Source organism: Rhinichthys klamathensis, unplaced genomic scaffold (genome assembly GCF_029890125.1).
Source record: "Rhinichthys klamathensis goyatoka isolate OS25496 unplaced genomic scaffold, OSU_Roscu_1.1 h1tg000636l_1, whole genome shotgun sequence".
Taxonomy (NCBI): Eukaryota; Metazoa; Chordata; class Actinopteri; order Cypriniformes; family Leuciscidae; genus Rhinichthys; species Rhinichthys klamathensis.
In genome coordinates, this window is record NW_026607082.1 from 380636 (window position 1) to 505649 (window position 125014).

A 125014-nucleotide genomic window follows, 5' to 3' on the forward strand; every position below is an offset into this window, starting at 1 on the left:
TAGAAGTTATCAACATAGATTATGGACAGGGATAAAGCATGGAGCGAAGGCAATAACATGTAGCCTATTTTTTTGCAGAAAAAGAGATCACAGTCACAAGTTAAAATAGCTACTTTAATAATTGATCTGCTTAAGTCAAAATGCATGTCACCCAGACTTCTTATAGATACATCTTCACAGATTTTATTATGAAATAGAGGACTTTCATTTTGACAGGAGTTTTATTACCCGGAAATACAGCAGAACCGTTGCTCCCCGAACCCTGCATTAAGATGGCTTTCAGAACTGGACATGTTATCAACTACCCTCTGAACATTTTGTTTGAATACTGGTCATAATCGTATGGTGTGTGGAAATTAAATCGAATTTAAGGGGGGTTTGGACCCTGGAAGCGGTGTCCAATCTCGACGACACCTTCAGTTTCCCTTCGGCATTCTGCACAGCAGCGCTCGCTATCAGCGCTGCTACACTGGCTGAAGTGTTGAGTTTGTAAATATTATCAGCTCTCCAATCAGACTCCATCTAGACCAGTGCTTCTGTTAAAATGGCCACCATGGAGAAACTGATGAAAGCGTTTGAGTCTCTTAAATCATTCCAGCAGCAGCAAGGCCCGCTGTCGGCCGAGGAGCTCGTCCAGAAACAGTGAGTGCTGAACTGATTGTTTTTAATGCAGTTTAACGCTTCGATGATTCATCATCATTATTATCATCATCATCATCATCATCATCATCAGGGTGCTGACATCACCTGACACAGTCGCCATACTATTGTTATTATCACATGCATGAGGGCTGAGTGTTTTCTCGTATAAGGATGATTGTAGTTGTTGTCTTGGGTTTAAAAATCACATGGTGCTCAACTCGTTAGAAGTGTCATACAGCCTGTCATAGATTCTGCGCCAATTTCGAGATAAACAGTACGCACTCCTTTAGAAAACGTAGGAAGCATGTTATTGTATATAAATGAACCAAGAAATAACTCCTTATTTCTTGAGTACTGTTACAAAACCAGATACTGGAAAGTGTTTATATAATATTTATTTTGTATGAAGCTGAAAATCTGTGTTTGAATGCAGCCTCTTGGTTTTTCCATCTTCTTGTCTTGTCAGCTCCCCAAAATATGCCAGATATTTATTATACACTTTGACTAATCTGTATCAGAGAATGAATGGATGGCTCAAGCCAAGTTTTAGCTACAACTATTTAATTGTCACCCCAGTCACACTGAATATCTTGCAAATTCACAATATTTTGTGCCTCACACATGTATTAGATGCAAGAGCCATTATTTTTCTGGTGTTGCTAGCTCTTAAGTTGAATATATATTAAACATTTTGTGAAGTGTTGAATTATATGGTCTCAGCATAGTTGGTTTTGAAGTATTGAGGATTAATATGATGTCGTAATTCTGATAAAATCAGATGAAGAACATTCTATTGATTATCACTGGTTCATTTCAAAGTGGAAATGCTATTTTAATTAGAAAAGCTTTTTAAAATCATATTTCGAAGTATATTAAATGCTTTAAACAACAAACTCTAAATAAATACGTTTGAAAAGTCGTTGGATGGGAATTATTTGAAAATTGAGTGATTTCTTCATTTAGGACACACGGAGCATTGGGATGGTTCACTTTGCATTTTATCAGCACTGAGCATTTGTTAATTAATGAGAATTAATAAATGATTGTTCTGTTAATGAGACAGATTTACATTATTGTGGATAAAACCTCACAAGATAAACTGTTTGGTTTAGTACTATTTTGGATGTTAAAGGGTTAGTTTAAAAATGAGTGATCCCATAATTTATTCACCCTCAAGCTATCCTAGGCGTCTAAACAGTTATTAAAAAATATCCTGGATCTTCCAAGCTTTATAATGGGAGTGAATGGTACCTTGTTTTTGGAAGCCCAAAAAAGCACATCCATCCATCATAAAAGTAATCCATACGGCTCCAGGGGGTTAAAAATGGCCTTCTGAAGTGAAGCAATGTGTTTTTGTGAGAAAAATATCCATATAACTTTAGAAACTGGCTTCCAGTAACATCCGTCCGCACATTAACCTAGAGTCTAGTTCCGGCGGAAGACTGACCTCTGACCCGACGAAGGCGTAGCGTAAGCTAGGAGAGAATAGACGCCTCTCACGGTTAAAACAAATAGGGCTGTGCAACAAACTCAAGCTCCTCCGACATTTCTAGTAGTCTTCTAATTCTAATTCTAAAACTCTTCTAGTGTTTTTTGCTCTATCCCCTGCACTTCCGTGTTCAATATGTCATGCGTTGGGTCAGAGCTCACTCTTCCACCGGAACTTGACTTGTATACGGCCTTTACCGGAAGCCAGTAATTTGTTTATAAAGTTATATATATGGATTTTTTTCTGACAAAAACGCATCGCTTCACTTCAGAAGGCCATTATTAAAGGGATAGTTCACTTTGAAATTCATTTTTGGTATGTTTTAGCTTACCTCAAGGGCATCCAAGATGTAGGTGTCTTTGTTTCCGCAGTAGTTTCAATTTTGATATTTTTAGGTCAAACCGTTCTTGTCTGTCAGTCATATAATGCATGTCTATGGTCACTCCCTCAAAGAGCATGCACAGAGAAGTCCAAATTAAACATGATTTAATGACTTGTCTTAAATGTAAGTACACATTGATGGCCTAAGACACGAAACGAGCGGTTTGTGTGTGATCTGAGGGCGCAGGCGCTTCGGTCTTTTCCGGCAAGCGCCGGAAGTGATCTCTCGCGCGTGCGTGTACGTCACTCATACAATTTTTTATATTTTTTTATTATTTTCTTTTACGACGGTTTAAACATCCCGGATAAGCGCAAATTAGTACCATTTTAATTAGCCGTCTTACCTACAATCTCTGCTCTGTGTAAACAATGAGTGACGTATATGCACGAGAGTTCACTTCCGGCGCTTGCCGGAAAAGACCGAAGCGCCCGCGCCCTCAGATCACTTGGACGTGGCTGTGTTTAGACCTGCATTATATGACTGACAGACAAGAACGGTTTGACTTAAAAATATCAAAATTGAAACTACTGCGGAAACAAAGACACCTACATCTTGGATGCCCTTGAGGTAAGCTAAAACATATCAAAAATTAATTTCAAAGTGAACTATCCCTTTAACCTCCTTGAGCCGTATGGATGGATTACTTTATGATGGATGGATGCGCTTTTTTTGGGCTTCAAAATCTAAGGTACCATTCACTCCCATTGTAAAGCTGGGAAGAGCCAGGCTATTATTTTAATATAACTCTAATTGTGTTTGGCTGAAAAAAGAAAGTCACTCACATACACCTAGGATGGCTTGAGGGTGAGTAAATTATGGGATAGTTTTCATTTTTGGGTGAACTAACCCTTTAAGAGCAGCCAAGTGATCAACCACTGCAATAGATGACCTATTATATAGTTTTTAAAGGTTGAAGAATGCTCATCTACTGATGTCATTTGTTTGTGTTTAAATAAATTCAGTTTTGTTGTGGATCACCACCAGTGAAAAGTGATTTTATATGCGCTGCAATCCAGAAGAACATCTTTATTGCTGCTATGTTAGCAAGATTGCATTAACCTAATGGATTTAGGTAATCAGCAGCGCTGACAAATTAAACACAATTTGCCTAACTACTGTGGCCCAACATAATGTACTCCCTTACAGATTAATGTCTGATTTTCAGCTCAATTTCTTCTGATTAGAGGTTGAGTTGCATATTATATCTGTGCTGAAGATGGTGTGTTTACATTGAAATTTCACAGGGATTTAATTAATAATACAATATTAATTATTGTTCATCTATCCAAAATGATCTGTTTTACTTTGTAGACAAATAGTGATTCAAATAATGTGATTACATTATTCATGAAATGTTCTTATTCATTTTATTTTGTTTTCATGACTTCCACAGTAACACTGTGTTTTCTTACAGAAAAAAAGACCTTGCTACAACCAAAAAGGACAGAGTGACTCATTGCTTGACGATATGTGAAAACATCGTGGCACAGTCGCTGAGGTATGCAACAGTCAATGGAGGGGCACGTCAGATTAAAGACCCACTCCGATGAAAATAATGTTTTTCTAGGTGTTAACATGTTCTTGTGGCATTTTTCTGATGTTAGAGGACATATCTTAAGAAAAAAAAGCTCAAAGTTGTATTTCTGAGTATTTCTACATTCAAATGGCTGTGAATCAGTAGCAGACGCTAAAATGCCGGCTAAAATAGACTGGAGTTGTGACGTAGTAACTCCACTGGGCGTCTCCACACGCGACGTCTTGGAGTGAAATAATGATCGGTGATCGGTGATAACTTTGATTAACTTCGGATAATAATAATTAACGTATATATAATACTGTTGCCCCACCGGTATTGGGGGTGTAAGCTAGCGGGAGAGACAGAGCTCTCAGCAACGGGCAGGGGGAGGGTCGTCTCCGTGCCAACGGCTCCGCCCACAACGCATAGGCGAATTGCTAATGAGCTACTGCCGCTCTGCTGAAGCGAAGTCCCAGAAAACGGCACAAGTTTTGTGATTTTTGCTAAAAATGGCATAATCATAATTTAAAGACCACTGGGAATGTTTAAAAATAGCTCAAAATATGATCGGAGTGGGACTTTAAGGATAATCAGATTTGGTCACGTTTTATGAGTCATTTGCAAAAGCCTATTGGTGCTGAGGCTAGGTTGGTTTTTTTCATCTTTGGAATGCAAATTCAGTGAAGGTATTTAAGATGAAAACCCCTCATTTATCACAGATCACCTAGCAAAGTTTAACGTGAATTCTAGCAGTTCAGTTAAGTCCAGTTCTTTCAGCTTTAATGCACTTGTAAAAACAGCAAAACATATTAGATTATTGTATACTTTTAAAAATCCAAAACAGACGTGTTTTGATCTGTTTGAATCACATTAGAAATGTGCTGTCCTTCGCCTGTAGGTCAGCATGTGTTTAAAAGTTTGGGGTCGAAAATATTTCTTTCTTTTTTTAAGTCTCACTTTCTTATGCTCACCAAGGCTGCATTTATCTGATCAAAAATACATTAAAAACAGTAATATAGTGAAATATTATTACAATTTATAATGACTCCTTTCTATTTGAATAATCTTAAAATGTAATTTATTCTTGTGATGGCAATTCTACATTTTCACTTTTCAGCAGCCATTATTCCAGTCTTCAGTGTCACATGATCCTTCTAATATGCTGATTTGCTATAAACTCAATCAAATGGCTAAAATAAATGGACAAAGCGGTACTTAATGTTCATAATTAATGACCATATTTTATCCAGGCCAGTGCTAATTTAAGAGCTTTAGCCCATCATGTTTAGCACACTAGTATTGTTAGCTGTATGTGTAATGTATGTTATTGCACTTTGTTATTAGGACGTCTCCAGAGTTCCAGAAACTGCTCGGAATTGCTATGGAAATGTTCTTGCTGTGCAGCGACGACAAGGAGTCTGACGTCAGGATGGTGGCAGATGAGTGCCTAAACAAAATCATCAAAGTAAGTCATGCATTGTTTGTATGTCATATATTCATTTGGATGATGATTATAGTGATGTTTTGTATTTAATTATAATATAATTTCTTTGTGTTTTTCAATTCATGGTAATTTGTATAGCGCTTTTCACAATACACATTATTTCAAAGCAGCTTTACAGAAAAAAGAAAGTCCATATTACAATTTAGAGTGTTCTGTTATCAGAGGTAACTTGTCTAAGTTATGTATTTCAGAAATGTACATAATCACAGTTAGCTAAAAATGTAGTAATTTAATGCAGGGTTAGGGTAGGTAATGCTATTGAAGTAATGAATACTTGTTTGTTAACAAATGATTATGACATTTAGAAAATATATATGTTTTTCTTTTCAGGCATTGATGGATTCCAACTTGCCTAGACTGCAGCTTGAACTTTATAAAGAGATTAAAAAGGTGAATCAGATTGCATTTTTCTCTTTATGGGTTTGAATGTATTTTCACCAGGAACAAAAGTTTGTCTGGCTTTTTTTTAGGGATGCACTGAAATTTCGGCTTCCGAAAATCATCTGCGGAAAATTGTGTTTTTGGCTGAAAGAGAAAAACAGCTGAAAATATGAGCAGCAATAATAATATAAAAGTAATAATAATAATGATTTCTGACAGATCATGTGACACTGAAGACTTATGGAACAGCTGCAGAAAATTCAGCTCACATAATAGAAAACATTTATTTTAAATTGTTTTTTTGATCAAATAAATTCAGCCTTGGTGAGCAAAAGAAACTTGATTAAGAAACATTTAAGTCTTAACTATTCCAAACTTTTGACTGCCAGAGTACAGGGGTCTTGTTCTCTCTAATGACCTGTACTGATCGCTAACCGAGCATTACTCTGTGTCTATTGTCACAGAACGCTGCCTCTCGGAGTCTGCGGGCAGCCCTGTGGAGGTTTGCTGAGCTTGCTCACCTGGTGCGTCCACAGAAATGCAGGTATGCTTATTGACTTAAAGTCAGTTACTTCCATTGGTCTGTTCAGAAATAAGCGAAACTGATCCTGGGTTAGTGATTACAAAGTGAAATTCAGATTTAGAAAAAGCTGTAACATGCTTCTTCTAATTGTATCGATCAGCAAACATACAGGAATGTATCCTCAGTCACTCTTATCTTTATCTTTCTCTCTTTTTTTCTTTTAGGCCGTACCTTGTGAATCTGCTGCCATGTCTGACACGGATCACAAAACGTCAGGAGGAGACTGTGCAGGAAACTCTTTCTTCTTCAATTCCTAAAATCATGTCTGCCCTTGGACACTTCGCCAATGACGGAGAGATCAAGGTATTTAATGCAGTCTGTGAGTTCAGTACTAATGAAATATTGTGCTAGCTTTTAAAAAACCCAAAGGAAACCACTGTAACCTAAGCCAATACTGTGTTTTTGGTTTAGTTGAATGTTTGTCAAAGTAAAAGGTTTCCAAAGAACACATCACCTGATTTTCAGGTGGAAATGTACCTCGACTCAAAAGTCATGCCACAGCAATATTAACCATTCAGGGTGGCCTCATTCATTTGACATGTCAGTTAAGATTCCCCTGGCCTGAATTCTGTGATTTGGCACTTCAGTGCGGGATTTCCCTCACTGTTATCTTCTCTCACTGTCTGAAGCTGTAAATGCGCAGTGGTGACATCATCTTCTCAATATGGAATGTGACTCAGTCAGATTGGATTTAATTTTCCATGAGCCTCCGCTCCCTCACATCAGTTAGAGACGGAAACTGTCTGTTCCCTTGCCAAGAACACATTCACATTTAAAGACAGGGGAATTGTCATTTTAGTGCTGTTTTCTGATGTTCTCATTTCATATGCAAGGTCAAGTGAAGGTCATTGGGAAGACAGGAAACAAAGACAAATCAATTTGTGTAGCTATGCAAACATGTTAGGACTGCTTAAACGGTTAACTACAGTTCTTATGCTCACCAAGGCTGCATTTATTTGATCAAAAATACAGTAAATAACAGTAATATTGCGAAATATTATCATCGTTTAAAATAGCTGTTTTCTACTTTAATGTTTTGAAATATAATTTATTCATGTGATGGCAAAGCTGATTTTTCATCAGCCATTACTCCAATCTTCAGTGTCACATGATCTTTCAAAAATCATTCTAAAATGCTGATTTGTTGCTCAATTATTATTGGTGCTTAATTATTAACAATGATTATTATAATTCTCAATGTTGGAAACACTGATGATAATGGTTAATATTTTCGTGGAAACCATAATCCATTTTTTTCCAGGATTTTTTGATGAATAGAAAGTTATTCTTTTTTAGAACAGCATTTAATTGAAATAGAAACTGAGTCCAGGGAGGGAATTTAGAGGGGGGACAGAGTTCCAGTTAACATAATAGATCCATGTTTTATCCATGTAATACTGTAGCCTCCAGATGCAAATAATTGAATGCATAAATATAGTGGGATTTTCTGCATCTATGGTTTAAAAATATTAAATATGTCCTCAAATAGGGTCCCCCGATGAATCTCGGTCACTTCCACCACTGATTATATCCTTATTTATGCAATCTTTTGCAAAAGAGGGATCACAAATTAAAAATTCAGTTAAAAAGTCAAAAATGAAAAAGTTTGTGCATAAGCAATCATGTTCCTAGACTTGCATAAAAACCTAAACTACAGTTAAAGTATTATTTATATATAAAGCAGTGTTATAATTAATAAAGCAACTTAATAGGATTTCCGAAATGTATAAATCCCACTTTTTAAATGACTCTTATTCATATGCGGTCATTTTAAATGTTGCACTTATGAATGTTTATTTAGATGGTGCTGAAGGCCTTTGTTGCCAACCTGAAGTCCAGTTCTCCCACTATTCGCCGAACAGCGGCCAGCTCGGCTGTCAGCGTGTGTCAGCACTCACGCAGAACACACTACTTCTACACATGGCTCCTCAACGTGCTGCTCGGTAGGACGCCCACACACTGGACAAACAGACTCCGGCAAAACCGCCCGCTTCAAATGTCTTCATTCAGTTGCCTGTTTTCTTCCTCTCTCTCAGGTTTGGTAGTGCCGGTGGATGAAGAGCATTCCAGTCACCTGATTCTGGGTGTCTTACTGACGTTGCGCTACCTGATGCCTCTTCTTCAGCAGCAGGCTCCTAACAGCAGTCTGAAGGGCAGCTTTGGGCTCGTTCGTAAAGAGGCAGACGTCACTCCTGCACCTGAGCAACTCGTACAGGTGCCAGAGCTAATAAACTTCATTGCATCTTTGTGATTTAACATATTGATCTAATGGAAAACAGGATTTTCCTGACTTAACCTGCCATTTATTGAAATTCATATATTACCGTTCAAAAGTTTGGAGTCTGTGAGATTTTTTTTACAAATGTTTTTGATAAAAAATGCAGTAGTTTAAAAAAAATAATATTTTCAATTTAAAGTAGGCTAACTGTTTTTATTTGAATATTTTTTTTAAATGTTATTTATTCCTGTGATGGTAAAGCTGAATTTTTAACATCATTATATTCTTCAGTGTCACATGATCCTTCAAAAATCAATCTAATGTGCTGATCTGTTGCTCAAGAAACATTTTTTTATAATGAATGTATAATCCTATTATTATATAAAAACAGTTGCGCAGCTTATATTTTTATGGAAACAATCATACGATCTTTTTTTTTTTTTTTAGGATTCTTTGCTTGATAGAAAGTTCAAAAGTTTATATTTGAAATATAAATCTTTTGTAACAATGTAAAAGTCTGTAATTTTTGGATCCATTTAATGCATCCTTGGTACTGTATGTAAAAGAAATGTAGAACATGTAGTTCAGAAATCATGTTTGTGATAATGTCATAACTGTTATGACATGACCACCAATATTTATATATCATCCCCATTCAGCAACTTAGGAGGGTTGCCGTTATTTGTTTTAGGCAATCATGACATTTACAAAAATAAGTCATTTAACATTTTTAAAGGTACAATAGCAAATGCACACTTTTTAATTCTTAGGGTTTATAGAGAGGGTTAAAATGATTATGTAACTAACTATGAACTGTTTTTAATGCACAAAACCCAACATTATAATTGGAAAAATGTTATGATCACTTCTAGTTGTACAGATAATTTTGGAGTTTAGAGTTGGTTGCTTTATTATGTTTGTCTATGTGTGTTGGAGTGATTCATTCCGTGTGGCTGTGTGTTTGTGCACGTGTAAAGCCCTTTCTTGTGTTCTTAGGTCTATGAACTGACCCTGCACTACACGCAGCACTGGGATCATAATGTGGTGACGGCATCTCTGGAGCTTCTGCAGCAGGTGTTTCGCACTCCTCCCCCTGAGCTCCTGAACGCACTCATCACACGCGGCAAAATCACACACACCAGTGTCTTCAGAGAAGAGACCGAGAGCCGCGCACGCAGTGGCAGCATCCTCGAGCTCATTGGTAAATATCGCATCATACAGACCGTTGCGTTTATCCTATTAGTGCTCATGCCACAAAAGTTTGGTCAGTCGTCTTTGTTAAACTGTCAATGGAAAAGCATCTTGTGAGAAAATAAGGTTTGCTTTGGGTATATAAGGGACTTTAATAAGTAGAAGTCGACCAATATTGGATTTTGTTTATACCGATAACTAAAATTGGAGAACATGGCTGATAACCGGATTAATCAGCCAAAAGTCTTTAAAATCAATAATATGAAAGAAATCTTCCCACTTCATGTAAAATGTTACTGAATTTTATTATAAAATAAACAATGATGACATAACCATAATCATTTTTGTAATTATTATAATAAATAAAAATTGGTGACTACTAACATTTTTTTTTTTTTACTTGTATAACTTCTATACTTATATAAATAATCTACAAGGAAGGGAGAGAGGAAAAAAAATGGAATGGAAATGGATGGGAAAATATTATGAAATTGTACATATTATATATCCACGTACCCTCACAGGAATGTTATACCGTGCTCACATTTTAGATGTATATATTTTAACTTGCTCACACGTTATTTTGTGCATAATCACTTCATAAACTTTATTTACCGTAGTAAGAACAGCACATGTAGCACTTTATAACTATTTCAAACTATTGCATCGATTTACTGATAACCGATAGTTCAGTGCAGATTAATTGGTAAAAACGATATAAATGAGTTATCTTTATAAGTTGTTAAAGTTTTCTTTTTTCAGTTGAATTGATTTTAGTTGGTAAAGTTATTTGCTACTCACTATTACTAATAACAACTCTTAATAATTCAGCTCTTAATATTTCTCACACTGCTTATTAATATGTTCTATCCTGTTTGATAACTAATCATTAATCTGTCTGTATCTTCAAGATTGACTGCACCACTGCAATCCAATTTTTTCACCATGCATGTGCTTTTCATTCTCTGCTTATTCCTTCCTCTAACCCTCCAAATGAATTTTTGGGCTTTTTCTGCTCTTCGCTTCCTGTTTCCTGCATACAGCCGGTGGGTCAACATGCAGTCCTCTCCTCCTCAGGAAGCAGAAAGGTGACTTCTTGTCTGCCCTTATTTTGCGTCTAACCTACTGACATATTTCTCGGCTGTCTGTGGCATGTTGGTAGAACTTCCCTAGTTTTAATAATGAATATGTAATGAGAGTTTTAGGAATGTGTTTGGAATAGAAAATGTTTATTGTATTATATTATAATGCTATGCCTTGAATCTTGTGATTGTCTTAGGTAAGCTGTTGTCAGGTGAAGAAGAGGGTTTGGAGGATGACCCTGAGAGGGCAGAGGTCACCACTGGATCCTTCACAGGTAAGTTGAGGAGAGGTGTGCTGTTATGTTTGACGTTCTCCTGACAGATGAAAAAAATATCCCATAAACTTACCTTAAAGGAAGGAGCAGAGCCATATTTAGGAGCCTGAAAATCATGCACACTATTGTTCAAAAGTTTGGGGTCAGTAAGATTACCTTTAAATAATTCACCAAAATTAATACTTTTTTCAGATAGGACAGTAAAGCCATTTACAATAGTACAAAAGATTTCAGTTTTAAATAAATCCTGTTGTTTGAACTGATCTATTCATCAAAGAATACAGAACAAATGTATTACTGTTTCCATAAAAATATTAAGCAGCACAACTGTTTTCAATATTGATAATAATAAGAAATGTTTCTTGAGCATCAAATCGGCATATTAGAATGATTTCTGAAGGATCATGTGACACAGAAGCCTGGAGTAATGATGCTGAAAAATTCTGCTTTGCCATCAAAAGAATACAGCATATTTTAAAATATAGTCAAATGGCAAGCAGTGACACAACACACCTTCACCATGGCACCATGAATGTAGCATTTTTCATAAAATGTAAAATGTAAAAATCTAGTTAATATTCAATTTTACATACTCTTTGGATTCAAACAAATACATTTCATGTATTGTGCAGCAGGAATAATGCATTGTTGCACTCTTTCACATTTCCCCAAGCCTCGGTCGGTGGCGACAGCTCCAGTGAAGCTCCCTCCTCATCAGGCGTTTCGTCTCTTGGCACATCTGACATCATCACAGAGCAGCCACGCTCCTCCCAGCATACCCTGCAGCCGGGGGACTCAGTGGACCTGAGTGCATCAGAGCAGGGTGTAGGGCCTGATACTCCTGATGAGGAAGATGAGGAGGACATGCTAAGCCGCAGCTCAAGCGGGGGCGCTGGGGTCGTCAGCACGTCCGGCGACTTAATAGCGGATGGCAACCAGATGTCAGTGGGAGCCATGTCATCGTCGCCCCCTAGTGACAGTTCCCAGACGACTACAGAGGGGCCGGACTCCGCCGTGACGCCTTCAGACTGCGCCGAGCTCGTAAGTGTGACCATCACCAGCAGGCGCTCTCGGAACCCTTCACCACCTTCCCCAACTCCCACCGAAGGGCCGGACACACACTCCGAAAGCGAGTCATCTATCTACAGGCCATCCTCTTCCTCCTTCTCTACCTCGTCTTCTTCCTCCACCTTTTCTGCCATCTCTTCCTCTAGCAGTAGTGACCAGGTCAGCAGAGGACAGGGGGTGAGGTTATTGTTGCTCGTCCCCGCCCCTGAAAGGACCCCGCCCCTTATTTGCCCCGCCCCCACATGCACGACCTCTCTCCTGAGGTGTTCAAACGCCTTTATTTACCTCATTCTGGACCCAACAACAATGATGCTGATGTCAGATCGGTTTTAAGGGATCGTCATTTGAAGATGAATCAGTGTTGTTATTGTTAATTAAAATGATAAATAAAATTAGATAAATAGTTTTGATAAAATAAAATATTTTTAGATTAATAATTTTTTTAAATAAAAATTAGATATGTTGCTTTGGCTACTAGCTAAAACTTTATAAGTTGGAGTATTACGATTAACTAAAGCTGAAATAAAAATAAAATAAAAAAGAAATATTTGAGGAAAACAAAAACTAATAAGCTCATTTCAGCCAAATTAGAAGACTGAAACTTACCACTTAAAAACTTAAATCCTCAATCAGTAGTGCAACTGCGAGTTGGTGAGGCCTAAAATTGTCTTGACATGCATATGATTAAGCTTTGATCAAACAATATTTGTATGAGTTCCCCAAAGTGATGCTGCATGTTCGACTGTTGTTTGTTGTTTGTGTACCTTTGCATGAATGAGTTGTTGTGAATGTTTATGCTTGTTTGTGTGAGTTTACTTCATTTCTATTGGCACATATATAATATATATATCTGTACTGTATATGTGTGTGATATGTAGGTGCTGGATGGCAGTGAGAGTCAGTACTCAGGGATGCAGATCGGCACACTGCAGGATGAAGAAGAGGAGGGAGCAGCTCCACAACCTGACAAACCTCCAGAGCCTTTCTCCCAGTCAGCACTGGGTACACATACTCACTTGTACACTTGCTCAGTTATACACCTTGCTTTATTATTTATCCTTTTGGCTCACAGTTCTGTTTTCTCTTGTTGCATAGCTTTAAGTAAGCCCCATCTTCTGGAGGGAAAAGGTCACAACAGGCAATCATCTGACAGCAGTGTGGATCGATTCATACCAAAGGAAGAGGTTCTGGAACCTGCAGAACTTGACAACAAGGTGAACATGCACGTAAAAAATGTTGTAGTACATCTCAAGTCCTCACAGATCCTTTACAGAGTTCTAATAGTTAAACTGTGCAATCTGTGCATCTTTTTGTGTATGTTCTGTGTGTTTAGCCATCTAGGATTAAAGGAGATATTGGTCACTATACTGATCCAAAGGAAGAGCCTCTTGTGCACTGTGTCCGGCTGCTGTCTGCCTCCTTCCTGCTCACCGGCCAAAGAAATGGTGAGAAATATGACTATAGCTTCACATGAACTCTCACAATAGCATATAAGGCTGTTGGGGGTTGATGTTTGCTATTTGAACATTTAAAGTGTGTTTCTTCATTAAATATTATGTATGTATGTAGTAGGGCTGGTTCCTGATAATGAGGTGCGTGTGAGCGTTAAGGCGTTAGCCGTTAGCTGTGTTGGGGCAGCAGCAGCTCTTCTACCTGAAGCCTTCTTCAACAAACTCTACCTGCAGCCACTAGATGGACAACAACCAGATGGTGAGAAATTCACTGACAATGATCCTGTTCATCCATCGATCTCCCGCTCTCTGTTTTTTTTTTTTTTTTTTTCACATTATTTTTTGTTTTGTTTTTGTTAGGACAACTATTTCTTTTTTTTTTATGTCTACTTTGTTTTGTTTTGATGTCTGTTTTTGATCAGTTTTGTGTTTTGACATCTACCTTTTGATTTGTCTTGACATCTGTTTTGTTTTTCTTTTGTTTTGACATCTATTTTTGTTGTTTTGTTTAGTTTTTTGTTCTATTTAGGTTTTGACATCTGTTTTGTTTTGTTTTTTGATATCTATTTTTTGTTTCGACATATATTTAGTCAGTTAGTTTGACATCTGTTTTGTTTTCATATCTATCTTTTGATTTGTCTTGACATCTGTTTTGTTTTTCTTTTGTTTTGACATCTATTTTTGTTGTTTTGTTTAGTTTTTTGTTCTATTTAGGTTTTGACATGTTTTGTTTCGACATATATTTAGTTAGTTAGTTTTGACATCTGTTTTGTTTTCATATATATCTTTTGTTTTGTCTTGACATCTGTTTTTTTTTTACATCTACTTGTTTTTTCATTCAATATAATTTTTGTCTTGACATCTGTTTTTTGTTGTTTTGTTTTGACATCTATCTAGTTTTTTGACACCTTTTTTGTTTTTGACATCTGATTTTTCATTTGGACTTTCTTTTGTTATGCTTTGACATCTATATGATTTTGTTTTCATCTATTTTTTTTCTGTTTTGTTTTGACATCTTTTTTTGTTGTGTTTTGTCTTTTTGTGTTTTAGTGTTTTGTTTTTGTTTTCTTGTCTTTTTTGTAAATATATTAAAAGTAAAAAAACAAAAACAAGCTGTGACTTCAACTGCTGGTGTGTGAAGATGTTGTGTTTGTCAACAGAGCAACAGTACATCAGTGATATACTGCAGTACATTGAACACGGGGATCCTCAGATCAGAGGAGCCACTGCCATCCTGTGTGGGGCTTTAATCCAAGCTATCCAGCTCAAGACACGCTACAACACGGAGACATGGCTGTCCCAAATCCACTCGGTCACAGGTTAAAACTACAGCTACAGCTTGATCAAATGAATGACAAAATCCTAAGGCCTGTCTTCACATTCTCTGTCTTTCTGTTTTCTCAGGAAACTCTCTTACAATCGAAAACGTTGTTCCTCTGCTGCAGCGAAGTCTAAAAGATGAATCTTCAGTCACGTGTAAAATGGCCTGTGCTGCTGTTAGGGTGAGAATATACTGTACATAAATAATGCTAGTTTATGCTTGTCTGTCAGTTTTGGAAGATTATAATTATAGTGTGTTTACTCAACCACAGCACTGTATCATGGCGCTGTGCAATGGCAGTCTCAGTGAACTTGGCCTCCAACTGCTCATTGATCTGTTGACCCTGAAGGACTGCTCTTATTGGCTGGTTCGCACTGAGCTCTTAGAGACGCTTGCTGAGATAGATTTCCGGTGAGGGCACAAACTTTACTTAGTACTATTTGATTGAATTTCAAAGCACATTTTGATAAAATCTTTTATTAGGCATATATATGTTTAATGACTGTATAACTGTTGAACTTTGTGAAAAATCACAAACATCTGAATGTTAAAATCACCTGTTTTTTGTGTTTGTCAGGTTAGTAAGTTTTTTGGAGAGAAAAACTGAGAAGTTGCACAAAGGAGAGCATCACTACACTGGGGTATGTCATCTCTCTTTATCTCCTTTCTCAATTTAAGATGGATTAATTTGTCATGTTTTATTTATCTAGTACAAAATAATAATAATAAAAATTCTGTCATTTACTCGCCTTTGTTGTTTTCATATGACTTTCTTTCGTAAATTAATTTCTGAAGAATATACTGGTCATTTTTTTTATTAGATAAAATCATCACAAAACATTATCTAACACACTTTACCCCATATACAAATGCTTAATGTAATAATTCATGGATCATCTTTTTCTAAACAATGTTAAATGATTAATTTATATATTGGCAGTTCAGCATAAATATGATTGTACCTGAGACAATCATAACTTCAATCATTTTTGAACTGCAAAAAAAGCTACACTTCCTGAATATATTTTTTTAAATGAACAGTATTTTTTATTTATATTATATAACAAATATTTTAGTGCTGTCAAGTCGATTAATCGGATCTAACAAAAAAGTTTGTTTACGTAATATTTGTGTGTGTAGTGTACATATATTATTAAATTGATATATATCATATATATGTCTGTGTATGTACATATTATGTAAACACAAACTTTTATGTTAGATGCGATTAATTTCGATTAATCGATTTGACACCACTAATGTTTTATAATATATTTTACAGTATAAGAAATGTAATTAATATTTAATTATTATAAAATTGTAATTTTTATATTATCAGTTGTTGAGGCTGCAGGACAGAGTTCTGAATGATGTTGTGCTTTATCTACTGGGCGATGATGACCCACGTGTGAGACATGTGGCAGCAAACACCATCGGCAGGTATTTACACGTTTAATCTTTGACCAATCATCTCCCAGCTACACATCACAAATCTCACACTCTGATTTTGATCGATCTCTCTCCTCAGGTTGGTGCCCAGGTTGTTCTACGACTGTGACCAGGCTCAAACAGACCCGGTTGTGGCAATAGCACGAGATCAGAGCAGTGTGTACCTGCAGCTGCTAATGCACGAGACCCAGCCTCCATCACAGTTCACTGTCAGCACCATCACACGGTACACTATAGACATACTCCATTTACATGACACCAGTGTTGTGTTTAAAGGGATAGTTCATCCAAAAATCATAATTTACTCACCCTCAAGTTGTTCCAAACCTGTATACAATTCCTTGATCTGCTGAACAAAGAAAGATATTTTGAAGAAAGTTTGTAACCAGGCCACTTTGGGGCACCATTGACTTCCATAGTAGGAAAAAAAAATACTATGGAAATGAATGGTGCCCCAGAACTGTTCAGTTTCCCACATTCTTTAAATCTTCCTGTGTGTTCAACAGAACTTTATACAGGTTTGGAACAACATGAGGGTGAGTAAATGATGACAGAATTTTAATTTTTGGGTGAACTATCCCTTTAATTAGTGTTTAACTGGCAGATTTCCTTTTTTTATTTTTTAAAATAAATAAATACTGTTATTCATGAAGGGCACTTTAAATTCTAATTAAGTTCTATTGCAAATGAATGTGGTTCTTTTAAACTTTCTATTCATCAAAGAATCCTGAAAAAATTTATTATGGTTTCTACAAACATATTAGGCAACACAACTGTTTTCAACAATAGTAATAAGAAGAAATGTTTCTTGGGCTGATATATTATAATAGAAAACAGTTGTTTTAAATTGTAGTAATATTTCACAATATTACTGTTTTACTTTATTTTTATCAAATAAATGCAGCCTAGGTGAGCATAAGAGACTTTTTTTTCAAAAGCATTGCCGACCTAACAAACGCTTGAATGGTAGTCTACTTGGCTTTAATCTTATTCTTTATATGATCTGTTTTATTGTAGAACATACCGTGGCTACAATCTGTGTCAGAACGCACCAGATGTTACCGTAGAGAACAACCTATCTCGGGTCATCACTGCCATCTCCCATGCCCTCACCTCCTCCACTTCCAGAGCCATGACTGTGAGTGCCTCAACTTTTGATTGAAATTGATTTAAAGGCCACCCTTTGTTTTATATATATATTTTTTTTAACGGTCTCTTAATACCAAGACTCCACAGAGGTTAACATTTTTTTGGTTGTTTTAGACTAAGATCATAACTTATTTTTCCCTCAACAAACTATAACAAAACAAGGCAGAAATTTTTTTATAATAATGAAAGGCCTCTGTGGGGTTCCGTATGGTTGGAAATAGTTCAGTTTGGTGTTGCAAAAAATAACTTTGTGGTCTTATTTGAACCTAATATCTAATCTCTTTACTTAATGTCATCTCTCCAGTTTGGCTGTTGTGAGGCTCTATTCCTTTTGTCCAGCACGTTCCCAGTGTGCACCTGGAGCACAGGCTGGCACTGTGGCTTTGTGAGCTCTTCTGTCTTTCATCTCAACCGCTCCAGCCAGTACCGCAGCCGAGGACGCTCCTTTAGGTACACACTCACAAAATAAACTGAACCTTAGGGCAATAATGTCTTTCTTCAGGACCATGAATAAAGCCTGCTTAGATTTGATGTCTTGATCATATCGTTAGTACAAAGAGAATAAAGTCAAGCTCAATTGGTAATGCAAGCGCAATGTTTTATCTGTCTGTTTCACTCTGCAAAGGTATAAATGAGCTCTTTTTCTTTAGTCTCTCTCAGTCTGGCAGTAGTGAGGAGGTGCGCAGGTCTCTGACGGTTGGCGTGGCCGGTATAGTTTTGTCTCTCCTCTCCTCTGCTTGGTTCCCTCTTGATCTCTCCGCCCATCAGTCTGCTCTTCTACTGGCTGGAAACCTACTTGCTGGTACATCAAGTTTTGAACCTCACTGATTACAGAAACTTAATTTATGTTATAATATAAACAAAAATAAAATCTGCCAAACGTGAGCGAGCAGCCTAGGAGGATTAAGTGTGATTTTTATACCGTTTATGTAAAGCTGATAGACGTATCACCTGTGGAGCACAAATTTTTTGTATTATTATAATATATATATATATTTTTTTACATCTGTTTGAATTTAAAATGTTGTTTTCTGCCTGTTTTTGAAGCTATTGCACCAAAGTGCATGAAGAGTCCATGGGCAGGTGAGGAGGAGTCTAACCCCGCCCCCTCTAAGGTGGAGGAGGCGTGGCCTGCTCTTAACGACCGCTCTCTGGTTGTTATGGTGGAGCAGCTGTTCTCGCACCTGCTGAAGATCCTCAACATCTGTGCCCATGTGCTGGATGACACACCCCCAGGCCCTGCAGTCAAGGTAAAAATGCATCCAATAGAGTCTGGTTATAATAATGCTATAAATGCACAACACATCAGTAATATTTCATATTTTCTCACTATATTAAAAGCTTCATTATTTCTGTTAATCCTTCCTGCCAGGCTACTTTACCATCATTGGCCAACACTCCCTCTCTCAGTCCAATCAGACGGAAGGGTAAAGAGAAGGACATGACGGAGCCAAGCAACACCCCCATGAGCCCAAAGAAAGGAGGAGAAACCAACACAGGTACAGTCACACCTACAGAGCTTTGAGTACACAAGGAAAATGGGTCTTTGTTCATTATTTATTAATTGAATATTTACGGTTGTCTTGCACTGTGTTTTCATACAGGTAGAGCAGTAGACAGCACCGGAATAGCAGCAGTTAACAAGTCCACCACTATGGGCAGCTTTTATCACCTTCCTCCTTATCTGAAGCTTTATGATGCACTGAGAGCTACACACACTAACTACAAAGTAAGTCTGCAGTCATAAGCATTTTGATTTGTCTTTTATATATACTACTGTTTAAAAGTTTTTTTTCTTTTCTTTTTGTAAGAAATTATTACATTTATGCAGCACGGATGCATTAAAAGGGACAGTAAAGGCATTTTATAATGTTTCAAAAGATTTCTAAACTCAGCAAATTAAGAAATGTCCCTTTTTTCAGGATGCTATATTTTAATGATCATTTTTGTAAAATCCAAATAAGCTTTACAGATCACTTTTGGAAAGTGTTTAAACAATGTTTATCATGCTTGTTTAATTATTGGACATGCATCTGACTCTGTAGATGAGTCAGTAGACCTATCTATTGATTTTGAAAAACGCAGGGGAAAACGCTCTGTTCACCTGTGTGAACATGCCATAGACCTGTGCTGCAGGAGGCATGAGAACTGCAGATGTGGCCAGAGCAGTAAACTGGAATGTCCGTAATGTAAGACACCTAAGACAGTGCTACAGGGAGACTGGGAGGACAGCTTGCAGTGCCAAACCACATATGTCCCCCCAGACATGTTAGAGATATCACAGCAAGAATGGGCAAATCTGGCTCAGTCCATGAGGATGAGATGCTCTGTAGTACACCCAAAAATTTAAATTAGCCCATGATTTACTCACCCTGAAGTCATCCTAGGTGTATATGACATTCTTCTTTCATATGAATACAATTTGAGTCATATTAAAACATTTCCAGACTCTTCCAAGCTTTATAATGGCAGTAAATGGCCATTTCTGTTTTGAAGTCTATAAAAGTGCATCTATCCATCATAAAAGTGGTCCCCACGGCCCCGGGGGGGTTAATAAAGGCCTTCTGAAGCGAAGTGATGCGTTTGTGTAAGAAAAATACCCATATTTAAAACTTTATAAACTATAAATACTGGCTTCCGACCAGTGTTGAGCATGTTACTTAAAATAAGTAATTAGTTATAGTTACTAGTTACTTCTCACAAATAGTAACTGAGTTACATCATTATAAAAGTAACTAATTACCAGAGAAAGTAACTATTGCGTTACTTTAAAAAAAAAAAAATTCAAATAGGCCTATATCAAATAATTTGGATACCCCCAGTATGTTAAATAAATGAAATGGACACTTAATAGTGTAGATTAGTGTTCAATGTTTTATAATAATAATTTATTCTATTTTAATGTTGCTGTGGGACAATGTGAGAGACGCCTATTAAATTCAATATATTATTCTAAATATTAGCATTAATATAGTAGAACAATAAAACATTATAGATAGTTTATACTTAATATCGCACAGACCCCAACTGGCCAACAAATAAATTTAAAAATAAATTATGCTTCTTAAGAAATGTACCAAAAATGAATAAAAATAATGAAAAAATTAAAAAATACATACTCTTTGTGCATATTAAAATGATAAAACTGTTACACAACTTCACAACTATTAGACATACTGTAGCCTAAGTATTTTCTTCCTAACAAAAGTAAACAGTTTAACAAGTGCTCTCTCAATATAATACTGAACAATTTACCACAAAAAAAATATAATACTAAAATATAATATTTTGGGGGTTTATTTTTATAACCTATAGCGAACGTCATCATCAGAGGTTATTTAAGCCAAATTCTAGACATGTTTGGCGCTTGTGTTTACAACCGGTCAAACAAAGATGTTTTCTGTGAATGTTCCCTGCAGGTTATTTTCGGGTTTTAGTTTATAACCTAAACAGAACGTTCCCTGTAGGTAATTTTTTAGATTTTATTTGTATGACCATGTAAATTAATTAACGTTGCAGATGATACCAATAGGCTATAGATAATGCTGTGTAATGCTAAAATATGTCATTTATTTATAAACAAACTATATAATGCTCGGACACCCTCGGTGTCTCTTGCGCAACTGTTGAGCGCGCTCTCGGACACACTCGGTCTCTCTCGCGCATTGAGCGCGCTCGCGGCGTTCGCTTCGCTTTAGTCCACTCCGGTGCCTCATAAACACACACACACACACACACACACACACCAGAGAAAAAAACTTTGCAGGTCCTATGGCGGAGAGAGAGCCTACTCGGATGAAAACCGCTTCAGTGAGTTCAATTATAGTAACGCCACATTTTTTTTTGTCAGTAACGGTAACTGCGTTGTAACGGGGGAAACAGTAATTCGTTTGATTACTCGTTACTAAAAAAAAATAACGCCGTTAGTAACGCCGTTTATTTATAACGCCGTTATTCCCATCACTGCTTCCGACAGATGGCATTACGCATCGATTTACGGTGGAAGACTAATCCCTGACTCGACGCACAACGTAATGTCGGAGGATTTCTATATAATAGAAGAGAAGCTTCAGTTTGTTGCACAGCCCTATTTGTTTAAACCGTGAGAGGCGTCTAAGCTTACGATTCTCCTACATCCTACGTCATACATGCGTCACGGGTTACTCCTGTGGCTCAAGTCGACTTGCGTAGTATGCGTACGTCGTCTGGCAGAAGCTAGGTATTTATCGTACAACAACGCATCGCTTCGCTTCAGAAGGCCTTTATTAACCCCCCGGAGCCGTGTGGAGCAATTTTATGATGGACAGATGCACTTTTATAGCCTGGCTGCGCCCTCCTACGCACTTCCGCTCAATTTCATTTTCCTTCAGTACTACGTCTGGGACTGCTGTATATTCTTAGGTTTCCAGAAATCAATTTTTTGTAGGACCAATCAGCGAACAGAGGTTGATGTAGTGCGCCAGTTTGAGTTGGAGTTCAGTAATGGCAGTGGAGAAAGACGTGAGAAGCTATTTGGTCCGTTGTTGCAAAACTGCCGAATATACAGAGGTTAAAGCTGGAGCAAGAACAATGTTTGCTAAGTTTTCTGGTGGCCATGATGTTGTGGCCCTCCTCCCCACGGGGTTTGGGAAAAGTTTGATTTTCCAGCTCACTCCGCTATAGCCTGGTGATCACTGTACAGCATTTGCGGCAGATCCGAAACGACCGCAGCGGCGTATTGTTAATGATTAGACCCAGCTTCAACAGTTGACTGAATACATCACTGTCCTTAGTGTCAAATATACATTTAGAATTTACAATTGTTCCTTGAACTCTTAAATTCGATGAACAAAACCTGCAGCTCTCGTTGACAGACATCTTATTCTAAACATAATCCCATAGACAGTAAGAGAAAGCATTATCCTCTGATCATTCGGACTTGTTGTTTCCGGCCGGTTTCGGCGCATGACATACGTCACGACCACACGTTAGCGATTGGCTATGGCAGATCCTGAGTGACTCTGGGCAGATCCAATAGTTTTGAACTTTAACAGAGAACCCGCCTACAAGGAAGTAAACGTTTCTCAATGGAGAGAGGCCAGACTCTCTGTACAAATGAAATGTACGAGAGTCTGGTAGAACCAGGCTAGCACTTTTATGGACTTCAAAACAGAAACTGCCATTCACTGCCATTATAAAGCTTGGAAGAGCCAGGACAGTATGCATCACGGTTTCCACATAAATATTAAGCAGCGCAACTGTTTTCAAGATTGATGATAATAATAATACATTTTTCTTGAGCAGAAAATCAGCATATTACAATGACTTCTTAAGGATCATGTGACACTGAAGACTGGAGTAATGATGCTAAAAATTCAGCTTTAACATCACAGGAATCAATTTAAAATATATTAAAATAAAATAAAATAAAATACTCACCTAAAGGGTTATTAGGAACACCTGTTCAATTTCTCATTAATGCAATTATCTAATCAACCAATCACATGGCAGTTGCTTCAATGCATTTAGGGGTGTGGTCCTGGTCAAGACAATCTCCTGAACTTCAAACTGAATGTTAGAATGGGAAAGAATGGTGATTTAAGCAATTTTGAGCGTGGCATGGTTGTTGGTGCCAGGCGGGCCGGTCTGAGTATTTCACAATCTGCTCAGTTACTGGGATTTTCACACACAAACATTTCTAGGGTTTACAAAGAATGGTGTGAAAAGGGAAAAACATCCAGTATGCGGCAGTCCTGTGGGCGAAAAATGCCTTGTTGATGCTAGAGGTCAGAGGAGAATGGGCCGACTGATTCAAGCTGATAGAAGAGCAACTTTGACTGAAATAACCACTCGTTACAACCGAGGTATGCAGCAAAGCATTTGTGAAGTCACAACACGCACAACCTTGAGGCGGATGGGCTACAACAGCAGAAGACCCCACCGGGTACCACTCATCTCCACTACAAATAGGAAAAAGAGGCTACAATTTGCAAGAGCTCACCAAAATTGGACAGTTGAAGACTGGAAAAATGTTGCCTGGTCTGACGAGTCTCGGTTTCTGTTGAGACATTCAGATGGTAGAGTCAGAATTTGGCGTAAACAGAATGAGAACATGGATCCATCATGCCTTGTTACCACTGTGCAGGCTGGTGGTGGTGGTGTAATGGTGTGGGGGATGTTTTCTTTGCCCAATTGGCACTAAGGGGCCTAAAGTGTGCCTTGTTTAAATGCCACGGCCTACCTGAGCATTGTTTCTGACCATGTCCATCCCTTTATGGCCACCATGTACCCGTCCTCGGATAATGCACCATGTCACAAAGCTCGAATCATTTCAAATTGGTTTCTTGAACATGACAATGAGTTCACTGTACTAAAATGGCCCCCACAGTCACCAGATCTCAACCCAATAGAGCATCTTTGGGATGTGGTGGAACGGGAGCTTCGTGCCTTGGATGTGCATCCCACAAATCTCCATCAACTGCAAGATGCTATCCTATCAATATGGGCCAACATTTCTAAAGAATGCTTTCAGCACCTTGTTGAATCAATGCCACGTAGAATTAAGGCAGTTCTGAAGGTGAAAGGGGGTCAAACACAGTATTAGTATGGTGTTCCTAATAATCCTTTAGGTGAGTGTATATATAATATATTAAAATAAAATTTTAAATTGTAATAATATTTCACAACATTACTGTTTTTATTGCATTTTTGATCAAATAAATGAAGCCTTGGTGAGCTTGAGTGTATATATTTTCAGTTAGCACTAACTGGTTAAGAGAACCTCTATTGACTATCTTAAGAAAAGATATCACAATAACATGCTTCGCTTTTTATCCCATTCCAAGTACTCAATTCGAAATGTCCGTCCCTACTGGATTTATCTTGCTTACATTTTTTGTTTTCTTTTCCAAGGTCACATTAGACCTTCACAACACCAATGAGAAGTTTGGCGGTTTCCTGAGGTCAGCGCTTGATGTCCTTTCACAGCTGCTTGAGTTGGCCACCCTGCATGATATTGGCAAAGTATGATGTCAAAGCCTAATTATATCTTTTCAATGAACAAAGTATGATATCTGAGCAAAAGTAATATTAAGAACAAACTTTCCCCCCTGTGTTTATCTGTCTAGTCTGTTGAAGAGATCCTGGGTTACCTCAAGTCCTGTTTCTCACGGGAACCTACTATGGCCACAGTGTGTGTTCAGCAGGTTAGACGTGCGCATTTCTAACTCTTCTGTTTTAGACCATGATTTTCCGGGGCTTCACCGTTTGCTCTTTGCTTACAGCTTTTGAAGTCGTTATTTGGGACCAATCTTGCATCTCAGTATGAGGGGGCCTCATCTCACCCATGTCGGTCCCAGGGCAAAGCTCTGCGGCTTGGCTCGACCAGCGTCAGACCCGGCCTCTACCATTACTGCTTCATGGCTCCTTACACTCACTTTACCCAGGCTCTGGCAGACGCCAGCCTCAGAAACATGGTGCAAGCCGAACAAGAACAGGACGCCTCTGGGTGAGTGAACAACATTCCCTCACAAAGATTTATCTGTAGATATAAAGAGGCCCATTATGAGTACACATGTCCTTTCTGTGATCCTATAGGTGGTTTGATGTCATGCAAAAAGTCTCCAGTCAACTGAGGTCAAGTATCACCAATGTCACTCGCCATCGAGGAGACAAGGTAAATTACCCGATGATATGTGACTATAATAATAAAAAAACTAAAAATATTCCAAAATTTTAAAGATGTTGACTGACATAATTATATATTTATTGTGGTAGATGAAGAATATATTAAAATGGATATATTTTGGGTGTCATTTTTTTAATTATGTGATGGGTCTGTTTGTTTGATAAGGTATTGTTTAGGTAACAGTTAGTAGTTCCATATTATTATTATTATTATTGTTGTTATTTTTTTATTATTAGTCGTTGTTGTATATGGTTTTATTATTTGTTGCTCTTATTTATTTAATGATTTTTTACAATGTTAAATTTATTTTAAATCAATAACTTGCAGACAGTGTTATTTTATTATTACTTGTGTCCTATTATTTTAATTATTCATATTTTCATTTTAGTAATTGTGTTATGTACTTTTGTCATTTTTATTAGGTTTTTATATTTCCATTTCGCTTTAAAATCTAAAACTTTATCTTAAACTTTTTATAACTTTTTATAAAGTTTCTAAGTTGAATTTTTTATCTATTTTTTGTTTTATTTTCATTTAAGCTTTATTTTAATTACCAAATTTTTTTTTACAATTACAACACCGATATTTTGGTCCTTCACTACAGTAAAAGTGGCTAATAGTTGACTCCTTGTGTGTGTTTCAGAATGCCATTCATAATCACATCCGTTTGTTTGAGCCGCTGGTGATTAAAGCTCTGAAGCAGTACACCACCAGCACCTCAGTGGGCCTGCAAAGACAGGTGCTGGACCTACTGTCCCAACTTGTGCAGCTCCGGGTCAACTACTGTTTGCTTGATTCAGACCAGGCGAGTCATTTTAACCTGTGGATCAAACTCCTACTGGGTCAACATGCAATGTTCCATTTTTCTCCACTAATTGAGAATCAAACCAAATCTTGGTATTATTTTATTTTTATATTATACTTGCACAGTGCTTATATTTTACTAACCTGTGTTTGTTTCAGGTGTTCATTGGTTTCGTTCTGAAGCAGTTTGAGTATATTGAAGTGGGGCAGTTCAAGTAAGACCTTGTGACATTGTCATACCAACATACATTACCATACAAAAGTTTGGGGTTGATAAGATTTTTTATGTTTTTGAAAGAAGTCTGTTATGCGCAAAAAGGCTGCATCAAAAATACACTAAAAACATCAATGATATAGTGAAATGTTATTACAATTTAAAAGAACTGTTTTCTATTTTAATATATTTTAAAATGTAACTTATTGCTGTGATGGCAAAGCTGAATTTTCAGCAGCCATTACTCCAGTTTTCATTGTCACATGATCTTTCAAAAATCATTCTAATATGCTGATTTGCTCAGTTAACATTTATTATAATCAATGTTGAAAAAACACGTGCTGTTTAATGTGTTTTTGGAAACGTTATACACTTAAAGTTTCTATTCATCAAAGATTCCTGAAAAAAAAGAAGAACATTTATTTTAAATAGAAATTTTTGTAACATTATAAATGTCTTTTTTGGATCATTTTAATGTTTCCTTGCCCAATAAATGCATTAATTTAAAAAAACAAAACAAATCTTACTTACCCCAAAATTTTCAACAGTAGTGTACATTCAATTGCACATGCTCAGATTTGCTAATATTTATTAGTTTTCACTAAACCAATGGTTTTTTTTTTTCGTGTAGGGACTCTGAAGAGATTGTGCCCAACATTTTCTTCTTCCTGGTTCTGCTGTCCTATGAGCGCTACCACTCCAAACAGATCATCAGCATCCCAAAGATCATTCAGCTGTGTGACGGCATCATGGCCAGTGGCAGGAAGGCAGTAACACATGGTGTGTAGAATCACAACACGCATATATATTCACATCCTCAAGCAGAATATGTAACAACTGTAAACCGAAAACCCATTTTAGACAATTTTTTAAAACCATGTTTCCATATTTCCATATTTTCTAATACTGAACAGACAGTCCTATTAAGTTTTTGCACATTTTCAACTTTCTTTAGTGTCATTTTTCTGTTTTAGCATGAAAGAGGTCTGCAAAGTTACAAAGCACAAAGTCCACTCCAATGGGAGTTATTTTCTATATCATTAATCACTGTTTCTGAACTCCCTGAAACGCTTTGATTTCTTAAGTTTTCTTCCGAGAACTTACACTTCACATTATTCCTCATTCAAATAATTTCCGGCCAAAGCATATGCAAAATATTGGGGATGATTTGTGTTAGTAGTGTGTTGTTGCCATGTCTAGAGATGTTGTTGTTTCCACCCCGCTTCTAACTCTGTTATGGTAAGGGGCGTGACATTTCTGAAACACGCTCAAAGCGGATGACCAATCACAACAATTATCCCGTCGACCAATCAGAGCGCATCGCGTTTTTCGAAAGGATGGGCTTTATAGTTACAGGAACTAAACAGAGCGTTACTGACAGACTTGGAAGAGAGTAAGTAAGAGAGGAATGAAGGAAGAGAGGTACTGCAACAATGTAGAACATGTGAAAAATGTGTTTTTGAACATTCATGCATGAAAACCTATTCTAGTAGACCGCAAAAACAAAATCAAGACTTTGTAAAAGGGCATAATAGGTCTTCCTTAAACAAACTACATATTTACATTCAGAAATGGTTGCATATCATGTAGAATAAGCTTTGATCTAATCAATTGAAAAAGTTATCCTCCTCTTCATTTCTCAGCAATCCCTGCACTGCAGCCCATAGTGCACGACCTCTTTGTGCTGAGAGGCTCCAATAAAGCAGATGCAGGAAAAGAGCTGGAAACTCAAAAGGAAGTGGTGGTGTCCATGCTGCTACGCCTCGTACAACACCATCAGGTAACACTCAGTTTTGGTGTGTGTGTGTTAGTTTTGGAAAAACGTACTCTTTACATTCATGGATTTATGTGTAAAATGCATGTTTGTGTTTGTAGGTGCTGGAGATGTTTATTCTGATCCTACAGCAGTGCCATAAAGAGAATGAAGATAAATGGAAGAGGCTTTCACGACAGATCGCTGACATCATCCTGCCAATGATCGGCAAACAGCAAGTGCGGCTCTGGTTTGACTTTGTGTCTTGATAGCATTACGTTTTCAAGCACCGGATTCATTTCAGATTCTGAATTCAAGCTAACAAACAGTTTTAAGTAAATGTACTTTACATATTTGCTTCTGTGTGCTTGACAGATGCACCTGGACTCCCATGAGGCATTGGGCGTGTTAAACACACTGTTTGAGACAGTGGCTCCCTCCTCTCTACGGCCTGTAGACATGCTGCTGAAGAGCATGTTCATCACACCATCTACCCTAGTGAGAATCCATCACATATTACTTTCATGATGTTATAGATATTATTATCAGTTCAATAGGATGAAGAGTGGCGGTCAAAACGCAAGTAAATGTAAACTTTGTGGGCAAAAGGGTCCATTGTCTATTGTCAATAGTTTAGTGAGGCATGAAGCTCATCTCACATAGAAGTCACTTTCAAACCAAGCAGCTTTCTATTTGTAAACCCAGCGAATTCTTGTGACAAACTTGCCTAAGGAAATCTTCACCCTCATTCCAAATTCTCAATTGTGCAGATTCTTATTGAAATGACAAATCTTTTCTGAACAATGGTAATTCTGGTTGCATATTAAACCTTGTGTTATGTTGCGGGTCAATTTGACCCGTTTCGATTTTCAAGTTGTTGGAAATACTGGTTAACCTTTGTTTTTTTTCTTAATATTTTGTGACTTTTTCTCATTTATCATGATGAACATGCATGCAAAGTTTCAACATGCTGATGTGTTTTGACATATACAAACAAAATTACTGTTACGTTCGTGATGTTCGCGGGTCAATTTGACCCTCATAGGCAGCCATTCAAAAGCAACTGTACAGACACAAAATGAAAACATTTATTTTCTGTATGTCAGGGCACTTCAACTCCAGTTCTAACGTGCAAGTGTATCTAAAAGTGCTCTAACCCTAACCAAACACACTTGAAAAAGATAAAATTACAGTGTTCAGAATTATTTGCAAATTACAGATGAAAATCTTTGTCAGACACAGATAGTAAAATAAGCTCTCATTTCAATATTCAAGATATCTAAAATACCTAGCTTTTAAACAAAACTTTTATGTAGGATTTTCAAAGGCAGCTTCACAGAGCCAAAAAAATAATAAAAAAAACATTTATTTGATGTATGTTTTTGTTATGTTTGGTTTCTCACTTCCCTGTGAGTGAATAATGAAACTAGGAAAATAGGTCTTAGGAAACTAGGGAAAGTTAACTTAGGAAAATGAAAAATTTTCATTATACAGCAAATTTTTTTTTTGTTCAGTTACGATGTTCAAAGCATAAAATGAAAAAAAAAAAAAAAAAAAAAAGTTAAAAAAAAAAAATCAGTATACTGTTTATTTTCCAATTTTGTCAAAACAAAACTGTTTTAAAAAATGTTTTAAAAACATTTTCATAAATCATATTTTCAGATATAATGTTTTTGTAATGTTTGACAAATGTTGATATTAAAAGTTTACAGTTTGTATCTAAATCTTTGTTGTTTTTCATAGTGTGATTTTTGAGGAATTGTATTGAATCCAATTAGGGTCAATTTGACCCGGTCCATAAAGGGTGTACACAGAAATCGAACAGAACACAAGGGTTAACCCTGTAAAGAGGCTCACTTGTGTCCCTGTTCTTTTCTTTAGGCATCAGTGGGTACGGGGCAGTTGTGGGTGTCTGGGATTCTCGCCATCCTGCGTGTTCTAATCTCGCAATCCACAGAGGACATCATTCTGTCTCGTATTCAGGAGCTTTCACTGTCCCCATACCTCCTCTCCTGTCCCACCATCCGTCGATTGTGTGACGATGACTGCTCCCCTCCTGAAGCTCCACCTGCTACCATGGAAGACTCCAATGAAGAGCCGCAGCGTTTTCCTCCTGAGGAAACATTTGCTAGGTAATTGTTGGTCGCTGTCCATTAAAGTCAGTCTGTGATTGTGGCAAAACAAATGCATACTACGGCACTGATAAATATGAAATATTAATTTGATAAAAAAATTAAAAATGCATTTCCTGAAAAGTAAATCCGAGAAAAAATTGCTAGGTTTTTGAATACATTTTAAATACATTTATTTCATGCATGGTTCGTTTCCAACAGCGGCTGTGTGCGAGACACCCTTTTAGCACCTCAGCATATAAAACGGTAACGTTGGTAACGTTTTTATTAAATCGAACATTGCATGGTTGTGAAAACCTTACATGGCTTGGTGCAATTATCAAATCGCTAAAGCTGCCATTTAAAAATATGACAGCCCTGCATTTTGAAATTAGTTTTTTTTTTTTGCTGATTTGCAAAAAAATAGCCTAATATTACCTATTTTGATGATGCTGAGTTTGAAAATATCAAGATCAATATTCAAAATGTATCATTTAAATTACAATGTGCAAAGGAGTGGAAAATATGTTCAAATACTCCATTAAATGTCAAAGAACTTTAAATAAACACAAGTTTATAAATATATAAACCTCATTCACAAAATCTGTATTTTTCTGATGCTGTTTGGATGTAGTAAAAACACCCACAAATGGATCAGAAATCATATGGGTAATGTTTGCATTTTCTTCTGTTACTGGCTATCATTCTAACCTTGAAATCAGGATTAGGCATAACATAATGTCATACATATGAAAATTGACTGGCTTATGCCGAGTTCAGACTGCACGATTTTAGCCCCGATTTTGGCTCGCCGACAGGTTTTGAGAAATCGCCGACAAATGCCCGAAATCACAGGCAAATCGGTCCTCGTTCACGCGAGTGACAATCACGCAGTGTGAATGAGCAAAGACGTGATCTGAGAGAATCACCGACGAGTCGCCGACGCCCGTGAGATATTTGGCATGCTAAATATCTGGACCTGTCGGCGATTCAAAATCCTGCTGTGTGAAAAGTGTTCTGACTGAAAACTACATCGGCGATGACCGACAGCCAATGAGAGAGCAAGATACAGGACAGCAGGATGTTCGGGGAGGAGTTATAGACCAGAATATCAGTATTTTAATAGATAGCCCTTTACAATTATATCAAACAGAAACAAAGCACAAACATTTGCATGACCAGCAGCAACAGCAGGACATTTGCTAAATTATTTATTTACCCCCAACTCTCTTTGCACAGTCCTTGCTCCCCTCGTCTTCCCAACCATTTCCTCCTGCATAAACTGTTTATTTTTCTCATTTTCGCTACAAATCAGCGCACATACAATTTGGATCGCAATCTTCTTGTAGGCTATCATTTTTAATAACAAATTAAGTGTCGCGCGAGAACTCCGGTCTCACGCACGCGTGATCTTCCATTATTTCCCTATCACTTCTCGTGTTTGTTTGGTTGTGAAACGTAGTTTGCGGACCAGGCAGAAGTTGTCGCGATTCTTTCTTTTGTAAAGTCATGCAGTGTGAAACCTCCTGTCGCCGATCCATCGTGCAGTGTGAACACAGCAGCAACTGAATGTTACCCCAGATAGTCATGCAGTGTGAAAACAACAGTGACCCGATTATTTTGAAAATCGTGCAGTCTGAACTCGGCATTAGAGGAAGGTAGAGTGATTATGGGATAGTACAAGACTTTTATTTTGTGAGAAAGTATGACGTGCTAGAGCAAAACAGACGCAGGGCAGTTTCTTCATTAATTTATCATTTTTATAATCTAAATTATACTACAATAATATATTAAATAATAATAATTGTTGTTGTTGTATAGTCATATTTCCACTTTTGTCTTTAGTTGATCACTTTCCTATTGAAGATTAGCTGAATATAGCTAGAACATTTTCTATGTATTACAATATTACACAGAAAACAGTCAGCATAACAAGAAGACAAACACAGCAACAATATTAATAATTAACACAATTATGAATCTCTTTTTATTTGTCAGGTTCTTATTGCAGTTGGTGGGGGTGTTGCTGGATGATATCGCCACGAAGCAGGTAAAAGTTGACATGAGCGAGCAGCAGCACACGTTCTACTGTCAGCAGCTGGGCACACTGCTCATGTGTTTGATCCACATTTTCAAATCAGGTATGCACACCCACAGAGCCCACATCTCATATGTCTAAACTCATAAACAGGACCCTTTACCAGCTTAGCATACTTCATGATCTCGGTAAAGGGCCGAGCTGCTAAATTCCTCTTGGTTTGAATGATCACATTATTTCCTACCAGGAATGTTCCGGCGGATCACGGCAGCGGGCAGCAGGCTACTGAAGGCGGAGGGAGGGGAAGGGGGTCATTTTTATACCCTGGAGGGTCTGAACAGCCTGGTGCTCCAGCTCATCACCACGCACCCATCTCTGGTCCTGCTCTGGTGTCAGGTCCTTCTCATCATCAACTACACCAACTACACCTGGTGGTCCGAGGTGCATCAGACTCCCAAGTAAGACTACATACCAGCAGTGTAAATTAGGAAAGCCGGTTTAATTGATCTTACAGTTACAACCAGCCTAAGCAAAATTCTTGGTAGTTTTAGGAAGTCAAATGCTGATTGTAATGGCAAATAATGGCCTTTCACTGGTTGCAAGCGATTATTTTTGTATGCTGGTTATATGTGCTTTGTAACTGCAATAAGATTCCAGCGACAAGCAATTTGTCTGTACACACCAGACGCGACACTACTACAAGACCTGACAAAATCAGAAAAAAAAAAAAAAAAATGTGCATAGTCAAATTAATACATATTACATAATTTTAACATTTAAAACATAAAAAATAAATATTGTGTGACTGAAACAGTCTTTGTGATGAATACACTTGTTTATTCACTATTCACAGTTTGGAAGTTCTTATTTCCTTTTAATTAATTTTTAATATCTGATTAATATATTTTTAATATATTCATTGTCGCTTTCCGTATGGCTATAAAAGTCACATTACTCATATATTAAATTTAATAAATCACATAATCAGTACCTGATATTATCATTTTCATACTTTGTATGTTGTTGTTCCAGCCATAAAGTGGAAGAAATGGATAACATTTTTAAAATAGAATCCCTTGCTGCTCGTAGTGTATCTGGTTAGGTCAAAAGCTCTGATTAACAGAAAAGATACCTTTCATCACGTCACGGTGTTGTGTCGCTTCTGGTTAGGACACGGTGTAAGAGGCAAAGAAATCAAATCATGTTTTCATCACTCCATTAGGAGGAACAGTCTATCCAGCACTAAGCTGCTGAGCCCACACTCATCTGGAGAGGAGGAGAGGCCAGAGGGGAAGCTTGCTGTGTGTAACAGAGAGATTGTCCGACGAGGAGCCCTTATCCTCTTCTGTGACTATGTGGTGAGAATTCTCAAGCTTTTTTAAAGCTGTGTCTGAGCTCCTGAGGAGTTTTATTTTACTTACTATAACCACTCCATTCCCTAGCCTTGCCGGGCCACTAATACTGATAAGCCGGTTAATTACCTGTTAATAAAACAAAATGTTAATTAGCACTAAACTGCACACTTCCAAAGTTTATTTTTGAACATATCTGTTAACTCTGAAGCCACCTTGGTAGCACCCCCAAGAACCCACATTACTGTTTTTATCATACTTTTCTCTGCAAGGACATGTTGAATTGTTCAAAAGTGACAGTAAAGGCATTTATAATGTTACAGAAAGATTTCTATTTCAAATAAAAACTTCTGTTGATTAAAGAATCCTGAAAAAAAAAAAAAATCACGGTTTTCACATAAGCAAAAATGTTTTCAACATTGATAATAAAATATATATATATATATATATATATATATATATATATATATATATATATATTAGCATATTAGAAGGATTTCTGAAGGATCATGTGAAACTGAGTAATGCCTGCTGAAAATTCAACAATGCTATCACAGCAATAAATGAAATTTTAAAATATATATTAAAACTTTTATATTAAATTGTAATAATTTTTCACAGCATTACTGTACTTTTTTATTTTGGTGAGCATAAGAGACTTATTAAAAAAAAACATTTAAAGTTATTTACTTACCACAAACTTTTGAACAAATAAATTAAAAACTAAAAAAACACTATTTAAGTATTTATAACTTATTATTTATTTTAAAGATGAACTTGTGATTGTACCGGCCATTATATATCCAATATCGGCTAATACTGATAATAATAATAAAAAAAACTATGTGGTACCTTATATCATACAGTACATCTGTTTGCCAACCATACTATTCAGAATATATATATATATATATATATATATATATATATATATTCATAACACAAAAATGGTCATCTTTTGATTTTATCCTCTCAGTGTCAGAACCTGCATGACTCTGAGCATCTGACATGGCTGACGGTGAATCATGTGAGCGATCTGATCAGTCTTTCCCATGAGCCTCCAGTGCAGGATCTCATCAGTGCTGTGCACCGAAATTCGGCAGCCAGCGGACTCTTCATACAGGCCATACAATCACGCTGCGACAACCTTTCTACTGTATGTATATGCACAGTCACCGCATCTTTTTCATTTCATGCTGTGCTTCTCTTTTCAGTCACTTATGTATTAAATGTGTAAATGTGCAGCCGGTGATGCTGAAGAAGACCCTGCAGTGTCTGGAGGGCATTCATCTAAGTCAGTCTGGGGCTCTGCTCATGCTATACGTAGACAAACTTCTCAACACGCCGTTCCGTGTGCTGGCTCGCATGGTGGACACACTCGCCTGCAGACGTGTGGAGATGCTGCTTGCCGAAACCCTGCAGGTAAAACGCTTCCACACACACAATAATGACTCACTACCCAGCTTATTTCACTGTCTGTGCCATTCGTTGGAATAAACTGTTAATAAATAAACCTAAAATCAATGCAACTAAAACACAAAAACTAAATCGAATTAAAATGAAAGAGTTTGATGCATCTCCCAATGGCTGTTGGATTTTGTACTATGGCAACTAGAGTCATTTGGCTCCTAAATTATTGTTTTTAGGATCCAGTTTCTTCCCAGTATTTTTCCAGTTAGAATCAAGATGTATACTTTTGTCTAACTTGATCAAATACCACTAAATTAACGTTTCTTAACCTTTCTGACTCTGAGGCCCCTCATTGTCTAAGACAATATTTGAAGGCCCCCAAAGATATTTCTGGTACTAATGCTGTAATGACAAAGCTGCTTATTTTTAGGGATGCACCGAATATTCGGCCACCGAAAATGGCCCAAAAGTGCATTTTCGGCCGAAAGACTTTTATCACCGAAACAATACGGCCGAAATGTTGTGATGACGCAAACAGAAACCGCGACCTGCATGTGCTTGTCTGAAGCAACATGTCTGCGGTGTGGACGTATTTCAGTATATCTGAACCCGCGAGGAGACGGAAGCCTTGTTTATACTTTCGCCTGCCTCCGCAGCAGGAGTCTCCACAGACCGCGCGCACCTCTCCAAACGGTCGAGGCGTTTATACTTGACGCGCTCGCCGTTGTACTATTCTTTGAAACGACGGGGGACGAATCAAGTAACTGTCCTCTAACCATCACGAATCGGTGAGAAGAAAGATAAACACGTGACAATGTTTATTTTTTAGTATACCACCACCAATACAAAAATAATTATGTAAAACCCAGTAAACCCTGAGATTATTACTTGTGACATTACAAAAAAATATGTATATGGGAACATGTATGTATACAACTAAATTAACGCTCTCTTAAATATTTTCTAATTTCACTAAACATATTTCATTAAGTTTCGTGTACATTTGTATTAAACCTGGACCTTTGTTCATTAAAAAAAGGCTTTTTATGCTATTGTATGCTAATTTAGACGTGCAAACTGGGTGCTGGTGTGATGAGAAGTTCGTGCTCGGCTTTGTTTTTATGAGAGAACATTTAATTTTAAAACCTTTTTGTAAGGCCAGTATATTATTATTTAATGTACACATGAGTGGGGTCAAGTTAAACATTTTGGTTTGAATTTTATTTTATACTGTGCATTGTTGCAATGTGCTAAATAAATATTTGCATAATTTGTAATTGATTTATTTTTTGAAAATTTTATATTAATTTATGCAATTGCAATGCCTTGATTTTAGTAAAGTTTGTACACAGTCATAGCCATAAATGCAATGGTACTAATAATTGGCATAATTTCTTTCGGTGTTTCGGTTTTCAATTTTCGGCCTTGGTTTCCTCTTTTTCGGTTTTCGGTTTCGGCCAAGAATTTTAATTTCGGTGCATCCCTACTTATTTTCAAACTTTTCTATTTACAGAAACTAGGAGAAGCAATTTAATTTAGTTTAATTATTTTAATATTTATATAAATATTATGAATTATATTTATAATAATATAATTTCATTACATAATAAAATTATGAATAATTAAAATAATTATGTATAATTGTGTAATTTTAAAATAATGTAATTAAAATTTAAATACCATAATTCCAGAAGATTCAATAACTCATTATTACCAATGAATTTACATGACTTTTCTAGTCGTGTACTATACTTTTCTAGTGATTACAATGGTTTAAACTGGGTTAGTTCACCCATAACAATTCTGTCATCATTTACTCACCCTTATGTATGAATTTCTTTCTTCTGCTGAACACAAAAGAAGATATTTTGAAGAATATGGGTACCCATACAGTTGATGGGCCCCATTGACTTCCATAGTATGCAAAAAACTACTATGGAAGTCAATGTTTGGTTACCGACATACTTCAAAATATCTTCTTATGTGTTCAGCAGAAGAAATAAAGTCATACAGGTTTGGAACAACTTGAGGGTGAGTAAATGATGACAGAATTTTCATTTTTGAGTGAACTATCCATTTAAACCATCTTGCGTGCACTTGGGTGTGTGCTGAGGCCCCCTAGTGGACCCCTGATTGAGAACCACTGCACTAAATGATTATTGAGAATCATGTTTTCTCCTCCTACTGTAGAATAGTATCGCTCAGCTACCACTAGAGGAGCTGGACAGGATTCAGCAGTACCTGCAGACCAGTGGCCTTGCGCAAAGGTAAGGCGGCTTGCAGTTTCCTGTCTCATCAATCTACTTCTAATCTGTTTGTTTTGTCGCTGTTTATGAAAATCTCCCAATCCTGCTTTTTAAAATGATTGTCTCTCTCTTATGTCAGGCATCAGCGGTTCTTCTCCCTGCTGGACAGGTTCAGAGCCACAGTTGCTGAAGATACCACAAGCCCTGTCGCCCCCATTACCACACACCCACTGGATGGGGACCCACCCCCTCCCCCTGAAAATGTGGAACCCAATAAGGTATGGCTTACAACGGTGGTTGTAAGCTGAAAACATCTTAGCTAAAATATAACATTATTGCTATTGTGTGTGTGTTTATTTCAGGAATGGTATGTTGCTCTGGTGAAATCTCAGTGTTGTTTGAGAGGTGAAGGAGCTCTGTATGAAACTACTGAGCTGCTGACAAAACTTCCCCAATCTGACCTAAACACAATCATGACCTGCAAGGTAAAGACCAAATACATGCATATCTCTTTTCCTTTCTTTTTTTTACTCAAACAGACACTGATGTTGTATTATTGTATTTGCAGGACTTCAACCTGTGTCTGCTGGCATCATGTCTGAGTGTTGGGGTACAGAGGGTATGTAAGGATCATGGGGTGGTTTTATTTGACACTGCTCAAGAGGTGGCCTTTGAGAGATTGGCTGGTGTCGTAGAGCTCCTCCCCTCGCCTCATCAGCCCCTCCTTCCCTCCGCTAAGACGTGCGCGGACTACTTGCAGAAGCTTAATCAAGTATACGGTGAGTCAAAATCAGAATTAAGCTTATTTTCTGCAAATTAAAGGCCTGTTCACACACAAAAAAATTAATTAGTTTGGCTGAATCAGGGGTTCCTAAACTTTTTTTTTTAAATATTTCTTTCAAATTAATATTTTAATGACACAAAAGTGTTGAAAATTATACAAATATGTAAATAAAGTTAAGCTATTACACATTGCATTACCATTAGCATTACCACTCACAGAAAACAGAAAATCACAAGGTGCTTGCGTGTAAATAAACACATGCTTCACTCTGAAACATATAGCACAACAGAATACTTATTTAAACCACAGCCACTAAGCTATATCAGGGTTTCAGATTTTATTTGTTTTTATTTTATATTCACTTCATTTAAATATTAGCTGTTCATCAACTAACAAACCCCCTGCAATTCCGTCATAAACCCGTGTTTGGGAAACCCTCAGCTAAATGACAAGCAAATCCCCTCCTGTACGTTAGGTGGTGCTGATTAACATACAAATGTCTACAGTACTGTGATCAAGACATGGGTAATTTTCTTTAGCATTGCTGTGGTTACTGCAAAATTCCCATTCTTCTATTTGTGTTATCTCATGGTTTTGATGGCGTTATTGTTATTATTCCAACATGGTGAAAATAGTAATAATAAATAACGAGTAGGTGTGTCTAAACTTTCGTAGGTGTAAGTACATGGGAATTATCCTTTGTGGCCAATGCTGTAAATTATGGTGAAGTTGTAATGAACACAGTCATTGCATGTGTTTATGTGTGTGTTGCAGGTGAGCCTGGGTTTTATCAGACAGTGTTGAGTCTGTGTGGCGTGTTGAGTCAGTACCTGCTGTCTCTGTCCAAATTGCCGTCCTCACTGCACATTCCCAAAGACAGAGAGACACTTATTACCACCTTCAGCACCCTCGCTATAGAGGTAAGACTGATGCATCCTTCCCAAATAAAATGATTTTATAGGGAACATTCTAGTAGTTGACTGATATGGATCATTTGATGGCAGATGAAAAAAATAAATAAATTATTGGCTGATAAGTAAAAAATATCAGCTGATATATCAACCTTTGTAATATATTGACATTAATTGAAAGATGATAAAATGGTAATATTTTAGAAAGCTGTATCGGCATATCTATAAATAAAGCCACTTAGCTCATGTTTCTCTTTCTGTCTCTGTAGGTGGTGGTTTGGCGTTTGCTGCAGGATCAGCTGCCTCTGAGTGTGGACATGCAGATGAGTCTGTCGTGTCTGTGTCTGGCTCTCCAGCAGCCGGCGGTGTGGACACACTTCGCCTCTCACTCCTACCTCACACACACCTGCTCAATCATCCAATGTATACAGCTCCTCATCCATGCAGGTTTGTGTTACACAGCTCTAGGGAACGCAGCCATAGACTACGATATACAAAGACGGTGCATTCATATTGCTTAGGAATGGGAGAAAGTGCAATGCGCAATAAGTCTTGCCTTCTAAATAAAAGATTGCAAATTGGTAGGGGTGTAACGATTCATTCGTTTTCTCGATGCATCGATTACAAATCCTGACGATGCATATGCATCGATCTTGAAACATGTATTTCGAATCGTGAATCGTTTATTTCGGTCAATATTCGATTTAAAATGCTAAGAATCGAATAATTTGCGATTCTATATCGATTCAGTGCTTTAAAACATATAAACATTAAATGACTACATGCGCGAATTAATGAGGCGTTGTGCGGCGTCATTTCGCGTCCTCACAGCTCTCACATACTCGCTGCACTCTTAGCATCTTTCACTGGATTTCGCTCGCGCTCGGTCCCATATAGCTCTCATCTACAGATTTCTGAGCAGTCCATGTTTGAGCTCTCCTCAGGGACAGCCATTGGTGTTCACATGAGCAGATGACAGCTCTCTATCGAGAAAGCAAGCCATTGATAAAGCTGCCATATCATTGCACGGTCACTGCTATGAAACAACGCGTTCGCTGCGTGGAAACGTGACCGTTATTTCTTTAAGATAAGATACTGAAGTTTTACGGAAATGGGTCATACCCGTCCTGAGCAGTTAAAGTAAAACCCCACTTATTCAAGGGTGCGCATTTATTACATGGAAAGAGAAAACCAGAGGCGGACAGAGTACAGAGCTTTGTTACTTGAGTAAAAGTACAGATACCCCTTGCTAAATTTTACTCAAGTACAAGTAAAAGTACTACATTCAGATGTCTACTTAAGTAAAAGTACTAAAGTACTTGTTTATAAAAGTACTTGAGTATCAAGAGTACAAGAGTAGATTTTCTAAATATTGCATTACTAATGTACTGCCACAGTACTTACATTTATGCACAGAAACGTCCTACATGGAGTTATGAAAAATGTTAATGTTAATACCTTGGAGAATGTAAAAGGAATTGAAAGTAAAATCAAGTAATTTTCATCTTTTTACCATGTTGCTTTATTTAATTTAATAAAATTTTTGGGGGGTCCCATCTTTAAATGCGGGGACAACACACACACACACACACCACATGTAAGGGTGGCGCTGCCAATAAAGCACCTAAAAGCTGTCACAAAGAACCGGCAAAAGGAATGATTATGAATATGTAAAATATAGCAAGGAGATATTTCAATTGTTTATTAATAAACACTTGTTAATAAACAAGTGTTTTCTTTGTCAGTGTCGGCTAGATGAAGTTGACGATGCTGACTCGCGTTCTTCAGTAGTGAACGTGCCAGAGAGAAATGCACATTTCATACGGATTACATAAGCAGAGAACAGTCTGTAGTCTGTTTTCTTTCGTTTTGAAATTTTCTGTTTAAAAGTAGACATGTCTGTGAGAGGCAAGTAGGCTACCTTATACACTGTGTTTTGGTTCAGTTATGAGACGAGATCCAGTTCACGTGCCGGCGCCTCCGTTTCTTATCTATCGTCTGCTATTTACTTCTTATTTATTAAACCCAGGCAATTGGTTGATGAAACATTGATTCAAATTAAGATACAATTAATGCAAAACGAAATTCAGGTTAAAGAAAGGTTTTGTGTTTTCTGTTTGATGTCTCTGTGAAAGTTTTAAAGCATTTTTTATGCCGCTTTCAGAGCGCTCACGTCCGTAACGGAGAACACGTCCATAACATTGTTTTTTCCTCATAAATGCAAACCAGAAAAATCAAATAAAACAAAATTAATATTTTATGTACTGTGGAGACTGAGCGCCAACCCTTCTTCATTCGCTGGGTAGTAGCCTACTTTGGTTTGCGCAGTGTAATTCACATAATCAGTAAACATATATTTTGCCTCCTAAAGTTTTTTTTTTAAGAAATAAGAAATCCCTCGTGGCTACGCCACTGCCACATGTGAACCTGACTGTGTTAAACACACCACATACTCAAGAACATCAAACCAAATGCTTGGCTTACATTAATGTGTAATATAAAATCTGACCATGGAGTTGACTTTGGCAGAAAACTGAAAGTGATTGCTGATAGGCTGTCCCAATCAATGGCGCCTGCACAATCCAATCACGTTTGAGAGGGAAACAACAAATAGAGGGTTTCCGAGATTTTTCTTTACTTTTTTTTTTTTTTTTACTCAGGTACTCACGGTTATGGATAGAAATGTATTGGAGTAAAGAGTACAATATTTGCCTCTCAAATGTACTTGAGTAAAGTCATGAGTACTCCCCAAAAATGATACTCGAGTAAAGTACAGATCCCTCAAAATTGTACTTAAGTACTGTACTCAAGTAAATGTACTCCGTTACTGTCCGGCTCTGGAGAAAACGTATAATAGGTGTCTAAAATGCACACGCTTCCGATTAATCATGAATGATGAATGAAATGTAATGTCGTTAAACTGAACTGATGAAATAACTACAACATTAATTACACTGATATAAGAGCGCGTGGTTTATCCATCAATCAGATGCGCATTAAAGTTGCATTCGTAATCGTTAATATAGCACAAGTAGACAGCCAGCGCGTTTTCTTTCAGAATCACAAGGAAAATGTTCAGTCGGATAAAGAGGACAAAGAGTAGCTATTCCATGAGGAAACGTTAGTTAAGGTTTAGTTGGGAAAGTTCATGGTATTTGGAGGATGTTTAATGTACCAGGAGGAACACTTTAAGGTTGTGTATCCATTCCTACAAAATAGTTAGCATGATGAACTAACTATACTTTTAAAGCCTTTTTAAATCTTGGTTTACATTTTTACAAATGCTAATTTATAGGCTTTGGAAATATTTTTTATAATAATAGATTCATTAAAAACTAACATGAACTAACGTTAACAATAGACAAAATGTCGTTGTTTTTTTGTTTGTTTTTTGTTCCCACTCTCTGACCCCCAAAGGCAGCTGTATAATTCACACCCTGACTAAGACCCATTGGGGGAAGCATTTAAATAATCCTATGAATGCATATAAAAAATTAAGAATCGAATCGAATTAATCGAATCGCATCGAATTTTAATGTGAATCGCATTGAATCGAATCTTTCTGAATTTGCAAAAATCGTTCTTGAATCCTATGAAAACCTATGAATCGTGAATCGAATCAATTCGCTGCCTACCCAAAGATTCACAGCCCTACAAATTGGTAAAACAAATGACAGCGTTTCGCCTGTGTCTATTAAACCTTTGACAAAATCACATAAGAACATTCAAATCTCCATTGCCGCTGACCCAGAGAATGCAGTTATCATGTATAGGTATGAAATAAAACAGTCTTTCATAAACGGTCTTTTCAAGCACACAGTTTCATTATTTCTGTGTTGTAAATATTAAAATTATCACAGTACTGGGATAAAAATGTATAGTTGGGATATAAAAACCAATGTCTACGCAAGTGATCATCTTTGGACTTGACACTAGACAACAGTAGATGGCGACAAGTGTTAAAAACAATTATTTGTCATTGAATCATTCTTTCAAGAGATTTGTTCAAAAAGGCTGATTCATCCAGTAATTTTTGATTTTTATAATTCATTAAAATGAATTCAACATTTTAAATAGACTGCAGCAATTGACATTTTGTCAGAACCTAAATTACATGCTATTTTGTTTAGTTGTCTGTTCAGAATCGTGGGAAAATCGTGATCTCTTTTTGAAACAAAAAAATGGCGAATCTCAATTTATCCATAATCGTGCAGCTCTAACTTAAACCTAATAAAAATGCAATTGAAATTGATATTCATTTTGTAATTATGATTATGTGTGTGTTACACAGTCTCTGTTGGTCCTGGTGACCAACTTCTGAGGCCGGAGAGGAAAACATCAAACACAGAGCAGTCAGAAGACCAGTTGGACTCTGCAGACAGTGAGTTAATGCACACAATGTGAATTACACACATTGATCAATGATGACCACAACAACAAGCTTTAATGATTCTGTAATTTTCAGACCAGCGTGAATGGCGGTGTTGTGAGATCATGGCTGAGCTGGTTGAAGGTCTACAGAGTGTGTTGGCTCTGGGTCACCATAGAAACAAGAACTTCCCAGCATTCCTTACGCCCACCCTACAGAACGTCATCATCAGCCTGGCCAGGCTTCCCCTTGTGAACAGCTACACCCGAATCCCCCCACTGGTGAGAGAGGGATTGAGTGTGTATTCATACATTGCGTGCAAGTGTGTTTAAAACTGTATGAAAATATTCATGTGTTTGAATGAACAGGTCTGGAAGCTGGGCTGGTCCCCCAGGCCGAGTGGAGACTTTGGCACAGCATTGCCAGAGATCCCTGTGGAGTTCCTGCAGGAGAAAGATGTCTTCAGAGAGTTCCTCTACCGCATTAACACTCTGGGTATGACATGAGAGACTCATTTCAGAGTTGTTTGTCTATTTAAAAGTAGTCATGAAATGGGATTTTGAGTTACCTTACAGAATTTGGGAAGCAGATGCAGAGGAAAAATTCAATATATACATTTACCGGTCAAAAGTTTGGAAACATTATTATTTTTAATGTTTTTAAAAAAAGTCTCTTATGCTCATCAAGCCTGCATTTATTTGATCAAAAATACAGAAAACAAAACCGTAATATTGTGAAATAAATATTACATTTTAAAACAAAAAAATTCTATTTGAATACACTTTAAAATATAATTTATTTATTTGATGCAAAGCTGAATTTTCATCAGCCAATACTCCAGTCTTCAGTGTCACGTGATCCTTCAGAAATCATTCTAATATGCAGATTTATTGTCAATGTTGGAAACAGTTGTGCTGCTTAATATTTTTTTATAACCTGTGATACTTTTTTCACGATTCTTTGATGAATAAAAAGTAAAAAAAAAGCAGCATTTATTATTATATACACACACATGTGACGTGTGTGTGTGTATTATATAGATAGATAGATTTATGAAACTCTTAATGCATTTTAATATTAGAAATTCATATAATAATTAATATGAAATATGAAATTTGTTGGCTAGGTGTTTCCTTCAGTTATTTAACGAAAGTTAGATGAAAATTATGCTTTATGATCCATCACTGTGTTAACATCAGGCAAACCTCATGTATAGTCCAGCCTTTTGTATAGTACATGATTATTGAACCGCTTGATTTGCTCTTGTGGTCTCCTTGCAGGCTGGAGTAGTCGGACACAGTTTGAGGAGACGTGGGCCACTCTTTTGGGGGTGCTGGTCACTCAGCCAATCACGATGGACCAAGAGGAGGAAACCCAGCAAGAGGTAAATCATTTAATTTTTGCCAAAAAGACTGGAAGCACTCATCCAGGTTTTGGAGACTGCGTGTGACAGATGAGACGTGTCTGTTTGTGGCGCAGGAGGATCTGGAGAGGACTCAGATAAATGTACTGGCGGTTCAGGCCATCACCTCTCTAGTGCTGAGTGCCATGACTCTGCCCACAGCAGGAAATCCAGCCATTAGCTGCCTTGAACAGCAACCCCGCAACAAAATCCTTAAAGCTCTGGACACCAGGTATGTACACATTTATTATATCGTACTTGTTCTTCTAGGTTTAGAAGTGGATAAGAAGTTTCTGTGTTTTGCAGGTTTGGTCGTAAGCTGAGTGTGATTAGAGGTATGGTTGAGCGTGAGATTCAGGCCATGGTGTCAAAGAGAGACAACATTGCCACACACTTCCCCTATCAAGCCTGGGACCCTGTGCCCTCTTTATCATCTTCAACGGCAGGTAAGTGGTCAGCTAAAGATCCTGTTGAGATGCCAAATATATATTTTTTGTTGTATTCATGACCTTTTGCGTGTGCGTGTATATCTGCATATTCAGGCACCCTCATCAGCCATGAGAAACTCCTGCTGCAGATTAATACAGAGAGGGAGATGGGCAACATGGACTACAAACTGGGTCAAGTTAGTAAACTGACTACTTTAAAACACTTCACTTCATCATTCAGCATTTATTGAAAGGATAGTTCATAATATGGCCTCTTTAATTATTCTGAACTTTTGACCGTGTATGTGTGGATAATAGCCTAAATTAAATCTGTTCATCATATAACGTGATCGTGTCTCTTCAGAAGACTTAGATTAAGTCGCTCCATTACTTGTACGATGTCTTTATAATCTTTTAGAAGTGTCAAAGTTTTAGTTGGGTGGACTTTCAATGAATGAACAAAAATAAGAGAATATGGTGATATGAACAGGGTGATATGGCTGCTTTATTCAGCAGCCATATCACCCTGTAGCCCAAGACTGGTTGCCCACTAAAGCTAAGCAGGGCTGAGCCTGGTTAGTACCTGGATGGGAGACCTACTGAGAAAACCAGGTTGCTGCTGGAAGAGGTGTTAGTGAGGCCAGCAGGAGGTGCTCACCCTGTGGTCTGTGTGGGTCCTAACGCCCCAGTAAAGTGATGGGGACACTATACTGTCAATTGAGCACCGTCCTTCGAATGAGACGTTAAACCGAGGTCCTGACTCTCTGTGGTCACAAAAAATCCCAGGATGTGTTTCGAAAGAGTAGGGGTGTAACCCTGGCATCCTGGCCAAATTTGCCCAGTGGCCTCTGTCCATAATAGCCTCCTAATCATCCCCATATATATATACCAATTGGCTTCATCACTATGTCTCCTCTCCACCAGTAAGCTGGTGTGTGGTGGGCGTTCTGGCGCACCATGGCTGCCGTCGCATCATCCAGGTGGATGCTGCACATTGGTGGTGGTTGAGGAGATTCCCCCTTCTATGTGAAGCGCTTTGAGTGTCCAGAAAAGCACTATATAAATGTGATGAATTATTTTTGAAAAATATGTTAATTTGGGTTTTAAAAGAAGAAAGTCTAATGGGTTCAGAAGAACGTGAGCACAGAATTTTCATTTTTGGGTGAACTTGGGTTATATCTGCATGTTACTAACAATGTACACTCTGCAGGTGTCCATTCACTCAGTGTGGTTGGGTAATAACATCACCCCTCTGAGGGAGGAGGAGTGGGGTGAGGATGAGGAAGATGAGACCGATGCTCCAGCACCTGCCTCACCACCATTATCACCAATCAACTCCAGGTCAGACTTACAGAGTTACAGCAAAAAAAAGCTCCTTAAAATCAGCATCCTCCAGACTTCACACCCTGCATTGTCTTTCTACTTCTCCTTTCCAGGAAGCACCGTGCAGGGGTTGACATCCACTCCTGCTCTCAGTTCCTCCTGGAGCTCTACAGCCAGTGGATCCTCCCTGGAAGCCCCAGCAGCAGGAAGACTCCTGTTGTGCTAATCAGTGAGGTTGTCAGATCGGTGAGTGCATGCTTAGACGTTCTTTCATAGCGATCCATCAGCCTTTTTATGCTATATATTGCAGGTGTTCTAAATCCGTTTGACTCAATTCGCCTTTGGCTAAGCCCCGCCCCCCTTAGTTACTGTTGCTACGTCCGACAAACAAACTTCATCTGGGCTCTGGTATCAATATGGCTTATGCTGTGACAGCTCTTCCTGCTGAAATTTTATCAAACTTTTATAAAGCAGCAAATAAAGTGTCCGATAGAAGTAGGCAAAAGGGGCTGCAATATACGTTCGAAGGCTATATTCACGACATACAGGTGAAACGCAAGGAACAAGGCATCCAAATAGAGGCAAACGCATACGGTCACAGTCAAAAAATAACCACCGCATATCCTACTAATCGAGACGGAGGCTGGGTCTAACAATATCAAGGAGCAACACTGTTCATGCAAAGCTGGGTAGGTCTCTATTCACTTCTATAATCGTTATTACAAAGCAAACGGACTACGCGAGTATAACTTTGTATTTATTAGCAGCGTGTGCTAGACGACACTTGTCAGGATTTGACTTCGGTTTTGGGAAGGGAAAAAAACGGACACCCCCCTCCAACCTCTCTGGGAAACGTGTATCTGTGTTACAAATGCCCCAGGCACAACGTTTAGCATATTTTTGATAAAACTACGACGGTAATAGCCTGCCGAGACCAAAAATATGAGACGCCTGTGTTAAAGTCAATGGAGCGCTGTGAAAAAGTGTCGGACCACTGTGGGAGCTCGTTCTTGGCTGCACTGTGATTGGTCAATCTACATTCTAGGGTGTGGCTTAGCCAAAGGCGAATTGACCCTAATTATCCAAGTTAGAATTGTGAGATAAAAGGTCGCAATTACCTTTTATATTTTTTATTCTGTGGTAGAAACAAGCTTCCATAAAAAAGCGTTTGACAGTTTGAAAAGTGTGTTTTAAGAATGTATCTTTGGACAATCTATTTTCTGTATGTGTCTCTTTAAGCTGCTGGCAGTGTCTGATCTGTTCACCGAGAGGAATCAGTTTGATATGATGTTCTCCACCCTGACTGAGCTGCAGAAAGTCCATCCACCAGAAGATGAGATCCTCAGCCAGTACCTTGTTCCAGCTATCTGCAAAGCAGCCGCAGTGCTTGGCATGGTGAGTGTATGCACTTCTGATGCACTGGCTATATAAATAAGCAGTTACAGTTATTTAACAGTGTGGACTTAATGTATCTATGTCAGGATAAAGCCATTGCAGAGCCTGTGTGCCGTCTGCTGGAGAGCACCTTGCGCAGCACTCATCTGCCCAGTCGGATCGGTGCTCTTCATGGAGTTCTATACGTGCTGGAGTGCGATCTGCTGGATGATACAGCACGGCAGCTTATCCCTACTGTCAGTGAATACCTGCTCTCTAACCTTAGAGCTATAGCACAGTGAGTACCACTAAAACCCGACACACTTTACGGTCTGACTAACCTTAAAGGGAGAGTTCACCCAAATATGAAAATTAGCCCATGATTTACTCACCCTCAAGTCATCCTAAGTGTATATGACATTCTTCTTTCATATGAATACATTCAGAGTTATATAAAAAGATGTCCTGGCCCTACCAAGATTTATAATGGCAGTGAATTGCTGTTTCTGTTTTGAAGTCCATAAAAGTGCATCTATCCATCATAAAAGTTCTCCATATGGCTCCGGGGGGTTAATAAAGGCCTTCTGAAGCGAAGCTGTGCGTTTGTGTAAGAAAAGTATTCATATTTACCACGTTACAAAGTAAAATTCTAGAATCCATGTGTTTGTTTGGCCGGATGCTAGTTATTTTACTTTATAAATGTTTAAATATGGATATTTTTCTTGCACAAACGCACCGCTTCGCTTCAGAAGGCCTTTATTAACCCCTCTGAGCCGTGTGGAGCATGTGGAGAAACAGCAATTCACTGCCATTATACATCTTGGAAGAGCCAGGACATTTTTTAATATAACTCCGATTGTATTTGCTAAAAGAAGAATGTCATATACACTTAGGATGACTTGAGTGTGAGTAAATCATGGGCTAATTTTCATTTTTGGGTGAACTATCCCTTTAAAACTTCATCCAAACGGGCAGTAGTTAGTACAAACTAGATGTTTACATTTCTGAAGAAAAAATGACTGTGGAAAAGTAGCTACCACAATGCTAGGGTGTAGTAGATGTTTGTTTAAGGTGTTCCAAGTGGTTTCGACATGGTTTCTTACTGGTCCAAGTTAAAATAGCCCACTAGTCGATTCCAGACTAATTTTCTTTATTATTAAAAAAGGTGAGGTGAATTCTTATAACAGTGCAATGTAAATTATAATTTACACTATTATAATTAATTGATCTTTAATGTCCTAATAAAAATAACTATATTCATTTATTAGTACTCCATTTACATATTTTAAAGGGTTAGTTGACCAAAAAATTAAAATTCTGTCATCAAGTACTTACCCTCGTGTCGTTCCAAATCCATAAGTCTTTCGGTCATCTTTGAAACACAAATGAAGATGTTTTTAATGAAATTTGAGAGATTACTGTTCTTTCTTTAAATGTCCATTACAACAAAACTTTGACTCTTCATAAAGTGATCAGAATAAATCCAAATGTATCGAGTTATTCGGTTATTGGTGAATATGAATATTGAATATGGTTATTCCAAGTCACATGCCAGAACAAACCTCATTGGTTCTTGTGCGTCAAGCAAGGATGTTTGAGCTTCTGTTTACCATGTTTGACATGCTCTATGTATGTGCAGGGATCTCTTCAGAAGACTTGGATTAAAACGTTCGATTCGTTTGGATTTCTTTAACAATGTTTTTATGAACTTTTTCAAGCGTCAAATTTGTGGTGGAATGGCCTTTCAATGGAGCGACCGATATCTTTTAAGGTTTATTAAAAAAATATCATGTTTAAACAAATTATCCATAATTCCACCAGTTATGGAAAATACTTAGAAAGCCTACAGATGTCTACTAGGCATACTAATAACTAGTCATTTTAGCAGACATTTGAATCCCTGCTCAATCCCAATGATTGAATCTGCATCCTTCCTATTACCAGCTTTGACCTTTAACCCCTCCACCACACCTCTCCCAGCGGCAGGCAAGGGCAGTCCCATCATTAGTGTGACACTAACTCTTAGTGTTTGCCGTTTCATTTAAGAGAATATGGGATGAGAGGTTAATGGTTTGCGTCCTGCATTTAATGAAAGACTTCACACTGTTTGAGTCTCTCTTAAGAGGTTATGCCTCATGCAGTCAAAGCTAATGCCAAAGTCTCTGTGGCATGCTGGGAGACTCAATAATAGGTTCGCCCTGGCAATCACAACACACGCCCGCACACTGCATGGTCATCAGCTCCTCATTAGCTGTAATGTATGCTGTCTTACTGAGATCTGAGATCCCTCATTAAAGACCAGGGCTAGAATTAGCATCAGATAGCCTCACTGAAAATAGATGAGCGTGTTTAGGCCTAACACTGTTTGTGTGTCTCTCTCAGCTGTGTGAATCTACACAACCAGCAGCATGTGTTGGTGATGTGCGCCGTGGCATTCTACATGATGGAGAACTACCCACTGGATGTTGGGCCTGAGTTCAATGCCGGGATCATTCAGGTGGGAAGAGCCCACAATTTGAAAAAAAAGATCATTGGTGTTTTAATTTTCTTTGATCCGTCTTGATTCTGGACTTGTTTTGCTGAAACATTTACGATACACAATCTTCCAGCCTAGGGTGAAATTATTATGTACATTAATAATGATTTGGGAGAAATATAATGTAATTTAAAGGAAGACTGTGGGCGGCGTTCTGTGGCACAGCAGGATTTTAAATAGCCTCTGGGGCGCTGCCGATGTATAGAAAACTGTGTTTGACGTGGCATGACACTGTGCTTTTCATCCTGTGTGACCCCCTTTAAGATGTTTGGCATACTCTTATTATCATTTCTTAGAAAACAAAACTATTTCATTAAATCAGTTCGAACAACATGCAGAAAAAAAACATACATTTTCATAAGCTGACATCATAATTTGCCTTTTCTGACAAGGCAAGCTCAGGTTGTAAAATGTCATGTGGTGTAATTTACTATAGACTGAATGATATTTAAGAAACAACATGATTGCAAAGAGTACATTTATTTAAAAAAATGACATGTTTCAAGCTACAAAGATTTGGTAACACTTTATTTTACAGTGTCCTTGTTACATATGTTACATGTATTTACCATAGTAATAACAGTAAATTATGGATAATTACATGCAACTAACCCTCAACCAAATCCTAATCCTACCCTATCCCTATAGTAAGTACATGTAGTTGCTTAATATTACTCAGTACTTAATATATAATTACACTGTAACAATAACACCTTAAAATAAAGTGTAACCAAAGATTTTTCCTTTTTTTTTAAATCATGGACACACTACTATTGTTCCTCCTTTACATCTCCAGCTGTGCTGTATGATGCTATCTGCTAGCGAGGAGGCCACACCATCCATCATCTACCACTGCGTCCTGCGAGGAATGGAGCGGTTGCTTCTGTCCGAGCAGCTGTCGCGCATGGACGCGGAGACGCTGGTCAAGCTGAGCGTTGACCGTGTGAACATGCCCAGCCCACACCGTGCCATGGCTGCCCTGGGTCTCATGCTCACCTGCATGTACACAGGTGTGGCTGGAGAGGAAGGCAGGACACATTTCAGCTTCATCTTTAATACTGACCCACCTACTAACACCAACCCCTAAGAACAGACTCACCTTAGATGCTTACCCTACTAACTAAGCACATAGCAGCAGAGTCCTCAGTATGATTTTAAGAAAGTGTCTTATGCGAGTAAAAATTCTATATAAGAAGATGTTTATTTTGTGGAACTCTTGAGATTTTGCTTAGTCGAGTAACCTAGTTTAATCTGAATGGATCCATTTCGGAACTGTTCTTCTTACTGTTGTCCATAAATTTACATTACAGGGAAGGAGAAGGGAAGTCCTGGGCGCCCTGCTGATGCTGACCCAACAGCTCCTGACAGTGAGTCAGTCATTGTCGCAATGGAGCGTGTATCTGTTCTGTTTGACAGGTACATATGTCTGTTTTTGAAGAAACTGAATGCAAAAAACATTTTTCCCGAAGGTACAGTATATTTTTTTTCCTTTTCCACTAATGTGTCTGTGGAAAATTCTTGCCGCAGGATTCGTAAAGGCTTTCCGAGTGAGGCACGAGTGGTAGCCCGGATCCTTCCTCAGTTCCTGGATGACTTTTTCCCACTGCAAGACGTCATGAACAAAGTCATCGGGGAGTTCCTGTCCAATCAGCAGCCTTACCCACAATTCATGGCTACAGTGGTGTACAAGGCAAGTGCCACTTTTTTGATATCTTCTATTATGCTTTGGATACTCTGTGATCTTAAAGGGATACTCCACCGTTTTTTTCATATTAAACTGTTATTCCCTTAACTAAGACGAGTTGATGCATACCTCTCTCGTCTCAGTGCGTGCACTCAATCGCTCTGGCGCGCGAGACAGTTTGATGGCACTTAGCTTAGCCCAGTTCATTGAAACATGTTTTGTACATGAAATCAATGGGGTCCAGTGTTGATTTGGACCCATGTACTTTCATTGTATTGACAAAAACTGTTAAAGCATTCTTTGTGAGCTATCCTTACTTTTAATATGGTCATTTCAAGTGGAAATCAGTTTACTAAATAATGTAAATTTGACTGACTGCTTCATTTCCACTTTAATGCATGCGTTTCTTGCAACAGGTATTTCAAACACTTCATGCAACTGGGCAGTCCTCCATGGTCCGTGATTGGGTGCTACTCTCGCTGTCGAACTTTACACAGAGAACACCTGTCGCCATGGCAATGTGGAGCCTGTCCTGTTTCTTTGTCAGTGCCTCGACCAGCCAGTGGATCTCTGCCCTGTATCCTTAAATGCATATTGGCGCACCCCTTGTACTAGTAACATCACACTTCCTGTTCCTTGCTTTCCTTTTCTTTTCATCTTCATCCTTGTTTTCCTTAACTTCTCCCTTCCCCTTTAGCCTCCCTCATGTCATCAGTCGCATGGGGAAGTCTGACACAGTGGACATTAGCCTCTTTTGTCTGGTTGCAATGGATTTCTACCGACACCAGATCGATGAGGAGTTGGACCGCAGGGCCTTCCAGTCTGTCTTTGAGATGGTGGCTTCACCTGGCAGTCCGTATTACCAACTACTGTGCTGTTTGCAGAGCATTCACCAAGACACGACACTATAATACTGACCATATGAAACAGAACAATAATGTATAACAATACATGTGTATGAATAACAATAATGTATCTTCAATGGACATTAGGCATAAAAAATGGTAATATAATATCAGAGCAGAAGACATCACACTTATAAGAGCGTTACACACCAGGATGCATGGCAACAATGTATGGGATTGGATTGATTGCTATGATACTGTCCGTTATAACCAGTGGACATTCATACAAATAGTTCCTTGTTATTAGAGACAGTGGAACCAATCCAAGCAAGACTGCACATCCACTGTAGTATGTGGCCACAATGCACCAGAACATCAGTAATCTGTAATTAAAAAAAGAATAGTAGTACCACCATCACAATATTTGCCTGGTGTCAAGGTATGTCACTTAACATCTCAAAAGTCTATATGGATGCAGGCTTGTCTTCTCCATATTTTGTATGCATAAATGCTCTTTATCTGGTTTCAGAGAATGCAACTGTGGCATAACTGTGAGGCTGATCACAAACGTTTTTTTTTTGGTAATGCAGTCAAAACTGACGATGCGTCTCCATCATTAGAAACGTAATATTCGAAGAGAATTTTCAGCTATAAACAAACTGACCGAAGAACATATTGTATTGAATGTTCTTGCAAACATTGTTAAAATATCTCCTGCACTTTCAGAATTCAACCGATCCAAGATTAGATCTTTTAGTCCTCCCGAGATGCGTATCGTCCAACATGGCTAAAATCAGTACATGCGGGTATTTTCTACGATGCCTGCTCCCTCAGAAATGAAAGACACACTCTTTCATACACCCACTACTCCCTCAGTTTAAAATCATTCCTTTTGCATGGGCAATGCATTGCTTTGCTCTGTGTTTGCTGGCACTTGAAGCGAAAATGAATTGTAAATCGAATTTGTATATCCCCTCTAATGTGGAAGACGTTGCATAAGACTATTGGTATGATAAGATTTTTTGTGTATTTAAATGTAAAATGTGTTTGACTTACTGAGTAAGAGGGGTGAATTGCCTGAAACAAAGTTTATTTTTCTTCTAAAAATTTAGTTTGTCTATCTTTGTTGTTTTTAAGATGGAGAAAAAAAAAAAAACAGATCACAAATGTGAATCACTGAGGTCCTTTTGTATGGACAGGGCTTGAAATAGCCATAGCAGTTACTGTAGAGAGGTTTTTAGATGAGGGTTTCTGCATATGAAAATTACAGCTCAAATCTACGTACTGTGTCCCTTGCAACACATCTGCAGTTATTTGTTAAATTTCTTTTGAAAGCTCAGGACGTAAGATATGATTATTGATCTAGCGTAATGACTGGAAGTATGTATTTTAATCTATAGAGTGTTTACATTAATGTACAATTTGTGTAATAGAAATAATATTTGTGATTAAACGAATAAACTGTGGTGCATGACAACACCCATCGGTGGACATGAGATGGTGTCAAGTGAAAGGTCATTGTAAACCGAATATGCGCTATAACCATGTCTTCACTGTAAATATAAGCCTAGTTGACCAGCTGAACATGTCTTGTATATTAACTTAAAGCATGCTTTAGTTTGCTTTCAATATTGACTCAATATTTTGTCACAACAAAAAGGGGGGACTTTTGATTGTTAGTCGATTCAGTGTACATGGACATTGCATAATCATATCTACCAAAGACAGAAGAATTTGGCAAATTCACACAACTTATGGCATGTTTGCTACCATGGAGACGGCCAGACAGACAGTCGTGTCCATTAGATATGTTTATTCTGATTCAATAAGATGTTTGCTTTGACTTAGTGAAGCCGAATATGTAAATAGCTTTTTATACTTGATATTTCACTCCTCTGTGGAAAGCCTTTACTTCTCTAAAAGGTATTGGCACATTCATTTTACACCAACATTGCCCCATGACTACATAATTTCTTGCAGTTTTATAGATTGTAGAACCATTCAAAATGATGGATTTCCATAAAACAAATTGGTTTTTGATAGTAGCTTTGAAGATCTTTCAATTTCAATCTTGTTGGGCTGCTTTAGTGATTAAATAAGACATTAGTGTTTTGGGGTCACGGACAGCTTGAATAATGTGTAATGCCTTTTACAAAGACCACCAATGTGACAATACTGCAGAATCATAATGTTAATGTCAGCACCACTGACAATTTCATAAATATCAGAGAGTAAATACCTTCTATTCTCTTTAGTGTGTGTGCTTAGGAAGCTTCACTTGAGAAAGAGGTTAATAATCCTGATTGGTTTAAATGCATCTTTGGTGGGAATGATTTTTAAGTTATTTTCTTCCCTTGCATTATATTGGCAATTTCTAGCACATTCTGATTTTTTTTAACCTTTTTATTTCAATTTCCCCTTTTTAGTGATCCAAGTCAGATCTCAGTTCAGCATTTACTTAAGCTTTTTATGTTTTATTTGAGATTTTCATAAAGTTAAAACTTAGCTGGAGTTGAGTGGATAGCAGCAATATGTCCCATAAGTATCAAAGTAATGCCATGATGGTCTTGCACCAGAGCCTACTTTAAAAAGAAGAAAATAAACTTATACCCTTTTTGGTAGATATTTAACTCACTTCTGCAAACTATGGCTGGTAAAAATGACAAAACTTGATGTATTTATTTTATGGACTGGTTTAACATCAACCATGAAAACACTACATAGAAATGAATAAAATATGTAAAGTGGTCCATTTGGTTTATTGTAATTTTTTTTGACACATATTGCAGGGCTTGTAAAGTGACTAGCAAAATCCAGCCGGTTGTTTTTTACTTTTGTATTTCACACTGAATGGGAGTTTTCATAGCAAGCTTCGAAAGCATTAGATCCCACCACCCTCCCATCAGTATGATCTCTAAAGCCTCACCTCCTCCAAAACACATGAACACACTCAGCCAGAACAGCACCTCGTGTCTCAAAGCACACATCATTACGATAAAAATGAACGTAAACTTGCAGAGCTCTGACTTGTACCACATGACTGCTGCAGATTCATTTTAGCGTTAAACGGCTCTGAGCATAACGTCACGGGTTGCCATCTTGTATTTACGGTTAAAGACATGGCTTGAACGCAGCATAAGCTCGTTGTTGTGTTTCAGGAGGAACTGTATAAGGTGGCTGCTGTTTGTTTGCGGTGCTCTGTGACTGTCTGTCTACAGCTCTGCATATCCCCATGGAACGCGCAGATGACGTGTGATGTCTGCGCGAGCAGGTGTGCGGAATTATGCAAATAAATAAGTTGACAGGCAGGTACAACATCCTATGATTGCATTCGGGCTGATTGCAATGATTGGACAAAAATGTTTTTGGCCTGAGACTTCCACAGACTATATAAATGTTTTAAATATTTAGACCACTTCTATTATTGATTGCTATCAGGATGTGAAGTTTCAACCCGTATAACAAAAAAAGTGTTTATGAAAAACATTGCCTACACTACCTTTAAGGGGGAGGTGCAGAAACATCGTCTTTGTTTTTCGTTTTTATTTTTATAAAGTGACAGTTGGCTATTTGGCGCTTAGGTTAGTTTTCAAAATATAGTGCTAAGATTTGATAATTACTTAATGTGTTCCTCAATCTGGTCTTTAAATGAAAGTAGTTGAAGAGGCTTGAAATATTGTGAATATTGTGATTTTTTCCATTATAATACATTTTAGTTCTTTCTTTTTCTGTTTATAAAAAAATATATTTTTTATAGCTTTACTTCAAGAACAAGGCTTTGCACATTTTCTACTCCAAGGTGAGATGTTTTATGATGAGCTCGATAGTGGATTTTAGAAGTTTACACTGTTAATCCTCTGAAAAGTGCAGGTTATTAACTTTGAGCAGAACGAATGGGGGAATCCCAAGCCTGTGTGTGTGTGTGTGTCAGTAATGTAACTATGAACTAATTTTAAGAGTTATCAATGTGATATTTGATGATATGATTGTAAAGCGCTTTGGGTGTACAGTAGTTATGAAAGCTATAAATGCCTCATTCTATTCTATGTAATCTTTGAAAAAGTTACATTTAACATAATTTATGCTTATGTTGGGTCAACAGCATTCACTGTATATCCGCTAATAAAACTACTGTTGAGTAATTACTAGTAATGAATTATCAAGAGAGAGATTGTTTTATGTGGAAAGGGCTTCCAAAAAATCTCAATATTCACTTTCTATAGACCAAAAAACAACTTCAAGAATTAAAAAACAATTTTTAAAATTACCTTAAATTGTTGTTCTAGCTTGAACTTGGGAAGATATTTTTACTTTATGACATTCAAATATCTCTTTTAACACAGCATGTATATAAAACTTCATGATAAACTTAATTATACATCTAAATTCATTGTCATGTAAAGGAAAAGCCCTATACCGGTGTTGTCCTTAAAGAAGAAAAGAAAAAAACTCGAGATGTAGATTCCTCCTCCTCCTGCTTCTGCTGTCCACACACCAGCTGCCCTCTCCTTTTGTTTACTCCTTATACAGCACTAAGGTTACCATGTCATTAAACTTCACATCAGGTTGGGACACATCCGTCACAAGTAAGAACACTAAATTACTGAATATATAACTATGATTTATAACGCATTATTATTCTATGTACTGTAATTGTAGGAAGTTATGTATTCCTCACAGGAAAGTTTTTGGGAAGTGGCGGCTAATGTTAGCAATGTAGCCATTGGAAATTCTTGAGCTTTCTGCGGATATTAAAACTTCCAGAACTTTTTAGGTAAATAATACTATTATTTAACTGTATGCGTATCTATATGAGGTTGTCGTTTTATATCTTTTTACAAGTTGTTGTGTCTCAATAGATGTTAACGTTACTCTTGTCAGTATCTGGCTACTGATGCCGATAATTCAATACCGTTAGATGTTAGCTACTCACTGCCCAGCTGTTCCTCGCGAAAACCAATACCGAGGCTGCTCGCCTCTCTACCGCTATTAAATATTAAATTAATCGGGAACTTAATAAGTATTAAGATGTGTACGGTGATTCACTTTTTGTCGTTTTTCGCTCGAGTTGTTTTGGACACCTGTAGCATAACTTTTGTGGTCAGTTAGGGAGAGTGAGTCTCTGTGTCGAACAGGGTTTGGGTCGTTATGGAGATGATTGACAGCCGTGGAAACCAATGAGCGATGACAAATATCTAGAGACAGGTCCATTGTCATGGATACATACGTTGACGCGTGAGCATTCCAACCAGATTCCAACAATGGGGAAAAGAAGGCGGGACCGTTAGCAAGAGTGTAGTCTACTTAGGAAAGTCTTGCGAAGTTGCGAACAACAAAATATCGAAGATAAACACTATTACATTTGTGAGTTTGTGTATCCTATCCTGTATCCTATCAGTTTCTAAGCGTGTTGTTCCTGGTGCATGTTTATTATTATAAAATGCGAACTATTTAAAAAATATTAAATTTAAAGGATATGATATTCGATATTCACGTTTAGAACATATTGTTAGTTCTATATTGTTAGATTTTACATATATTATATTCAGTTATGTAGGTCAGTGCATAATAAGGTTGAAAATTATCTTTTGAAAACACATTCCATAGAAATCTTTGTAGTTATGTTGGTTTCATATATTTATTTGTATAGTTAGGCTACACACCACCTCCTAGACATTTAATGATCTACTTAAAGCCACACTAAAAATATGAAAAAAATATTTTAATTAAACAATTGAAAACATCTTGATCATGGAAGATGTGAAATCATATAGGGATGAATTCAGGTTGACCGGGACACTTTTTTAAAATAATCTCAATGGCAAAAATTGCCCCAACCTGAATTCACCCCTACTCTATATATAAATAACTTTTTTTTTTTTGTATGTACACTACCGTTCAATAGTTTGGGGTCGGTACGATTTTAAATACTTTTAAAATAATTCTCTTCTGCTAACCATGGCTGCGCTTATTTGATTAAAAATACAACAAAAATCAGTTATAGTATTAAATATTATTCCAGTGTAAATCAGCTGTTTTCTGTGTGAATATATAGTAAAGTGTAATTTATTCCTGTGATCAAAGCTGAATTTTCAGCATCACCAGTGTCAGTGTCTTCAGTGTCAAATGATCCTTCACAAATCAGTATAATATGAGGATTTGATGCTCAAGAAACATTTATTATTATTATCAATGTTGAAACAGTTGTTGGTCTGTCAGTTGTACAGTTTTTTTTTTTTTTTAGGATTCTTTGATGAATAGGAAGTTCAAAAGACTTTTGTAACATTATAAATGTCTTTACTGTCACTTTCGATCAAATTAATTATTCCTTGATAAATAAAAGTATTGATTTCTTTCCTCCAAAAAATAAAAATAAAATTCTCACTGACCCCAAACTTGTGAACGGTAGTGTATGTATTTTTTAATAGATCCAGACAAAATAGTCTTGTCATTGACCCAGACAGTGAGGGGATGGGTAAAAAATGTATATCTGTATGAAAGCCTATTCTAGACTGACACTATAATCATGACTAAGAATTACAAAAATGTGTTCTCAACGTTTTAATGAATCTCTTAATCTTAATATTTAAATCAACTTCAAATGCATTTTTTTACATTGAACAACTGAAATCACCTGTTCAAATTTTCCATATAAATTTCTCTTAATATGATGATTAATTTGCGAATTAATTAACTTTCCCCTCTCTCATTTGTAAAGGTAAGCATGCACCACGTTAGTGCCTTAGACTGGGGCTCTGGAGTTCTGATATCTGGATGATATCATGAATCTCTCTGCATTTGTGAAGCCCTTGTCAGAAGAGGTTGAAACAGGGACTAAAAGAAGAATGTTCAGACAATCAGAGCAAGGCAGGAGGCGTGTGAATGCCCAGTCGTCTGCACGCATAAGAGGGGTGGAGGTTGCAAGGGGAAGAACAGGCTATGGCTTCACACTATCTGGTCAGTCTCCATGTTTGCTGAATTGCATCCTGAAGGGTAGTCCGGCTGACTATGTGGGCCTTCGCTCTGGAGATCAGATCCTGAGTGTGAACGACATCAATGTGTCCAAAGCATCTCACGAGGATGTTGTTAAGCTGATTGGTCGCTGCACAGGTGTCCTACACTTGGTCGTTGCCGAAGGCAGTCATAACAACCCACACCTAGATTCATGTTCAAGCGATGAAGAATTGGGGTTCCATGACCACAAGAGCCACTGGTTAAGGCCAAAGATAGACTCAAAGACACTAGGCATAAACCGTGCAGAACGCGTTGTAGCGGAAATGCAGTCTGGTGGAATCTTTAACATGATCTTTGAAAATTCTAGCCATTCATCCAGCAGCTCAGAGAAAGCAGTAGCTTGTGCCTCTACTTCCAAAACAAGGGCTCTCTCAGAGCCAGACTTTCCTTACTGTAACACTGCCACCCGACAGAGTGATCCCAGCTTGCTCACTGAAGAGGAGATGGCCAAAGTGCTCAATGATGACTCTGTGTTCATTGATATGTTTGAACAGCAAGATGAATTTCCCCTCTTGCAAACTGCAGACTCTGCGGGAATACTCAACGTTGGGATGATTGTAGGTTACCTGGGATCCATTGAATTAGCTTCTACAAGTGCTAATCTGGAAAGTGACAGCCTTCAGGCAATTCGTGGCTGTATGCGACGTCTACGTGCGGAACAAAAAGTGCACTCATTGGTCCTGCTCAAAGTCATGCATGATTGTGTACAGCTATGCAACGACCGAGGCGCTGTTCTAGCCACTTACCCTGCAGAGAAGTTAGCTTTCAGTGCAGTGTGTCCAGACGACCGCCGCTTCTTTGGCCTTGTCACCATGCAGGCCACAAACGACCACGGCATACATAGACACGGTGAGGAGGAGCAAGGGTTGCGTACGTCTTGTCACGTCTTTATTGTAGACCCGGAACTCTGTCATCATAAGATCCACCAAGGTGTTGCTCGACGCTTTGGCTTCGACTGCACTCCAGACCCAGATACCAGTGGTTGCTTGGAATTCCCACCGACTTCCCAGCCCCTTCTACAGTTTGTGTCCGTGCTCTACCGCGATATGGGAGAATCTATCGAGGGTATGCGAGCTCGAGCATTCCTCGATGGAGACCTAGATGCTCAGCAGAACAACAGCACAAGCAGCAACAGTGACAGTGGCATTGGCAACTTCTTGCCGGAGGAGAAAAGCAACCGAGTCCTCTTGGTTGACTTGGGTGCAAACCCTGCTCGGCATGTTCCCACGGGACTATGGGAAAACCCTCCAGGATCTCGTAGCCAAAGTGTCCTAGGAGGTCTTCCACCACCACCGCCACCACCAATCTCGCATCGTAATGCCTACCGCCCTGACCAGTTCGTAGATCACCCTCAGCCTCATCCCCATTCCCACGCGGACCCACCTCTGCTTTCTGGCAGGCATCTGAACTCCTCCTCACGGCTGGATGTGTCAGGCCTTCCTACGCGCTCCCACTATTCCGCCCATGGCAAGAAGGTGACGGGGGCATCAGGCCAACGTTGGCTGCCAGTTCACGTCCTGAGAGATTGGCGTCAAGGACACAGCAGTGATCAGGAGTCTTATGCAGAGTCTACAGACGGATGGTCCAGTGCGAACTGTAGCACCCTGCCACCACCCATGAGTAAGATTCCAGCCGACCGGTACCGTGCTGCAGGCGAGATCGCCTCACAGCCTCACCGGCTCCATACACAGAAGGACGAGTGGGCTAAGAAGCTGTTTGGGGAGAAGAACCTACGGGAGAAACTGAACGATGGCAAAAGGACGAAAGATTCAGAGAAAAAGGTAAGATAATTTTTTTAAACATCAAATGTCTTCAATGTAAGTTTGCGTTTCACATCTGTGAAATACTTGTTTGGGGTCACAATCAGTAAGGCTACTCAATTCCAAAGGAATTGACCGCAAATTGAAGTGCATTCAAAATTACAACTGTAATTGATAGTAAGGATTAAGATGAATTATTAAGTAATGGTTTTAAATTTGATACCAGTGCAGTACATTGGTTAATGAGCCAGGGAATGTGTTATTCAAACCACTGTTGTTTGTGAAAAGAAAAAAAACATAAACTTATGTGCCTGGAATGGATAGCACTTTTCCCCTCGTTCTTATTATCAGGCACGGCATGATTCTTTACTTTGCTGTTTTTCAATTGTGCTAGGAATTTTATCCTTTCCAACACACACACAAAAATGAATCACAACATTTAACTCCAACTGATATTCTCAATTATGTTATGTTTAAAATGTGTGGTCGCTTTTATAGTTTTGCATTGTCTCTCGGTAAAACTGCACAAACACTTTACTGTCAAAAAGAATTCTGTCAGATAGGTGACATGCATAGCCAGGCTGAAAATACCTCATTCCCATTTGCTGCTTCAGCTGTGGCTCCTTGCTTGGAGGGAACATGTTAAAACTGACCCTGAGATGAGAAGATTGAGATACAAAGCTGGGTACGTATCATTCTCCCAATGGAAAATTTTCAGTTCAAATGGCTGTGAGCTCCCTCTGCTCTGACTGCCACGACTGCCACTGATGGGCCTCTAGTAGCTGACCACTCTAATAGCAGATCACTCATATTGAAGTCTTGAATCTGGGTGCTAGATGTCAAACCACTGAAACTGATCTGAATGAGAAATAGTTTACCCGAATAGAAAAATTCTGTCATCATTAATTCATGTTGTTCCAAAAAGTTTAGTAGAATGTTGATGTACTGATGTACGGACCAAGGGGCAGTTAAGCTCCAGTAAATTGACATAAAAAGTATTTCTTATGACTCGTGCAAAACTGTGTTCTACAGATGAAAATGTCCACAGGTCCAAAGCAACAAAACAGACTGCATTGATTGGATTTCACTGAATAGCACTGTTATATGCATCATCATCGGTGCTTTGACAAGCTTCAGGGTCTACTAAATACAGAATAGGCATCAATTTGTTCATTGCTTTAAGGAATCGTTTTTCAGTTCATTCTCTGCTTGTTTCATTCAAGCTCCACTTAATGTGTGTATCGACATAATGTGGATATCAGCATTTTAGGTTTTTGATGCTGTAGCATTTCATTTTAAGTTTTCTCTAAGTTTTTCACAAATTTGAATCACCTCTTTGCCTACACTAATTCATTTTAAATAGTGTGACAGATGAATATTTAAAATTTTAAATATTTCATGTAGTCTCTAATGAGGTAATAAAACTGCATGCATAACATGGAATCATAACATTTGCTTATTTAAAATGTGTAGTTGCTAAGGTGCCTTTTCTGTTAATTACGTACATAATTGTTGTTACGACATTTGCCTTAACCTTAAAACACAACGCATTGAAATACGTAATTAAAAATACTGGGAAAAATCAATAGTGAAAATTCCTTCATATTAACAACAGTACATTGGGCCTTGTTTTTACAGACTTTACTTAGAGTGTAGGGATCTATTCACAGTGGTTCCTTTCAATATTTTAGTTTAAACTTTCTTGTCTGTTTTGTGACATTATGAAAGAGATATACAAAACGTAACACTTGCTTGGCATCCACACGAGGTCATGAGTGGATCTCCTAGTTGCCAACAGGTGGCACTGTTCCTCTGTCTGCCAATCACAGGTCCAATGTTGTTGCAGAACAATATGATGATTCTTCTCCTTTATCTATTTTGACTTCTAAATGCATATTTATTTTCAAATTCAGTGGTTTAAAGGTGGTATACTGATCTATAGGTTATAAAACAAAATAGCGAAGTATCGTGTTGTATAAGTTGGCTGTTATTCTATTTGAATGTTTTTTTTTTTGTTTTTTTTTTTTTTAAAGTAGAAATATTTTCTTTTATTGCACAAACATTGTTTGGTTTCATATTATTATAAAATAGATTTGTTAAAACTTCAAGGTAATGAAAAAATGGTTGAGACGCCTTCTTGTCTATGGTTAACGTAGTGAATACAACTTCATACATCCATTAAAAATCACTTTGACACCATTTGGCTAAAAGTCATTACAAAAATGGGCCCACTGTATGTACCATAAGAATTGTTCACTATTTCATGTTCATAGTATTTGTAAACTACCCACCTTCAATGAGTACTGAGCATGTGCACAACAATTGTGAGTGTGGTGAATTCCACTTAAGTCATGTCAAGACTTGAGGAGAGCGGTACAGAAAAGTTGTCAAAGAACACACTTTCTTCTGAATCATGACCAAAAATAGACTCTAAAGGCCAGTTACCAAGCACGATAACCATAACTATAAGATATAGTTCTATATGTAAAATAAAAGCAGAGTCCACACCTCAAATATAACGATAACGGCACGAAGAAACAATATCGTTGGAATGGCCATAATAATCATAACATGCTGTATATCGTCCGCTAATAGTTACCGTTATAGTTATCTTTCTTGGTGTGACCGGGCCTTAATACTTAAACGTCCTTGTGGAGTGTTGTTTTATCATAAAAGATTGAGCTGGTTATGGTTTTGATTATATGAATACTCTTTTGCGGTGTCTGGATTATAATCTTACTGTGAAAGCTTTGCTTCACAGTCCTACAGAGCGAGATAGTTTTGCCATGGTTATGAAACCGATTAACAGATAGATGATGTTTTTAGTAACATTTCTTGGTATGGTTTGTCATCCCCTCCTCATGGATGAAGTAAACAGGAAAGATAGCTCCTCAGAGCTCCTCAAAGATAGCTCCTCCCTGATAAGTCTATGCAGCTCACTGTACGTCTCTGCTCCCCACAGGAATCCATGATGTTATCTCAACCCTGAGACTGACACAACTGCACCTTAAGAGGGGAGAGAGATTGAGAAAGAAAGAAAGTACAAATAGTACAGTTATAGAATATATAAATCAATACATTTTGATATGAACTGAACTCAAAAAAGAGGGCAGAATGTGGTACTTTGAGACTTTTCAGCTTGTATACCATTCACTCTTTGGCAACCTAAAAAAGAGCTTTAGGCTGTGCCGATGTAAGCATAGTCATATGAGCCTCATGCTTTTTTCTCTTTATTACACTCTAAAAAATGCTGGGTTGTTTTAACCCATGTTTGGGTCAAATGTGGACAAACCCAACCGTTGGGTTGAAAATGTAATTAAAAAATTGAAACAACGGTTGGGTTCGTCCATATTTGACCCAAACATGGGTTGAAACAACCCAGCATTTTTTAGAGTGTAGTCTTTGAAGTATATAAATATAAAACTAAAAAAAATTGTTTTCCTCCTAGGATTCAACTCCCAAGTACTACGTACACACACACAAAAAAGAGCAGCTCCTGTTAACATCTGGAACATTTAATGTTTTGTCCTAAACCCATGTTGACAGCTTTATGCTTATGCTTCTCAGCAACCGCCTGAACGATTCATCCAAGGAACGTAGTTTAGTCCACAATATTTCCTTTAGATTAGTTGCTGCTCAATGGCCATGGAAACCGCTGGGGTGATGAAGAGTCGGCCACTTGTGTCTGGCTCCCCTATTCCTCCGTTACATGACTGATGGTGTTTTTAATGAAACCCAATATGGGTGTCTATGCAGGCACCCAGAAAGGATGCGGAATGTAAGAACATTTGCTGGACTGCAAGAGCAGTCTTTTTGTTTCCTTTGAATTTTTGATCAATTCTTTAGTTTTTCCTCTACTTAAAAGTCGGCATGAAACGGAAGTTGCAATAGTTGCAATAGTCTTTTCTTCCACATTGTGACGTGTATTTGAGTGAAACGGCTTCTCGACCTAAAAATGTACGGCAGGATTTTTTATTTCATTGATGGTTGTGGCTTGTTATTGCTGTGATGTCATGTGAGTGACAGGTTGTCCCGCCCTCTCACCAGTAAACTCATCATCAGATAAAGGTTGCTGCAAGAGGAAAGGGAAGTTATTTTGATTAAAAATCACGAGGGCACATTAATTTAAAAAATGATGTACACAGATAAATCATTTATAAAACGTACAGCAATTTTCCATTAATACGAAAGAACAAGAATGGCCAATTTTGTCATATAGTGACTTAAGTTCATAATTACATGCTTCACATTAACTGTCATATCCTTTATTAAAGGCCCTGTGTTTCATATGTTTCGATTGCACTGATCATTTGTCCTCTCCTGATTCTCTAAGGTTTCCTGTTATGGTTAGTGCGTTATGTGAGCGTGTGTGTATGTGTGTGATCACGGTGTCTTTGCATGCTTGTGATCGAGAGAGATATTATGTAAATGCCTCTTGTTGTTAGCCTTAAAGGGATGGTTCACCAACAATTTAAACTCTGCCATTGTGTACTCACAGTTATTCCATACCTGTATGACATTCTTTTTTCTGGGGAACATAAAAGAAAATATTTTGAGGAGAACGTAACATTTCCCAAATTGGAAGTCAATGATCACCAAAACTGTTTGATTAACACCATTCTTCAAAATATCTTCAGAAGAAAGAAAGTCAAACATGTTTGGAACAACATGGGTGAACAGTTTTGGGGGAACTATCCCTTTAAATGTGGAAACATATATGCATATCTAGCTAAAGTATGTACTTCACTGACCCTCATGCGCATGTAGTCACTTGTGTTGGCATATTTGTGTGTGTGTGCATATGTTTGTTTGCACTTAATGTGTCATAATGATGATCTTGAACACAGAGTTCTCAGTGTTTCTAGGCAACACAGCAGACCATTTGATTATGCTGCTCTTGTCATCTGCACAATCAGTATCTAAACTTTAGCCTATGAAAATGATTCCTCTCGTTCTGACCGCCTGACAAATAGTTTGCCCATCTTTGTACATTCGTCCTTCTGTTTCTCTGTCTGGTGTTGCTGTTGGGCTTTCTCTGAACACAAAACATGACATTGTGACTCGTCATTAAGTATTTACAGAAATGATTATGGTTAATGCTGATGTGTGTATTTTTTATGTTTTAAAATACTTTCTTTTATACCAGTTAAATGCGTTGATAATGTGTAAATACTGTTCCTATGAGGCTTTGGACCTTGTAATTACATAATAAAATGGGCAAAACTCAAGTACTTAAAGGGATAGTTCACCCAAAAAAAAATTTACTCACCCTCATGTTGTTCCATACCTGTTTGACTTTTGTTATGTCTCAGTATTTTTCACAGAAGAAAGTAAGTCATACAGGTTTGGAATGACATGAGGGATAGTAAATTAAAATAGAATTGTACATTTTAAGATGGAGGATGCTTTTAAGGTGTAATCACATTTTCCGTTGTTTGGCTCATTTTCTTTGGGAAAATTCTGTAATTTTAGTATAAAACATTTTGCACAAGGGCAAAAGATTTCACCTTGAAGATTAAGTGTTCAAGTTGGTCACACAAAATCGCTGCATTGACCAAAATATAACTGCTTCAAATGTCACTATATTATTGACAAATAGACAAATGACCCTTTTGCCCATTAATTCTCACTGAAATTGACATTTTGATTGCACTTTTATATTAAAAAAACAACAACAACAACAACAACAAAGAAAACCATAACAACCATCCACAGCACCTTAGTGGCAGTTTTACACATGTGAGAATTACTCAAATTTTCTCTAAAAAGTTATAGAAATCCTAATATTTTATAGCAATACTGTGTGGTGATGCTAGTGGCACAAACATCACATTTAAATTAAAGGTTTCACTTTATTTGGATGGTCCCTTTAACACATTCAGTTGACTATAAGTAACGTTGCACCAACATTTCTACTAACTCTCACTAGAGTGTTAGTAGAGTATTAGTAGACTGGTAGGGTTAGGGATAGAATAAGTTGACATGTAGTTGCAAAGTTACTTATAGTCAGTAGAATGTTTGTTGGAGGAGCATCATAATAAAGAGTTGGCAGATATTAAGCAGACAGTCTACTAATACTTTAATGAGAGTTAGTTGACATGTAGTTGCAAAGTTACTTATAGTCAACACACAGGATGTTCAAAAGGGACCATCAAAATAAAGTGTTACCAAATTAAAAACCTCAGTGGGAAATCCATATAAAAATCACTTTGGTGACAAGAAATATTAGTATGGTAACCTTCACACGGTTGAGTTTTTGCATGCACACAAAAGCACATACTCATTTCCCTAAGGGAGTGAGCAAGCTCTGTGTCTGTTCATGTGACCCTGCGCTATCACCATAATGAAATCAAACAGTGCGAGCGTATTTCTGTCATGACAACTCTCAGAGTGTTTGGCATGTAATGGATATGACAATGTTGATATGTTATATATATAGGCTAATCCTTCAGGAATCATGCTAATATGCTGATTTGGTGCTCAAGAAACATTTATTATCATTGACTGTTGTGCTGCTTAATCATTTTGTGGAAACCCTGATACATTTGCCCCAGGATTCTTTGATGAATAGGAAGTTTAAAAGAACAGCATTTTTTTTTTAAATTTAAATACATTTTTGTAATAATGTAACAGACTTGCTGTCACTTTTGATCAATTTAATGCATCCTTGCTAAATAAAAGTATAAATTTTTAAAAAAAAATCTTGCTGACCCCAAACTAAATATTCTCTCTCTTGTATCCGGTGGAAATTCAGTTGCGTTTTAATTATAATATCATGATGTAACAGTAAATCTTGACGTATGCATCGTAATATGTTTTTTATAATGAGGACAACTGCATTGTAGAAATTTTGTAGGGCTGGGTAAAAAATATCGATTTCTCGATATTAATCGATTCTCATTTTTACGAACCGATATCGATTCTTAAATCTCAAGAATCGATTAGTCATCCTGTTTTCATTTGATGAATGAATACAACATTGTAGCGCGCATCCCATCCAATAAATCGCAATAATCTTTGTGCTTTGTTACTATTGATACTAAATAAAGTCTCAAATTTCAAATTACGTCCATTTTCTTACGAAATTCAAAAACATAAATACCGTTTTGGCGCTGTGGCGTGATCGCTCTGGCAGTGGCTCTGCTCAGCTCAAGAGAAGCAGCAGCGCGGAGCGCACATGATCTCCTCTTCTGCCTTAATACCAGTTACAGCGCGAAATAAACATGAATGAACGTCTGAAAGTGTGTTAAAAGATAGAGTACAACTTATCGAAATCCGTATCATGTCACATGGAATCGCTCAATCAGTGTTTCAACCGTGGAAAGACGTCAGTAAAACAACTTGTAAACAATGTCATGTAACGTCACATTTACCTCAGAAAAACCATATGTGACCATAAACTCGTTAGTCAGCTAGAAAAATTAACTCTAAAGAGGAGCATTTTGCTAAATATATGCACCATATTACATATTCATTATCATTTTTAATGTTCTTCGATATTTAATGCATGTTTGAATAAATCTGGCAAGTTTTTATGACAGCCATGTTTATATTTCATTTAACTTTATTATTATAAAAATAAATAAAAGTGTAATTTAAGTGTTTGTATAGCTACAAATCAGTTAATTATTACCTTCAATATTATAGTAGGCTAATGAAGCCTAGTAGGCTACAACTGACTCCCGTAGTTTACAGCATTAGTTAAGAGATTTGTTTTCCTTGAGAAAATTTGCCATGTATTGTACCTGATATCCAAAATAATCAATATTGAATCGAATCGAATCGGAATTGGAATTGAATCGAATTGCAAGCTTGTGAATCGAAATCGAATCGAATTGTGAAATTTGTGTCAATAGCCAGCCCTAAAATTTTGTCTATGTTACTAATGTCTTTCTCTCTGTCTCTCACAGGGTGGAAGGTTCAAAGGGATGGGCTTTCCTCACCGTTCCTCCGGCAGACGATCTTTTGGACGTTCCAAGCGTCTCAGTATGGCTCGCTCACTCGATGACCTTGAGGTGAGCTTCTCTTTTTCTCTAGACTTTTCTCTCTCCGGCTCTCTCTCATTCTCACTTATAAAACTTCCCAGCATTCCGATCCTATCACCCGGATGGTCGGGAATGATTACATAAGGAATGAGTAACCTACGCAGTACTTCAGAGACAAGAGACATGCATGCAAACTGAAACAAACACACACAATCAACCCTCTGGAGGTTAGAACTGTAGGGGCCTTATTTATGAAACGGCGGTTGTACGCCTATAGAACAGATCTGACACCGCAGCGAGGGTATTCCAGTGTGTTAATGGCTCTGGTCACACTCGCACACGTGAGTTTAATTATAGACCCATCAGTCAAAGAGATAGAGTGCGTCTGCGTGTCATGTGACGCGCACACATGTGTAGTGACGGCAGATTACCATGGCAACGGAGGAGACGGTGAAACGTGAATGGTGTAATTCTCAGATGGAAGCGCTCAGGGGCATGAAAAAACTGACAGCGCGTCACATCTCAGTCTGGCCTGATAGCCAGCATGCCAGTGGTTATTATGGTTCTATATATATATTTTTTATGTGTAATTAGAGGCTTAATTTTGAACATATTGACCTATTTTTGTCTATTTCAGCTTGATTTTGCAGAGACAACTAGCTATTTGTACACCGGTTTGCCTGGAAATTGTAAACACTATTGATCTGCGGTGCTGTGAAAACATTGCTTGTTTTGTTGGAGCATGCTGACCTGCTTGATTTGGGAGGGAACTGTTGTTTTTGCTTGACCAACGGCAGTGGCAAGTTTTAGGTAAATGTTTGAAAAATCATCATTTTTGCAATTACGTTCAGTAATGCTAGTGGTGGAGAAATCGCACACTTCAGCTTTAACTCTTTATCAATCTAATCACTTATTATCAGAAGCAAAGCAATGATTAGTGGTGCTTGCCAAGGGAAGTATCACTATTAACATTTCTCCATTGTCAAGTGGGACAGCCATGAGCATTGTAGACCCTCTGATGAGGGGCTCACTAAAGGACCTTGGTATAGCATAATGATTGAGTAAAATAAGGGGATACATACCCATAAAATCTTTGTTCTGGACCAATGAATTTAACCCCTAAGTATTTAACTTTGGTATAAAACTCATTCCGTAGTTATAGATGTAAATGTTGTTGCGGTGAAGTGGCCGATAATTAAACAGGCAAAACAGACCTTACAAACACTAAAGGATGTGACCAGAGCTATATCAACGCCGAAGTCATGGGTTCAGTTTCCTGGCAATGACACATAATGACACTAGTTATATTTTATTAGTTCATGCATTCCTTGGAAATTGAATCCATGACTTTGTATTGCTAATAGTCCCATCTAAACGCACTGTAAGTAGCTTTGGATAAAACCTCTTCCATATGCATACCATGTAAAGATGTAAAAATCTTAAAACTGTAAGAATAATAATTAAATATTATATAAATAAATCATATAATTATACTTATTATAATTATATAATATAGCAATTCAATTATATACTATATGCTTCCATTCAAAGGTTTGGGGTTTGTAAGTTTTTCTTTTTATATATTTTTGGAAAAAAAAGTCTCTAGCTCAACAAAGGCTGTGGTTTGTAAAATTTTTAAAATATTATTACAGTTTAATGTAATCAATTTCTAAATTGTGATGAGAAATCAGAGTTTTTCAGCATCATTATTCCAGTCTTCAGTGTCAACATGATCCTTCAGAAATCCTGCTCAATAAACATTTATTATTATCAATGTCGAAAACTGTTGTGCTGCTGCTTAATATTTTTGTGGAAATTATGATAGATTTTTTTTTCTGGATTTTTTTAAGCAAAAAGTTAGTTCAGAAGTAAATTCTAATTTCTTCAAAATGGAAATCTTACATGTCTTTATTGTCATTGTTGTTTTAATTAATAACTGCTTACAATTAATCTTACATACCAACCCTAAACCTGTCCTATATTAAAATATTACTATATTTATTAAATAGTACTGTTATTATTAAAAATCCTGTATATTCTGTATATTTTAATCAAATAATTATTGTTAAAGAAATAACTACACTTAAAAAAATCATCTCTATTTTCCAAAGGTAATCAGTTGGTAATTATTATTATACATATGTCCACTATTATAAATGATCTGTCAATAATGAGTAACTGATCCCAGAAAACAGTTACTCTTTTAAACTGGTTTTGTCTCATGATCAAATCCTTTCTCCTTTAAACAGCAGAAATCCCTCTTTACCAGCTGAGTTACATAGCGTGAAAGTGAGTGCCACTCTGACGGGACAGTCACACTGTTGATCCATTGATCGGGCATGATAAGATAAAAGTATGAAACGCTTCCTCTAGTGAGCGGCTGGAACAAACACTGGCCTGATTGCATAAAGCGGGTTGTATTCAGAGAAGAAGAGATAAAACAATTGTCTTAAGAGCAGGAAGATTTTCATGCTGTTCAAATGCTAACACGTGTATTGATATTTAAGGCAGAAACTGTAATAATGCTGTGTATGGAAATGAAGGTTGAATGTTTTTTTCTATTATTTTCCTGAAGTCTTTCTTTTTTCTATTTCCTCACATCTTTATCTTGTCTTCCGGTGGCTTCGTCTCTTTTCTCAGAGCTGTACATATGCAGGGTGGCGACACTTGTGTGTGAACAGAGCTCGCTTTGTGAAGCAGCACCGTAATTAGTGTGAGAGTGTGTGTGTGTGTGTGTGTGCTAATGAGCATTGAGCAGCATTCTTCTCGTTAGCAGAGACTCTGCTACGAACTCACACACTTTCTGCAGTGAGGCATAAACATGCATACACATTCTTAAATCACACGCTAATTGAATACTGTCCTTAAATGCTGTGACACACACTCTCAAGCTCTGAGATGAACATACACAAACAACCTCAGGAAAGGCACTAATTATCGGGTTCTCCAGTACACCTCGTCCTTCGGATGAGACGTTAAACCGAGGCCCTGACTCTCTGTGGTCACAAAAAATCCCAGGATGTCTTTCGAAAGAGTAGGGGTGTAACCCCGGCATGCTGGCCAAATTTGCCCAGTGGCCTCTGTCCATCATGGCCTCCTAATAATCCCCATATATATATACCAATTGGCTTCATCACTCTGTCTCCTCTCCACCAGTAAGCTGTTGTGTGGTGGGCGTTCTGGCGCAATATGGCTGCCGACGCATCATCCAGGTGGATGCTGCACATTGGTGGTGGTTGAGGAGATTCCCCCCTTCTGTGTAAAGCGCATTGAGTGCCGAGAAAAGCGCTATATAAATGTAATGAATTATTATTATTTTATTATTATTACACACACACACACACACACACACACACATTTCCTCTGGCTGGCCTATCATGTAAGAGAAAGCGAGCTATGCAGTTATCTTGTCAGCGAGTGTTTACCCGGTGAGATGGCATTTCTCTTCATGCCCACAAACACTGTGTGACATCATGCCAGCCTTTCGAGCCTTTAGTTTGCTCACTGAGCCAACAAATTCCACCCTCCCCCCGATTCAAAGCGGATCGTGACTGTCGTTGAGAGTCACGAATGCGATTTATTTTTAAATACAAACTCATTTTACAAGGATAATTTAAACTGAATGGCACTCCTGAGACTGACTGACTTCATAAACAGACCATGGAAGTGAACTTGAAATACACATTTCTGGTCTTATTGTGAATGATTTTAAAACAAATTGTTATCTTAATCTCTCATCAAAGATGAATAACTTTGGTTCTGTATGACTTTTTGGCTGATGTCATCAAACCTTTTTATTTATTTTTTCAAAATATTCCCTTCCATCCACCATATAAAGCAAGGACGTTCTCATTCTTTTTGACTCCAAGGCCCCCCATTGTCCACAACAATATTCAAAGGCCTGACACTCCTAGTTTCTGTAAATTAAATTTTAGGATTCCAGAAGTTTTAAGCACTAAATGTTTCCCTCTCTTTTTAACAAGTTTACACATTTTAATGGCTTTTCGGGTCATTTGTGATTTACTGGATAAAAGTATTTGGTTACACTTTAGTTTAAGGTCCAATTCTCACTTTTTAACTAACTATTAGCTACGACATTTGCCTCAATAAACTCCTAATTTCTGCTTATTAATAGTTTGTAAGGTAGTTGTTAAGTTTAGATATTGGGTAAGGGATGTAAAATATGGTCATGCAGAATAAGGCATTAAAATGTGCTTTATAAGTAATAAACCAATATAATATGCATGCTAATAAGCAACTAGTTAGTGGGAATTTGCCCCTAAACTCAAGTGTTACCAACTAAAGTTTTATCAAGTATTTTGTTCAAAATATTTTTTCTCAATTTTTTTTCTAATGAATTTTTTTAACTAGAAAATATATTTATTGTAAAAGTGCTTATGTAGTTTTAAGTAGGCTACCATTAAGTACTTCCATAGTACTTTTACCATAGTTTTTATATGAAGGCTACTTCAGCTTTTCCAAGAGATTGTTTCTGATGGGGTGAATTAAAATAAGAGAAATCTTTATCTTATTTTAATGCTTATTTTATCTTTTTTTAAACCATTAAGCTATCTTGAGACCCCTTAGGCATTTAGAGACAGCTTTTTTCACACTTTAAACTATTTCCGATGTGTTTCAGTACAGTTCATGTTAAATATTTGTTCTGTGACATTTTTTCGTTCTTTCTTGTATCGATGACGAACACAAACTTCCTTCTAGAGTAACTGAGTCGCACGATAACTATGTCATTGCAAAGGCTCGTGAATCATCAATACGATACACCCCTTATACGGCATTGGTTCTGGCTTTTGTTCACACAGCGCGCATTCCGGGTCTGAACACGGCAATGTTACTAGGTCCCCAACCCGGCATCGAATTTGCCGGGTTCAAAGCGCTGTGTGAAAGGGGCTCTAGTCTCAGACTAAGGTTTTTGAAGAAATTGACCACTTTACTGATTTAAACAAATAATCTTGACTATATAAATAATGCTGTTTTTTGGGTTTTTTTTTTGCATAATCTGATATGCTGTATACAGGCTTTGCTCAACCAACTTTGTGACAGGGAAGTTGGTTCATGAGTAGTTGGATCCGCGCTGTATGAGGCAATGGGCCTGAATGATTGCACAAATCTGAATCACTTTGAGACTCTTGAGACGTTTTCAGCATACATGAAGTCATGCATGAGTGAAAACACCCGTGACCGACAAGGCTCTTGATGATTAAATCACACACTGTTCATAGAACATTAGAATTGTGGGGAAAAAAATGTAAATAATAATAAATCGGAAAATTGGAACCTAAATACTTTTTTGTTGTGCAGCGCAAGGCTTAAATAAATATTAATGACACAGCACTTGAAAATTATTTCCTGTAGTTGAAAAGCTTGATTAAAAAATAAGCTAGAATCCTAATAATTATGCAACCCAGAAAGCAACTTGTCTCAACTCTCGGTCTTGTGACTGCCTGATATTTAGAAGAGTTTTTCAGTATCACTCTGTTTGTACGTGTTTGTTTTTGGTTGTGTTTCTATATGTGAGTGTATTTTCTCACCTATAATGTTTGTATAATGGGTGTATAATCTCATGTTATAGGGCATTGTATAATCTAGACATATGGTGTAATCTCATGTTAGGGCATTGTGTAATCAATGAAATGAGAAATATGGTTTATTTTTAACTCTCTACGGCCGAGTCAAATACACTCAGCTGCATGTACCATCATATCAGTCACAAATTCTGACTGAATTATCATACTGTGATGATACTACTCCAGGGTCTAAAAAAAACAGACCCCTCAGATTCTCAAACCGCTTACGGAGATAACAGGGTTGGGACTTGTTGAAGAATGTGGTTCTTCATACCAGACTTATGTTTTAATAGTGCCTGTCAAACAAGACAAATCCACACACAAACACACTAAGACTAACAATTCAATGTTCCGGATACTTTTTGTTGTGCACATCGGCTGCAATTATACACACACTGAAATAAGCACATGCTGGGAAGCTGAACCCCCTTAATTGTTCAAACACACACACACACACACACACTGATTCTTTCACGCTCCCTTCTTTAAGCAGATGCTGTGCTCAAGGCATACTAAGTAGGTGACACAACACATTGTGTAAATAACATGAAGAATCCCACTGTGAAGCACTTACATTTCAGTGTGTGTGTGTGCGCGACTGTTTCTCACGCCTCTGTGAAGTAGCCTCTATGAGTGTGAATGCACACACACTCACTCCCACTTGCGAGCGTGTCTCTGCATCTCTGTCTGTGAGCCCTGGGCTCTGTGGGCGGAATAGGAATTACAGCGGAGTGGGTGGAAAGACAGAGAGAGAAAGAGAGAGAGAGAGAGAGAGAGAGAGAATCAAACGACACAAGACGCAGAGATAGTGACAGGGACAGACTGTGAACACGGACTGTTTGCAGACTTGCATGCCGTATTGGACACAGCCAGTGGATGGATGTGTTTACAGAGCGTGGAGTCATTTAACGCCCAAATGTGGAGTCTAAAACTGCCATACATGGAGCCAACTTTGAGCGTCAATCCTGATGGAGTGAGTACCTGTACATGCACATTTGTACGGATTAGTGTGCTTGTTTGATCTGTCAAGTCATGTTGTGTTTAGAGGCTGAGTGTTTTAGTTGAGGTGGAGGTTGTGGATGCTCTGTCAGTTTTCTGTCGCAGGAGTCTGTGTTTGCTGTTAATATTTAAGATCAAGGTTGTGATCAGGAGGCACTCTTTGGATTTTAACACCACTTGCACAAGTACTTGTGCGATCTTGCTTTGGAATGCAGGTCCTTGTCAGTTGAAACCTCAAATTAGTTTATAAACTGTGCTGAGGAACAGGTTATCAAATGAATTTGCATATCGAATGCTCATTTGATGCCATCCATTGATAAGTATAAGTATATATATATATATATATATATAATGTAACTGCATGCTAAAGCAATTAGCAAGATATTTGTACATGTAAATATAATATATAATTTGATTTACCTTTTATGGTTTGATCACGAATCACCTTGCATATGATAATCATGTGACCTGATTTGTCCAATCAGGTGTAATCAAATTCTTATGAGCTACTGATTAAAGATTTCTGTGTTTGCCATCATTTTTGGGCAATTTGATTTTAGCATTATTTGAGTTCTTTTTGGTTATTCAGGTGTCATCTATGAATTTTAAAGCAACCTTGTCTTCAGTCTCACGTATCTCAATTGCGTGAGTGTGTTTTATTGTTGAAATTGTACAGGCTTTACAAAACAAACATTTCATATGAAGCTGCCCTCCCTTTCGAGAAAGAAGAACACCAATCAAAAAGTGTCAGCTAATTTAATCAGATCTCATAAAGGAAGCTGCATGAAACATTCATGCTTTGGGAGTGAACTCATTTGGGATTTGAAAGTTGTGTGCTATTTAAGTTTGGGGAAAATGGCTTTTTTTTTTCCCCTTCTGTTTCTTTGGAAGGGAAGCATTTCACCCAAAACTAGTTTATAAGATTTTTATTTATTTTTTACTTGTTTAAAATGTATCTTCTATATTTCACTAAATATCATTTAGATCTATCTTGGATTCCTTGTAAAGCATTTGCAAGCATTATGTAATATACTATTTTAATTCATAATGATAGTATTGAATTATTTGTGTACGAGTGAGTGAGTGTGTCTGTGTTGGAAGACACAGCAGAGGGCAGTATTGAGACAAGGTTGTCTTTCAATGACGAAATCAGCTTTAAACTTTACTTTGTGTAAATAACAAGTATCTACATTATGTATTGTTGAACATCATCGATATTGTTTGTGCTATTTATCTTTCTTCTAGCCAATTGTAATGTGTTTTTTGCAATGGTGATCAGGCTTGTCATCCATGTTTATGTATAAATGAATTATTTGGATGAATGAAAAAAACATTTATATAAATTTTGACAAATCTAACATTCACTACAGTACATTGATTAGTTAAGACTATATTAAAGACTGTATTAAATTGTCTCCACAGTTGACATGGTTGTGTATTTAAAATCATAACAACTCACCAGAGCATATGGGCAATGCCGTGAAACCTTACAATTATAATATTATTATATATTATAAAATATATCTGAATATGATATAAAATATTTTCGTAATGACCACTTACATTCTCAGATGAGATATCTTTCTATATAGACTTCCATCTATTTGCCAGCTCGCTTAGCTCACATAAACTTCATTGGAAGAGAGAACCACTGTCTGTTAATGCCTTCATGCCCACTGGGAACAGCCAGAGAGGATGGTCATGAGAACCAAAAAGAATGTGGATCTGCATTCAAATGACTTTAGATTTGATTAAGAATGATTGGTTTTCTCTTGAGAGCACCAGGACTTCCCCTAGATTCAGAGAGCTAATCTCTGATGTGTGCCACAGTATACTAGAGTAAAGATCTGGGCCTAGCAATGCGTTTGAATATGCATTGCTGTCAGCTGTGATCTGAAGCACTGTCATACCTCTATTCATAACCAACTTCCCTCAGAACCGTATTTTACTAATGTGAAGCTTGAATACACTAGGCTACATGTTAGAGCTGCATGATTCTGGATAAATTGAGAATCATGATTTTTTTTTTTTGGTTTCAAGGCGAGATCACAATTCTCCCACGATTCTAAAAAGACAACTAGCCTACACAAAATAACATGTCATTTACTAGAGGTTCTTACATGATTTCCATTACACGAGAGTAGATGTTAAAACTTCATGCTGATTTGTACTCGGCTTTCGCCAAGATAAGCAAAACCAAGACGTAGCTTTACAGTAAACTATGCTTCTCCATCCATTTACGCTTCTTTCCATATGGTGGTGTGACTCCCCTTCTGTCCGGCGTTAACGGCAGCAGTGTACTTGGCGTGTTAGCGCACGCGACGGCTGCAACTACAGGACCAGCACGACAACCGTCTGGATTGAACCGAGTAGGGGACATCTCTAGGGTCTTCAAGTGGGCACCTTCCGTCCTCAGTGTTTCGTCGACTAGCCCACGACACCTCAAGAGGGCTCGACAGTGACTCTGGCGTCCCAGTGTCACCCCCCTCCGTCCCCCACTCAACTCAGCCCAGCTTACTGACCTCTACATCCCTCCTGCTGCTGAGACCTAACCACAATCTCACAATCTCTCCGCAACCCGACCATACGCGCCAACCCGTTTGACTAAGGCTGTCGAGCCCCACTGGTGCGTTAATATGCAGTTTCAGTGGACAACGGTTCCGTATGGCATACCACCTACCGCAAAACACAATATCTGCCCAACCACCCGTCATTCACGCAAAATACACAGGAACGTATACAAACAAACCAACAGACTCTTCAAGTTTTCAAGAATTCTACGAAACCGTAGCGTGGCGGCCTGTACACAGCCAGCTAGAATCTTTCCGTCTCAACCACAGCCAGTTGCTGCTCCTTTCTGCTGCTTCAGATAAGTTCTTTACTGTGCGACGCAACTCTTGGCCGCTGAATCCGATGTCTCTGAGGAACCGGGTTGTAGAGTGTGCCACAAAACCTCGACAACCCACTTCCACTGGATAAACCTCGACTCTCCATCCTCGCTGTTCTGCTTCAGTGGCCAGATGAGCATACCGCAGTTTCTTCCTCTCATATGCCTCATCTACCGCATCCTCCCATGGCACTGTTAACTCTATCAGTTGAACAATGCGTGCTGATCCAGACCACAAAACAATATCTGGTCGTAGGTTAGTGGTGGCAATCTCAGGTGGAAAAATAGTCAAGATCAGCCAGCATCTTCCAGTCCCTAGCAGCTTCCAGTTGTCCTGGGCGAGAATTGGGGTTAACACCTTTTCTTGGTGCTTGCTCGCCTGGGCGGAGGAATATTGTCTTCTGCGTGTAATGCTTTGCTAGAACAGGTGGCAACTTATTGGTCATGTTACGCTTGCCTTCTAATGCTAAAGCCAAACATCGCAGTACTTGGTCATGGCGCCAAGTAAACCGACCTTGGCTAAGAGCCACCTTACATCCTGTCAAAATGTGCCTTACAAATGTTAATTGCTGCAGTCTATTTAAAATGTTTAATGATTCTGAACAAATGTATTTTTTTTTAACGATTAATCTTGCCGCTCTAGATACTACATATAAACGCGCGCCTCATTGTTTGGAGATAAACCTACGCAACAAATGTAAACAATAAGGGTTCTAAAATCGGCTCAAAATATTAGGACATTTCATATCCTGCAACTGGATTAAAATCAGAGTCTGTCCCCACCATAAACTACATGATTACTGTTGTAGTTGGGCAACTCCACTAGCCTAACATAACATCTAACTAGAGTTGACGCGTCCAGACTGCAAACGCGGGCAAAAATAAGGGCAAAAGTCATGTAGAGTATTCCAGCCTTCAGAGCTCATTACCAACTCATTCAAAGCAATCAGCATTATTTCTGATGCTGACGCTGTGACATTGCTATTATTTCCCCCAGCATAGGCTTCTCAGTCGCTTAAAAAAAAGAGAATTCTTTTTAAATGGTTTTAAAATTATAAATATATTTTAAATGTTTTCAAATTATATTTGTATTAACTATTTATTATATTTTTATTTAGGCTATTAGAATTCATTGACATATTCCGTATAGGCCTATATACTAGTTGAAATTGAATATTTTAAATAATGACCGATTTAATTGTATGCGATTCAGATTTTTGAGAAGCAGCTTTAGTTTAAAACATTTTTTAAAAATGTTTTGTATAGACACGAATCAGATTTTTGAGAAGCAGCTTTAGTTTAAAACATTTAGAAAAAAACAAATTAATTTTTTATTTTTTACAAAGGGCCATATGCAAGCAAGTGTTCCATATTTAAAGTACACTAATGAACTTTATATGATTATAGATCATAAATCATATAAAGATCATTTTAATTGATCCAACTGTGTTTTGGCTTTCATGAGGGGAGATAAAATAAAAAGCCCACCCAAAATACTAAAAATAAACCTCCCTTAAAGATCTCTCGCCAGCAACCAAACAGGATCATTTTAATGGTCCCATATTGTTTTTTGTTCTCTGAAATACACGTGCCAAGTATTTTTTAAAGATCTTACTTTTTTCACCCTTCTACTCAGGAAATTGCCCATTTTGCCGCTCATATTTTTTAATCGAGCTCATGAGCTTTGTATCAAAGACTGCCTTTGTACCTCCAGCTCTGGGATATTTGTATTACTTTCTCTCTCTGTTCTGATATGACCCGCTCCAGAACCTGCCTTTCATTAACATCCACTCTCACGGCATGGTCATTCACCTTACGTCATTCTCCAACTACACTTTCCTCCAAAAACACGCCTTTCAGCAGGACGTTCCAGAGGCCTGTCCATCCTCTTGGATTCCACAGTTTTTACAGCACTAAGAAACTCAGCACTGGCGAGTTCCCCGGCTGTGTTTTTAGACGTTGGGAAATTAAGACGGATGATTATTTGAAGTGGCAGCGCAGTCTGTGCAGTTGGAGGCCCGGAGTGAGTGCTTTCTTTTGTTTTGAATGGAGGAGTTGTGGCAGAGCCAGGGATGGTGAAACGGTCGAGTAAGCATTTCTTGATTCCTCTAAGGTAGAGCAAGAGAGAGGCGCTAGTCTGCGTTGAAAAAGATCACCAAGTCTGACATCTGTTTTTTTAGTTACTACAAGAGAGGAACGAGAGAATCCCGTCATATTCGTCTCCAACTGAATTTCTCGCTCGCATCCCAGGCGCTTTCTACAGGTTGTCGTAGCAACAGCACAGAATCAGAATGGAACTTCCTCGTCAGTAAGACTGAGTGTCTGTCCTGCGCCCGGAAAGCATGTCGGCTCTTGCTGTAGAGGAATGAAATGAGTGCAGTCTAAGGCGTATGAGAGGAATGGATTCGTTAGTCAATGCGTTGGGTCTCTACACGTTGGGAGCTGCGCTATATGAGCGGACATACGTCGCGAAAAGACCATGAGTCTGATAAAGAGGCTGTCGTTTAAAAGGGTCTGCTACTTTTATACGGTGAGTGGCAAAAAGTTGTTGCCTTTTGTTTTCTTTCTCTGCTATATTCCATGGTTCTTGGTGTCTCTCTAACTGTCTCTTTTTTTGTGTCTGTGAATTTTCTCTCCATGAGTCGTTGTAAGATGTTAGAGATGTCTTTTTTGTTAGTCCCCATTCAATGGCTCCGTAAACATCCTCCAGACCTGCTATCTGAAAGGGAGAAGAGGAGACAGAACACACCTGGGCTACATTAGCTCAGTTTTCCCCCCCATAAAACTACATCCAAATGTGTGCAGATTGATTAGACGTGGGTATTTTGTACCCACGGTACCGCTTGTATGTCTGTCCTAAAGAGTTTGTGCGGTAAGTTAGCTTGAGCATTCGTAAAGCCAAAGCAAATAGGCAAGTGCTGGATACTCTCCTCAATTTGTAGACACACACAACTCACTCTTTCTATTCCAGGGAATTTTAGCACTCAATGCGAGGCGTTATTCATTTCAGATTCAAATGTAAACACTGGAATCTGTTTGTCCGTTAGCTGTTAGTCCCACAGTTTCCTGCCTCTTCTCAAACCACAGTGTGTTAGGCTTGGAAAAACCTTGTCTGTTACTTTTCAAACACCTTATTGGAATGTGTGTTTGTGGGAGGGAGTGTGGTTATCAAACATGTTTTTTGAACAACATTACAGAGAACTGACATCCCTCATTTCCCTTCAGGTTTTCATTCTGTCTCAGTCTGAGCACACACTTATCTTGTCCCCTTTACTCCTATTCAGTTACTATATATATGTACTACATGTGTATATACATATGCAGCCCATTCTCATCCCTAGGCGTCATGAAACTGATGCCTTGGGAATCATTTTGACCATGCTTCAATATTTGACGCTTTAGGCACCCTTTAGCGTCAGTTACATGACGCGATCCTAGGGCGTCATCTCACTGACGCTTTACCTTTAACGTCAGTTAGATGACGCTATCTAATCTTAACCCTACCCCAGACCTAAACCTACCCACGTCATCTAACTGACGCTAAAGGTAAAGCGTCAGTAAGATGACGCCCTAGGATCGCGTCATGTAACTGACGCTAAAGGGTGCCTAAAGCGTCGAATATTGAAGCATGGTCAAAATTGTCATTTTAGTGACGCCTTGGGATGAGAATGCGTTGACATATGTATGTGTATATATACTGTATGTATATTTTTCGATACATATCAAATAGATACACGATACCAGCTGCATGCGCTTTCTCACTCTCTCATCTCTCCGACAGCAAGTTGCCACAAACCCACCTCCCCTAACTCGTTTAATTTGCTACAGATGAAAATTGTTGGTGTTACAGGGCATGGGATTTTGCATATTGCACATCATTTTACTCATTCCCGCAGATTTTATACTCACACCTAAATTGCGCGCACATAAAGCCACGTCTCAGTACTAAATTGAGTTATTATTGCGCTTAAACAGTCAAATATAACACACAATAATGTCAAAATGCCAGTCTTGGCGAGTGTTCACGTAAACACAATCAGTTATGTTGAGAAAGAAAACACGTGTAACAGTATATCGGATCTGTGTGTCAGGTCTTAAAGTGATAGCAGCCTAATATACCTGCTGCCATATTATGAGATAATATTAAAAATATCTTTATGGCAGTTTTTCCCCATGGTATCGATGTAAAAATTGTGGCCAATGAAAATGGTGAGTGGCTAGTAACTTTGGAAAACCACTAGCCACTGTGGCTGGTGAGCAAAAAAGTTGATGTCAAGCCCTGTATATATATATATATATATATATATATATATATATATATATATTTATTTGTCCGCATGTCGTGTGTGTGGCTCTGTAGAAAACAGTTTTGCTGCTTAATATTATTGTGGAAACCATGATATGACATTTTTTCATGATTATTGGATGAGGTTCAGATGTATAGAAAGTTCAAAAGAACATAATTTATCTGAAAGTGTAATTTCTTTCTAAAAACCATGTTCCCAGTAACAGAACCATCGCATGGGCTGTGTGAAGTGTGTGACTGCAACTCCCTCCACCCCTTGTTGAATGTCCAGATTCACTCAGAAATGCGTCACATTATAGAAATACTGTGAAATAGCTTGCATGCAAATTGTGTTTCATGACAGGCCTGCCTTTGTGAGGTTATATGTATACAAACATCATGCCTTTGTGAGTGTGAACTAGCTATTCTTTCACACTCTGTCATAAAGTCGTCCATGTGTCAGCTGGTGCATGTTTAAATATTTCATCCTTGCTAACATAGCATTGAGGTGTTGTGCGTGTGTTACCCACAGCCTTGTGTAAACAAACACACTTGGACATACAAGTGATGTTTGGTACATGCATATTTAGTTTGCACTTAAATCTCTCAAATCTCGTTCATGTTTATGGATATTCATGTAAAGGTTTGACTAGGTTTGATGTAGTGATATCAACTTCATTGTTCGCAAATGAGTTTTGAAAGCAAGTGATGTAAGTTATTTTTAGGTGACCTATCCCTATCCACCCTACAACTGACCAGACCTCTCGTAACAGATTGAACATTCTTATCATTTTTGTGGGATGATGTTTACTATAGCATGCTAAATATGCGACCTCTTCTCGCATTTTGTTGCTGAAGCACCACTGCATATATATATATATTATAGTTATATATATACAGGTCCTTCTCAAAAAATTAGCATATTGTGATAAAGTTCATTATTTTCCATAATGTAATGATAAAAATGAAACTTTCATATATTTTAGATTCATTGCACACCAACTGAAATATTTCAGGTCTTTTATTGTTTTAATACTGATGATTTTGGCATAAAGTTCATGAAACCCCAAAATTCATATCTAAAAAAATTAGCATATCATGAAAAGGGTCTCTAAACGAGCTATTAACCTAATCATCTGAATCAACTAATTAACTCTAAACACCTGCAAAAGATTCCTGAGGCTTTTAAAAACTCCCAGCCTTTTTCATTACTCAAAACCGCAATCATGGGTAAGACTGCCGACCTGACTGCTGTTCAGAAGGCCATCATTGACACCCTCAAGCAAGAGGGTAAGAAAGAAAGAAATTTCTGAACAAATAGACTGTTCCCAGAGTTCTGTATCAAGGCACCTCAGTGGGAAGTCTGTGGGAAGGAAAAAGTGTGGCAAAAAACTAGTGATGCACGGTATAGGATTTTGGCCGATATTCGATATGCCGATATTTTCAAACTAATTTTGCCCGATACCGATATATTTGTATTTTTTTTAAGTGCAAAAAAAGCTTATTAAAGCTTCTATTAATGTTCTCAGTCAAGAGCAGTGAGTGATTTCCTCTGTGTTTTGTTGTTTTATTAACATTAACGGGATAGTTCTCCCAAAAATTTAAATTGTCATCATTTACTCTCTCAAGTTTCTTTCTTCTGTTGAAATTATAAAAGTTATTTGGAAGAATGTGGCTAACCAAACAGTTGCTGTACTCCAGTGACTTCCATAGTATATTTAAGCACAAGAAAGAAATGAATCCAGGTTTGAAACAACATTAGATAGACAGAATTTTTATTTCTGGGTGCCTTATCTCTTTAAAGACAAGCGGCAGAATATTATTACTGTCTCTTTAAGAACTGCACGCGAGTAACGCGACGCGTCTAATATACACGCATTTGACAAGCAGATTTTCTCTGTTTGCTTTCACTTTAGACATAACCAACTTTGTTTATGTAAACCTTGTGTGTATTTGACAGTATCAGCGCAATAAGACTCGAAAGATTAGTCCAGTATGCAGGCGCTGTGACAGGCTTTAGTTCCTGTGAGCGTCGGGTGTAACGCGCTCGGAAAAGCGGATGTTAGAACAGCGCATCAGTGCGTGAATGATATGTTTACCTAGCAAGACTTTGACGCACATGCAAACAATGAACTTTTGTGAATTGCGGCGTCCCGTGAGTGTAACTCTACCTCTGCGTTTACATGTGATGTGATGTGAATGTACGTCGCGTTGTACAGTATGTTGAGATGAAGGCGCCAGAATTGAACTGATAGAATGCACGATACTATGATTTTTCTTCAAAAGCAGATCGTGGAGACATTTTAATCGTCCACGATCAAAAACCGTGAGACGCACGGCACACCCCTAGTTGGAAGTTTAAGTTGCTGGCGCTCATGCTTCGTTCACGGTCGTCACGTGCGCATAGGAAACACACCACCCTATCGGCAAGACTCATCGGCAGAAATATTCATATCGGCCGATGATGGTCATTTTAAGCTTTTATCGGCCGATACCGATGTTGTCCCGATATCATCGTGCATCCCTACAAAAAACGCTGCACAACGAGAAGAGGTGACCGGACCCTGAGGAAGATTGTGGAGAAGGACCGATTCCAGACCTTGGGGGACCTGCGGAAGCAGTGGACTGAGTCTGGAGTAGAAACATCCAGAGCCACCGTGCACAGGCGTGTGCAGGAAATGGGCTACAGGTGCCGCATTCCCCAGGTCAAGCCACTTTTGAACCAGAAACAGCGGCAGAAGCACCTGACCTGTGCCACAGAGAAGCAGCACTGGACTGTTGCTCAGTGGTCCAAAGTACTTTTTTTCGGATGCAAGCAAATTTTGCATGTCATTCGGAAATCAAGGTGCCAGAGTCTGGAGGAAGACTGGGGAGAAGGAAATGCCAAAATGCCTGAAGTCCAGTGTCAAGTTAGCCTGGCATGCCAGACCTACATCAAGATGTTAGGTCTGGGAACTCATCATTGACAGGGCTCAATCTGATGGGCGGGATAAACGGTTGTCTTTCAAATTCTCTCAGCACGCAATTGGATAGCGCTACAACCAATCAGAGCAACGAAGAAGGGGACGTAGTCAGCGGAACAAGTTGATATATTAAACTTTTACCGTATCCAGTCCATAGCTGTCAACATTGAACATTGAAAATAAGGGAGATTTCTTACACGACCCACAAACTTTAAAAATAAAACACTAATCATTAAAAGTCTAAAGAGTTTATAACTAGCCTATGTGTGAGAGAGAAAGAGACAGTATGTGTGTGTGTGTGAGAGAGAAAGAGTCATTAAAACATTTTTTTGTCATTAAAATAATAATATCATAGAGAATGTTTAAATACTAATATCAGCTTACGAGGGAAACGGAGGCGGAGTAGTATGCTTCGGAGTGCTGGAGATGATTCGGAGGCCACAGCTTTTTTGTAACAGCGCGCGCGGCGCCGCATCCGAGGATGAATGACTTCAAACCGAATATGTCCGAGCTTGCTCTGACCGTCGCAACTCTGCCGTCATTGTGTTAAGCCCGCCCACGAACTCTATACACGATGTGATTGGCCTGACCAGTTTTTGGTTTTTCCAGCTAAAACGTCTATGGAGAGTTGCTAGACCACACTGGCAGCGAAATGATTTTTGCTGCCGCTAGGGTGCGTCTAGATTTCTAGGCTAGTGTCAAGTACCCACAGTCAGTGATGGTCTGGGGTGCCATGTCAGCTGCTGGTGTTGGTCCACTGTGTTTTATCAAGGGGAGGGTCAATGCAGCTAGCTATCAGGAGATTTTGGAGCACTTCATGCTTCCATCTGCTGAAAAGCTTTATGGAGATGAAGATTTCATTTTTCAGCACGACCTGGCACCTGCTCACAGTGCCAAAACCACTGGTAAATGGTTTACTGACCATGGTATTACTGTGCTCAATTGGCCTGCCAACTCTCCTGACCTGAACCCCATAGAGAATCTGTGGGATATTGTGAAGAGAAAGTTGAGAGACGCAAGACCCAACACTCTGGATGAGCTTAAGGCCGCTATCGAAGCATCCTGGGCCTCCATAACACCTCAGCAGTGCCACAGGCTGATTGCCTCCATGCCACGCCGCATTGAAGCAGTCATTTCTGCAAAAGGATTCCCGACCAAAAACTGAATGAGTGCATAACTGAACATAATTATTTGAAGGTTGACTTTTTTTTGTATTAAAAACACTTCTTTTATTAGTCGGATCAAATATGCTAATTTTTTTAGATAGGAATTTTGGGTTTTCATGAGCTGTATGCCAAAATCATCAGTATTAAAACAATAAAAGACCTGAAATATTTCAGTTGGTGTGCAATGAATCTAAAATATATGAAAGTTTAATTTTTATCATTACATTATGGAAAATAATGAACTTTATCACAAACAATATGCAAATTTTTTGAGAAGGACCTGTATATACTATATATACATATAGTCTTTGTGTTCGCAGATCCTACAGGTTTTGACTCAGCAGGAACATCAGGAATGTATCTCATTAGTAAGAAACTCATACATCCACACATCTTTTGTGTGTGTGTGTGTGAGAGAGAGAGAGATAGATCACAGGCCATCCAGCTGCATAGAGTTGAAAGTATATGTAAACCCTGAGGTATTTATGGATCTCTCCACAGTCTGTTAGCAAATGCATAGCGGAGGGAAAGAGAAGGAAAACAAATTAAGCTGAGATGAAACCAAGATGGGGCTGAACTTACATGTTCTTGATGCTTTGATAACTCAAATGAAATAATTTATTTATTTTTCTGGGCTGTTAGACTGTAATGTGAATAACTCCTTGCAGTGGATCTCAACCGGACCCAGGTTTTACATTGGACATCAAGTGGTGACCTAACTTGATCAATATTTCCAAGAAGATTCAAAAAGATCTTTAAATATTCAAAATATTAAAGTTGCCATGAAATAGAAATTCACTAGCCTGACGTCGTCATACTCAGATTGAGTCTGATTCTGATACTGCTCCATTGGGCTGTGATTATGGGGCGTGTTTCAACCGAACCAGGAAAGAAAATGCCTCTACACTCAATTGGATAGACCTACAACTAATCAGAGCAACAGAGTAAGTGACGTATGTTGAATCCTGCAAAAACATCTTTCCGATCGACAAATGCCTTGATCGCGGTTCTCTGTTCCTCTTTTAAAATGAATGCGCTGTCGATATCTTCTATAACAGACGCGATGGCGGAATCTACACATCTCAATTCTCCAGCGGCAGCCACCTTTGTTGTAAACGAATTCAACCCAAGTGCTCTTTGGTGACGTGATGATTACGTTACTGTTGATCATCTGTCCATCGTCGTATAAAGCCCACCCTGACAATTTGATTGGTCCGAACAGCTTTGGTTCGGGCATACTTGCTTCAAAGGATCAAGTCCAGACCGCACTTCCCGGCCTCAAATGTTGTGGGCGGGGCTAAGTTCGACTGGCATCCAGGCTAGAAATGAATGTTATAGATTAATTGTGAACAATTCATATGTTTGTTTATTGAATTAAATTGTATTTTTTTTTTTCTAATTGTACACTGTTCCCCTGAGCAAGCCACTTAGCCTCAGATTCTTCCTGACTGTCTTAACGCAGTGACAATCTATGCTTACGTGACATGGAAGTCATGGAAAAAAACTACACCTGCCCCAGGCATGTGGTGATAAATAGATTTATTATATTCTGCTAAAAATATAGATATTGTTTTACATCAACCTCATTAACTGTGAACAATGAGCACCATCAGCCCTGTTAGCAACTTCTGTGAACCACGATCTTCTAAGTTACATTAAGAAGGCAGAAAGAGATTTGGGGTAGAAAGAGTCAGGAATGTGAGGGGTGGAGAGGTTGAATTATGGGGGCTTGGAAAAGGCCACTTATATTTCAATATGTGGTTACAAGCAGCTCCACTGCCAAAAAATGAAGGGAACCCACTGGAATGAGAAGAGGAGGGAGGGAAGCAGAAGGGGTTAGAGGGTGCAGGAAGAATTGAGAACATAAGAGAGAAGAATATATCGAGGCAATATGCTTAGCGCTTTGCTTTCTCTGGAATGTCTTCGTGGCATTTCATTCGGACAGGTTCTGAAGAATTACCAATTCAACGTTATCTTGATCTGCAGTAGCTGTCTTCCCATTGTTATACTTAAAGCCTGATTTTCTGGTTTCCGATGTTGTTTTCAAATAATGTATTAGTACTTGGTTTTACCAGGTTAGTAATAAGAGCAGCTCTTTCCAAAAGTGACTGGGAAACAGATCCATTGTGCATTAAACCTACTGTGTTTAATTAGTTTTACCTCCTTTCTCATTTCATTCAAGGTCACAATAATTGTAGAGTAAAGACAAATAATTTAATATTGGCTGCCCTGATCTTTTGTCAGTGGTGTTACTCCTAGTTATGATTTTTAATCATTTATTTTTATTATTATTTAAATTGCTATACAAATCCTGTATTTTGCAAGAAATATTTTTTGGTACTTTTATTTACTTTTTCATTTTTGTTTTAAAAATTTGACTCTTGCCGTTTTAAATGCCTCATGTAGTCCTTTGACAACATACTAAAAATGAAAGCATAACTGAATGAGACGTATAGGACCTCATTGTGTGAGAGTGACCATGTTTCTATTACACTAATGCAAATGAAGGATATGTGATAAACTGTACAGTGTGAAAACAAAAATTTAACACTGTTGTGTTTTTATAGTAGATATCTAGCTTTCAGCAAGGCTCAGCAGTCATTGATTTACACCTCAGTCACAGTCATCCGTGATGGTAATATAGTTGATGTTAGACAGTGTAGAATGTGTCCCTGATGTCACTAGACAAATATAATGAAGTTACAGGCTGTGCTGATGTCATCTCCAACATGTTGACCAAGGACAGAGTCAGCTTTTGAGCCAAACTGTCATTATACAAAGTCTTCCACATTTTTTTTTTCTTCCAATTTGCAGTTTGAAAATCCCACTTATTTTGCAAATGCAGTAAATAACACCAGGATCAATTATGGCTTAATTACAAGGTCATGTTGGGAAAGGACATGTTGTAGTTCCAGCACGTTTGTTTGTATAGACTGTTCAATGGAAACTCCATGCATCTTTCTGTTTATCCGTCCTGGTACCAGCTGCCTGACGTGGTTATTTTTTATTCCTCTTCCCCACGACTGTTTCTGGATTGTACATGAACAGACTCCCCTTTTACTGTCCTTTAATCGCTTTTAATAACCATTTCTAGGCCTGTATATTATGGAAACTAATTTCTTGTCGTAGGAATATGCATTTAGCTTGAGATGGCTTAGATCAATTTTGAGTGAGTAAACAATGCGTGATTCAGTTCGTTTGGAGATCAACTGCTATTTTATTTGAGATGATTTACATTTTAATTTTAATAGTCAGAATTCTTTTAGGCCCTTCATAGTTTAGGCCCATTTTATAAGAGTATTATTGGATCAATGTTGTTTGAATAAAATGTGAAGTTGGGAAATTTAAGGCTAGTTTTATGTTTTCAGGTCTTAACAGTATAGTACTATCAGCCTTATTTGCATCCATTCATCATAATTCTGCAGATTTTTCTTCATTTTCACAGATGTAGAAACACATTCACAGATTCATTGTAATTCTTGCTACTTTTATAGATTCCCTCTAGGTCATTACATGTTGTGCTGTGTGATCTTTATTTTAATATATTTTATATAATTAAAACAAACTATTTATTTAAATATATACCATTCAAATGTTTGATTTGAATATTTAAAATGATTTTTTAATATTTAAGGCTCTTATGCTCACCAAGGCTGCATTTGTTTAATCAAATACACAGTGCAAACAGTAATATTGTGAATGTTCAGCAGCCATCACTCCAGTCTTCAGTGTCACATGATCCTTCAGAAATCATTCTAATATGCTGATTTGCTGCTCAAGAAACATTTCTTATGCTGGTTAATATTTTTGTGGAAACTGTGATACAAGTTTTTAAATAGAAATCTCTTGTAACATTCTAAATGTCTTAACTGTCACGTTTAATCACCCTTGATGAATAAAAATGTACATTTTAGTCCAAAAAAGTTTTTCACTGACCTCAGAATTTTGAATCGTAGTGTATACTAATAAAATCAAAAGCCCTAAATTGAAACCAAAGTATTTGTTCCCAGTTTTATAAGTAAAGGTGCTGCTATTTGTAGATAAAGTGCTACTATTTAAGCACACCCTGGGTATTTCATCACTTACTGACCTTTGAGTCCACATTTAAAGGAAATCACTCATTTAGCCCCCATCCCACACATCCACTTATTGCCTGCCTGAATGCCTCTGTTATGACTGTAACATGCATCATTTGACCTTGCAATAAATGGGTCATTACTGTGAAAAAATCACTAATGCAATGTTTTATTGAAATATAGGTTTGATGCATTTGACCAAGAATCTGCTTTGACTATTTGTGTAAAAATTCTATGACTCAATATTTGTAATATAAAGAAAGTTTCAGTCTCTTGCTTAATCTCTTACTAAACCACTAAGTGACATGCCCAGGCAAATCAAACTGGGCGGTGCTGATGCGTCACAGTGGGCGGGGTCTGGAATGTACCTGATGCATCTCATTATCTCTGAATGAGTGAGGACTCGAGGAGGTGTGTGTGTGAAAGACTCTAGCAGTAAAACAGGAAGAGCTGGTGTGTGTATCATGCCACCAGAGTACCCTGCTATGTTGCAGACTTCAGTGTGTGCTTGTGTTGGTGAACAGAGTCACTCACACATGTCTTTCTGTGTTCTCTTGCAGTCTGCGGCTGTCTCCGATGGTGGTGAGTAATCAATCAATGTTTCGATATCAAAACCTCAAATCACATCTGATCCTCTTGATCAATTGTCTGTTTTTCGGTATTCCATTTCATTCCACTTTTCTATCACAGTTTATTTTAAGATCTGTCATATTTTCACTCCTAAACATCTTGCTCTCTTTGGGATCTAATCATACATTCTTCATATATCCATTACTTTCACCATCTTGTGCTCTTTTCCTAAACTACTCACATTTCCTCAATTACTCACAGCTCTTTTCTGATATCTCGTATCAGGCTCGCTGTTGTTTTCTATGCTGTGTTTTCAATGTTAATGTAGTTTGTATATGTAGATCTGAAACAGAGAGAGCTCTACCCAAATGAAGGAGAAAGCAAACAACATTTTGGCTGTCTTTTAGTCGCCTGATCTCTTGATAAGATTGGTTCTCTGTTCCATCTGCCATCCATCCCCCCAATTTTTGCACTATAAGTGCTTGATGGATGAATATAGACAAATCAGGCAAAGTCTTTGTGCCATTTTATCGGCGTAAACAATGTAATTGAAGTTCTTTTGGCTCTTTGAGATCAGTTGCCAACATTATTTGTGATCGGTTTTCCTTTCGAATCACCACAGATGTATTGTATCAGAACAGTATAATGTGCCAAAGCAAATTCTAATGTTTCATTAAGTGCCTCTTTTAACCTTCAGCCCAACTTCCTCTTTTTATACAAAACCATTAATGAGGAACAGCACCAATGGTTGTACCATACGTAGTGTTGTCTGTGATTCTTCATGCCTGAGCGAGTTACTGGTTTGGCCTAAAACTCTGCATTTTAAATCCAACTGCACTAGGAGTGAACAAGCCCTAACTACCTCTCGAATCCCCCTTCGATGTCCCAATTAGCATGTGTGAATGTGCCAGGGTTTCTGTGAATGTTTGCTTAACGCTGCCATAGATCTTTCAACCTTATGCATAACAAAAGGCACGTAGGGACAAATGTATGAATGCAAAACTGTGAGGAATTTACTTCAGTGGGCTGTTACACTTACAATCCTGTAGTATCGTTTTTAATGTCTATGTTGATATCAAGTTGCCAACGACCGTGAGAGGATCTGAATTGAGATCAGCTTGTAGTTAACCAGGATAGGCAGGATGGATCAGTGTTCAGATCCCGGGGCCAGATTTATCTCTTAGAAACTGCTCCAGGATCAATTATCAGTATGGCAGGATGTCGTAAATCTGCTTGTGAAAGCGAAGAGAGAGCGAGTTAAGGGACCACTTCAAATGTCAGTAACACCCATCCATCTTGAGATCAAAGTGCAAATCTCAGGAACCTTTCATTTTCTTCATTTTTCTGCTGTCTTTAGAATTCTTGAGCTGTGTTCTTGTAGACGCCTCGGTGTGAGTTTTACAGTCTGGATCTCTCCGTGTGCAAGACTAGTTAGTTTACAGGAATCTGCATCTATAGGGGTCAATGACACGCTGCAGATTTTTTGGTCTTGATCTATTCGTTTATTCAACAAGCAATTCATAAATACAAATACTTGAATGAACCTCCTCTATGATAAACATGTTTTTAAGAACAATCTAAATTAAAATTCATTTTGGTATTTTTTGGGGGAAGCATAAAGAATAAAAAAATGCATTAAAATGTGAGGGTGATACATTTATATCATAATGAAAAAAATTATAATTCTTGAAAAGTAAAGTGTTAATTAGTTTGACATAATCTTTTATTATTATTTTTAAGGGAAAAAAATAACAAAACTAACAAAAGTCACTGCATATTAATATTAAAAAAACTTTTGTCCGCCCAAAAAAATCACGTGGTTTGGCCAACGATAATGCAAATATATATATATATATATGAACTTAAAATAGGAAATTATATCTTAAGAAACCTCTGCAGTCTCTCATGACTGTGAAAAGGTCAGTAAAGTGTCTTATAATATCAAATAATTTGACCTTTTTTTAATAAGACAAGGGTAGGTACGGTCGTAAAATGTGTGACTCCTCAAAAAATATATTTTGAATGATTTTTTTAGGTCCCACTTTATTTTAAGTGGCTTTAAGTACTATGTACTTACATTGAAATTAATAATTTGATTCAATGGACTTATTGTATACATACATGTTTTTAAATTGTAGTATTTATATTTAAAAAATACCAGCATGTAATTACAGCTGTAATTAATTCATGTAATTACATTTGTAATAATTACACAGTTGACCCTTCCCTTAATTGTGGGCACTCTTATTTGTCATTGACCCCTTTTTACAAAAGGACCATTGGGCATTTTATGCAGTGCAGTCATATGCAAATCCTCTCATCTGTTTGTGTGTGCATGCTTGTCTTCAGTTATGGTGCTACCGGTTGGCTGTGCTGGTTCAACATTAATATTGCAGGTTCCTGTTACCTCTACCTTCTAAGTTTCCCTCCTCTCTCTGCTTTCAATAATTTATCATCTACCCGTTCAGAGCTTTGTGCGCAGGCTACTATCTGTTTACCACTATACATGCATGTAGGCTCGTCACCGTGTCTGTGTTGTTTAGATAGTTCCTAGTTGCTGATAAAGTTAGCTTCCAGCGTGTACATTAGCTCTATGGACAGTTTGATGGCTGTTCACACTCTTCACCGTGGCAGTGTGTGTGTGTAATGTGGGGTGATGGATGTCAAAGCCAATTGGCGTCCAATTGGCATGAAATACCTGGTGAAGTGGCATCACACAGGCTCGTACCAGCTTTACCCAGGTAAGAGGTCGTGCTGATAGTGACCCATGGTCTGTTGAGGTTCTTTCAGAGGGAGTCCATCTGAAGAGTGCTTGTTTTTTAGTGTAGGTTTTTATTTTCAGCTGGGCTAAATCAGTTTTTGTCTTGCTTAGCCTTTACAGTATGACTATTTTTTTGTTGTTGACTATACTGTTTTTTTTTGTTGTTGTTGTTGACTACGTTGCTAAATGCTTATTGATGTTCCTTTCAGTGTTTTTGAGGATTATTTAAGAAAGAGTTCACTCAAGGCATTATTCCTCATCCTTGTGTATACAGGTAACAGTTCATAGTGACATGGAATAAAGTCACATGGATGACTTTTATGCCACTTTTGGTTGTTTATACAGCTTGACAACTCCTGTCCACTGAACTGTTTGATTTTTCGAATTCCACGGATAAAATGACAGCATATGAGTTTGGAACAACATCTGGGCGAGTAAATAAGGACTTTTTAATTTTTTAGCGAACTGTGCCTTTAAAGAAGAATGTGCTTTGTAACTTTAATCGATAGTATTTGATTACAAGAGCTCACCGACCACATCAGAATCACCCAGAAACTAAAAGGAGAGCATCTAATCTAACAGCAGCTGCAGAAGTGTCAGGTGATTTAAGAAATCAGATTTAGGACTGATGATATAATTTAATATCTCACATCTAGCTTTCAAACGCAAGTCTATTTTAAGAGTATGGTCTTAGAACACCCTGACTTTCTTCAGGCAGTCCCATTGGGCATTTCCGGTTTTTGAAGGATTATGTTGTGTGAGTGTCATATGCAAAATGTGAAAAAAAAAAAAAACCTTCATGTTATTATAAGCTTCTTCTTTAACAAAAATGAGTGTGCCTCTGTGTTTGGTGTGAATAATACGTACATTGTTATCTCATTGTTTGTGCCTAGAGCTGAACAGTGTGGACCTGAAAGGCTGCGGCAGTGATAACAGTCTGAACAGCAATGCCAGCCTACCTAGCGTGCAATGCCATAGACGCCACACTGAACGGCGTGTTGCATCATGGGCTGTCTGCTTCGAGCGCCTGCTACAGGATCCTGTTGGTGTCCGATATTTCTCGGTACGTCGAATCAGTCCATGTAATCCTTTTGCAAAGCAGCCGCACTGTGTTTAAGAATCCTCTAGCAATATTGTCTGAGGATACAAGTTATGCTTTATGCATTTTAATTGAAAATGTGAAGTCCTCAGATACTTTCTTATCAAAACTTGCATAAGTTGTAAAGTTTTTTTTTTAGCAAGGTTGCATGAGTAACTCTTTGAATTCAAGGTTTCTAACAAAACCACAAGAAAGTGTTTGGAAAGAATTTTCCTTATCTCTAAAACAAGCAATGCCTAGAATGTAGCCAGTGAGTATAGATAATAAGATAATAAGTTTTTTCGTAGTTGAAAGGTTTTTCATGAAAGACAAAACATGTAAAGAACCATTTTACACAAACAATTTTGTGTATGTTTTGCAGATTAATTACTTGATCTTATTTCTTTTTCTCTTCATCCTGCAGGAGTTTCTGAAGAAAGAGTTCAGTGAGGAGAATATTTTATTTTGGCAAGCGTGTGAATATTTCAGCCATGTACCTGAAACAGACAAGAAACAGGTATGAAGTCGTCATATTTACAATATTTCTTTAACCTGGGTACTTGATCACAAAACATACGCTGTTCATTTTTTAATGCTGTTTATTAGATATTTTGGAAACACTTTACAATAAGGTTTCATTAGTTAACATGAACTAAGAATGAACAATACTTCTACAACCTTTAATAATCTTTGTTATTACACGGCTCTGTGGAATACTTGATTCTGATTGGTCAATCGCGCCATCCAGCGGTATGTTATTCCCAGATAACAACCGCTGAAAACAAATAACGCAGGCTCGTCCGGGTTACTGAAGTCAGCAGCGCTATACGCTTACTAGGACCGGTATTTCTTCGTGGAAGTTTTGCATTTGGTGAGCTAATAAAATATGAAAATTCAGTCAAATCAATATTTTGTGTACAGTTATTTAATTATGCCATCCAGTATCGTGCACTCGCTCTCTGTTGCTTCATACAAACGCAGCTGCTGCCATTTTGTGACTATTGTTTTGTACACTGTTGGATTATAAGATACAAACAGGTACAATTTTAAAACAGTTTAATCTGAAATCAATATCACTTATCTTCATAATTATTTATGTGGCGAAACGCTGTGTAATAAGTGGCATGACTGTATACGGTATCTCTTAAATATCCGTCTAGTTTGAACTTGTCACGCTAGCAATAGCTCTCTCTGCGGAAGCTTTGTGTTTAAAGGCCTAATAAAATATTTCAACTCAGATCAATATTTCGTGTCTACTTATTTACTTATGTGGCAAGTAGCCGTTTAATTAGCGGGACAATGTGCATCCAGCCGGATGTTATCTCAGATTAAACCCCCTTCAGGCTGATGCAAGGCCCCTCCTCATCACCCTGTCAGGGGTTTATTCTGAGATAACAACCGGCTGGATGCACATTATCCCTTACTTAATGTTAATTTCAACATTTACTAATACATTATTCAAATGAAAAGTTGTAGTTGTTAACACGAGTTAATACACTGTGAACTAACATGAACAAACAACCAACAGCTGTATTTTTATTAACTAACATTAACAAAGATAAATAAATACTGTAACAAATCTATTGCTCATGGTTAGTTCATGTTTACTAATGAAACCTTATTGTAAAGTGTTTCCGATATTTATGTCCATAGCAGTCCATTTAGGATACTAAATACACCCTTAATGTGGACAGGATGAAATAAAGGTTTGTTATTTGCTGTTTGATTGTGACCTTGTCATAACTTTTGGCCTCCAGCTGTCCCAGAGAGCTAGAGAGATATACAACAGCTTCCTGTCGAGTAAGGCCACCACACCCGTCAACATTGATAGTCAGGCTCAGCTGGCTGACGACATACTCAACGCACCAAGGCCAGACATGTTTAAAGAGCAACAGATACAGGTAAGGAGACAGGAAGTGTTCAAATTAGGATATTTACTGAAAACCTGGGGGCGTTTTCTGAACAAAAAGCATTAGAAAAGTATTAACAGAGCTTAAAAATTTCCCAGTGCACTGCACATCATAAAGTTGATATCAGGCTGCGTGGGTGTCAGGTCCACCCTGAAGATTTTGAAATTGTGGAAAATCTCTTTACATGCCGTGACCTGTTTTTTTTTTTTTCTACGCGTGTCTACTTGACATCTTTCTCCGACCAATTAATGTAGAATAATCAGCAAATGATTTAAGTTACTGTTCATGACACATGACAGCATTAAAAAAATTCCCAGAAGTATCCAACAATTGCTGTCTTTAAAATGACTGTGTTCCCTCCACTGCATGTCTGTAAGGCTTTACCATCACATCCCCATCTTTGAGGGCTGCAGGCAAGATGTCGAATAATAAAGTATTTTCGGCACTGTGATGTCATAAGAACATGAATGTAGCATCCTGTACACTCCAACCCCATGATGACCGTGAGGAAGCCCTCGGGCGACCTTTGTGCATAATGTGTCCTTATAAAGTGTCTTTGAAGGCAAAGAATCACGTAGCAGCATTTAGAGGCTCCTGTCTGGCTGTCACCTCTTTATCCAAGATCTCTGTAATTCACAGACTCACAGAAACATTATATTGGCCACATTTTACATTTTACATGTCAGATACTGTAGCTGTTCAGGATTCTTTGATTAGTAGTTTAAAAGAACAGCATTTATTTAAATCTTTGTAACACTGTATTTCAATGTTCCCTCTAAGCTGCACGCGTGCGCGCACTTCTGAAGCGGCGGCCGCGCAGAAAAGAATAAAATGCCACGCAGAGGACTGACGCGAAATGTGTGGGGAAATCCATTTGATTGTAGTTTAAGTGAGAACTAATTTCAGTGCTCTGGTCAACCGCTATAGAGTGAAAACTGGTGAATGCAGTTTACAGGTTTCATAGAAAGAGAACGATGTGAGCGCGTGTGATTGGCAGTGAGTCGTGTGTGCGGACCAAATAGCTCAATACGAGAGGCAACGAGAAACGCAAAGACGTGAAATAAAATCACATCATAATGTTTTAAAGAAGAGTGGTGGAAATAACGGTTGATGGACACAGAACGGTAACAATTACACACCCACCTGCGTGCAAATTCAAAATACATCATTAGTTTAAATAGATGTTTTTGTGTGGGGGGGAGTTTCAGGGATGGTTAGATTATAAAAGAGTTCACATTCACTTTTCTTGAAAATATTTAGCTATTAGATCTATTTAAATGGTTCAGTTTGTTTTCATATTATAATAATATAATATGTAAACAAATTGAAGCATTTAAACTGATATATCACTTCAAATACTTCAATTTGTTTTTTTATATTATATTATATTAGGCCTATATTTTATTATATTATAATCCTAAATAAAGAATCTCACAAGGGGAATTGTTTAGGTTATATTAGGCCTATATTGTATTTAGGCATGTGCCGGTATCAAATTTTCATGCTGCGATTAATTGATTGAGCTTTTATCACGGTATACGGTATTATCACGATATTTTAATTGCACAAGAGAAACAGACGGATTGGGGGTATCTAAAAAAAACTTGCATCACAATCTGTAATTGTGATTGTCAAAACATAAATTTTATTTTTTAGTGACAACATGTTATAATGTTTACATGGTTACTGAGGCTACTGTTTGTATTATTGCTTAACACAATTTTCATGATTTCAATTAAATTCTTGGATTTAATTTCAATCTTGATTCAATATTGACTCATTTGGATAAATATTAGGTAGGCTACAGTAGATAGCCTGCATTTAAATGTTTCTCAAGAAAAAATATATCTCACATAATGCTGTAAACATACAGAGAGAAATTAAATATAATGCATACAATATAAATATAATTATAATATAAATATAAAAATGTAATATGCCGTAATTTTCATTATAATAACAATTATATAATGACAAGTACATATATTAAAATATGTAATATAGTGCACATATTTAGCAAAATACTCCTCTCTATAGCTATTTTCTTATAGTCAACTAACATTAAATGGCTTTCCTGAGGTAAATGTAACGTTCTGTGACATAATTGTTCTCCTGCAGTGTTATTGACCTCTTTCCGTGGTTGAAAAACACTGATTAAGCGAAAGTACGTACCTTTCGGTGGGTTGTACTGTATCTTTAATAAAAAGTAACAGATGATCTGTTTACTTGAACTGAGGCGCGCGATCTGTCACGTCACATTTACAAGCACCAAAACAGTATTTATTGTCTGAATTTCGTTATAAAACCTGAGAGCTGATATTTTTTTCAGATCAAAAGTAACCTGCTCTGTCTAGTCTGTCGGTGTCAGTGTCCTCTTTGCTCCGCGATTTTTCTCTGGGTGAGAAAATGGATATGTGGCGCGAGACCGTGTGAAAGTGTCAATTGCGTGAGTCTCAAGCTGAATGCGTGAGAGTTGGCAGCCATGCGGGGGATAAATAGTCGGCAGCGTTCCTCCTTCCGCCGTGCTTCTTCTCCATGTGAGGATTGTTTACATTAGACTAGAGTGCGCACTGCATGCACACAGTGCTTATACATGTGATGTGGGGATTGTTTACATCAAGTGCGCACGTGTTTTGCGCAGCATACGCATTGTTTTTTAAGCGGTTGATGGAAAATAAGCTGATGCGCGTTCTAAAAATCTAAATTCGGATCTATTATTTTTCACGGTATTTCGAAGTCCCCGCGATAACAATATCGTGCATATTCATTACCGCGATTTATCGCATTACCGAATACCGGCACATGTCTAATTGTATTATATTATAAGCCTAAATAAAGAATCTCACAAGGGTATTGTTTAGGGCTCTTTGCCATTAAAAAGTTTGAAACCCCCTGCTAAAGAAAATATTGGAAATTCATAAGCAATAAACAATCTTTTAATTTTGATGGTTTAATGCTTCCTGTACACAATTAATTGACTGTACAAAAACACTTTATGGTTTTCCCAAACCATCTCAGTGTAACAGCTTACTTTTCTTTCATACTATATTCTATTATTGTAAAGAATTGGTAAAGACTGTACAGTTAACAGCACTGTAAAAAAAAAAAAAATCAGGTAACCTAAAATGTGCTTCATTTAGTGACTTAATTTGTTAAGAAGCTTGTTTTTCGAAAATATGATTTAATACCAATAAGTTACATCAAGGGTCAAATAAAATAGAAATGGCACATTCAAGTTAAAAGTTACAACTGAACGTTGAAACCATTGTGTTTCTACACTCACCGGCCACTTTATTAGGTACACCTGTCCAACTGCTCGTTAACACTTAATTTCTAAGCAGCCAATCACATGGCGGCAACTCAGTGCATTTAGGCATGTAGACATGGTCAAGACAATCTCCTGCAGTTCAAACCGAGCATCAGTATGGGGAAGAAAGTTGATTTGAGTGACTTTGAACGTGGCATGATTGTTGGTGCCAGAAGGGCTGGTCTGAGTATTTCAGAAACTGCTAATCTACTGGGATTTTCACGCACAACCATCTCTAGGGTTTACAGAGAATGGTCCGAAAAAGAAAAAACATCCAGTGAGCGGCAGTTCTGTGGGCGGAAATGCCTTGTTGATGCCAGAGGTCAGAGGAGAATGGCCAGACTGGTTCGAGCTGATAGAAGGGCAACAGTGACTGAAATAACCACTCGTTACAACCGAGGTATGCAGCAAAGCATTTGTGAAGCCACAACACGCACAACCTTGAGGCGGATGGGCTACAACAGCAGAAGACTCCACCGGGTACCACTCATCTCCACTACAAATAGGAAAAAGAGGCTACAATTTGCAAGAGCTCACCAAAATTGAACAGTTGAAGACTGGAAAAATGTTGCCTGGTCTGATGAGTCTCGATTTCTGTTGAGACATTCAGATGTTAGAGTCAGAATTTGGCGTAAACAGAATGAGAACATGGAACCATCATGCCTTGTTACCACTGTGCAGGCTGCTGGTGGTGGTGTAATGGTGTGGGGGATGTTTTCCTGGCACACTTTAGGCCCCTTAGTGCCAATTGGGCATCGTTTAAATGCCACGGCCTACCTGAGCATTGTTTCTGACCATGTCCATCCCTTTATGGCCACCATGTACCCATCCTCTGATGGCTACTTCCACCATGTCACAAAGCTCTAATCATTTCAAATTGGTTTCTTGAACATGACAATGAGTTCACTGTACTAAAATGGCCTCCACAGTCACCAGATCTCAACCCAATAGAGCATCTTTGGGATGTGGTGGAACGGGAGATTCGCATCATGGATGTGCAGCCGACAAATCTGCGGCAACTGTGTGATGCCATCATGTCAATATGGACCAAACTCCCTGAGGAATGCTTCCAGCACCTTGTTGAATCTATGCCACGAAGAATTGAGGCAGTTCTGAAGGCAAAAGGGGGTCCAACCCGTTACTAGCATGGGGTACCTAATAAAGTGGCCGGTGAGTGTACGTATGCTGTACAGGTCAGGTATAAAGAATATTTTTGCTCAGGTGGCGAAAAATGTCCGCCCAATAGAAAAAAGTTTTGCTCAGCAAGAAAAAAAATTAGAGGGAACATTGCTGTATTTGTATTTTTTACTGTCACTTTTGATCAATTGAATGCATCTTTGCTACATAAAAATATGAATTAAAAAAATACTACTAACCTCAAACTTTGAATGGAAGTGTATGTCATCCCAGCTGAGAAGACCCACATTGCCGGTCATCAGCATTTGTTTTTGTTAAGGATGCCAGTCCCAGCATGATATGCTGGTGCCCCCACCAGTTTACTTAAGCAGCTTAACCAGCAAGACTAGAAAAAAATATACTAGTTGACAAACGTAAAAAATATGGCTATGCAGGACCAATATGTATTTTCAGCATGCTGATTTTACAGTGCCACTCTTTTTTTTACTCAATAGATCTTCAACTTGATGAAGTTTGACAGTTACACACGCTTCCTGAAGTCCTACCTGTATCAAGAATGTATGCTTGCAGAGGTTGAGGGGCGTCCTCTTCCAGACCCCTACCAGGTCCCCAGTAGCCCCACATCTAAACATAGCACAAGCTCTGACCGCTCCAACCTCTCTACACCTAAAAAGGTAACACACCCACACACACACACGTCTGGTTTGCTACCTTTTTGGGGTCTCTCCGTAGACGTAATGGTTTTTATACTTTACAAACTACCCATCACAGATTTTCAGAAAAACTCATTCTGTATGATTAATAAGCTTGTTTCCTCATAAGGACCTCAATTTTGGTCCCCACGGTGACACGAGTCCCCATGAGTCAGTGTGCATTCAGGTTGAATTCCCCACCAGGATAGAAAAACATGAACACACACACACACACACTCACTCAGTGATGTTTATTTTGTTGTACGCCCCTTCCTTAGAAAGATGATGGTCTGTTTGCAGTTGACACATTGACTTCCTTTTAACATAATCACACAATCTGTGAAGCACATCAAATAACGAAACCTCCAATTATCTCGGTGGAAGGTTTAGTTATGCCTTCAGTAGTTTATGTACATTCATATGTGATTATGTATGAACATTTATGAATCATGGATTCAACAAAGCATTATGTAATAATGTTTGTAGATGTTATTTATGAAATTTATCAGGAAGATTAACCAAATGCTTCACATCATTTGGCTTAAATGTCTTTCTTTAACTGTCCTTAAAAGTTTGTGTTATGAGTATTATCTTGTTGTTTTTCAGGTGTGAGATTAAAGCTATTGTTAGCATTCTGTTCTTGTTTGTATTAGTATAGTTATCATGGAAGCTTTCGAAGAAGAGAGAATCGTCTAATTTATCATCCCACCATTCCTTCCAGTCAGATCTAATTTTAGACAGTAAATTCCTGACCAATATCTTATCAATAGCATATCAGTGTTTCATGTAACATTAGAGTTTTTGTTAACATTTGTTAACATTAGATAATGTATTAATAACATGAACTAATTATTTTGAGCAATACATTTTTATAGTATTTATTTATCTTTGTTAATGTTAGTTAATAATAAAAACAGTCGTTTATTGCTAGTTCATGTTAGCTCAGTGCATTAACTAATGTTAACAAACACAACTTTTGATTTGAATAATGTATTAGTAAATGTTGAAATTAACTAAGATTAATAAATGCTGTAGAAGTATTGTTCATTCTTAGTTCATGTTAACTAAACTAAACTAATGAAACCTTATTGTAAAGTGTTATAAACTTTTTCTTTGGCCACCAGAGAGATTTTTTTGGATCTTTGTGTAACACCTTTATTTTTGACTATGGAGAATAATTTACCACTTTTTTTGAAGGTGCAGGACGACAAGAAAAGTAAATCGGGAAGGTCACTGAATGAAGACAGCAGAGATGAACATAGCGATAAAAAGAAAAGCATTTTCTTCTCTTGGTCCAGAAATAGAAGTTTCGGAAAAGGATCTAAGAAGAAGGACCTTGGAGACTACAGTAAGTGGAGGACATCAGTGACTATTTTGTTAAATGTACCTTTATTTAGTTTCATTACATTTACAGTGCAATTACGATGCTCATAAACTTTAGCATTTTTGTTTATGTGCTTCTCATCTCCTTGAATATTTCCTCCAGTGTCTCCAATTCCCCTGCATTTTCCAGGTTGTCATTTATGAATGTTATTTGTCTTTCACTACAGGCTATACAGATAGTAACGGACGGAGAGAATCACAGGGCTCTTTGTCATCTGGTGCGAGTTTGGAACTTGCTACCTCTGGTTCTGGAAAAAACGAGGTGGGTCAAATGCATCTGACTCGAGCTTATTATACAATTATATACAGTATATTATTATATTATTATTCTCTGTCTACGATTATTAGTATTTTGTTAAAATGACCAAAAATATATATTTTTTTGCATTAAAACAACCCAATCAAGTCATAATAATGATGTTATTATTAAAATGGTTATATTATGTAGTTTTCTTGTATATTTATTTATTTTAAGAATATATCCTTCAATTATTTTCTCCAATTTAATATAACTAAAAAAAAAAAAAAAAAGTATTTCATTTATTTGCATTGTTCATTCGTGTTCCTCTGTCTGACAGGGTGATGTGTCACGTAACTCCATGTCGTTGTCCGAGCGTACGGTGCGTCACTGTAACATTAACCTTCCGGATGGCTCATGCTGCTCAGTACCCATCAGGCCTGGCGTCTCCATCAGAGAGGTGCTCTCAGGCTTGTGCGAGAAGCTCAGTATTAATCTGGCTGCTGTGGATCTGTTCCTAGTGGGAGGGGAAAAGGTAACATGCATATTAATCTGTAGTTCAGATAACCAATGCAGGGTACTAATTGTGTTTTGTGGTAAAACTATTCTATAATGATATACCTTCGGTTTTGCTTTTGATTTTGTCTTGTCTACCTTTAGAGGTTACAAGGTGGTTTCAGTATATGTGTTTTTGTGCTGAGTGCTGCATTTATGCGTGCGTGTGCGCATGTGTGTGCATCTGCATCATTTGATACTGCAATGCTGTAATAGACTATAATAGCATGTATTGTCCTTGTAAAGCCTTTAGTGTTGGACCAGGACTGCATGACACTGTGCTCCAGAGATCTGCGGCTGGAGAAACGTACGCTATTCCGGTACACACCCGTTTATCTGTTTTTATCTCTGTCTGTCTGTCCATTCATTCATTCCTTCATCTATGTCTTTATGTATTAATTTCTTTTTTTACATTTCAAACCTAACTGAAGTCATTCATTATCTAACATTCATCAGGATTCAGTTTATTAAAGTTTATTTTCCTTAACTTCTCTCTCCCCATCTCTCCCTCACAGACTGGATCTAGTGCCTATAAATCGTTCTGTTGGGCTGAAAGCGAAACCTACTAAGCCGGTTACAGAAGTGCTGAGACCGGTGGTGGCCAAATATGGCCTGAACTTAGGAGACCTGGTGGCCAGGATAGTGAGTTAAACATTTGCTTATTGTTTACATGTGGAAAATATAGTTTATTGGATGTATCCTTTGTTATTATATGGGCATGTATCAATATTGTGCGTAAAACAATTTATATCTATGTTCCTGTGAGAGCCCTTCTTATAAAGTATTTTTTTATTTACCGGTACTTACACAAGCTGCTCACCGATTAGTTATTGCGACTTTTAACAGAATACATTTAGAGCTGAACTGATCTATCATAGCATTGTGCATAGATTTCTCATCAAAAACATGATGAAAATGTGTTTGTGAGGTAAGAAGCATGTAGCGTTATCAGGTTACACACTAGTGTGCAAATTATGTTTCCATCATATGGAGGATGAAATTAGTGGACTAGAGTGCGAGATGGAGGAAATTGGACTACTGCATCATAACATGTGAAATATGTGTTTTGTGATTTTATGAAATGGATATTAATTAAATATGTTGTTCTTCTTGTGTGGGCAGAGTGGAGAGAAAGAGCCACTGGATCTTGGGCTTCCTATATCTAATCTAGATGGACTGAGGGTGGTTCTGGAATTAGGAGACCACGTTCAAGGAAAAGGCAAGATGCTCACACACATATAGGACAGACATCATTTCCACCATCCAATTTGATTATTTGATTTTAAAGAAAAAAAAATCAAATAAAATAGGTTGTAAATACTTTACCGTGTAGTCTTGAAAATAGTTTGCTTGTAATTACCTTGAACAGAATGAGTTAACGCTCTCCCTCTCTAAACAGACAAACAAAAGCTGGTCTCATCTAAAAGTCATGGCCCACCTCTGTCTACGCGAAGCCAGTCTGCCACAGTAAGACCTCAATCTCCAGAACATTCACTTCAATCTCCTCCTCTCTTTCTTTCTTTGTGTTGTTTGCCCTTTGTGTGGGGAGTCTGTGCATGGCTGGCTTCCCTATTCTTTCCTCTGGTCTGAAGGCTATGTGTATCTGTGCATTTCTGGGCATTTGGATGATCTAACCCATCTTCTCGAATCACAGCAACCCATCTCTTACCACTTCCTTTCCTTCAACACACCACACCGTTGTGAGGGGATAGCAGCCTCTGTTCGCCAAGAGTTCCTTGGTTCAAGGGTTCCTCCCTTGTACAGACTCTCTAGTATTTATAGTTACTGATAGCTGTGTGATATGTTGAGACAAGTGGTGGAAAGACAAGAGAAAGTGAAGCGTGGATGTTCACCGATGCTGGGTGTTGTGGTGGCATGCTGTGCTGGTGGTGGTTTTTCTGCAGTGAGATGCTGTGCTGTATGGAGATTGACTTTAGTATGCTTGCACAAGTAGAGTGAGTATGTACACTCCTTTTAGTGGTAGTTACTACTAGTAGAGACCCACCCAGTGCCCCTACGATGCCCCTGTAGTTTTAGCCCTGTTCCCTAGAGAAAGCCTCGCAGAAGAGGCGGTTCTCATCCACGCACCCTTAATGTGCCCCATTCTCATTGTCGCTACCCAGGGGGAGGACAAAGCGGCAGGAAAGGCTTCGGCTGTGAAAACCAGAGCCCAAGTGGAAAAGCAAAAACAGAAAAAGCTTAATATAGATGAAGCTGAAGGTAAAAAACTATTCCCCTTTCACTTTCTTGAATAATCTCTTTTTCTTTGACCTAGTTAAGCGCAGATGTTGATCCTGACTACATCTTATGCTAACAAAGTCTCTGTAGCAACACTGGCTGATGTAGCTAATGCTAACACAAGCACACTTTGAACTGGCAGCTGCAGGTAATCTGTTGCCGAGGTCTTGCAAGAATGCTTTCTATCTAACGCTTGCTGTAATGTGTCAAAAGTGTGTCGCTTGTCAAATTTCAACAAATAAAATGGTTTAAAATTGTGTGTGTGTTGTCCAACCAGAATTCTTCGAGCTCATATCCAAAGCACAGAGCAACAGAGCTGACGACCAGCGGGGCTTGCTGAACAAATCCGACCTTGTCCTTCCTGACTTCTTGCGCCTTGACACGGAAGCAGACGCCAACAATCTCAGCTCCACCCCCGTCTCCCACAAGAACCGGCCCCGATCCAAGGAGAATGGCTCCGCCCTCAGCGCCAGCCACCAATCGCAGAGCTTAGATTCAACAGTGGAGGGCAAAGTGCCTAGACGAGCCCTAATGCCTCCCAATAGCGCTCTCAGAAACGCCACAGACCGAAATCCACCACCATTCAGTTCCTCACTATCCCCGATTCCGCACTCGCAAAAAGGGGGCTCGTCCGGAGGGGTCCGGGTGCTGGAGGAAGAGGAGAGTGGCACGGACCTGACATTTGTCGCCGAAGGCGACATCTCAAGCCCTAACAGCTCTCTCCTTCACCAGTCCCCCTATCCTCTCCCTGCTTCCCGAGAACGGCAATACCTCCTAAGAGAGGGCACTTACCAGGAAAGCTGGGCTCGATCAGGTACCTCTCCTGTGTGAACAATCAACTGTTGCATGTGTTATCCTCACCTCTTTCTGGTCCCTCCTGAAGATGTGTGTGACTTCTGAGTGCTGTGGATTTGCTGTGCTTTTCATCATAAGCCCTGTGCCAAACCCTGGCAAAACCACCTCCTTCCCATGTACATTTGACACCCTTTAAGCACTTTAACGAAGAATCGAAAAAGACACTTCTACCTACAATGCATTCGATGGTTTATTTTCTTCCCTGAAAGTATTTTAAAACAACCAGCCACACACAATCTTGACAATCATTAACTTCCACGGCTTTTTTTTCCTCTGAGGGAAACAATATAATTATTGTAGGCTGTCGGACTTATTTGAGGTCAGTAGTGAACTGAAGCGATCTTGCTCGTCTTCTGCATATCTCTACCCTGTGGCTCATCACATGAAGGCCTTAACAGCAGCCATAACTGACGGAACTAAACATGTGATAATTCTTCTTTGACACTAAATATAAACTACATAGCGGACGTGGAGTGTTTGAGGTGTCAAGCACCCTTGTTTACGCATGAATATATTTATCTGTTGTTCAAATGATGTGAATGCACAAATGGATAAAAACAAACAAGCACAATCAGTTTTAGTACGACAGAGGCCTCGCCTTACCTCTCTGTGGTGACCAGTAGCGTGCCTTCCATGAAACTGTCCATGAAACCTAAATATTGACAAAGAGTCTTCAGTAACTCCTCATGACCTCACAATTCTACATTTCAATCTTAAATGGAGACCTCAGAGCTTATTTTTGTTTTCTTTATTCCATCGTATTCTTACAGAAGTGCAATTCAACAATGTGTAGCTACGCAGATCACTTCCTTTTTATCACCATTACTTCCAAGTTTTTTTAAGCTACGGTATCATATGTTATGTATTTAATCGTGTAATATAATCCTAAGAAAGAAAGGATTAATTTATCCCAGATGAAACTTAAGTATATCTTCCTGAATGATAAAATACTAAATGTGTACATAGTTTCTGTTACAGCTGTGTGATTTATTGCCATGTTGAGTTGCCAACATTGTTGAATTGCCCTCCATTCTGTTCATTCTCAAACACTGAAATCATTTTCAGTTTTCTGTAGCAGTCTTTTTTGTAGAAGACCAAAATCTCTGCTCAGATTGATATTTCTGCAAACTTGTAAATAGAGTTAAATAAATGTTAGGGGTGAGATCTCTCTCCCTTCCTCTTGTTGTTTATTTCTTGTTCCGATCTCTTTCCAATAACTGTTTTACATTTTTACAATCTCTTAGGCCTGAAACATACTACAAGTACATAAACAAATGCTTTCATCTACACAAGTTTGATTTTAGGCCTATTCATTGTTGTATAATTCAAAAGCAGCGCAAGTGCATGTTACATTCTCAGACTTGCCACTAGGGATGCTATAAAGGGTGTTAACTTACACTGTATGCTTCAGATCAGCTACTGTCATGGCGGAGCATTCGTTTGAAAGGAATCTTACTGTGAAAGTTTGATCATTCTCCATAAACGTGTTTAATGCCACAATTTTGTTTACTGTACGAATGTATGTACAGTAAACGGAACTCTGCAATTGCAATTTGATGTTTAAGTACTTCTGTAGAGTATGTTTAGGGTCTTCATGATGTCACACTTCGGTGAGTAACAGACTGAAGTATGGATTACTACATAATACTTTCTGGCATATTTTGGGGGTGTTATATGAAATCACACCTCAAGAACGCGGAGAACTGATTTGGGGAGGCTAAATCACCAGGACTTCATCACAAGTACACAAATACATCTTTTAATTTTGTGGTCAATAAGTTTTTTTTTTCCTCTGCAAAGGCAAGTTAAATTGATCAAAAGCGACAGTAAAGACTTCAAAAAAAATTTCAAATAAATGCTGATTTAAAAAAAAAAAAATTATCACAGCTTCCACAAAATAATACATAATTCTACTGTTTGATTATGATAAGAAATGTTTCTTGAGCCATCTCAGGAATAAATTACATTTGTTATATAAAACGAATTAAAATAGAAAAGTTATTTTAAATTGTAATAATAATATTTCACAATATCACTGTTTTTACTTTATTACTCATTCAAATACTTGTAAATGCAGCCTTGGTGAGCTTAAGACACTTCTTTCAAAAGCATTAAAAAAATAGTTAATTTGAGTTTAGTATTATATAAGTGTAAACAGTACCACATCCTTCAGAGTTCAAGGAAAGACAGAAGCCCAAATAATTCTCAGATAAGATAGTTTATCATTTCCTTTTCCTGTTATTGAATGAAGAATACAACGATTAGGAGTTCTGCACACAATGTAGACATAAAGCTGGGACGGCACATCTGATCACATGATGAAACTCTGCTCTCAGAAGCGTTCTTTAATAACTCCTTCACATTCCCCTCACCCCACTTCCCCCACCCTCTGTTTTGTGCTGTTTGAGTGAAGCCGTTCTCAGTGCATTAGCTATGCACAGAGGCCCAGTTAAAGTGAATGGCTGGTTAGGCAGGCTTTGTGTTGTTTGGATGCCGGTTCTGGGCTCAGACAAAACCAGCCTCTGTTTCTCTTCACTGCTCCCTCTCTCATCCTCCACCAGAGGAAGTGTCCTAATTCTGCATTGTCTCCCTCGGTACTTTTTCACGCTCCAAAAGAAGGGAAACCCTCTATTGACAGAAATCATAATGCTGTCGTAATTTGACCATGAAGCCAAATTGTTGCGCGATTCCTCCTCCTGGTGCTCTCTTGTTTTATATATTCTAATATCTTTAGACATTTTATCATGTGAGAACTGCTATGTGGGCTACTCTCCTTTTTTTGTTTTATTGCATTAATGTCAGCAAGGTCTGTTTGCTTTGTGGTTTAATAGACAAATTTTCAACTCTGGACTTGAATAAAGTGTTGTGATTAAGAGAAGAAATAGACATGTTCTGAGTGATGGAACACTTTTATCACAGGTCCTGATGACTCATGTTTGGCCAGACAGCCTGAAAACAATAGGAACTACTTATAGACCAATAAAACATGAGTTTCATGATGTATGTGACAAAGAATAAGGTGTTTAAAGCTATGAGTAAGAAATCTCTTCCAATTTATAAAGCCACAATATATTCCATCATGCTTGCAATATCCCAACGTTTTGAAATGAGGTAATAAGTGGAGTTTTTTTTTTGTAGGATAGTTAATGTTTTAATGTTAAATAACTATTCAATGATATAATGTATCATTTAAACATATTTAATAAATCAAATACTTTTGCTTAAAAAACAATGAGGGGTTTTAAATAGATTAGCAATTTCAATTATTTTCACATTATAGCAAACTTTAACAAGTAAGTTTCAGCTACTAAATGAAAAAAGTTGAGTTGAAAACAATAGTCTACATAACAGAGGGACTAACAAATTTTTGTGAATCTATTCGTTTGAATTAATTGTCCGAGCGATCCAAATTTTCCAACGCTACATATGAGAGAGAAGCGTTTAGGGTGAACCAGTTCAGTAGAACGATTTAGATTTTCCTAGATGAGTGAGATGGTGGGCCACTGATTATTTCCTTAGCTGAGCTGAGACATTAAGGTTCACACACACAAAAAAACTAAAAATACAGAAAATGATACATTTAGTCCTGGTTCGCTAAGCTTTCACACTGTCATTTCTAACACAATGGCTGCATCCGAAATCGCATACTCTCTTGGCTAGGTACTTATTTTGAATAGGTAATTATTTCACGGACGCTAAAAAAGTGTGTTCTATATAGTTGAATGTAATCTTGATGCACTTCATTTGTCATGTTGTCCTTATCACGTGACCAACCAGCGTCAGTGTGGTGTCACCACCATTAACAAATCCTCTCCCATGGCCTCATGGTATAGTAAAGTGTCCATTGGATGCACACTTCAGAATCTCGCCGGAATAGGTTATCTAGACCCCAGCTGGGTACTTTTTGCATACTCAAGAGTACTGTGAATTCAGACATACTTCTCTGGTCACATAGCCTATACTGTTTTTCGCCTACTATGTATATAGTAGGAAAGTATGTGATTTCGGATGCAGCCCAAACCTGAAGATACAAAACAAAAAAAAAACATCTTTTATAAAGTGTATTTTGCTATGGAACTTACCAAACATCTAAAACAATGGTGTGTGCTGGGCTAAATACACTCATTGTGTGTGCGCGATTTTTACCAGCTGAGAACTCGCATAGATTTGTAGAAAGGAGTTAAAACAGCAGCAGGAATTCACGCAAACAAAGATCTGCGGCTGACGCCTGTACCAAACTGTGATGGGTAATGTAGCTCCTATGACGAGTTGAACTGCACCAGAGTTTGCTCTGTTAGTGCGGTTCAATTGAATAAGTGTGAATGCTTATTCTAAAGCTGGTGTGCACCGAACAAACGGACCGACACACAGCTTGTTTGGTGCGCGTTCACACTTATTCAAACGAACCGCACTAACGAAGCAATCACATCAGAGTTCATTTCAGGGTGCTTTCACCCGAGCAATTTTTGGTATGCACCTGGGTTCGATTGACATCAGCGTTCGGTTCATTTGGATGTGAACGCTGGTTTCTGAACTCACGTGTGCACCCGCGAAATGTACCCGAGTCCACATAAACAGGGTGGTCCGGCGTAGCTAAGAGTTCACTGCTGGTATGAACTTTGGGCCCTATCATACATTCAGTGCAATGCAACGCCAGGTGCGACGCAAGTGTTTTTTGCTAGTTTCAGCCCGATGCAATTATCATTTTCAAGTCCTGCGCCACGTTGTTTAAATAGCAAATGCATTTGCGCCCATGGGTCTGAAAATTAGGTGTGTTCAGGCGCATTGTTGGCGCGTTGCTATTTTGAGGCAACTGAAATATTCAAGTTTTTTTGTTTGTTATTTAAACAGTGTGTTAGTAATATGTGCCTATAGGCGAGTCCACAGCGCGCGTACACTTTGTCCCGTAGAAGGTATGTTCGCACGCTTTAACCTCGCGCACAAGCAGATCCGTTTCCTCACTAGAGAAGCGTTCACTTTTTCCGCTTGCAAAAAAACCACCATGTAAATAGGGAATCCACCATGGCGCAAGCGCAACTGGCTTTTAAAGGGAATGGGAGATTGGGAGACTCTGATTGGTTTATTGCACGTTACGCCCAAAACGCACCCATTACTCATTAAGAGAATTAGAGACAACCCTTTTAGACCATGCGCTGGGTGCGCCGACCATTTTTCCCCGTCATTAAACTAGCAATAGTGGATTCGGACACGCCCTTAGTGCACTTGAGCCATGCGCTTTAAACCATGTGCTTAGATAGTTAAAATAGGGCCCTTTGAGTGTGTTCTTCTTGCTCACTTTCCTGACAAGCGTGACTGATGCACTGCAAACAGAGAGAATGTAGGCTATATGTATATGCCGTTTTATATATATAAATGAGGTGAGCAATGCTATTTTGACTATTTTTCCTGCATTGTCGTTATCAAGCAACAAGCTGCTGCTTTGATGATGGAAACTCACTGGGTGTAAACACGGTTTGAAATTCCAGCAGGGGAGAGGGAGCAATCAAACTCTGATTCAGACCAGACAATCAAACCAAGAGTGAAAGCACATTAAGTGAACCCAACCTGCCAAGTGCGAACACACCTTAAAACAAAGATGTAGCATTTGGCTGCTCTGCAACACATTACGCTTTTTACTGGAAAAGCTACACTATTTCTAATAGGCTACTAGCTGAACTACTGTCATGTTTCTGAAAAATACTAGTAGCTTATCGCTACTTTTAGTAGCCTAATATTCTTAGCAAACACCTATTTAAATGCTTGGTACAGTCAGATGTTTTGGGATATTAGGAAGATTGACAACACTTTGAAATTAAATTAGGCTATATTTAGTATATGTATAGTTATGTAGTAGCTACTATTTTTTTATGTTTTAAAGAAATTAAACTGATTATAGGCTACCATCCTTTGCTACTTGGTGAAATTGATATTTAAAAACAAAACTGCTTGAACGTGGCAATTTTACTTCAATTTTAACTGTAAAGAAACATAGCTATTTTTGTTAGCCAAAGAATCCCATCTGGATACTAATCTCTTCTCAGTTCACAGCATGTGAAGGACCCAATAAATCCACAGGCCATGTTCAAGTGTTTGTGTTTTAAACAAGTTTTAAACATCTGGTTGAACTTCAATAACAGGAAGACTGTTTTTTTACCCCCTCAAACTATGGTCACTGCTATTGATATTGTTTCCCAGTTATACTCACTATTGCAGCGTTCTTTCAAACTCGTGGTGATGAGCAAAAGTTTTACAATGTTTGTTAAGCAAGTCTTAGGGGGTTTGTAAATTGCACAAATATGGCCAAGACAGAAGTTATTGGCAATTCAGCACTTGCATCAATACTGGGGGGGGCAACTTTGTTCATCGTCATAAGTGAGATCCTGAAAAGAGATGGTGCTCCATCTAGTGGCTGAGGCAGATACATTATTATTGAATTACTGCCTGCAAAAAGCATGACAGTAATGTGCTAATAATGTGAGAGTTTAAGATTAGTTAGTTTGAAGATAAGTGCAATTGATTGATCATCAGTGTTATTGTAATATGAAGTGCTTTTTTTTCACTTCCTTGAAGATATATGATATGAATGCTTCTAAGGAAGACTAATAATGACCAGGGTTTGCAAATAGAAATAGTATAGTGCCACAAGGGGGCAGTATGTAACTCTAATCACTCAACAATAAAAAAACGGCTCAAATTCAGTAGCCTACACCATGATGTGCACAACCAAACTCAGTTCTGTCTTCATCAGCCACAGTTTTTCCTTTAACGCATATCTGTAACAATTAGCAGTGTGTATTGACAATGACAGCCTTTCTAATTTACCGTATCTTCCTTTATATATGAATGTCATTCACAATCTGGTGAAAGACCATAGAGACTAGGCTAATGATAATCGATGGACACACTTGTGGTTGTGGGGATAGTTTTGAGCATGTTTAATGAGTTTGCATTTGGTCTGAATGAGTCGTCTTGGTGAACATTAACAGCTTTACATCAAGCTAACAAGTCATGGCTACTCATCTCATCATGTGCTGCACTTTCTTCTAGTAGTCCATCAATTGCATGTCGCTAAGCAACCTGGTGAGCTATGCATGTGTTAGTGTTTGTATCTGTTCTGCTGAACAAAAACAAGCTTGCTGGTTGGCTTTTTTTTCATGACGCGTTAATGCGCAGAAGAGCAGAAGCCAAAATCTCAGTCTTGAATCAGTTTTAATTAGTCAAACATAAAAGATAAGTACCTCTAAATCAACAGAACGATGAATGTTGTCCATATATGTCTCATTAGGGCTATACCAGCAGCACTGACCTCTGCAAAACACAGCACTTTAGATCCAAACCAAGCCTGCTTTTCTTTTCTGAATTCTCAATAGCATGTAAGTATTAGGCCTACACTATACCGTCCAATAATATTTTATTCGAAGAAATGAATACTTTTCATTTAATGTGCAAGGATGCATTCAATTGATCAGACAGCAGACATTTAAAATGTTACAAAAGATTTCTATTTGAAATAAATGCTGTTCTTTTGAACTTGCTATTCATCAAATAGCATATTAGAATGATTTCTGAAGAATTGTGAGACACTGAAAATTCGAGAAATTGCTGTGGAGAATTCAGCTTTGCTATCACACCAATGAATTACATTTCAAAATTAAAAAAGAAAACCACAATATCACAATATTACAATATTTTTGATCAAATAAATCCTTCCTTGGTGAGCATTAGAGATTTCTTTCTTTAAAAAAAGTCTTACAGACCCTAAACTTTTGAACAATAGTTTAAGTCAGATATGAAATTTGGGTAACACTTTAGTTTAGGGTCCAATTCTCACTATTATAATTGTTTATTATCATGCATATTAGGATATTAGCTGTTTATTAGTACTTATAAAGCACATATTAATGCCGTATTCTGCATGACCATATTCTACATTCTACCTTAATCCATACCAAATATCTAATATTAACAACTACCTTCCTAACTATTAATTAGCAGTAGTTAGGGGTGTATTAAGGCAAAAGTCATATAGTTAGTTTAAGGAGAACTCCGGTCAATTTTAACATTGAGCTCATTTTTTTGTACATTTGAGTGTGAGTGGTGTTATTAAGAGTGACCACGGTCAATCTGACTGCAGTAGATGTGCAAGATATTAATAAAAGTGATGTTAATTCAGCCTGCTCACAAACCTGTATTTACTTCCCGTTTTCGTTCGAAGTCCACAGTAGTCAATTGTCGAGTTCGCGCGCGCGATCATTGGTAACTAATATAACTAATGATCGCGCGCGCGAACTCGACAACTGACTACTGTGGACTTCGAACGAAAACAGGAAGTAAATACAGGTATGTGAGCTGGCTGAATTTACATCATTTTTATTAATATCTTGCACATCTACTGCAGTCAGATTGACCGTGGTCACTCTTAAAGGGTTAGTTCACCCAAAAATGAAAATTCTGTCAGTATTTACTCACCCTCATGTTGTTCCAACCCCGTAAGACCTTCGTTCATCTTCGGAACACGAATTAAGATATTTTTGATGAAATCTGACAGCTGGATCACTCCTCCATACTAGTCCATAGGCTTCTTCAGGGATTGAACTTGCCGGCCTCGAAAAGTTATTAAAGACATCGTTAAAATAGTCCAAGTGACTACAGTGGCTCAATCTTAAGTTTATCAAGCGACGAGAATACTTTTTGTGCGCAAAAACAAACAAAAATAACGACTTTATTTCAACTATTCATGTCCTTCTTTTTGGGCCTCTAGTCAGTTAACGTAGTGTGATTCCGTAGAGCTACGTCACACGTTGGCCGACACTGGTCATGTGCGTGATGCGTGTGACGTACAACAACAGAAGCTTACGCTATTACACTAGTGAACTGACTCGAGGCCCACAGAGAAGGAAATGAATAGTTGAAATAAAGTCGTTATTTTTGTTTGTTTTTGCGCACAAAAAGTATTCTCGTCGCTTGATAAACTTAAGATTGAGCCACTGTAGTCACTTGGACTATTTTAACAATGTCTTTAATAACTTTTCGAGGCCGGCAAGTTCAATCCCTGAAGAAGCCTATGGAGGAGTGATCCAGGTCTCAGATTTCATCAAAAATATCTTAATTCGTGTTCCGAGGATGAACGAAGGTCTTACGGGGTTGGAACAACATGAGGGTGAGTAATTACTGACAGAATTTTCATTTTTGGGTGAACTAACCCTTTAATAACACCACTCACATGGCTGTGCACTTGTAATGACATATTAAGGTTGTTAAGAGGCTAAAAGCAGGTTTAGAACTTGCCCCATTGAAGTCAACACGGTGCGAATTTTAAAAAGAGGATAACACGGTGTAGGCAACACCGATTTTTGTCGTTTTTGTCTGTACTGACAGCACTCCAATTGTACAAAAAAAATGAGCTCAATGTTAAAATTGACCGGAGTTCTCCTTTAATAGTGAGAATTGGACCCTGAACTAAAGTGTGACTGAAATTTGAAATTTGAGTCTGATAAACCGAAATCACTGGAGTCTCGAGTCACAGGAGCTGCACCACCAAAACATGCGTGTCAATCTTGTGGCGATTAGTTTGGAAGATTCTGGCAAAAAAAAAAAAAAAAGTCTCAGCAAATTTAAAATAGCGTTATATCTTCGAATAATGCAACACGTGTTGTGCATGTAGCCACATTTATTTAAGCACCATAAAAAAGCTCATGCACTATTTTCCAATTTTTGTGTGTGGGACAGGGCAAAATGTAAGTTATTCAACAAAACAACTTCCCATCTGCCTTGGCCTTCGAAAGTAATTTCAAAAGATAGCTAGACTATATCGATAATTGCCATGTAGCCTATGGTCACAAGATATGCAAGAGCCAATGGCATTTTTTGACATCGGTGATGTCAGATATGTCGCGTCAGATCTTAAATTCGGCATGGAATGGACGTTGCGATAGTCTTTTCATCCCCATTGTGACGTATATCTGTGAAAAGGCTTCTCGAACAAGAAACAATGTAGCATTTAATAAATAAATAAAAATTAAAAAGCCTGTCAGGATGAGTATGCTTTCTCTTGCTTATATTTTCATGCTCTTCAGTTTGTTATTTATTACCATTATACAAAATCAATCAATTAACTATCTTAATATTTGCTCCTCTCCCCTTTTGACTATCATTCCTTAGTGAAAAATGAAAGACGTCAGAGAGAAAGGACCAGTGTTTCCAAATATTCCCACAGTAGGGCGCCCTCCGCCCCACCTCCTGCTCCTCCACCTCCACCACCCCGGGTCAGAAGGGGGGGCAAGCGGGCTCCTCTCCACGTGAGAGGTGCTCTTGACGTGGATGGGATCAGGTGCGATGACCTTGGTGGTCAGAATGGAGGCTTGGGGAGAGTGGTTGACGATCTGAAAACCCACAAAGGAAGAATGAGAACAGGAGTTTACCAGACCTCGGGTCAAGGCGAAACGCTGCCTGTGAAAAAGCGTATTGATCCATCCACAAAAACAGCAACTAAACCTTCAATGAAAACTTCAAGAAAGAAGAATAACCACAGCAAGAACAATGCCACTTTTGTCTGATATGACAATAAATAGCATGGTAACAATTGATAATCTATTGCTAACAATAAGCCCTTGATAGCTTTCCCAAAACAGCAGACAACTAACATTTTACAATAAGGTCCCATTAGTTAGGCTAAAATTAGTTAATGCATTAGCTAACATTAACTAACAATGAGCAATATTTTTGTTACAGTTTTTAGTAATGTTTGTTAAAGTTAGTTAATAAAAAATACAACTTCTCATTGTTAGTTCATATCAGGTCCATTAAATAATATTAACAGATAGAAATTGATTTGAAAAATAATAATGTATTAGAAAATGTTGAAATCAACAAAAAACTCAAATTAATAAATGCTTTAGAAGTATTTGTAACTGTTAGTTTGTTTAACTAATTTAGTTTAGTTAACTTATGTTAACAAATGGAACCCTATGGGTACCACTTTACAATAAGGCATTAGTTAACATAGTAAATGCATTAACAATCGCATGTTGCAGTATTTATTAATCTTTGTTAGCATTAGTTGTTAATAATACAACTGTTCATTGTTAGTTCTTGTTAGCTCAGGTCCATTAAATACTGTGACAGGCACAACTTTTGATTTTAATAGTGCAAATTAACATTAACTAAGATTAAGAAATGCTTAAAAAGTATTTTTAATTGTTAGTTCATGTTAATGTAGTCAACTAATTGTTAACAAATGGAACCTTATTGTAAAGTGTTGCCCAGAAAACAGATGATGCTCAAGCTTGTGCTGGTTTACATTCGGTTTGAGACAATACTGCAACATTTTTAAATAAACAACTTCTAAAATGGAGCTTGCAGTGGATTTTCCGGTTAGTTTTTGCTCTCACTGCTGCTATAATACACAACATAACCATATACGTACATGTCACCTGTGAGGAGCTGTTGGGAACAATGAGCTGGACTAACAGTGTGGATTTCTATAGGATCCATCTATTTTACTTATCGTCGCTGTCGGGCGGAAACCTCGTATGTCCAAATTTGGTCAATTTAATATTTTTTCACAAATCGATGCTATTGGTCAGTCTCCACGTGGGTCTGTTATCTTTTACAAATTATTAACCAATCGAAAGTGTTGAAAATAGCTTGTGAGCAAACCTCTTAACTCCATTGGACACTTCAACTGTCTGAGAAACCTCGTAACTCCACCCCTTCTTCACTTGGCGCCGCCGCGCTGGAGCTTCGCGGCATTTTTTCTCCTCAAGATTGGAAGTCGCAATCCTCGTTGAGCAACACGTCCTCTGAGGTAAATGTCCTTATTCATGATTTAGTTATATAAATTATATAATAATAACAGTTTATATATTATATATAACAGTTTTATCTCGATCGAAGTAATGGTAGTGCTAGTTTAGTGTAATGTATCATTTCTGAGGATGCTAGATTTTTCTTTCTGCTGTCTTGCATTGGACGGTAAGTTAGCTAAGTTAACTTATCATGTTGATTGAAATCTTCCATGGTTTTGTTTCTGACGAGGACATTTTATTTAAACCGCAAAAATTGCCTGTCGTTGACTTAGTTAGCCGCTATGTAACGTTATTGGTTTTGTCATCATGTTAGGTGAGATAGGTAGCTAACGTGATTTTCGTGGGGCTTAAATAAAAACCTCTCGACCCCCGCTAACGCTAGTTCTGGCACTCATCTGAGGAACAACATAATAATTTAATGTACTATGTCAGTATTGTAGCTTACAATGTCAAGGCATTCCGTCATGTTCAACAAGTAGCTACCTTTTACGTCATGTTCATCACTTTAAGCAAGCTAGCTGGCTTCTTGCCTTGTTATCATACGTAAACATGTCGTACAACTTAGTGAAACGATCATTTGACCTTTATTTATTTTATTTTTTGCAGCAACCATGTCTGTGTCCTTAAAGGAACTCTGTCAGATGGTCAATGTGCCATATGATCAGGCAAGGGCCCTATTAGACAGTGAGAGCTCTGATGGAGAGAGTGTAACGTTAGAGAGAGAGGAAGCAACAGTGGTGGAGGATACAGTGGTGGAGGATACAGTGGTGCATGCTGGTAGAGTGAATTTCTGAGAGATAATCATGATTTCACATGCCAAAATGAATGAGTTTTAATGCAGATGTATTTCACAACAATAGAAATAATAAAAAAATCACACTATTTGTATGATGTGTTTGAAAAGATTTCTCTGGTGGTCTGGAGGAAGAGGAGGCCTCACTGCTGGCTCCAGAGCAGGTGCAGTTTGACACGGGTAAGTTTGATGCTTTTCTACATTTTCTCATTAAATTGGATAAGGTCCTTCAACTATAGCCCTCACTGTTGACAGTTTATAAAGATGTAACTCATTCATGCACGTTTGGTTTGTGTGTGTATTTTGAAGTTTCCCATGGTGGAGGCGATGAGGACTCGGATGCAGAGCATTCATGCTCAGATGCTGAGGAAGACGCACCTCCAAGGAAAAGACTGAGAGCTGAGAACACCTGGAAGAAAGTCATCAACAAGAAAAGAAGAATGGTTGGAAAGTCATACATTGGAAAACAGAAGCAGAAGGAAACAATGAGGGAGCCACGGGCTATGGGGCCTAGATGTTCATCAGCAGCATGTGCCAGGTCAGGTAAACATCACTGCAGTGCAATCGGCGAGCCTGAGAGGAATACGATTTTCAATGACTTTTGGCAACATGTGACCTGGGAGGAGAAGAGAGTGTATGTGCGTGGTCTAATTGATGTGGTCCCCGTGCAAAGGAGAAGGGGGGCTGAAAATTCCCGAAGATCAAATTCGCTGTTGTTTTTTTTACGGGTCAGCGGGCAGAGAAGACGCGTCTGCAAAAGTATGTTTTTGTCTACCCTAGGAATAGGCGAGTGGTCTGCTCTTAACTGGGCAAAGGAGGGACACACGCAAGCAGAGACAGAGGGACAAACACACAGCAATGCACGTCGTTCAGTGGCAGGCCATGAATTCATTTGCAGTTTTTTGCACGACCTCCCAAAGGTGCCCTCACACTATTGCAGATCCACAACATCCAAACAGTATCTGGAACCTGTGTTTCAATCGATGGCTGATCTGTATGCAGTGTATTGTCGTGCTGCTGCAGAGAAGAATGTAACACCTTTGTCAAGGCAAGTGTTCACAAATGAGTTCAAGCGTCTCAACCTAGGCCTTTACCACCCAAAAAAGGACCAGTGCAACATCTGTTGTGCTTTCAAGACCGGCAACTTACCTGATGACGAGTGGCAGCACCATCTCCTTCAAAAAGAAGAGGCCCGCGCCGAAAAGTTGTCCGACAAAAGCAAGGCCAGCAACAACACTATGGTCTTATGTATGGACTTACAAGCCCTCCTTTTGTGCCCAAAGCTAAAAGCCTCTGCCTTGTATTACAAAACAAAGCTTGCTGTTCACAATTTTACCATGTACAACATGCTGACACACAGTGCCACATGTTATGTCTGGCATGAAGGCGAGGGATCCCTGTCTGCCAGTGAGTTTGTTTCATGCATTGTCGACTACCTCTCTGCACACACTGAGCCTGACACATTTATTCTGTGGAGTGACGGCTGCGGGTATCAGAACCGGAATGCAGTTCTAAGCAATGCACTTCTTCTGTTCTCCATGAAGAATAACAAAGTCGTCATTCAGAAGTACCTTGAGAAAGGGCATACTCAGATGGAATGCGACTCCGTTCACAGCGTCATCGAGAGGCGTCTGAGGGACCAGGATGTTTATCTCCCAGCAGAGTATGTTAACCTGATGAAGAGGGCCCGTGTAAAGCCTCATCCATATGAAGTCAAGTACATCGACCACACCTTCTTCCAGGACTTCACCAAGCTGAGGCTCTGCAAGTCTCTGCGCCCTGGAGGAAGACCTGGTGACCCAACTGTCCATGATATCAGAGCCATCAGGTAATTACCAATGCAAATCTTATGTCTTACCAATATACTCATGACATTATGATGTTGCATATTGTTTTATGAAATCTTACAGTGATTATGTTGTTGTGTTATATTTTGTGCTATTAGGTACAACAACAATGGAACGATGGACTTCAAAATCAACCACTCTGATGACTGGCATTCACATCCAAGTCACCAACTCCGAAACTCCACCTCAGACAGCCACACAGTCACCCCACTCTATTCAGACCGCCTGAAGATCAAAGAGCTGAAATTCAAACACCTCCAAGACCTGAAGGAAGTCATCCCAAAGGACTTTCACAGCTTTTACGACAATTTACTTCACTAGCTTAATATAGGATGCAGTATTAAAGGAGAACTCCTGCACAAAATGAACCTTTGGTCTAATTACACATTGTTACCTAGTCAACCGTTATCTGAGATTTGTTTTCATGATTATCGAATGTAAATAGTTTTATCTCTAAAAACAGTTTAGCCTATAAAGCTAGTATAACGCTAGTATATTGGGCATAGATCAATGACAAATAAAAATCGCTTGTTAATACCACTAACAAGGCTGAAAATAGACCCACACTAACACGGTAGCATAATGAGGGTCCCTACCTTCAAACCGAAACATTGAGAACTTTGTAAGTGTACAGACAGTTTAATAAGAAGATATTTTAAACATACAGTCAACTTCGCGTATACAGGCAGAATCCATCTTTGAAATACAGCCTTTACCAGTCGATCTACGAACGCCGATCCAAGCCTGCTGTTCGCGCTCACCTTATCACAACTTATAGCTCGTTCACATCTCACCAGCGCACTTGGATCGGCGTTCGTAGATCGACTGCTAAAGACTGTATTTCAAAGATGGATTCTGCCTGTATACGCGAAGTTGACTGTATGTTTAAAATATCTTCTTATTAAACTGTCTGGACACTGACAAAGTTCTCAATGCTTCGGTTTGAAGGTAGGGACCCTCATTATGCTACCGTGTTAGTGTGGGGCTATTTTCAGCCTTGTTAGTGGTATTAACAAGCGATTTTTATTTGTCATTACACTATGCCCAATATACTAGCGTTATACTAGCTTTATAGGCTAAACTGTTTTTAGAGATAAAACTATTTACATTCGATAATCATGAAAACAAATCTCAGATAACGGTTGACTAGGTAACAATGTGTAATTAGACCAAAGGTTCATTTTGCGCCGGAGTTCTCCTTTAATGGTACTGGTATGGCAGTAAAATATGATGGCAATGTAACAACACACACAGAGCCTCACAGATACATGCACACAGACAAGGGCTAACCATACTCACAAACACAAATACACAAGCCTTAACTGTGATTTTATTATATTATACATATTATTTTATATTAATATTATATTTTTTTTATTGTTAAACTATGATATTAGTTATTGATGTATTTTAAATGTCTACTTATTACTAGGCTTATTATAAATGTGCATTGAAGTTTTAAAATGTATATAATATAATACTTGAATTGAATGTTTTGGATACCACCATTAAATTATTGTTTTTATTATTATTTTACTGACTCAAAGTTCCCTCTCTTGGCACTGTGCATGTAAAATACCCCAATTAGTGTTTTTATGGGAGAAAAAAACGGCTGTCTACTGGCGTCGAGTAAGCCTATCTTTGGATAACTCTGTCTGTTTTTTAGGTAATAACGAGTGAAAATAGTTAGGTTAGATACATTTGAGTAGGCCTGTTTTGTTAAAGATCGAAAGCTGTAATCGAAAGCAGAAGGAAGCCCGTGAGCCACAAAGGTAAGTTTGCGTGCAGATTAGGCTAATTTCCGCCTATTAGACAGCCTAGTCAGCTCGTTTTTTTTGTTGTTGTATTGCATCACTTATAGCTCATAAACTTTTAAAATAGAGTTTAGGAAGATATATGTAACCACAACCATAAGCTTTGATTAGCTCTTAAAGCCTTGTCTCGTCAAAAGGCTCAACGCGACCGCGGACTTTAATGAACAATGCTGGCAGCAGCGAAGTCTGCGTCCGTTCCATTCTTATCAATGACAGCGTAAACTCGTATCTCCCTGCTCCCAAGTCATAAACCTCGTATCTCCGATTAAACATGATTTTGGGGAAATGTTGTGTTAATGTTGGTACACAACAGTATATAATTGCAATATAATGTATAATACCAACTTTAACGATACAA

At 38.1% G+C, this 125014-nt stretch overlaps 2 protein-coding genes and 1 pseudogene across 7 annotated transcripts; all 3 read left to right on the plus strand.

Moving 5' to 3' along the window:
* Positions 1-224: 224 nt before the first annotated feature.
* Positions 225-53297, plus strand: htt (huntingtin). Of its 4 annotated transcripts, none has more exons than XM_056241338.1 (67): positions 225-642; positions 3928-4011; positions 5374-5494; positions 5864-5923; positions 6379-6458; positions 6662-6800; positions 8299-8440; positions 8534-8712; positions 9712-9916; positions 10950-10994; positions 11186-11263; positions 11937-12490; positions 13210-13333; positions 13427-13545; positions 13665-13776; positions 13901-14041; positions 14943-15101; positions 15187-15284; positions 15375-15514; positions 15681-15744; positions 16443-16543; positions 16632-16778; positions 17570-17690; positions 18006-18151; positions 18352-18503; positions 18749-18951; positions 19074-19200; positions 19306-19430; positions 24593-24703; positions 24808-24885; positions 24964-25187; positions 25277-25355; positions 26011-26172; positions 26331-26386; positions 27017-27165; positions 28029-28165; positions 28261-28377; positions 28514-28636; positions 30020-30270; positions 32248-32390; positions 32535-32745; positions 33510-33645; positions 34616-34795; positions 34885-35061; positions 37240-37316; positions 37435-37573; positions 37658-37780; positions 37864-38074; positions 38854-38999; positions 39260-39437; positions 43282-43371; positions 43456-43640; positions 43728-43854; positions 44640-44743; positions 44839-44993; positions 45068-45207; positions 45304-45386; positions 46400-46530; positions 46626-46758; positions 47752-47907; positions 47994-48184; positions 50269-50383; positions 51219-51450; positions 51733-51838; positions 51950-52112; positions 52523-52683; positions 52804-53297. In XM_056241338.1, exons 1-67 carry the CDS (start codon positions 545-547, stop codon positions 53015-53017), a joined length of 9558 nt encoding a protein of 3185 aa, XP_056097313.1. In that variant the 5' UTR covers positions 225-544; the 3' UTR covers positions 53018-53297. The 4 variants fall into 4 exon arrangements, with proteins under 4 accessions (XP_056097313.1, XP_056097314.1, XP_056097315.1 ...); XM_056241339.1 differs by having other exon boundaries at positions 13904-14041; XM_056241340.1 differs by having other exon boundaries at positions 11937-12304; positions 13904-14041.
* LOC130076304 (5S ribosomal RNA) lies at positions 45698-45814 on the plus strand (annotated as a pseudogene).
* A 4131-nt stretch (positions 53298-57428) lies between the features above and the next one.
* rgs12b (regulator of G protein signaling 12b) lies at positions 57429-109585 on the plus strand. Of its 3 annotated transcripts, XM_056241342.1 has the most exons (18): positions 57447-57537; positions 57632-57725; positions 59670-61746; positions 69636-69740; positions 92232-92253; positions 95896-96065; positions 96505-96597; positions 97838-97981; positions 102929-103108; positions 104324-104474; positions 104677-104771; positions 105088-105282; positions 105549-105622; positions 105818-105944; positions 106425-106521; positions 106702-106769; positions 107426-107522; positions 107818-109585. In XM_056241342.1, the coding sequence occupies exons 3-18, from the start codon at positions 59734-59736 to the stop codon at positions 108369-108371; spliced, it is 4185 nt and encodes a 1394-aa protein (XP_056097317.1). In that variant the 5' UTR covers positions 57447-57537; positions 57632-57725; positions 59670-59733; the 3' UTR covers positions 108372-109585. The 3 variants fall into 3 exon arrangements, with proteins under 3 accessions (XP_056097318.1, XP_056097320.1, XP_056097317.1); XM_056241343.1 differs by lacking the exon at positions 57632-57725 and having other exon boundaries at positions 57429-57537; XM_056241345.1 differs by lacking the exon at positions 107426-107522 and having other exon boundaries at positions 57444-57537; positions 107818-108017.
* The last annotated feature ends 15429 nt before the right edge of the window (positions 109586-125014 follow it).

Coding starts and splice junctions, on each gene's coding strand:
- htt (XM_056241338.1), top strand. CDS start 545: ATGGCCACCATGGAGAAACTGATGAAAGCGTTTGAGTCTCTTAAATCA. Junction 13,777..13,900: donor GCTCACCGGCCAAAGAAATG/GTGAGAAATATG, acceptor GTATGTATGTAG/TAGGGCTGGTTCCTGATAAT. Junction 46,759..47,751: donor TCAGTGAGGTTGTCAGATCG/GTGAGTGCATGC, acceptor TGTCTCTTTAAG/CTGCTGGCAGTGTCTGATCT.
- rgs12b (XM_056241343.1), top strand. CDS start 59,734: ATGAATCTCTCTGCATTTGTGAAGCCCTTGTCAGAAGAGGTTGAAACA. Junction 106,522..106,701: donor AGACCACGTTCAAGGAAAAG/GCAAGATGCTCA, acceptor CTCTCTAAACAG/ACAAACAAAAGCTGGTCTCA. Junction 106,770..107,425: donor CGCGAAGCCAGTCTGCCACA/GTAAGACCTCAA, acceptor GTCGCTACCCAG/GGGGAGGACAAAGCGGCAGG.